The following is a 141,487-nucleotide window of genomic DNA, read 5'->3' as shown; positions in this document are numbered from 1 at the left end:
CATCCTGCTTTACGTATTGAACGGAATTATAAACAGTGGTGTAATCCCTATTGGTTTGAAAAGTGCAATTGTTAGACCCATTTACAAAGGGGGTAAGCGTGACAGTGTTGAAAGCTACAGACCGATATCTATTCTGCCGTGTTTAGCCCTAGTATTCGAAAAGCATATACTGAAAACAATGACCATGTTCCTTGAGAAGTTTGATATGTTATCACCGTCCCAGCACGGCTTTATCTCTGGGCGTGGTACCGACTCGCTTCTTGAGGAATTCGTTGACACTTTAAATGAAACGTTTGACAACAACAAACATGCCTGCGCACTCTTTCTAGACGTTTCAAAGGCATTTGATTCTATTAGTCATAAAGTACTTAAGAAAAAAATTCACGATTACGGTTTCCGGGGGCCCTTTTTTTGTATTCTTGAAGATTTCTTATCGAATCGGACGCAGCACGTTTCAGTTGGCAAAACCAGCAGTGTCAGTATAAATCTGAAAGCTGGAGTGCCTCAGGGGTCTGTTTTATCGCCACTCTTGTTTAATCTTTACGTAAATGACTTAGCCAAAGCTGTTTCCGGTTGAGATATTTATCAGTATGCCGATGATACGTTGTTAGTTTCTCGGCATATTAATTTGTGCAGTGCGATTTCTTTACTGCAAACCAATGCCACCCGGGTAATAGACAGGTTTGAGGCAAATTGTATTAAAATTAACATCGATAAAACAAAACTAATGTGTTTCAGGAGTCTCCTGAAACGCAAATGTCCAGAAATTCCCTTTGTGTTGCACTCATCGAAATGTACGCGCTGCATATGTCCACCTATTCAATTTGTTCCTTCCAACAAGTATTTAGGAATCTTCTTCGACAGTGATCTGTCGTGGGATTCCCATCTAAGCTATGTTGCCAAGCGTCTGCGAAGTGTATCATGTATGTTGTATTCTACAAAGGCCTTTTTTCCATTTTCTGTTCGCAAGATGATAGTCAATGCTTTAGCCTACGGGTTGCTACGGTACGGTATTACTATTTATGCAAACTGTTCAGTGCTGTGGCAAAATAAAATCGACACGATCCTAAAAAGTATTTTGAGGGGTGTAGCGTACGCATCTGTTTCTATGCCGAGTAATGAATTATTTGCATCCCTGTGCCTGCCGCGTTTCCTAGCTCTATTTAAAAGATGTGTAATTAGTAAGCATATCTGGCAAAGTTCTTCTAAAACGCCTCGTGTAGTGGAACGTGTCTTGAGAGACGGTGAACGTTTCATAATTCCACGTGTTTATACAAAATATGGAAAACGACTGTGCTCATTTTATGTACCCGAACTCTTTAACGGCTTACCGGACACGTTTTTTGGGATAACCACAAAGCGCCAATTAAAAAAAACTATAAGAGCAATATGCTGAAGTCATACTTACGCTCTTGTTTTCCAGTTTACATGCACTGTTAGTCCCCTTCGGCTTTATTAATTTGACCTTAATCTTCAATAATCTGCAGATAGTCCCCGATGCTGAATTTAAGCTTGGTTTCCCTTTTGGCCTTTGCCTCCAATATGAAATAGCAATAATTGTAACACGTGCTTGTCTCCAGTTATTGACAGGGTTTTGTCTGCGGTCTGGTGGTTATTTGGTTTAGTTGTGTATGTGCTTTATATATAAATGAGTGTTTTGCGGGAATTTGCATATGTATCCTGACTGCTGTGTGTGTTTTTTTTTTCCTTTATTTTTCATTGTTGTTTTGCGTGATATCTTTCAATGACTCGTTTGATGTTTTATTACACCGCTGCCGGGTTCAGTCCCACAAGCCGCTATTGGCTTTTGACGGACCCGCATATGTATGTATTGTATCTATATTTGTGCAATAAACATTATTATTATTATTATTATTATTATTATTATTATTATAATGTTTTGTTTTTACGCTTATTGCCTGATTTAAATACGACGCCCACACGACCTCTTCAATTCTGAGACACACTACAAGCCCCTGATGGCTTTGATCGGGCCCGAAACTGATCTTGGTACTGGGCAATCTGAGAATAAAGATTTATTATTATTATTATTATTATTATTATAATAATAATTATAATGCCATCCGAAGGGAGGGCTGCGGAGATGCCGCCTAGTACGGACGCATGCACATTCTGCTCCCGTGTCTTCTACGGAAGACAGAAGTTTCTCCGATGTTCTGAATGCAATCTTCGTGCGCACACAAAGTGTGTGTGCTGGCCGGACAACGTGGAGACATTCCTTCAGTCTGGGGTAAGCTCCTTTCTCTGTGAGAGCTGTGCGATTGTCGGCGGTGCTGCGAGGCCTAACAGCGATGGCGTCGTCGGCAATCACGACAGCAGCGCTGCGGACTCTTCCCGTACCCCTGCGGCCCTCTCTCCGGCTCGACAACTTCCCGCGGGGCCACCCGCCTCCTCTCCTCCCGTTGACCTTGGCGCCGGCGTCGAGTCCCTTCGGAGCCTGCTCCTCGATGCTATGGAGGGAATTTCGTTCCTGACTGACGAGGTCGCCGCTCTCAGGGACGAAAACGCACGCCTCCGACACGAGCAAAAGCGCGACGCCGAGCTACAGGCGGGTGCCATGGCCTTACTACGGACTGAGGTCCGGGGTCTGCGTGACGCACTCGGCCAGCGACGAAAGCCGGACGCGCCCGATCGCCGGCGGCAGCCCGTGGATGGGGCTGCGGGGGGGTCTTTGGGAAAAGACTCTTATGCTGCCGCTCTACACAGCTCTCTCCCCCAAGCTTCTCCTACGAAAATTGTGGCGGCAGCCCTCCCTTCGGATGGCCAGAATAATGCTCCGCCGAAAGACGACATCCCTCCCAGTGGCATCAACTCTGCACGACCAAAAGCTAGGACCCCGGCGCTTTTCGGGGCGTCGGAAACCTGCAAGTTGATCGTTGCGCCTTCATCAACTCGACGAAGAGCCCTGTTCGTCACCAAGCTGAACCCGGACACCAGCTGCGTAGACATCAGTTCTCACCTCTCTTCCATCGGAGTTGAGGAAGTGGAGTGCCGGAAACTGAAGACGCGCTACGACTCCTACGCCTCCTTCCATGTGTCTGTGGCTGCAAAAGACTTCGAAAAGCTTTCCGATCCTACCGTGTGGCCCAAATCATGCCTCTTTAAGGCTTTTCGAGGCGCCCTTCGCGAAGACCTGCTCCATGCATCCGAGGCAGCCGCCTCCCCTTTGAACGTTGGATAGACCAAGGATGAGTCACATTGATTTATTTTACCAAAACGTTCGCGGCCTGCGTACAAAAGCCGATTGCTTTTTCTCTAATGTTACCTTATCCAATTGCTCTATATTCTGTTTAACTGAAACATGGTTGTGTTCTAGCATCGGCTCCTCCGATTACTTCCCTCCTTGTTTTGAGGTGCACCGTCGCGATCGTGATTCTACCCCGCGGAGCAGAACGGGAGGTGGAGTGTTGGTCGCAGTCGACAGGCGCTACCGCTCTAGGAGACGCGAAGACTTAGAGAAATTTCCCGAGAGCGTATGGGTCGAGATTGAGGCTGCAAAGGGAGTACGCGTTTTAATCGGTTTATTTTACCTCCCTCCCCAGACACCGCCAGATGAATTTCATAGTTGTCTTGTTGGCATAGAGAATACAGTGAATGACTTACAGGGATGCGAAGTCTTAATCTTGGGGGATTTTAATGCTCCTGGAGTCAACTGGCCGCAGCTTGATGTTTTTACGGACAACTTTTACTGCAGGCAGAAAGGCACCCAGCTCTTAAACTTTTCTTCTTTCTTAAATCTCAAACAACACAATAATGTTTTGAATCACCAATTTAATGCTCTAGATTTATGCTTCTCAAATATGGACAGTGTGCGTGTAGCACGGGGTGAACTGCCATTAGTTCCTCAGGATACATATCATCCTGCACTTGATATAGTACTTTCTTTCGAGAATTCTTCTGTTCGTGCTCATTCTAGTGATTCCCCGCCGCACACCTCATATAATCTGTCGGCAGGGGACTATGTCGGGATGCATCATTACCTCACGAGTTTTGATTGGGCATTGATCTTGGAGTCGCCTGATGTGAATGACCAGGTCATGCTCTTCACGCAAACTGTTCGGAAGGCCATGGATACTTTTATTCCGTTAAGGACAGTTACTAAATCTCGCTTTCCTAACTGGTTTTCCAGTGAGCTAAAAACACTACTGAAAAGAAAGGACTTCTTTCACAGGAAGTTTAAGAAAAGTGGCCTTTTAAAGTGGGAGGTGGAATTCAAGAACTGCAGAAAGCAATGTAAGACGGTCCTGGATCGCGACCGCCAGGCTCATCGTTGCTCAGTGGAATCAGATCTTGTCAATAATCCGAAGAAATTCTGGAAGTACATTAATTCACGTTCTGGGAGGCATATCGAGTCGAAGATTGTCCTGGATAATCACGAGAGCGATTTGAAGTCTGTGCCTGAGTTATTTGCTGAGCATTTTAGGTCCGTCTACAGGGATAGTACGCAGCGTTCTGCACCTGTGCTGCCTCACTTAGATGGGTTTGGTGACTTGTTAAGTTGCATTAATGTTGATGAAGAGTCCATACGATCCTATATTAAGAAAATGAGAGCAACATTATCAGTAGGGCCCGACGGCATTCCCTCTGCGATTCTCAAAACGTATCACGACATATTCACGCCGGTACTGTGCTCTATATTTAACAACTCGTTAAGGTTGGGAACCTTTCCTGAAACGTGGAAAGTCGCTGCTGTTGTTCCAGTCTTAAAGTCGGGAAAAAAAGGTGATATTTGTAACTATAGACCTATTTCTCTTCTCTCTCCATTTTCTAAGCTCTTTGAAATGGTAGTTAATCAATTCCTGTCTTTCAAATTTCGAAACTTAGCAATTCCCAATCAGCATGGTTTTATGAGCGGCAGATCAACAACTACCAATCTCGTTAGCTTTATGTCTGCTGCATCTCGTGTAATATGTAACAGAGGTCAGTTGGACGTTGTCTACTTTGACTTAAGTAAGGCTTTTGACGTAGTCAATCACATTATTCTTTTATCCAAACTTTCCTCCTATGGAGTATGTGGCTCAGTACATGACTGGTTAAAAAGCTACTTGTCAGAGAGAGAGGCATATGTCCGGGTTAACGACATGAACTCTTCGTTGTACAGGACTCGCTCTGGCGTTCCTCAGGGATCTGTTTTAGGACCCCTTCTGTTCACAATTTTCGTAAATGACGTCTCTTTTGCTGTTTTAAATTCTTCATTCCTGCAATATGCTGATGATATAAAAATTTATCGAGAAATAGTTACTGAACGTGATTGTGCTAAGCTCCAGGAAGATGCATGTTCTTTCTACCGATGGTGCTCTGAAAATGACCTTCTCTTGAACCCGTCCAAAACCAAGGTCATGACGCTCTCTCGGAAAACTCACAATATCTCTTTTGCATATAATATTCAAGGAGAGACTTTGTCTCGAGTAAGTGTAATGAAAGATCTCGGAGTCATGGTTGATTCTGGGTTGCGTTTTTCTGATCACGTTGGTAAACTGGTTAACTCGTCTTTGCGAATGTTGGGTGTTGCCTCTCGCTTAACCAGGGAGTTCAAAAACCCGACGGCTTTTATCACGTTATACTGCTCGCTGTCCAGGTCACAGTTAGAATATGCCTCAGTTGTTTGGAATGGAATTTCTAAAAGTCACTCCTTGGAGATCGAACGTGTGCAAAAAAAGTTTGTTTCTATCTTTAAACATCGCTACATAAAGGAGGATGTTCACTGTTTAACATATGAGTCTGCGTTAGAGCGTGTTGGTTTGCTTAGCTTGCACCGGCGTCGGGAGAACGCGGACTTACTATTTTTGTTTAAAACGCTGCATGGACTCATCAATTCTCCGAGCCTGTTATCTGAACTGTGCCTTATGGTCCCACGTGTGCCTACTCGTCTTCTGTCATCTTTTTATGTTTCTAGAATGTTTAGTCCGGTAAACCCAATTGTGAGAATGGCTCAGCGTTTGAATCATTACTCTGAAAAACTTGATATTTTCAACCCTTGCTACAGGACGTTTGTCCTTTCTATTAAAAACTTGCCCGTGCAGGATGAGCATTGCTGAATTGCTTTGTTATGTCTGAATGTCGTCATCTCCATGTCGTGTTTTCTGGTGGTGCAGTTGTTGTCCTTCGGTCTTGTGTTCCGTCTCTACTGTTACTGCCTCGTTTTTATTTCATTGTACTAATTACTCGTGCACTGCCTAGTATTATGCTAAAAATGTATCTTATTTTCTCCAGAGATGTGTATAGTGTTTTTTTTGTTTTTTGTTTTTTTTTATCCACCAGTGTACCAGCACCAAGACCTCAGGGTTGTTCCTGGGCACTGTATAATAAAGATTGATTGATTGATTGATTATTATTATTATTATTATTATTAATAATTTATCATCATCATCGTCCCCGAAAGCCGTTGTCCCTTTTCGACAGCTCTGCTGATTTGAACCTGTACTCGCTTCCTTTTGAAACATAAGGCGCCAGCAAGCTCTCTGTGACTCAGGAAGTCCCCGGCATCACCGCAAGCACAAGCCTTGGTCAGAATCAGGTGACCTGACTCTTCACTGGCCAGCTCGCACTAAGCAGGCCTAAGCGGCTTCACGGCTTCACCAGACGTCCCTTCTGGAACGCTCGTCCTGCGCGAGCTCGCCTGGAACGACGATCTGCACGGTGAGCGAGCAGCTCGCGCCGCCCTGCTCAACGCTTCAGTCCAACTCAAGTGACACGGACGCGCTGTACTGCATACCGACTCCTACGCTTCTACAATGTCCCCTCCACTCCAGTGCGCGCAATGCAAGGAGAAGATTATGAACGACGGTCGGCACATGTCCTGCGCCGACTGTGGAGCATTATACCATCTGGGGAAGCTTTGCTCCGGTATTGCAGACAGTACATTCAAGACCATGGGCGCTGGAAAACGAAAGGCCTGGCGTTGCCGCGTAGGCAGGCAACAGCAAAGCGGAGATGGGTCTCGTAGTGAGGCAGATTTGTCGCAATGCGCATCTCCTGCCACTACGGAACATTTTCAATCTCTTGAAGCTAGGCTGGAGTGCCTTACTTTACTCAAGGCCAACGTTGACACCCTCCTCGAGTTGCCAACCCAAATGAACCAACTGCTCACGCTGAAGCCGGTAGTCGAGAGCCTGAAATCTGCAGTAACGGAGGTTCAGGAGTCCATCGCCTTTCTCTCGGCTAAGTACGACTCTGTGCTGTCGACAGCCACGAACAACGCAGCAGCTATAAACGAACTGCGCAGCGAAACCACATCACTGAAAACAGTGGTAACGGAGCAATCTCAGATAATCGAGCACCTGCAAGAAGAGCTCAATGACAGTGAACAGTACAGTCGTCTCTCAAACATCGAGATACATGGACTTCCTCAATCCCCAACTGAAAATTTAGTCTCCGTTGTTAGTGAGTTGGCGTGTAAGCTAGGCCTTGGTGACTTTCGGCCAAATGACATAGTGGCAGTGCATCGTCTGCCTTCTCGACGCGATGGCCCTCCAGTTGTCCTGGTTAGATTGGCATCCGTGTCACTAAGAGAGCAGTGGCTTGCCACACGAGGTAAGCTGCGTACCTTGGCGGCAGACAGTTCGTTGCCAAAACTCTACCTAAACGAGAATCTAACGCGAAGGAACAGGGAACTCTTTTGGATGGTGCGTGAGAGGGCAAGGGTCAAGCAGTATAAGTTCACTTGGGTGAAAACTGGGAAGCTATTTGCGAAGAAGTCAGAAAGCTCGCCTGTAGTGCGCATCTATCAGATGGTCGACTTGGAAAAGATTGTCTAGTTTTTTTCGTTTCTTAATGGGTTGAAAATAAGGCGAGATAACTACCACTTCGAAAAATGGAAGTAGAGTTTCATCGATGTTCAGATTTTTCTTCTTTTCAACGTCTCTTGAGCCCAGTCAACGATACTGCTCTTGGCTTATTACATGTTAATATTAGGAGTATTCGTAAATATTGGGACCAGTTTGTAATAACTATCAACAGTGTGATGTCAATAATTGATGTTTTTGTGCTAACAGAGATCAATGTTAAAGAAGAGTTTTGTAGTGCGTTTCAGATACCGGGATATAAATCATTTTTTCTTACACGACCGATTGGTCGAGGAGGAGGAATCGCGGTATTCGTTAAAGATTCATGGTGTACTGAAAACTTTGATGTAGATTTTTTTCATTGCGAGTCTTTGTCCTTAAGGTTATGGAATTCTGAGTGGTCGTTGTTCTTATTGGCACTGTACAGACCTCCGTCATCTAATGCTTTAAACTTTTTGGAAGAACTCAGAGATACACTTGGTAAATTTCAGTCCGTCGACATCTGTATGATAGGTGATTTTAATATTGACGCCCTTCAACCCATTAACTTCCTTGTTTGTGACTATCTGAATTTATTAGCGGAGTTTGGTCTAGAGGAACTGATTCTAGCTCCGACTCGAGAGGAACTTCTGGGTGATCATCTCGTTGCTTCATGTCTTGACCATATTAGCGTACGCGCCGCAAATGTCGTTGCGCAGTCAGCTGTAATAGAACAAAAACTAGCGGACCATTACTTTGTTGCGTGTCAACTTACATCAAAACTTAGCGTTAAAACAAAAACAGAAACAACAAAAAGAGTTGAAATAATTGATAAAGTAAGGTTTGATAAGTTAGTTAAGGCCTATAATTGGGATAGTTTGTTGTCCATTCAAGACTTCGTTGAAATTTACAGTACGTTTAGAAATCAATTCGGCTCTTTCAGGGAGCAATCCAAAAAGATTATTACTGTCAGGCGGCGTCAAAATGCACAAGTGTGGTTAACAGGGGATATCTTGTCATGCATTAAGTATAAAGATGCTTTATGGGCTAAATGCCGACGTTCTCCTAAAAATGTTCAGTTAAAAATAGAATTCCGCGCTACGCGAAATCGTGTAAATGCGCTTATCCGGTGCGCTAAAAGAAAATACTTCCGAGAGAGATTTTTTAAGGTAAGGTCAAATATTCGTGAAACTTGGCGTTTACTAAATCAGTTGCGTGGCTCTGGTGTTAGGAGATCCATTGATGATTCACTTGAGAAAGTATTTGATCTTAATACGACAGTGGCTGAGGATTTCAACAAGTTTTTTGCTAAATTTTCTGGAGTAGCGCCTAACGATGCTACGTTCTCTACAGAATATCTAGAGTCTAATATTTCCTCGGCTTTCCTTCCTCAAATGACCGAGCTTGATCTACGAACTTGGCTTTTCAGTTTCAAAACAAACAAGGCGCCTGGCATAGATGGCATCAGTGCAGAAGACCTGCAACGCAATTATAATTCTATAAAACACGTGCTTCTTTATATGTTAAATGGTTTTATTTCTTCCGGGATTATCCCAGATGATTTAAAAACTGCACTTGTAAAGCCTTTATTTAAAGGAGGAGAGCGCAAGAAGCTTGACAATTACCGCCCAATTTCTATTTTACCCTGTATAGTCCAGATCCTAGAAAAACATATCCTTCAATCTATGACGGGGTTTCTTGATCGCTTTAACATTCTATCGCCAACTCAATATGGGTTTGTCAGTGGACGTGGGACCCAGCCACTTCTAGAAGATTTTGCTGATGAATTGAATCATACCTTTGAGAAGCATCAGGTTGCTTGCGCACTTTTTATTGATGTGGCAAAGGCATTCGATACCGTGAGTCATAATATTTTACTAACTAAATTGCAAAACATTGGATTCCGCGGCCCATTCCTTTCATTACTTCAGAACTTTTTGTCGGGAAGGACACAACTAGTTTCCATAGCGAATATCCGAGGCTCCAAAGTTAGCTTAAAAGCTGGGGTTCCTCAGGGATCCGTTTTGTCACCTCTCCTTTTTAACATCTTTGTAAACGATATGTCCAGGGCAGTTTCCTCATGTAAATTATTTCAATACGCTGATGACACGGTATTGCTATCGCAACACCTTGATTATGTTGCAGGAATCACTTTACTTCAAGACGACACTTGTCACCTACATGACTGGTTTAGAGCTAATTGTCTCAGGATCAATATACATAAAACTAAGCTTGTTTGCTTTCATAACCCACTTAAACTTATAACTACCGATTATCCACTTTATATGCATACATCTCGGTGTACACCTTGCGACTGTCGTCCTGTGTCTTATGTTAATCAAGTTAACTATCTAGGAATACAATTTGAGAGTGACTTGTCGTGGAAAGCCCATTTATCCCAACTTTGTAGAAAACTGCGAAAAGTATTCTGTTTTCTGTATAATGCCAAATCTCTAATACCCATTTCAACCAAAAAGACAATAACTCACGCTTTAGCATACAGTGTATTACGCTACGGAATAACTATTTTTGGTCACAGCCCAGGACTATGGGGCAAAAAAATTGACTCAGTTTTAAAAGTAATATTTAAAAGCATAATGTACGGTGCAACGTCACAAACTGAAGAAGAAATGCTGACATGCTTGGGTTTGCCTTTTTTTTATCCTTTACTTGTACAAACGGTTGTTCTAAAATACTTCTGGAGCGATACTTTTAAGGTGCCTCGTGTCTTATGTAGACCTCTTCGGCGTGTTGAGCGGTTTGAAGTGCCTTTCGTAGAAACAAATTACAGAAAAAGAGTGCGAAATTTTTACGTTCCATTTATTTTCAACAATTTACCAGATGATATCTATGCTGTGGATTCTTTAAAAAAATTGAAAGAATCACTTCAAGGTATTAGGGAGAAGTTGTGACTGCATGTTTCTGTTTGCATATGTTGGAATGACCATCATCACCTACATTGTTCTGCATCTGTAGTTGAATTTGAGCTGTGAACTTCTTGTTTGTGGGGACTCTTTCAAGCATGAATTGTAGGGTGCTGTCCCACAAGCCGCTTCTGGCTTTGACAGGCCCGTGTATCTGCCTTGTTAAATGCGTGTTCCAATAAAAATTTATTATTATTATTATTATTATTATTATTATTATTATTATTATTATTATTATTATTATTATTTTTCAGGTTTTCAAGTTATTAACGAATGGCATATCTATCGCTGACTAACGTGGAAGTTTGGGCTAGTTGGTATTTCATGATTAAAAATTGTCAGCGCAAGGACACTGACAAGAACAAGAGGGTAGTAAAGTTGTCAAGTTAATAACGAATGGCATATCTATCGCGATTTCGCTGTATTTTGCTTTTTTTTTTTTTCTTGGTATACATCGAATTTTGTGGATGTTTTCTTTTGGTGAAGATCTCCATCGAACCCTCGATGCGAGTACAATCTGTAAAATGCATCGTAAAATGTATCGTAACTGCCCCGCCAGTGCTACATGTACTCACCTTAGGTGTTTTTATACAGTTCTTTCGCACTTTGGGGTCTTGCGGTAATTTGAAGAAACTGCAAAATCTTTCTCTACGCGATGGTTACAACCAAGTACGAAGCACCCTGTCATAACGCGAGTCCGCAAACAAAATTTGGGAACTCAACCGGTCGCTTGAAGTGCTTTTCTCACGGGTGCAATGCGATCTTTCAGCGGACTATTCATCTCGTATCGCACCAACACATCATCGCATCGTATCGCATCGCATAGCATCGTACCTCCCTATGAATTATTATAAATATCCGAAACTCAATATATTTAAAACAAATGCAATATCAGAATATCATCTTTATTCACACGATTCAAACGACGGCGCCGGCTTGGCCGGCCGGCGTGTGGCTGACGGCATACTTCGTGCATTCGTCGTCTGCTGCAGGCATCTTGAGGACCGAAAGTAGCAGTCGTTAATATTTCAGAAACAAGCGATAACCGGCACACTTCTGTCAAAACATATATGAGATTCAGGCTTTCTATATCTATGAGTTTTAGAAGCTTAAATCCTACTCCTGATTTTTGAATGGTCGGGTTTTCGTAGCAAAACCTAGCCACATGTATATGTCCTTAACAACGACCCTAGCAACGGTTTGTTTCAACCCATGACGTCACACTTGCGGAGTCAATTGTGAGTGAAGAGACGTTTCGGTTCATCGAGAAGAAAGGTCAGTTACCACTTCAAAAAGTGGGCACAAAGCTTGTAACCTGGTCGCACGAAACATTGTCCGTGCAGGGTCGGGCAAACGTGGAAGTGAAATTCAAAGGCTCTCGAGCAGAGCTATTTGTTTTAGTAGTAAAGAAGGGTGGTAACAGTTTACTCTGACGTAGCTTGACTGGGTCGCTGGGCATCTGTTTGAGTGGAATTCAGCAGCTAAATATGGAGGACGTGGCATCGCGTTTTGCTGACGTTTTCCGGCACTGACCTCCCTAAATTCAACAGACCGCCAGTTCACATAGAACTTCAAGAGGACTTGGGTTGCCAAATGTATGGTAGCGCTTTTTTGGACGAGGACAAAAGAAAGAAAGACAAGATAGACACGAGCGCTCGTGTCTGTCTTGTTTTTCTTTCTTTTGTCCTCGTCCAAAAAAGCGCTACCATGCCTTTGGCAACCCAAGACCAATACCAACTAGCCCAACATACAGCTTTCAAGAGGACGCCCGCCCGGTATTTCTCAAGAGTCGTCCTGTCCCGCTGGCCCTCAAGGACGACGTGGCCGGGGAAGTGAATCGCCTGGTTCAACAAGGAGTCTGGGAGCGGGTCAAGTACTCAAACTGGGCGACACCGCTGGTAGTGGTGAGGAAGAAAAACGGAACCTTGCGCTTATGTGGAATTATCATAGTATCGTAAACAAGGCTATTCAAAGCAGCGAATACCCTTTGCCCACGACCGCGGAAATGTTAGCGACGTTAGGGTCGAGAAAAATCTTTAACAAGCTCGACTTAAATCAGGCGTCAGAACAGCTCAGCCTAGATGATGAATCAGCAGAAATGCTGACCGTCAACACGATTAAAGGACTATGCAATGTCCGGCGGCTGCCGTTTGGAATGTCGGTGGCGCCTTGGGCGTTTCAGCGAGTCATCGACACGTTGTTGGCGCAAAATTCCAGGGGTGAAGGCTTATCTCGATGATATTTTTAATATCTGGAAGCAACGCAGACGAACCTTCGGAAAGGCTTGCAGCCATGCTGGCGCGTCTGCAAAGCGCGCAGCTAAGAGAAAACAAAGAAAAGTGTGAATTCTGTCAGGCAAGCATTGTATTCCTGGGACACATAATAAATTCCACAGACATACACCCAAGCCGAAGCGAGACGGACGCCATTCAGCAAGCGCCATCGCCGACAAGCAAGAAGCAGCTTCAAGCTCTTGGGGTTGCTAAATTTGTATGCCAGTTTCCTCAAGGGACAGACAGGAGTGGTCGAACCCCTTAATCGGCTGTTAGACCACGATCAAGAATGAAAATGAACAGGAGAGCACCATCGGTCGCTTGAAAACCTGAAGGAGTTTCTTAGCTGGGATGCAGTACTTTTTTCTTATGACTAAAAGCGGCCGTTGGTTTTGTGCTGCGACGCGTCTCATGTCCTTAGTACCGTAACGGATCATAAGCCGGCTTTTGGGTTTTTTCAGCACTGACAAGCGGGTGCCAGAAGTGCTGTCGCCCAGGATACTTCGCTAGAGTTTGTTGGGGCGTACAACTATCGCATTCAGTACAGGCGAGGCTTCACCATCAGGTCGGTTTGACTCTCGCTTTCCACTGCAGTCTCCTTAACTTCTAGAACATACAAATCGCCCTCTGTAGGAATGCGACTAAGCTCAAACTCTCTTCCTCGCAGCTGCCATTGCGGCCCTGGATCTCGTAGCCACGATTCCTTGAAATATTCTGCAGCCTCATCTAGCCTTCTTGTCACATTCGCGGGATCTTGTTCGATGGTCGACACGTGGTCGCTGACCTGGGACCGGCGCCGGGGCACCCCACAATCTCCGTCGAACTTGCCGGCGTGTGTGCGCCCGTTGGCGTCCCCTGTCCGTCCTTCTCGGTTCCCACAGGAGTCTCTTCAGGAGTCAAAGGGTACTTCGAAGTTACGTCCGCTGCCTTAGTGCCGTCCGCTTGGCTCGGTGACTTGACTTCCCCAGTCAACCCCGATGGTTTGGACCACTGTGTCACCTCCTCCTCCGCTGCACATCTTCCATAATGACTTTCGTCGCTGGCTCTGCTGACTGCTGTGCTGGCATACGACCGCACACAATCCTGAGCGACGTGGCCACAACCACGGCATTGCGTGCACCGAGGCACTCGGCGCCCCCCCCCCCCCCCCCCCCCCCGCCCTTCGAATATGCCCTCCACGATGGCTACAGACATAGAGGTGCGCGACCTGATACGACGACGAGGATAATGCCCCCGTTGATTCTAAGCTGGTGAGGCGGGGTTTCCGACGTCACTCCCTTCAGCATCAGTCGTGTGATTCGTGTGGTTGACTTGACGTCGTCGAAGCCGTCCAGTCGCTATCTATCCCTGGTCACCTCGCCAACGCACCCAAACTCTTCCGAGGCCTTGCGCAGCACGTCGCTGGGCATGCAAAAGGCACCCAGTGGAGCTTCATCCTAATGTCTTGCCTGTTGGGGTCAACAAGAATGCACAGATTGCGTTTCACTGTCAGCTAGCCCAAACTGAGCGAAAGTTGCTTTGCGGCCGCGCTCTTCAGGCTACACAGCCAAACCTGGCATTTCTGTAAGCGCGGAGCCCTGCGACGTCGTTGAGAAAGTCGACCTTTTCGAAAGGCTCCATAAACCCTCCACTCCTCAATGGCCATGCGTTCACATCGCAGTGCAGGTAAACCTGGTGTTTCGCTTTATTTCCATCCGGCAGCGTCGGGTTCAGAATACGAAAGTTCGCGGGTACGCAAAAAGCCCTGTCACCACGACCGTCGACGACCATTATCAAAGCTCGGTCGTAATTCACCATCCGCGCGTCCGCACTTCCCGGCAGCCGAACAAGGAATCCTAGACCATCCCGGCCACAAGTTTCAGCTGGCTCAATTGTTGATCAGCTCTCTGTGTACTGATCGTTTCGAATTCCCTTTACTAGATAACCGCCAGCAACTTGCTGAACTAAGGCCCATGCAAGCTTATACTTGCAGCAGTGACGCTGAGCGTCATTTCAGCTAGCAAATGTCGGAAGGGGCCCGCCTTACAGTGTATTTAGGGTATGGCTCCTCCCCATGGGAACAGGCTGCACCGTTTATATGTTGGCTGGCGTCTATCCAGTTAAGTGGAAAGTTGAGCCAGTTGGTTCATGGTTCTTTAAATAATTAAAAGAGCCGAAAAAGACAAGGACAAAGAAGTGGAACGACACAAGGCGCACTCACAACTGTGGTTTATTTTTCGAAATAAACCACAGTTGCGAGTGCGCCTTGTGTCGTTCCACTTCTTTGTCCTTGTCTTTTTTGGCGCTTTTAATTATTTAAAGAATCTATCCAGTTAAGCGAATTGGAAGGTAACAGTACACATCAGCCTTGTTTACATGAAAGCGACTTTAGCGCATCCACTCCATTCCTTCTTCGAACGAAGCCGACGCGGCAATGTTTACATGAATGCGCACCAAGCTCTACACGAAGGTGGCGCCACGCCGTGTCAAAGCTCGAAGTTATGCAGTTCCGGCACCATTCGCAGCACGTTTTCCGGTGCATCGCACGTGGAGGCCTTTCCACTTTCGACGCGTTCAGTGAGCGTAAAAATCGTGCCCACTGTCTTCGGTGCTGTAGAAGAGGTTACGAGACGGAAGAAACATCAAAACCCAAGCGTTTAGGGCTCCAGGCTGGGCCGCCGGGTAACTCTGGACCAGAGGCGACGTGTGTGCGCAAACTTTGAGGACGCCACCGCGCTTCTCCGCGCCAGACGTCGCCGATCGCGACCCAACCAACCGGATTCCGAGTCCGAAAGGCTCCTGCGCAGCCAGGAACGGCACCGAAGTAGCAGCTGCTCGTTCTGCGCTAGCATGGAGTGCTCTACAGTGCTCAGAGCTCTCTGTGTCGTTCGTGCTTGCGCCGAAGTGTTTAGGACCCCTTCGGATGCGCTAGACGTACTTCGCAAGGCTTGGACGGGGGCCGCCCTCACCGAGGAGCTCCGCTATATTCCACTTACTTATGATGGCGATAAAAGCTCGCGTTTGTTCTCGGGAAAAAATTGCGGCCGACCATACGGGACAGCTCTCCGCGCCGCCGACGAGGTTGGCCGCCGCCTTGTTCGCAGCTCTTCACTCGCTCACGCAGCGAGCGGCTTCCCATAATCCTCCTCGTTCCAAAATGCAATGCGACCTCCGTTTACATGGGCTGAATGAATGCGCACTCGCCATCTCGATCCACCTCTGTCTAGCGACTTGAATGCGATGCACTTTCTTTCCGAATTATGCCGTTTACATGACCGCATTGAATGCGACAACTGGATTCAGTGCGACCAAGTCGCAGTCATGTAAACGCGGCTATTGACCTGGTCAACAATTGAGTCCGCTGAAACCAGTGACCGGGAGGGTCTAATCGGTTAAGACGTCGCCCTGATAGGCGAAAGTTGCGGCTTCGATCCCCGCTCCTGGTTCAATATTTCGTCAGCTCTCGTTCCCTTTCCCTGACCTTAATGCAAAAAAAAAAAAAAAAAGATCACCTCGCAACATTTTTGTTTATATATATATATATATCGGTTATGTATATATATATATCGGTTATATATATATATATATATATAACCGATATCCTGCCGTTATTTCCTATCCGCCAGGATATATATATCCTGGCTCCGCCTTTATTTTGGCTTTCGGTGGGTTCCTGAAAACTTTGGTTCTTTGATCAAGTACGGTTCATTCATCTGCATATGTTCGTTTATATATATATATATATATATATATATATATATATATATATATATATATCATTGTGTCAAACTGAAAAAAATACGGGTTCGGTTACGGTTCAGGTTCAGGTAAATTAATTTTGTTCCGGTTCAGTTCCGGTTCGACTAATTCGATCCGCGAACCGGTTCGACTAATTCGATCCGCGAACCGGTTCGCGAACCGGTTCGGAAATTATAAATGACAAATTTCAACATCAAAATAAACTACAAATTAAACATCTGAAATCAGCGCATACGAAACGGGATACATACTAGTGTAAGGCTCAGGGATTTCTACCAGGAATGGTTTCTTCATGTGCACTCAAAGGTTACCTCACCGACGTTTACGCATTCCGACTTCATCCAATTGGGTCCGACGCAGTAGCTGTAAAATCCGCGACCTCCTAACAAACCCACTTACAAGTAGAACTCGCTAACTATCCCGCGACCTCGGCGTGTAAGCAATTGAAGGAACAGTGGGGAGAAAATACAGCTTTCTTTATTTGAACTTGCCTTCGGTAACTCGAATTAGACCCTTAAAGAAGTTTTCATTAAACAAGATACGGAATATGAAAAGCACTTCACCGAACGCAACGCCAGAAGGACGTAATAGGATAAATATTAAAATAGAAGAGTTCGCTGTCTCACAAATATGTTAACTTCTAAGTGCCTATACGAAACCGGATGCATTATTATCAAACTCCACAGCCTTTTCTTTTCTCATTCCGATGGAAGCAAGCTTCAAGAACTCGCGCGTTCTAGAAACGTGTTATGAAATGAGCACACAGCAGCATTTAGGATTTACAAGATTGTAGAAAAATAAAATCCCGTGACGCGATTTTTTTTTTTTTTTTACACAGCCTTCCAATTTTTTTTTTCCGTGCGAGCCGCGACCAGCGCAATACTGGTTCCTATGTCAAGATTCATGAATGCAGCGTTTGTCAGGATTCATGGATGCAGCGTTTATATTCCTAAGACTGAGTGGAGAAGAAAAATATGTAAGCGAGGTGTGTGTCAGTTGACGGCACTTAAAAAAACAAATGGCATTGATAGCACATTCATTGCCAACAGCGCGTGGCTGAACCGTTTTGACATGAGCCGGTAACCGTTATTTTTTTTTCCGGTTCAGTTCCGGTTCAAGTTAATCGCGATAACAATATAACGGTTCGGGTTCGGGTTCAGTTCAGGACAAAATACCGGTTCGCTTCCGGTTTTCGGTTCGGTTCGGTTCCGGTTCGACACCCTGATATATATATATATACAGGGTATTTCAGCGCCGCGTACAAATTCAATATTGCAAAAAACTACGCGTCGCAAAAAAAAAAAAAAACGTGTGTCGTTTTGGTTTTGGGTTTGGGGCCTACTTAGGCAAATTATTAAAGTCGGGGATAATTAGATTGTTAATTACTTTTGCGTAACTAACTTTTTAATATTGTGTTTAAGGGCATGGTTTCAATTAGAAAGTTGGTCAACAGAATCGAAAAAAACACTAAATGAACAAAGTGCAGAATGATAGAAGAGACGCGAAGCATTTTACGGCGTCCTGAAAAACCGCACAACTTCGACGGGTTTTTAAGTTTCGGTTTGCAATCGGAGCGGACCTCGGCGCCGATGACAGCGCGCCCTGTGGAGAAATATTCCAGACAACCTCTGCTACGCTGTCCTCGCGCAACGCATCACAGTTTCCCGAATATATCATCCAACCATATATATATATATATATATATATATATATATATATATATATAATCACTCACGGGTGGGAAAGGGCTTGCGACAAAGCACGTGCTTGCACTGAACTTTCGCCATGTTATTTCATATCACCAGAGTTGTCCTTGACTGACAACAGCGTTCACATACGCAAATCGCCACAATATATGAATTTTTCTATGTTGATTATGGCACACGCGGCCAATGGTATAGGTCGTTTTGCAAACTATGGAAGGGCTTATTGGTCTCATGAGTTTTTGGGTCTATAATGAATGTCACACAGAAGAACGAGCTGAATCGCAGTGTTACTATAAATGATCAATGTTGATAAACAAACCTATGTTCATGTGAACATGTGAAGGAAAAGGGCATTGCACATATTAAACACGATAAGTGCGAGCGGAGTAAAACGTACAAGCCCGAGCATGCTGCACTGAACATTCTTTCACTGCACAAGCACAACTGTTCGGCAAGTCCGCTTAAGCCACAGAGCTCGCTCTTGTAGCTTCTTCTACGCTTAAATCTAGGGTCCTTTAAATGCGTGTCAAGTGTCCAGAATTTGCACTTGAAATGTGGGAATATTGCCAGGCATCCTTATCTAAAAACACACGAAACAAAAGAGCTCAGTAAGAAAAGACGACGACGGACAATCGCTCACTCGCAACCGATATTTTCATTAAAACCTCAAAAAACGCTAAAAAAAGAAAACACACACACACATCCTGCCACTCAGATTGCTTATGCGCACTGCACCTCCTTGTTGTCAAAACTACACATCTTAAAAACGGTAAAATCACAGTGTTCACGTACTCACACGTGTCGTTTTTAGAAACGCCGATTCAAACGTTAGTCAGTGAGGGTAAGTGTGGCAGGGACACCACATCCCTTTCCCCGTGAAACTATCTGGAAGGTCTCCAAGATCTTCCTATCTCGCCCTTTGTTTTTTATACGTTCCCAAAATATTTGTGTCACCGAACACTGGAGAGCAGCCGCAGCTATCACAGTGGACCGCTAGGTGGCCCGACGAGTCGCTCGAAGAGACGAACGGTGTTCCTAAGCCTTTTATTAACGCAGCTTCCAGTTTGGCATACGTACACTTGCCACAGGATAGAGGAATGCAATACACCGCGCCCACCCGACATAAAAAAAGACGGTTCAGATGCCTTTTCCCACAGGCAAGTTCACCTCTCGTCTTCCCCTCCCCTGACTCCCAGACCCTTTTACACAATTGAAATAATTTTTTGGGAGCGTAATACTCCACTTGTACATCACAACGCCTCGCAAAATTCTTAACATTGTGCGAAACACCATGTAGGTACGAGATTACCGCCGGTCTCCTCGATCTTTCCCTGTAGTGCCCGACTGACATGACCTTTCAAGCACTTAAAGGGATACTACAACAAAATTTCGGCTTTTTTTTTTGCTTTATATGTGTTAAAGGAACAGCATCACACCCGACACACTAATATCTGGTTCACAAAAACACGAAAAGGAATTTTAAAACAAATATAAATGATTAGCAAAAAGCACCTGGTGGATGTCGCTAACGTCTCGCTTGTATTCACGGTCGAGGAACCTTGGCAGGTATTGACGACGTTTGTCTCGCCTCGGGCCATGACGAGATAAGAGGTGGAAGGCGGAACTCCCCTTACCCCGAGGATCTTTTTTGTGTGTCCCAGAAGTCGCTATTATCCCTCTACAAGGTTATAGAAAATTAACCTATAACTCAAAATTCATACAAAAGCAGCCACTTCGGTGGCTGGAACGACTAGGCTATACTCTCGACGTGAGCCACGCCTGTGGCCTCGCCGCAGCTTTGCTTGTCCCGAGACGAACTACGTCACGATTGCGTTAGATGTTACCTGCTCTCTACTGGCTGATCTCCCAGCGCTTGCCAGAGTGGGCCGTTTAAACGAAAAATACAGCCACCAGGCTCAAAATACTGACGTGTGATTGTCATTTACAAATATTGTGGATCATATTCAACCTATTTTTGAACCCCGCAGGTATATTTCAAATTTCGTTGAAGTATCTTTTTAAAGAGATACTACAAGAAAATTTCGGCGCTTATTTTTTTTGTCTAGCGTTTTCAAAGGAGCACTATCACATCGAACGCACCAATATATTCTTAAAAAAAGGCACGAAAAAGAATTTTGAAACAAATTAAGCGATTAGCAAAGAGCACCTGGTGGATGTCGCCAATGCCTTGTTAGTAATCCTCGTCTAGAACCCTTGACAGGTAGCGACAATTACTGTCTCGCCTAGAACAATAGATGCTTTGAATCTGACGTCATCCGGATAGCTCTACGGCGAGCACAAGAAAATAGGGGAAGGAGGACCTCCTCACTGAACGGAATTCTCTTTTTTTGTGTGTCCCAAACGTCGCTGTTCTCCGTCCACAAGGTTATAGAAGATTAACCTGTCACTCAAAATTCACACAAAAGCAGCTTTACGGCTTGTTGCGGGAGCCCGATTGCTTGCGTGCTTCAACCGCTTCGGCGGCTAGAATGGCTAGAACATCCTGACGATGTCAGCCTCGCCGTAGCTTTGGTGATCCCGAGACGAAATACGTTCTGATTGTGCCAGATGTGACGTGCTCTCCACTGGCTGCTCTCTGAGCGCTTGCCAGAGTGGTCCGGTTATAACAAAAAATACAGCCAGCAGGCTCCAAATACAAACGTGTGATTTTTGTTTACGGATATTGTGGATCATATTGAGCCTATTTCTGAGCACGACGGGCATATTTCAAAATTCATTGAGGTATCCCTTTAATCAGCCACTCTATACGTCCCCGATTACTTGTAAAGAAAAACCTGCTTCCGTCAATTTCTTCACTTGATCATTGAACCTTTTCCCCACCACGTGGAAGCATGATTTCTCGAGGGTCGAGCCAATGCAGGATGCCACGATACCATTTTTGACTACTTTCGAGTGCGCCGACTCGTACGGAAGGAGCGCTTTTCTTGAGCGGGGGCTGAAAGGCCAACAAAAGTGGTTACTCGGCAAATGGAAAAACAAATCCAAAAACTGGATTTGTCTCTACGTTTTCACTCCAGCCTGACTTAAAGCCAGCGGAACTGGTGTCGCTGGTGTGGACTGTAGCGCACTCTGTGGGAGAGGAAGAACTACCCAGATGTGTCAGTGAGGCTGTTGATTGTTTGGTTCAGTCGCATGGAAAAACCGGAAGGACGGAAAGCCTGACGTCTGTGGTTGACTTTTTTTGTGGACTTGAATCTAATGTCCTTGTGTCTGTCGGAAACTCAGGGTTCATTCGTTGTGCTTCCAACGGCTGAGTTTCAAAATAAATCAAAACTCGCCCTGAAAAAAAAAAAAAAAAAGTTCCAATGAGTTCGGGGTGTATCTTGAAAAAGTTAAAGAGGAAGCTTTTTTTTTTTTTTGTGACCGGCCTGAACTGGAACGTTTGGGCAGTTAGTCAACCGGAGTAAGGGCATGAACCTCCATGCCTTTTTTTAGAGCCAAGACACACAAGACCGGCTGGCCATTCAGTGTCCTTGTGACAGAAAGTGGTTCGTGGCAAAAGGCGGTTTCGGGCTTCCTTCGGAAGCATCGGTCCAGGTTGTCAATTTTTGATCCTTTTTCAATACGCAGCTTTGATGCCGTCATCAGCTATCTTAAGGATGACAACCCGAAATCTGGCCCAATTTTTTCTGTAGACGTAGAAGATTTATTTTATTTTATTCCTCAAAAGGAGTTACTAGTCGCTGTCACCGACCGCATTGACGCAACATGTTAGTTCAAGTTCAGAAGCAACAGTGGATTTACAGTGGAGGGACTTTTAAACTACTCAGTTTTTATTTGAAGTCCAAGCTGATACAATGGGTGAATGGAATTTGTGCACAACGAAATGGCATATGCATTGGTTCTTGGATGACGCCGTATCAAAGCGACCTTTTTATTGGGCAGTTTAATGTTAATCTTGAGGGTACACTGGGGTGTGAGTGTGTCAAAAAGTGTTTACTATTTAGACGATTACCTCATTTTTGTTGAAGTCAATTCTAGGGAGGATGTCGTAAACGAAGCGGATCTTGTCAACGAAGTTTCGTCAGTCTTTCAAAAACTTGTAAAAGGTCTGTCTGAAGTTCACATTCGAGACACCGTCGGACAGCCACGTCTAGTTTCTGGATTTATGGGCATATATAAAAAAGGCAGAGGGCAAGGGAGGTCTTGGAGGCCTTCCAGACAGTTTCTCGGGGAAAAAAATGCATAAGCCACCCTTGCCTTGCATTGACTGATGATGAGATGCCGTTTCTTAAGACAACGATAGGTGTCAGCAAGTAAACATCGTGATTTTACTGTTTTTAAGTTGTGTAGTTTTGACAAGAAGGTGCAGTGCGCATGAGTGATCTGGGGGAAGGGATTGTTTGCTTTGTTTCGTTTCCTGAGGTAGCAATAAACATATGAGTTCCGAGTGAGCGCTTGTCCGTCGTACGTGTTTTCCTTCTCTGTCCTCGTTTTTGCGCGTTTTTAAATCGGGATGAATAACTACCAGCTAGCCAAACTTTCCACCCTTCTGCACCTTATTGCCAGGCGGCTGCTGTAAAAGGTACAAACTTGAGCGTCTACTAATGGAAAGGGCTCCTGCTGCACGACAGGAAAGACGAAGTTATCTCAGCGGCCGTGGCAATTAAATCAAGGAATTGAAGGAATGAGTGTTACTTGCGATCCACCATCTACACATGAAGAGGGCGAAGGAAGAAAACAAACAAGAAGAAGAGCAAGTTTGCCTGTGTGCGCACGCACACCTACCGGTAGAGAAAGAGAAATACTCATAGAAACCTTCACACACAAACAGAACGCGTTGTGCATATGAGGTTGACCTTTCATCGGCCAGTATAAATATACAATCGCTTTGTCTTACACGAGCCTACTTCTTTTATTTTAAGACCATGCCACCATCTTATGCGTTAAAAAGACCAATAAAAAGCTATTTTCATTGGCCAACTCGCAGACTGTGCGAGGTTTAAAAAAGCACAACTCATAAATTCAAGGTAAAGTGATTTAAATCATAACCCATTAAGTTAAATAAAAAAGTAAAATAAATATGTCAAATGTAATTAAAATTATTTTCGTTGTACACGTTTTTATTCCGGATTATGAACGTTGACTTTGAATGATGTTTTCAAATTTGACGTTTTCTCAATAGCTATTATGAATTTAGAAAAAAATATTTATAATGCTGGAAACAACAAATTGTAGTTATTCCGAAACTGTATTGAAGTATGGATCTAATGTAGAAACGGCGCTAAAAGCACCGTCGGAGAAGAAAAAATACGCAAAAAAGACGAGCGCGCGTTCGGCCTGTTTCTGTGTTTCTGCTACTCCGTCTGTGTTTCTTGGCGTTGTTTCTTACACATGATCAACAAATACCAACTAGCTAAACTATCGATGTTACTTCTGCTTGGGAATAGCCTAAGAATCCGTCGGAGTTCGCTTTTAGGAAAAGCTCTCAATATGAATGGCTGAGCCTATTAGTTCTTTTTTTTTTGTATGTAAACCAAGAACTGTACAAATTTACGAAGGGAAATTCTGAATACCAATGATCCCTTGGTGTTTGTGCGCTTCTGGAGATACGATGGATATGTTTGTTGAGTGCCCCTTGGTTTGTCTTTGTTTGCTTTTCTTTATTCGCCAGCTTTCCGTTTAATTTTTTATATCAATCTACTTTGCGAACTTGTGATCGTGTTGTGGTCAGTTTTTCTTTTTCTTTTTGTGCACGTTTGTGAGATTTGCTTGCTTTGGTGTTTGGATTTTTCTTTACGTTTGATGCTATTCGGAGGGAGCCCTCTGGACATACAAATGCTAACCGCGAGCCCCACTTATTGGGGTGCAAGCGAGCCTTTCTTGCGGAAGCAAATTTCAGCAGGCGGAACACGATCTGAGAATTTAACATTCAAAACCACGAACGCGGAAGAGGCAGTCCTATTCTGAATTCTTGTCCAGACACCGGAGCTAGCCCCTACATTCGGGATGTTGCTTGAGTTGGGGTCCACCATGCGTGTGCACTCTTCCTCAAAATTCAGGACGAATTTCTGGCTGGATGGACGGCTTTGGGACAACTTCGTAATAGCTGCAATAAAAATTCCCTTTTAAAAGCAAAAAAAAAAAGCAAAAAAGAAATAAAGCTACGAAAAAAAAAAAAAACGTTTTCGAGGGTTTTTGCCCTGATAAAAAGCAGTCATACCATTTCTTAACTAAGAACTCAAAGTCCGGTTCCTTCTAAATAGGATAGATAAGCAAATAAAAGGTTGATTTTATTGTATATTGCTTAAATTATTGTTATTTAAAATGTTTGGATAATCATTGCAAAAAAACATTTGAAAATAAAGTTAGTGAAGTTTCGCCGAAACTAGTGTTAAAACAAATTAGTTTATCCAGGAGGATGCACTTCATGACTACTGCAATCTACACTTAATACCTTTCGCGCAGTGTAACCACGCGACAACGCTTGAACAAGCGAGTCACCAATATGAAGTGACTCCGTTCACTGCGCGAGGATGCGATGAGTTTGTGTATACTTTGATCTTTTGAAGTGTGTTGTGTTTCTTATAACTTCAAGATACACCAAGAAACGCGTCTAAAGACCCGCCATATTGGAGAGGGTTATCTGTACGTTGCCATATACATCACTTCGTAATATAACGATTTTCTTTCTTAAAGACTTGCTCGCTATTTCCTAATTTTTTGCTATTACATAGCTAGCATAGGAGGTACAATATAATCGCAATTAAATTACTAATATAGTATACACCTTTCAAGACACTTTTCCATGACTATCAGATGCGAAGTGTCAAGTAAACATCCGAGACACCAATCACACATCTTCAATTCTTAGTCGCTGCATGCTAAAGTAACACAGGGCAAGCTGAGCGCCGAGCATCCTATTTCAATCCGCAGCCAATAATATAGCGACCTTAGTCAGTAAGAACGGCGAAGAAGGAATCACAAATGTAAAAAGCGCGATCATAAAGCCACGCGCTGGGCCTCTCAGGGTGTCTGTAACTATAATTAAACGAAACGCGCTTGAAACAACGCTCTTTCAGCGTCCGGCACGCGCATGTTTACAATCACCCAAGCGACTGCGGTAATGTCGCAAGCGCCAACTATGTGCGTACGGGGGGGAAGTGTTATCCAGATTGCTCGGACTCTGCATAGTAACGTCTGCGCTAAATGAGCTTTCTCGCGCACTGCATCCTCGGCGTTAGCCGCGTCAGGCCGTCGAATCCTCGCCGTAGGCAGCCGATTTCTAGTTTGGTTCTGGTCAGCTCAACGTCTACCAACGTTACGAGCTCATTCACTCTTCGCCACGTGAGCCCGCCCTGCCTCCATGCCGAAAGCAATTGGGGTAATCGGGCGAAATTGCGGCTTGCAACTTCTCATCAGCAGCCCTTAGATGGTCGGAGTAACCGTCGGAATCGTATAGCCCTCCCTAATCACATTGCGAGAGAGATCACGAGTTTCTATCTACATATCACTGCGTTCCGATCAAGCGTCAAGTCGGGATGCTTTATTCCGGACGCTAGACGGTCTGATGAGGTCGCGGAGGTTAGTAGTAGTGACTCAGCCGCTATGTCATTAGGAGGTCTAGCTATATGCGGTGTTTACTGGAAATGTGCCTGCGTGTAGCAATACTGGCAAACGACTGGGAGAGCTTTCAGAATACCCACCCTGTAGAAATTAAGAAGTATGTTGTACGATTTCTTTTTCACATGTCAAATACACTTTCATCTAACAACTAATAGTGAAATAAGGCACAGCTACATGATAATTTAAAGGATGGTCACTACTCTATGCGTTTTGTCGACGAGGTCAGTAACCATTTGAAACAAAATGTTCAGGCGGTTGCAAAGGATGAACCTGGATGCCTGTCATGGTTTTGGCAGAGTTCATCAATTTGAGTATTATTTACGTGTTTTCTATGAAAATTATAAACAAAAGAAAAGTAGAACTGTATTTTCATAAGCGCCGCTAGACGCTTAGAATTAGGCTAACTTCCTTTATGCTTCGTGAATGAAGGGATAGAATGACGGCAGTGCTTGACGGTCAGGGGACACTTTCTATGCTCGTTCCCGTCCACTGTTATGTGGAGGAACGAACATTAAACAAGAGTAAATCAGGAAAAAAAACATTTGTAAAAATACTTGGTGAGTACTTGAGGTAACATGCATTTTGGGAAAGCGCCTACAAAAAGCAGGCGCTCTCGCGACCGAAAGCCCTGAAAGACTTTAGGCTTGCGGTAGTACTGCACTGACCTAGTTTATTACCTCCAGCTAAGAAACCAAACGTCCATTGGGGCTCACTAACTTCCGGCTGTATCAAAACAATTACGTATAAATAATATTTCGCATCTTGAGGGTTATACATCATGAAGGTATAAACCTGAACCATAAAAATAAAATATAAAGCACTGAAGAACGTAGATATTGTCTTAGGATTATGCGTCCTTGAGCATATCTTAACACAGATTGAAGCGAATGCACTTCTTTTTTTTTCCTTCGTCCCAAGCAGCACAATTCCCTGGTTCAAGCTTGAGCCTGCTTGGGCAGCCGGGGAAAGTTTCCCCGGCCCAAGCACCATTTTGCTCCAAGGGGCAAGCTAGCCCCAGCCTGGCTAGCCACCCTGGCAGTTCAGTGGGGGTTCCTTGTCTAGCCAAGCTTGGCTCTATGGCGTCTCTACAGCCAGGCCCAGGCTGACAGTTCAGTGGTCAGCCAAGCTTGGCAAAACGGTCTGAACGCAGCCTGGGCCATGCTGGCAGTTCAGTGGTCAGTCAAGCTTGGCAAAACAGTGTAAATACGGACTGGGCCATAGTGGCAGTTCAGCGGTCAGCCAAGCTTGGCCAAACGATGTAAATACAACCTGGGCCAGGATGGCATTTCAGCAGTCAGCCAAGCTTGGCAATACGGTGAAAATGTAGCTCGGGCCAGGGTGGCAGTTCGATCGTCAGACAATCTCAGCTGTACAGTAAAGCTCGGTTGATTTTCCTGCACCAGTGCAGAAAAGTGCAGTGTGGTGTACTTTAAGTGGTATCTCAATACATACACCAGAAGTACTGCCCTACACTTTTCTGCACCAGTGCAAAAGGTGCAGGGAAATCGAACGAGCTTAGTATAAACACAGTCCATTGGCAAGGATCCATTTCACTTAGCTGTGAGCAAACCTTACAAGCATCTGGGAGGCCCGATTTGTACCCTTTGAAAAGCTTGCATTACATGAGTCTTTGCATCAAGAAATATGATAGTGGACAAAACCTAGTTCAATTCGATTTTTCAATGTCTTCATGAGTTGCTAAATCCCAACAGAACAAAACATTTTGAGGTCTGCCATTTTAATTTTGCGACAAGTTTGTGGATGGAATGCAGAGAAAGAAGGCTCAGAACAATGTTTTTTCTTTTATTTCTTTATTTTCAATTTTCGCTTTTGCAATGCTTGCCGTCACGTCTGTGAGCTGTTGCACAGGGTGTCAGCGTGATTGTCGGGGTGAATGTCAAAGTCCCTCTCTGGCAGGCTGCTGGGCAGGACAGTGACGAATTGGGCTGAGAGGATGGCCATGTCCCGAATCTTCTTATCCATCCTCTCAGCCCTGCCTCCCTCGCAATCCGGGGCCCCAGCCAAGTAGTCACCAATGGCCCGCTCTACGTCCGTCACGTTGCGTTCCACTCGGCTCCGGATCATAGCTGGAAAAAAAGGAAACAAAAAAAAAAGCAGAAGCGAATGTTATGCACGCCACAAAGCAAGTCACAAAATGCATTAAGGGCCCATAGAAACAGGGGAAACTGTCATGCAGTTATTTATTCCAAGTCTAGTTTAGGGCTACCGAAAAACAATTACCATATTTATTCTAAACAGGTTAACCATTTGCTGGAAACTGTTCTTTACCAGTAGGAGTTGATCTGTAATCATAACCAAACAAGGTCGACCTATAGACCAATGCGCTGTTTTAAAGAAGCCTGCATTTGGCCACATTAAATGTGGGCACTGTGTATGCAGGGAAACGAGCTTCCTGTGAGGTGAAGCGTCTGTGCACGCACCATTTTGACAACAGCGTCACTGCGGCGGCGTGACATCAAAGCCATGTGTTGGTCTAGAAAGGCCTGTTCACACATACATCACAGCACCAACTCAGTGAAAAGCACCGAATTTGCACATGACCAGTGGTGTCACAAGAGGGAAGGGTGGGGGAGGGGCGGGGGAGTGCACGAGACGAGCGGCTTGCATGTTTTTGCACTCACAACTCACAAGTGGGAAAGGTGGGGGGGGGGGGCACCGCCTTAGAAGCAGCGCTCGGGGGGGGGGGGGGGGGTCATGGCGGGCCACGCAACCCTATAGTGACATCACTGCTCATGACCCCACTTTTTCCTGCTCACACACACAATTCAGAGCCAACTTTAAGCATTGACAGCAGTGCTGAATGTTATTTCACCACCAATATTAATCTGCTAACTAACCTAAGAATAAGCAAAATGTATGCCCCTTTTGAGAGAACCCAGACGCTGCTCTCACCAGCCACTGCAAAGCGATGAAGCTTCATGCACGCGCACCATGAGCAGTGCATGATTATGAACTGTGAGCTCCGTATGAAATTACATTAGTGCGACCAGGGGACTTAAGCCGCTGTGAACGACGGAAGAGAGCATGCGTGCTGGACAGAGAGATGCAGAGGCAAAATGAAAAAAGAGGTGTAACAGTTGAAAAGGCAAACATAAGAAAAAGAACTAAAACATATAACCCCATGAGAGTTCAACAGGACTGCCGTTCCCTACTGTAACAGCCGAAATCATTTTTAACTGGGAATGTATGAATGAGGTTCTACTGTATAAACAGAAAATACTTAAAATCGAAAGAACAAAATGCGGAGGACAAGCACAGGACAACCACATTCTTTCGTAATTGTCCTGTGTTTGTCCTCTGCATTTTATTTTTTTCAATTTTAGGTATTAATTTTCAACTCAGTCGCTTTTACCAGTATGGAAACAAATGTTGAGAAATATTTTGCTACGGTACAAACTAACACACATTTATGGTGCAATTTGTTTAGAGTCCCTGAAAGATTAAGTTTTTCATAATCCAGATTCCATAGCAATACCACTAACATGGTGCATTACTTAAAACATCAGCTCATTGTGCATTACTTGAAACATCAGGAAATTACTAACCATGATGATAAAGAAAGTGCTTGCTCTACTAAACACTTATTCAGGAATTATATGAAAATACTCTGGCCACTTTACGCGCACGTTTACAAACCACAAATATTGCTTAAAACTGAACCAGTAATTCTTCAGATTCTTGGCAGCTAACGAATTAAAAGAAAGAAGTTGCCATCATTTTCAAATAGCAGTGAAAGTGTGGAGTGAAAACACCTTACACCTTACCAGCATCTGCGGCCGCAGGGTGTGAAAACACCCCTGCGGCCGCAGATGCTGAAGTGCATCTGCACCTGCTTCCGCAGGATCCGCTCCAGGCTGCGCCGCACAGCCTCCGCGATTGTGGTGCCACCCAGGCCGAAGAGCTGCTCCTTCTACACGAATAAAAGAATAAAATATTGCACTTTACGAATCAAAGTTAATTTAATATGAGTGAGATGAAAACTGACTATGGTATGGCATCCATATCACCTAAGTGAAAGGGTAATGAGAAATTGCATTAATCCTGTTGGCAGTATTCACTACACTATTATATAAAAGAGAATACAAAAGATCTAACGAAAATAAACCCTGGAGAAGGGGAGCAAGAGAAAAAAAGGACAAACACCAATCTCCAAACCCACCTTGCTGCATTTGGAGATTTGTGTTTGTCTTTTGTCGCCATACCTCTTCTCCAGAGTTACTACTGTTATTGTCCAGCTCGCTTGAACCTTTGCAATAATTGCATTATCATCATACTGAAGATCTATTCAGACTTTTACTGAAAGTAATGGATCAGGTAATTGGCCCCTGCTGAGCTTCTCTCCTGCAACTGACTACAGTTAATATATTCAGTTTAGCAAACTTAAGTGAACTATTTTTTTGGGTCCCTTGAAGATCGCTCAAGTGAGAGTTTACTGGATGTGGCAGCCCAAAAAAAATCCAATTTACAGAGAAGTTTGCCCATCAATTAAGTTTTAATCCCTTGACCTTCTGGTTAGATTAACCATGCTTACTAATTCCAATATAACCGCTAATGGCAGATTCACATGACGGACCAAATCGTGATTCTCATCCGCAGGCAGTGTACCATGCGACCGTCATGTCACAGATTCCGGCAATCCACGAATCGTCCGCAGACACGTGGAGTAAAATGACACCTTTTCGCTTGCGGATTTTCGGTGGGCAATTCACTAGAAAAGTGTTTAGTCTAGCAATGACACAATGTTTTCTTCGTTTTCGGATGGTTAAATAAAAGATGGTGCATCGTTGTGTTTCGTGCATTTGTTGGTTCATATTGTCACGCGATTTTAGCTTTCACGTGTAAAAGAAGCTGCAGAAACTTTGACCGGCTAACATGGATTCTCCGGATTCATATCAGAAGCTTATGCCAAAGCTTGGCTAGCACGCTGCAATATGCTTTGCATGTCCCATCAGCCTTTGATCCAGCACGTCCCCTCTTGTGACTGCGGTCTACAGAAGTGTTGTGCCCGAGCACAGAGTGTATGAAAGCATCTCCAAATGCCCCTCCACGAGCCCCGGACTTTGTTGCTTCTACGCTGAAGCTTTGTCGAGTAGGATCATGCCTATGACACTATCATGCCTAAGCTAAGACTGCGGCGGGAACTACGTGCCCGCTGAACCAATCAACTGGCTGCCTCTCATACCCTGACCCCGCATTTTGTGCATGGGTATGGGCGGGAGCATAATCGCTGGCGAAAGAAAGGTGTATGATTGGTCCACCGAGGATGTAGTTTTCACAGCAGCCTATCACGTAGTTCTGTCTTGCTCTGTAGCTGCAATTGTAAAAGATTGGTCCAGAAGCGCTTACTGAAACGCCGTCTAACAGAGCGAATCCAGCACATCGATCAAACGCACGTGTCCGCTCAGAGTGTAAACTCCTAGTTCAAACGCATCTTTTTTAACGTCTGCTAGCAGCTCGCGACTCGCAGCAACTAATACCGGCCGCGCCAGAAGCGTGCTCGCGTCATGCTGGCAAACAGCCGCAACGAGAACGAGCTCACTGTGGCCAACTACGCGACTACGCTTTGGCTTTCTCCGCCAAGGCTTTACAAACGCGTTTAGGCCTAAGCTAATTCTGCCGGCACGCCGTATTTCTGCAGAACGGCGCTGCTCCTATGCCACAGGTGATGTCACGAGAACTTTCACACCATCCACCAGATGTGAATTTGAAATCGTTTAATTAGGTTTAAATTAGTTCTCCTTCGTTTTACAGCGCGATATTGATATATCCGAGGGGGTGCCTGTCCCTAGCCCATATTTATGCAAAAAGATCGGCGCTAACATTTCGTTGCTGTACCCCTTTAATGTTCACATCAACTAAGGTCCTAGCGATTATAAAAATGGTTCTTTCAATTCTCTAAATTTGCATAGTGACCCCACAGGCAACCAGAGTGCAACTATAATGCAACCAACCATAGGTCAAATCGATGTTCTTGTTGCCTTCTTCCCATTATTTTATACTTTTCAGCGAGCACTGATTGCCCTTAATCATTCTATATGCCCCTGTTCCCGACTCAAAAGTATGTTAAGGTGTGAAAACAATAAGGCCATATCTTCAATCGTCATGCTGCCTTGATAAGTGGCTGTCTGTGAATTAATAGAGGTAATAGTTAAGCTAACATTTTGGTAAAATTTAGATATGAAGCAGTTGAACATATGCCGTCGCTCCATTTCTCAAACCACTTGAGCCAGAAGGCACTAACATATAGGGAAAAAACGTTTGATATTCACCAGGACAGCCTGATCAGCAGGGTTGATGAGGCGCCTCTCTGCCGCCTCAAAATCTTCCATTTTCGCCAGCGGTAAAATAAAAACCGCTGGCGGCACTGGGGCATCAGGCAGGCAGTTCGCACGCTCAACCTGAGCGATGCGCACTGCCAGCTGGCCCTGGTTTGCCAGGACCTGCGCCGTGTCCTGGTGGAGAAGGTGCACTTCGTGCCGCACATCCAGGAGCACCTTCAGAAGTTCCGTCTGGAAGGCTAAAATAGAGGCAAAGGAAATTATTGTGGTGAGAGATCTACGAAGGAAACATGCTGAAAACAATACTTCACCTAAGACTAAAAATAAAAAAAAACAATGATAAAAAAATGTATAGCTCAAAAAAATATTTCCATGCCTTATGCAATTGATGGCAGCAAATGTAGGCCGTCCTGCCCAGTGGCTCTTTCATCGCACATATTGTTTACGTCCGAGCAATAAATTATACTAACTTTGTTCCACCTTCCGAGAGACCAGAAACCCACAAATCATAGACGTGATTGTAGCTTCAAATTTAGCTACTTCAGAAATTCCAGCTCCAAATCTGTACCCGCTATCACCTCAAGAACCACAGTTAAAAAAAGTCCGGCTCCTAGCGGATCACTATTAATTTCCCCCTTTAAGTAGTGAATTAAGATACATGCAGGCACATTTTACATCAAATATAAATTGTCTTATCAAGCCGTACACATTTCAAATGCCAAAAGCATTGCTGCCTCCTCCGACAACCAAATCTTATGAGAACTACTACTTGCAGCATATAAGTAATGTGCAAAACTTCCTTTTTTCCTTGAGGTGAAAACGAGTATAGCTATATATGAAAATTATATCTCCAAATTTAGCTACTCCCCTCCCCCCAACCACTCCCCTTGGTCAGTGACCATGGAAAGCAGGGTTTGGGGGGGGGGAGGAGGTTTGGGGGCAGCACTGTTGAAGGCCTAGGGTGACAAAATGCTAAGTTCACCTCTGGTGACAAGACCTTCGGAAGGGGCACAGCGGCACTCAAGGTGCGCAGCTTCGTGATATGTTTGTCGCACTGGACTGGTGATTATGGTTTATAGCATCTACTACTGTCTTGTGTAAGGTGAAATAGAGCATAGAAAACAGCCTCATCACTCCACAAGGTTTCAACATAATAGGTAAGCCTCTTAAAAGAAGCTACACATTAGACACTTTTCTTAATCGGGTACTAGCTTTTTTTAGTTATTTGAATATTTGTTATCAGCTGTCACTGATAATAAAATAAAACAGCTAGCCTGAACATGCAAATCAACCCAAGCTATGGGCACCAGGTTGCCCCGTCTAGCCCAGAGTGGCGGAGGGGATAAGGCCGCAGGTCTTTCTCCGCCGCCACTACTGTCGGCTAAATGGTGCCACCTGCTGCCCAATGTGTTTGCTTACTTGCACAGTCACCGGCATTTTTCACTGATGTAAGCGATTGCTGGCATCATCTGTACAAAGTCTGGTTTGGGGTCCCTCAATACACTGATACCGACCGACGTTGGGGTTCCTTAAGATACTGATATCGATGTTGACTGCTACAAATGCCACTGATAAAGAGGTCGCAAACGTTGGACATATGGAAAAATATTTTATCTCAGAGCTGATGAAATGACATGTCGCAACTAGGATGCTTTCATGTACACTTTGCTCAGGTTGGCAATACTTGCACTTTCATAACGATTTTGTTTATTTTTTGCTTAGGAGCATGAGAGGTCTTCAATTTGTGATTTTGGTGTATGATCATTTGTATACAGAGTATTGCCATAACTGCAGACAAGACTCGACGCGGCAAGGCCACGTCGAGGCATGTCCAACACTCCTGTTTCGGTGTAAGCACCGAGTGCCTGACTTGGGCCTCAACATGTTTATTTAACAAGACCCCTGCCGCTGCCACCTGTCGGTGCCACAGTGCAACTGCCATCATGACAAGCATCAATGTTCAAAAGGCAGAACTGGTCTCATGCAAATCTAGAAGTATGAACAAATAGGTTTCAAAGGTGCCCCTGCTGCACGAGGATTCATACAGCCAAGGTACATTTTCTAAAGCAAGAAGGCTTGCCATTCACGTTAAGGTTTCAAAGGTGCTTCTGCTGCACAAGGATTCATGCAGCCGAGGCCTACGTTGTAAAGCAAGGGGACTTGCAATTCATGTTGAAGTTAGATTATATAGATATCAGCAATGACCGGTTGATGCAAAGATGTTAAACATGTTGTTCTTAACAGCTAATCAAACATCTCATTCTTGAATGGTAAAACAGAGCATGACGAGTGATAGGCAGGTTTTGTTTTGGTGGTCGAACTATATCCAGAGTATGGGCATTTAATGCCATACTAAGGGCATTGGAAAAATGAAATGTACAGATGTGATTGTGCCTGTCTTCTAAACTTGGTCAGGTCAATATTAAGCAGTGATCGTAATGAAACATCTGGTATGCTTACGGGACATGGTAGCCTCAAACACCTCAGCTGCCTCCAAATTCCGCCTTCTGGGGGCTTTCCGCTCTGCCAGGGCTGTGGTAAAGTATGTTTTAGTCTCAGATTAAGGTCTATCAACTCATCACACAAGTCATTCACACTTTTCAGCAACTACATATCAGCCATTTTGGCACAGCCAGTGTCCTTCTCTGCCCAACATCTCAAGAGCAGTCAATGTCAAGAAATCTGACAGATACGCTTCAAATGCCCATCATTTTGGGAGGCAAAGTATGTTTGTCAGCTCCACTTCCACAATGAGCATAAGGTGTCCACAGCTTAAGCCTGATGACTTCTTTTATAAACGGTTTTCGAGGCAAGCAAAAAATTTTATGAATGACCGGAGGCAGCAGACTGGAGGCGAGAGCAAATTTTCTGCAGTCTGCCAAAACAATGTGCATGTGAAACGTGTCATCACAAATGCCGGTATAGACTGCCTTTTTTAAAAGGATGCTGAAATGAAAATTAAAATATACTTCTCACGTTAAGAAAGAAATTAAATGTAATCACTGAAGTCAGCTAATGACAATCACACATTACTATTTTTAACAAATGGTTATATTTTTCATTCCAAACAGCCAATTCCAGCGAGCACTCCGAACAGCCAATTCCATCGAGAGCAGCCGTCGGAGAGAACTATGCTTCTTGAGAGATCCAGCACCTACAGCGCGCTCGTGATGTAAAGTTTGACTTCGCGGGCAAGGCTACAAGGAAGCTGGTGTGGTTGTGAACTGTGCCACTTGGTAGTGTCAACATGTTACAATCTGGCGGTTCAAGAGGCCCGCTTCCCGCAGAAGTTGAATAGGCACGGGAGAGAAGGGAAGCTCGGTTCCGCCAAGGGAGAGAGGGAAGTTCAGTTCAGCCAAGTTTAACAGCCTATGCACGCTCAGAGCTTAGCACAATACCTCTAGGGAGTGGCACTGATTTTATGTGAAGTTTTACTTAACATTCGGAAGCATCCACCAGGTGTAATAAGGTAATAATTTTGTTTTCTTTTTTTCGTTTTAAAAAGTGCATTGGTGTCAATTGAAACAAAAAATTCGCATCTTTGTGGTGTGGCCAAAATGTGCTTTGTATTTAAACCATAAATAGACTCTAGGCATTTTGCTGCAGTGCCCCTTTAAAGGGATGCTGAACCGAAATTTTGATTCCACAAAACACGCGGTAAAAGTGTGCCCAATGGGATGCCACATACACCAAAACACCACTCGTACAGCGATATCTCGAACGGATGACCAAATTTTTCAAGAAAAGGAGGCGCATTTCACAGAGATGATGTCGTCATGTTTCTCCGAGAAGGAGAGGGAACGGCCTCGCGTCTTCTCAGCCTCATAGCCTTGAGGGAGCGAAGCGGAGCGAGGAGGAAACTCGGTATAGTGATGTCACGCGCCTCGTCGGCCTAGTTCAATCTCGACCTCTTTTTCCAAAAATACGGCCATCCATTCAAGATATCGCCTTATGAGTAGTGGTGTAGGGATTGCAGCGTCCCGCCTACATTTCCTGCATTGCTTTTTCTGAAATCCAAATTTCGGTTCACCATCCCTTTAAACAAACAACACTAACAACACTGGCTGTATCAGGCGGTGGACAAGGGGAAACATCTCAGCTGTCTCATTTATGCTCAGCAAATCATAAATTCCAACAGTTACAATTGTTACAAGAACCTTACATGCAGAATGAAAGAGGTATAGCAGCTCAAGAGTGAAGCCACTGATCTCTGACAGTTTGCTGGATCGCGCGTCTTCGCTTGGTTGCTGTAGCACAAATGCGGCCACCGCACAGTCAGCTTGCCACAAAAAATCTACCTTTTAGAGCGCAGCTAGGGTGGGCGGCAGCGTGCTGAAGACACGTTTTCTGCTTACCTATTGTCATTCGTCGTAGAAGTTGTTTAAAACCTGGCGTAAATGGTGACCTTTGTTGGCCTTTGAGAACATCAGCAAATTTGTACAAAAGCCCAGCACCACAGGAGAAAAGCACAACTCCTTGAAAGCAAGTCTAGCCGGTCAAGCAGCATGATCAAAATTTCCTTGGTATGCCAAACTGCTGCATCTCTGTGCCTTCGCACACGTCGATAGTTACCCAGAATCGACGCCGTGTTGATGTGTTTTGCATGTGCAACGTGCGTGAAAATCTACGTGCCTCTGGAACAGCGTTTTACTTTACTGTGGTGACTGTAGTGTCGAGGGGGTAAAAGCTGAGCTAGTTGGTTCTGAAACATCTTGGGTAAAACCAGCTGAACAAAGGAAGGAAGGTGACAGGAGAAAAAGATTGGCGAACGGACCGCTGGACTACCAACTGTTTTTTATTAAATCTTTTTCTTCTTCTATTAATTCATCACCAATCATCCTTTTTCTTCCTCTTTCCCATAGCTCTTATTTTTTCTCTTATTTTTTCTTATTTTTTCTCCTGATTTTTATCAATTACCCACGAAGGGTGCCTTGTAGAAAGAGTTTTTCTTTAGCTTGCAAGGTAATTGAAGGGATGCTCACGCACTTGTCTTCTTCTTCGTCGATAGCAAGGGCCTCTAAAACCTCCCTTGCAACCCGGTTTCTATGGTGTCCCAATATGTGAACATGGTCGAGCTCTGCTGTACACAGGCATGTCCGACAGTGGGCAGCTAAATGTCCTGGTCCCGCAAGGTTCCTAAGGTTCGCTGCATGTTCACGTGCTCGGTCGTTAATACATCGACCGGTCTGTCCGATGTAGCAACGGCCACATGTTAGCGGTATGTTATATATAACTTCCTTTTCACAAGTAGCATATTGTGTTCGGTGCCTGGTGTTACACTTTTCCTTGGTGTTGATTGGTGCCTGATTAATTTTGCGGCACATTGAATAGGCTTTGTTAGGTGCCGACCACATGACTTGCACGTTTTGCCGGTTCGCTATCTTTTTTAACTGATGGGTAACCCCGTGAATATATGGTATCACTACAAAGGGTGGTTTGGTTTTTTTTGTTTGTTGACTCGTAGCATTATTCGTCTTGATGGTGCGACATATTTTTTCACAGATGGAGGCCATCATGTGTTTCGGGTATCCCGCGTTATGAAGTCGAGATATTTGGGTATCAAAACTTTGTTGTACATGATGTGGACATGATTTTTTTGGTTGGTTGGTTGATTTGGTGTTTATGGCGCAAAAGCTACTAAGGCCATAGAGCGCCCAAAACGGGACTATTGCTGGAAAAGGTTTGGAGAGAAAAAAGAGGCTTTAGTAGCCAGTGATCAGATAAAAGATGGTAATGGGGTACCAAAAGGTAAAAGGGTGATGGGCATGATTTGTAAATTAAGAAAGCTACAATCGGTGTAGAAGGCCGATACTATCTAAAAATTTGAAAACATTAGTATGTGTCACAAGTGAATCATCACTTAAGAGCAGAGCTGGGTGTAGTGGGACTTGTTCTTCATACAGTTGCGAAAAATACAAAAGCCGTTCTTCATGATAAGCAGGACATTCAACTAGAATATGAAGAATGCTTAAGGCATTGTCACACTGCTCACAAGTGGGGGCATCTTCCCCACGAAGGAGGTAGCCATGAGTCAGATGAGTGTGACCAATACTGAGCCGGCAAAGTACAACCTCAAAAAAGCGTTCCTGGTGGCGTGCACTCTGCCATTCGCTCAAAAGAGGTTTGATCATGTGCAACTTGTTGCTGATTTCTTGGTCCCATTCAGCCTGCCATTTGCACTTAATGTGACGCCTGAGAAGGCCTTTGTAGTCTGCATAAGGAATGTTCTGGAGGTCAATGGTTCGCTTTACGCAAGTACTTGCTGCAAGATCTGCGGCCTCATTTCCTGGAATGCCCACATGGCTGGGAATCCAGCAAAAAATAATTTCGTATCCTTGTCTTGAGGCAGCAACAACCTTATTTCGCAGTTCAAGGAGCAAGAAGTGCTTGAGGGGTGTTAATGAAGACAGTGCATGCAATGCACTGAGGGAGTCAGTGTATACGATGGAGCGAGAGAGTTTTTTTATCAAGTATGAAGCCTATAGTAAGAAACAGACCATAGAGCTCTGCAGTAAAAATAGAAGCAGAGGAGTTGATTCGCCTAACAAGTTGAACTGTTGGGCCAATCATGGAACACCCAGCAGCAGATTCCGTCTTTGTACCATCTGTGTAGAAGCTTACATATTCGGAATACTGACTTTGCAGTGCTAAGAATTCCTGAAGAAACACACCATTAGGAGTGTCAGCTTTCTTGTATCGCGTGAGTGAAAGGTCACACTTAATGACAGGGTGCTCCCAAGGTGCTCCCGCAACAGCAGACTGCACTACTGGGGGCCTCCAATCGAGTCCCATGTTCTCACTGGCCCTTTTCAATCTCAAAGAGAAGGGAGGCACAATTGTGGCTTTGTTTTGAAACACCCTTTCAGAGCGCATGTCTTCCACGGCCATTCGCGCAGGGTGATCAGAGATGGACCTGACTCTCAGGGAATACATAAAGCCCAGTGAAAATCTTCTCTTCTCAAGAGACAGCTCGTTGGCCTCTGCATACATACTTGGCACAGGAGACGTGCGAAAGGCACCCGTCGCCAATCGCAACCCACGATGATGAATAGGGTCGAGCATTTTTAGAATGGAAGGCCTAGCTGAACCGTAAACAATACTGCCATAGTCCAGTCGTGATCGCACTACCGAGCGATATATCCTCAAAAGGCACGTCCGGTCAGAACCCCAAGATCGGTGGGACAGGACCTTAAGAATATTAAGTGATTTGTGAGCTTTTAATCTTAGATTCTTAATATGGGCACCAAAGGTTAGTTTGCTGTCAAATGTAAGACCCAGAAACTTGTGCTCAGGCTTCACAGAAACTGTGGAATTGTTTAGTGTAAGAACAGGTTCTGGGAGTAGTCCGCGTTTCCGAGAAAAGCACACACAAACTGTTTTATCTGAGGAAAACTTAAACCCATTTTGATTGGCCCAGGTTGATAGCTTATTGATAGTTAGCTGAATTCGTCGCTCACACAGTGACAGATTGCAAGACGACACAGAGATCTGAAGGTCGTCTACGTAGAGTGAATATTGCACCGATGGGGAGATAGCCAATGCAAGGGAGTTATTTTGACAATAAACAAAGTGACACTAAGAACGCCTCCCTGAGGAACGCCATTTTCCTGGACAAACACTTTAGATAAAGCTGTTCCTATCTGAACACGAAAGGTGCGCCTGCTGAGGTAGCTCTCAATGGTACGAAGCATTCGACCACGGATACCCATATCATACAAGTCCCTCAGTGTACCAAAACGCCAGGCTGTATCGTAGGCTTTTTCGAGGTCAAAAAATACAGATAGGCAATGTTGTCTAAGAACGAAGGCCTCACGCACGACTGTCTCCAGCCTTACTAAATGGTCAAGAGTGGACCGAGACGAACGATAGCCGCACTGGTTCACATCTAGATGTCTATTTAATTCAAGGAAATACATCAATCTTCTATTAATTATTCGTTCAAGAGTCTTTCCAAAACAACTAGTCAAAGCGATAGGCCTATAACTAGCCGCACAGGATGGATCCTTACCGGGCTTGAGTATGGGTATGACTGTTGCCATTCTCCAGTCCAAAGGAAAGTAGCCCTCAAACCAAATACGATTAAAAAGGTATAAAACAATATCAAGTGTGGAAGGATGGAGATGTTGAAGCATATAATAATGAATACCATCTGGACCAGGAGCCGATGACTTAGAGTTTTGGAGCACTATGTTCAGTTCGTGTAAAGTAAAGGGGGCATTATAAGCTTCGCGTTCACCACCGGATGTTTTCAGTACCATACTTTCAGCTTTCCTTTTATGTTGCAGAAGAGCAGGCGAGTAATGCTGCGAGCTGGAAATGAATTCAAAATGCTCGCCAAGGATGTTGCCCTGCTCTTCAAGATTGCTTGGGCATTTCCCATTTCTGGAAAGAAGTGGAATAGTGAAAGCATGATATGAGCCATTTACTTTATGAATCCTGTCCCATACTTCCTTGGAAGAAGTACTACTATTGATAGAGGACGCATATTTTTGCCAGCTCTCGCGTTTCGCTTTCCGACGAATGTACCTAGCACGAGCTTTCATTTTTCGGAAAGATATCAGGTTATCCCGAGTTGGATAACGTCTTAGAACACTCCAAGCTTTGTTTGGCTCTTTGCGACTCTCTTTACAGTCTTCATTCCACCATGGCTTCGGTCGTCTAGGGAGCTGTCCAGATGACCGAGGGATTGAGAGTGACGCTGCAGTGAGGATATGGGATGTTAAAAGATGGGTCAGCTCATCAATCGAAAGCTGATCGAGGCGAGAACAGGCAAGGAGTGACGACTGCTTAAAAAGGCTCCACTCTGCTTTTTCAAACTTCCAGCGTGGATGGCGCATAGGTGAGGACTGCGGAGTGTCGTTACATTTTAAAATAATGGGGAAGTGGTCACTTCCATGGGGATTCTGATTAACAGTCCATGAAAAATCGGTAGTAGATTTGCACTGCCAATAGAAAGATCGATGCATGTAGATGACAAGGATGAAGGACTAAAATATGTAGAATGGCCAGTATTAAAAATGCATAATTACTGTGAAAATAATATAGATTTGATTATCTTTCCACGTGTATCTGTATGATCACTTCCCCAGAGGCTACTATGTGCGTTAAAATCACCGAGTAAAAGAAAGGGCTCTGGAAGCTGGCTTAAAAGAGAGTCGAGATCTTGTCGCTTCAGAGAAAGAGAAGGTGGAAAATACACTGAACATACAGTTATGGCTTTATGCAACAAGAGACGAACAGCGATAGCTTCGAGTGGCGTTTGAAGCGGAACCTCTGCACACGGAATATGTTTTGGAAGCACCACCGCAACGCCGCCACAAGAAATGGACGTGCTAGGGCGGTCTTTACGAAACACACTGTAGCGTCTCAGAAAGTTAGTATGAGACGTATTCAAGTGTGTTTCCTGCAAGCATAAGGCAGATGCCTTATACTCTTTTAAAAGGAACTCAACATCTGTAAGGTTAGCGAATAAGCCTCGGCAGTTCCACTGAAGAATTACAGTGCCCATTTTAAAGGATAAAAGATTTCATAACTGAATTAAAGCAATCCTACATGTGCTACACACTAAGGAGGAACCACCGGCTTTTTTCCTTTTTGTTTTGATTTAGCGGTTTGCCATTCCATGTCCTCCTGATCCGAGGAAGGAGCTGAAGAGTCGGCAATGTCAACAGCTCCCTCTGCATCCTGAACCTTGGACGAAGGTTTGCCAGTTCCGACGTGGTCGGAGACCTGGACCACGAGTTTCCGGCCACGGCCAGACCCCGCCGAAGAAGTCTTCGACGTACCAGGCCGAGACCCTCCCACATTCACACTTTCGTCTTTTGATGTTGATGGAGCAGCAGGTGGGCCCTGTTGCTCCGAAAGAAGGCGGGCCGCCTCCGAGGGATTTGAACGACGGCCTCGCTCTCCACCTTGAGAAGAGCTACTGGCACGAAGCTGCCGGTCAGCCGGAGGTCGTGCCTGAATCGACTGGGGAGTCTGTGTGCTCCCAGCGTTACCTGGGGCACCCTGCTTCCCCGCAGGTTGTTTCGGGGCCTGAGAGGGGCCTGCCAAGTCCTCAAGAGAGAACTGAGTAGCCCTGGACTCCGTACGTAGTGCAGGGCCCCTGCGCACTGCGTCGGAGTAGGTACCTTTAGAAATGAAGGAAAACCTTTGTTTTGCTTCAGGGTACGATAGGTTCTCTGGCTCGTAAGGTAAGGATCTCCTTTTCTTGTCGCCACAGCGGGCAGGACCGAGAGTAAGCAGGGTGAGAACCCTTGCAGTTCGCGCAGGCAACTGGATCTTCACAGACGTCGGCCACATGGTCGTGGCTCCCACACTTTGCACATGTCTCCCTCCCCCGACAGCTGCGCGACCCGTGACCAAAACGCTGGCAACGGAAGCATCGCTGTGGGTTCGGGACGTACGGTCTGACACGACAATTCAAGTAGCCAGCTTTGACGAGTGCAGGAAGCGTGTGACGTTCGAACGTCAGGATAAGGTGTTTTGTTCTCACCTCTGCACCGTCACGCCTCGTCATAATGCGTTTGACCGCCACTACTCTAGATGCCCGCAGGCCTTCCAAGATCTCATCTTCACTACTGGAAAGAAGATCATCTTCTGAAATCACCCCTCGAATGGTGTTGAGGGTTCTATGTGTGCTCACTGTTACCTGTATGTCACCTAGGGATGTCAATTTCAGAAGCGTAATGCTCTGGGACTTTATGGCAACTTCTACAAGAAGATCACCAGAATGCAGTTTCTTTGCCTTGTAATCAGCACCAATCTGGCTGTCAAGAACCTTCGCTACAAGAAACGGTGACATCTTAGAGATAGGTTTGTCAGGGACCTCGGAGTGAATCACCATGAATCTGGAAAATGTTTCATCATCTTTATCTTTTACTATGACAGTTCGTTCGGGACGATGCCTCTTAGCGGCCCGTCCAGAACTGGGGGTTTTGGTTTGGGGGGTTGCCATAAGAGGCGAAGTTTGTTCGGAACCTGTGGTGTGCCGCCCACCACGGAGCCCAACAAGGGAATAGATAACGCACCATAACAAAAAGGGCTTTGCTGGAAACGTTATGCTATTAGCACTGCCCAGGAACTATACCCAAGTGTGGTTCTGGACAAGGGGTCTGTCGCCACCCAAGGTTAGCCCTTGACGCCAGAGAAGTTGAAAACGGAAAGAAGAGAAATAAGAAGAGTGAAAAGGAGGAGAAGACAAGGGTGAAAGTAGAGAGGGGATAGTAGAAGTGGCGACTAGACTGAATCATCCTGGCCAGGCCTTACCAGGACTCCCGTCTATGAGAAGCGGGGGCCGAAGTGGTGTATTGCCTCGCCCGGGGGGCCCCGAAGGGTCCAAACCTACCCCGGGCTCGGCTCAACCACCAGGATGCCCTTTTCCCCAGACACGGGAAAGCCACGCACAGCCAGACGTGGGCGGGCGAACCCGCATGGCTCGGGTTCCGTGGAGACGCCACTCTCCAAACACCTGCTTTCACAGGTGCCCCCTGCAGGGACATGATTTTTTTAGACTTGCTGTAAGAGCTGAGATGGCCACAGCTTGTTTTACGTTCTTAGAATGTTCCGTTTCATAATGAAGAAATGCCTTCCCCGACCGTGCTTGAGATTTCCAACATACATGTCCTGTTTTGAATGTCAAAGCTAAATCCAGAAACCGAATGGAATCGTCCATAGGAGTCTCGTAGGTGAAGGTTAGGCCCAAATAGCTTTGTTGGAATAGTGTCACGGTGGCGTTGAGGCATCCGTCTTCTTTTTCGTTAATTTTTGTCGTGGATAGAATAAGAAAATCGTCCATATATCTAAAGATACCCGCTATGCGTGTATCTTTTAGTACCTTCTGGTTTGCTCGTCCACACATGGCAAGAAAAATATCACATAAAAGAGGAGCCACTTGTGAGCCCATGCACACTCCACTCGTTTGCACATACTGATGTTTTTGATGAGCTACTACAGTCGCTGACAGGTAACATTGTATGATTTCTAAGAAATGCCCTACGCTCATCCCTGCATTATTTTGGAAATTAAAAAGGCCTCTTTCTTTGATGGTGGTTTGAATGATTTGTAGGAGGCTTGTGTGGGGAATAGAATAGTACATGTCTTGTACATCTATAGAGAACCTGGAGGCTATGAGGTGTCCCTGTTCTTGAAGGAAGGAAATTAAGTGTTCTGAATTTTGTATTCGGAAAGGGTCATCGATTTGGACATTGGATAGTTGTTGGGTCAGAAATTTGGACACGCAGGCCTGCCAGGTGGTTCGTTCCGAGACAATGGCCCGAAAGGGAACTCCCTCCTTGTGAGTCTTGGCTGGAAAAAAAACTGATAATAAGTCTTTTTTTACCGCTTTGATCTTGGTCATGAGACCCGCCTGTTGAGTGTCGCCGAGCAATCTGAGGATGGCTTGTTTTGCTACTTTGGTACGGTGGTCATCGACTTGAACAAAGTTCTTGTCTATGGCCTGGTGAGCTTTTTCCTCGTATATGTCGGATGGTAGAATGACGAACCCACCTTGGTTGTCTGAAACGCATAAGTTAAGTTTTTTTTGCTCCTGAGCTCTTGTATAACAAAACCAAAGTTTCCCTTGGCCTGGGCCTGGTGGTTTAGGCTAGCAAGAACCTGAAGACCATCTTCAATGATCTGTGGGCCTCTGTCTTCTGGGGCTTTGGCGGCTATTTGGCGTATAAGGACTACCTTATCAACCGCCTCAAGCTTCGGCGCTGAGGCAAATTTTGGTCTTTTTTCCAGCACGTGTCTTGCTCTGGGTGATATTGGTAGGTCTCCAATAAAATGGAGTGGAGTATTTTCCAGGTCAACCCTACCTTGTCGATGCACAAACAGGCGATGACGCCATACTGCTTGGCACCTAACAAAGCCTATTCAATGTGCCGCAAAATTAATCAGGCACCAATCAACACCAAGGACCAGTGTAACACCAGGCACCGAACACAATACGCTCCTTGTGAAAAGGAAGTTATATATAACATACAGCTATCATGTGGCCGCTGCTACATCGGACAGACCGGTCGATGTATTAACGACCGAGCACGTGAACATGCAGCGAACCTTAGGAACCTTGCGGGACCAGGACATTTAGCTGCCCACTGTCGGACATGCCTGTGTACAGCAGAGCTCGACCATGTTCACATAATGGGACACCATAGAAACCGGGTTGCAAGGGAGGTTTTAGAGGCCCTTGCTATCGACGAAGAAGAAGACACGTGCGTGAGCATCCCTTCAATTACCTTGCAAGCTAAAGAAAATCTCATTCTACAAGGCACCCTTCGTGGGTAATTGATAAAAATCAGGAGAAAAAATAAGAAAAAATAAGAGCAAATATAAGAGCAATGGAAACGAGGAAGAAAAAGGATGATTGGAGATGAATTAATAGAAGTGGAAGATTTAATAAAAAAACAGTTGGTAGTCCAGCGGTCGGTTCGCCAATCTTTTTCTCCTGTCACCTTCCTTCCTTTGTTCAGCTGGTTTTACCCAAGACGTAGTGTCGAGACCGGTTATAACGAAATAGCGGCTACATCAAAAGGATCTCGATTTCCTATTCCCTTTCACACTTCGTTAACCGAAGTCAGTTATAACGAAATAGCGGATATAGCGAATTGATCTTCGATTCCCGCTGACTTCGTTATAACCGGTCTCGACGGCATTTGTAAATTGCGGCGTTCGTGGTCCAGGTAAGTCTTATGCAGTGGCGACGGACGAGGAGGGGGGGGGGGGGGGGCGGCGGTGGTTGAAGGGAGGCTTTCTTGTGGGCACTTACCGAGGTGGTGGAATTCATGAGTAATTGCATGAGGTTACGATAGAGCAGTTTGCAGTAAGTATATATGCAATTATTTTATTAAACAAAATAAAGTGTGCTATTTGAGGCATTCAGCAGTTCCAATGAACGCAACACTTCATGCTTGTTATATAATGAAGCAGATAAAAAATGTTCCGGTTTAGCCTCTTTACTGACCCATGAAAATTACAGTATGAATGTTACTGGATCTTATGCTTAGGCCCACGCTGTGCTCTATAAACCACCTTGCCTGGTGGTGCAGTTTGATCTTTAAATAGCACCAAGCTGTTAGCTTGACCGGTATCCAAGGATGCGAAGGCACAGAGATGCAGCACTTCGGCGTGCCAAGGAAGCTTTGATCACGTTGCGACACCGACAAGACTTGCACTTGACGAGTTGTGCCCTTTTCCTGCGGTGCTGTGCTTTCGTAAAACTTTCCACGTGTTCTCAAAGGTAACTTTCACCGGTTACACCAGACTTTAAAAACATTCTCCGGCAAATGATAACGAACGAGCAGAAACATATCTTCAGCACGCTACCGCCCAACCTCGATGCGCTCCAAAAGGTTGATTACCTGTGGCATGATGGCCAACCGGTGGACGCATTCGAATAGCGGGGAAGCGCAATCCAGCAATTATCATAGAGATCAGTGAGCGAAGCAGATTAATGGTAGCCACAGTTTGTTGAACATCTAACAAATAGCTGATAACCTTGTATGTGATATCTCTAGAAATCCAAACAAGCGGATTAAATATGCAACTTTCCTATGTCAATCTAGATTATCTGTGAATCATTGGAAAGAGCCGACTGTGAAACTTACGAGATGTGAGAGCCCGACTTTCCTTGGACCACTTCTTACTGGATGAAGGGTCTGGGGCCCGGCGCTTGGGAGGGGCTGGAGAAAAGTATCACAATTTACTTTCCACATGGGCAATTATGGCTTAGCCAGAGTTCGCCTTTTTTTTCTAAGCTCTTAGACAACTTTTATCTACTCGTTTAGAATGCAATGCAATCCAAAAGGCATGAACCCCCCCCCCCCCTTTTCTCCTTGCTAAAGCAACTGCCATACTGTCAAAATGGAACATCAGAAAGGTTTAGGCTGTGATTGTAAAACGAACTCTCTTTAATTTCATAAATTATTGTTTCCTTATATTCACATAAAAGAGGAATTTTGTATCCACGAGCATCTTTCAAATAACAAAACCTTAAAATCCCAATTTAAATTAGCTGTTTTCTAAAGTCAAATGAAGGAATCACTGTTTACAGTTCTAGATAGGTTTGAACCTTCATGAATAACGTGTAGATTCTCATGTGTAAAACATGTGGAAATAAAGCAAGAACACTTTACTTACCCCGTGCACCTCCCAGGCGAGTAGCTGCAAAATCAATGTCAAGTGTAAATACATTGTCAGTGTCTCTCGCAAGGGAAAAAATATGAAATATATTTTTCTTTACTGTAGGCTAACTCACGTGGAATGGGCACTGAGAGACGCACAGGAGCGTCGGCCGTGTTGTCTTTCCCTGTGGCTAGAACACACATGTTATCAGAATAAAATTAGGTTAAACAAAGAACCATTTCTTCTGCTGAAAATGTTAAATTGCTATGATCAACATTCCTCCATCATTGGGCTCCTCAACATCCGTGCTTTCCAAGCACGAGTGTTCGAGCCCCTCGGTGGCCTTCCTTTTGGCCTTCTTGTATCTTTCTTTAAGACAAAGCAAATTGATACAGAACCACTAATTATTTAGCTCGTGCAAAACCTGGTTTACAATGCTGAAATGCGAACCCATAACAAAGCAAAAATCACTAAAACCAATTTACAATTTTCTAGATATGGTTGATTTCACAGCTTACAATACCAAAAGAATATATTATTGTAGTGTTCTGCCGGGAAACCGGCATTTGGGGGCAACGCCTGATAGCAGCACTCTTCCAAGATCAGCATTGGTAAAGGCTTCAAATACTTTTTTTTCTTTATGTACAGCACAGTGTGGTGTCTGCTGCTAGCATGAGAAGCGCACTGTTGCTTGCATCATTCTGAAATTTAATGCAAAAGCCCCATATGCAGTCATGGTCAGAAGAAATGCAAAACACCTGCAGCTGCACAGTCAGTTGTCGCGATTCCACAAACATCTATACAGAGCAAAATTAACTATGGCTCTAAAAGCAGCAATGCCACCGAGAGAATAAACAACCATGACTAAAGCACTTAGTAGTGTATTTGGGTCTATGCGTTGAGAAACTGGCTGAGAGAATAAGACAAGACAAGATAGAAATAAAGCTAGCTGTTTTTATCTCCACTGCACTCATCAAACCTGTTCGAATTTGAAAGCCCAATGCCGGACGCTGGCATTCCCATTCTGATGTGTTGGACGAGTGCAGTTGAGACAAAGATAGCTAGCCTTTGGCCTACCCACCAATCATTCCAACCAGAGTTCAGCGTTTTGACATCCCCATCCAACCTCGTCTTCTCCTCTCACTCAGTTGTTCGCCGCATAAGGTGAAATTTTCATTTGTAGGGCGAGTGCAACTTTCAAATGGCATGCACTAGAAGCAGCCGAAGCAACTTTAGCTGCTGCTTGCAAGCTTCAAATCTGTCCATTGTATGTAAGGCCCCATTCACGCACTTGCATTTGACTACGAACGATTGAAACACGACCAGTGTTTTAGCCTCTTGCGACTGCCTACGACCGGCTGCCATTGCTGGACTGCCGGTCATAGGCGTGCGTAAGAGGCTTAAAAAATCAGTGTTGTCTCAGTCGGTCCTAGTCAAATGCATATGTGTGTTAACGAGTTTTCATGAGACCTATAAGCGGGAACATGCAAACGTGTGTCACTCAATACAGACATGGCAACTTAGCAAGTGATACGCTCCCTTTAGTGCGTGTGCAGTGCAAGACTACGGCTTTTCGAAGAACAGAGATACTCCAGGCTGACGCTCGTTTCCTACACTGGCTGCTGACAGTGCTATGGCAACTGTGAGGGAAAACCTGCACGTAAAAGCGCTGCTCTATCGCCACATGATACATATTTTTGACTATGAAATTTCAATTGCAATTATACTCCCAGAGAGCTCGCATTTCATTACCAGTCAAGTTTCTGATGCTGCTGTCAGGTTCGATGGGCTAGCTCAACACCATCTAAAATAATCAAAGCACCTGCACTAGCATTTCAGTCATCACAGTGAGATCGAGCACTGAAACAGATCAAGTGCTGCATCTGTCATGTCATCGTGATAATGCGCCGAGCTACTCTTTCCTTTATGTTATCACAAGTCATATGATCTGTTTCATCTGTCTGTATTTATGGTTGCACCAATAAATGGGGATTCTTGGTCACTCCCGAATGGCTCTCTGGTTGTCTGACCTGTCTGAGACGTCATCTTTGATTGTGTCTGCGGGTTTGTCGGGCTGTGAAGGCTCTGGTGCTGGACGAGGATTGCAGTCTACGTCCGGCAGTAAGACCAGGGGCGTAGTCTTCCGCAGGAATCATCGTCAGCCAATCCTACTGCCGGATGTGGCTGGTGCTCGCACACCAGCCACGCTGGTGCGCAAGCACCAGCCACGTCCGGAATAAAAGCCACGTCAGGCCATTCGGCCACTTCCAGCCACGTCGGGAATAAAAAGCTCAAGTGGGTGTTCCCTTCTGGCTTTAACTCAAAGCAGTCATATGATCAATACAAGCTTGCCGTCGTCCGTCAACAAACCATTGAAATGCTACGTTTTTGGCGTCGATGTGTGTCCCCGTGCTCTTTTCTACGTTGCAATTTTTGCTTCAATGTCCTCCTGGCAAAGTCAGACTACTTTCGCAGCCTAAGTAAAATTAATTAGGCTTCTTTCACTGCATGTGGTGATTCATTCCGCGTAGACGCCTCAGAATGGACGCTAAAGCCTGATTCGCAGGATGAGATTCTGCTTGCTATTTTCAGTCATTACGTCGCTCCAGCTGCAAAAGCATGAACCGTAGCGGAGATGGTCGCATTGATACGAAAAATTGCAAGTAGAATCAGTCCAAGTGAATGAGACATAACAAGTCGGTGATGGCAACTAATAACAATTATCAACATCTTGTATCTACTGTTTACACTGAGCCTGCTTACCTTGGCCAACCTTCAAAATTAAAGGTCTTTTGAAGGCCTGCGCTTACTCCATATTGCAATTACCAGGTCAATGTTTTCGCTACGGGCCGCTGTCGTTTGAACGAGCAGAGAACAACGAGCAGGAACGTTTGGAAGAGCAGACTACGGTTTGAACGATCAGGCAGCCGCCCGAACTTGAAGACACACTACACATTGTCCGCGGGTGGTCCAAACAACTTGGCCGTTTTTTCACATTCATGTTGGAACAAAACAAATTAATTTGATGGCCATAGGTATCCGTGAATTCAACTCAAAGTGCTTTCTGTACAAGCAATCGTGGTCCAACGCCATCTGGTTTTCCTTTTGACTAGCTCTGTCCATGTTTTTGGATGAACCAAGCAGGCAGAAAACTCGTGAATACTGATCTTCAAACCTTTCGCAACTGTTTTGGTGCAGCCTCAGTTGCTGCATTTTGACGAGAAAGCAAGTTTTTGCCTGGTTTCTTCTAAAACAACACAGGCAAGCACGCCCCGCATGGTGACTTCCACCCACAGCCCCAGACCGGAAGTGTGCCTGACGCGCCACCACCGCGCCATGACATAACAGAGCTGAATTTGTGTATATATATAGACAAAGTTTTCGGGATCGAATTGGGTAAATACTACATAAACATTTGTCTTCCTTATGTGGCCAGCTTACATTATGGACAATCTTAGGAAGGAACGGAGGTGTCCATAATAACGAGGCATCCCTGTATATGAAAACTACACTCTCAGTCCAAATCTAAACATTGTTTACCTTTAGATATACTACATGATCATATCAATGACTAATGCCTCTAGGTATGTGCAAAGATTTCACAACTTGAAGCCACGAGGAAATCATACAAACACCACTTACTGCAATAGGAGTATACCCCCGCAAGGTGGAGGGGCCACTCCTCTTCATTCCCAGATGGGGCCTGAGATTGGGCCAGTTTTATGACTGATGCCGGTGGCACGTTTCCTGGCCAGGAACACATTGTCTTGTCATCATTGAGGCAGGCCGTCGGAACAGCGGGCACGCTGCCATCCCCGAGAAACTCAACCGTACAAAAAGGGCGGTTTTCCTTTCTGTAATGAATATAACATTTTCGTTACTGCAAGGCAAAGCCACAGCTGATTAGCAATGGGTTGTAATTCAAGATTAGAGCCGTGCTGCTGAAAAAGGGAGGATGGGCCTAAGAGGACAAGGAATAAGTTGATGAGGGCTCACTCGCGTGGGACTGAAGATGGACGGTGTCTGCGGCCCAGCAGACCCGCTAATAATTAAAGACGTCCGACTCCGTCGGAGGTTTGAGCACGACTGATCTATGATCACAGGCAAGCGCTCGCAATCCACGAGCTCAAGTGCGAGCCCGTGTAAGTGGCACACCGAGTTCGTGGTGTGCCGCACCATTTATTTTTAAATACTAAACAATGTACCTTGGGTTTAACAAAGCGACTAAGAATGAGAAAGAGTTCCTGAGGGCCGGCAATCAGAGCATTTTATTGGGGAAAAAAATGAGAGCAAAATCAGATTTCTTTTCTTACCTATGCCTGTTAAATGAAATGTCCCAAATGTTTTTGTTTTTTTCCTAAATTAACAAAAAAAGGTGTGCATACTGACCCAAAAAAAGAGAAGAGTTTGATATTGTTGTTGTAACTTATGATTAAAACAAGTTTGCTGTTTGATATTAAAAAAAAATGCATTAACTTTCTGATCTCTATGACGATTGTTAGATCACGCTTCTCCACCCCGCGAATGCGGCCACCAGACGGCCATCATGTACCAACGGGATGTTGACCAGTTAAAGCGTTTTAAAAGGATACTTCAACGAAATTTGAAATATTCCCGTCGTGTTCACAAATAGGCTGAATATGATCCACAATATCCGTAAATGACAATAAAACCTCTGTATTTTGAGCCTGATGGCTGTGTTTTTCGTTATAAACGGCCCACTCTGGCAAGTGCTCGGAGAGCAGCCAGCGGAGACCACATGGCCTCCGCCGTAATCGTGACGTAGTTTGTCTCGAGACGAGCAAAGCTGCGTCAATGCTGACATCGAGAAGATGTCCTAGACGTTCCAGCCACCGAGGCGGCTGCTTTTATACGAATTTTGAGTGACGGGTTAATCTTCTATAATCTTGTAGAGGAACTATAGCGGCATTTGGGACACACAAAATATATTCTCGGGGAGGCGTTAGCACCAGCCACCGGGTGCTCCTTGCTAATCGTTTAACTCGTTTTCAAATTCCTTTCGTGTCTTTTTCAACAAGAGATTGGTGCGTCTGATGTGATACTGCTCCCTTGAACACGAATAGACCAAGAAATAAGCGCCGAAATTTCGTTGTAGTATCCCTTTAAGAGGCTGGGCGGCAGTGTGCTAGAAGACACGTTTTCGGCTTAATAGCAATCATTCGCTGAATTTTTTTTTTACCCTGTGCACTTGGTTATAGGTGCCTTTGAGAACACAAAGAAATCTTTATGAAAGCACAGCACGGCATAAAAAAGTCACAACTCATTGAATGCATGTCTTGCGGCGGGATCACAGAACATGCCTTGGAATGCTGAAGTGCTGCATCTCGACCCTTGCACACTTGGGCATACCGAACAAGCATTGAAATCGTGTAGATGATGCTGAAGGGGTGTTGTGTATGAAGATTTATGTGCCTCTGAAGCAGCGTTTTACTTTACTCTGAAGACTGTATTTGTAACTTGCAGCACCCGTGGACCAGCAATTAGTTTGATTTTGTGCCGACAGAACACAGAGGCGGCGGAGATCGTTCTTTGCCTTCGGGACATTTCTAGCAACCAAATCTGTGGAAGGGAATAAAAAATTTATCTTTCTCGAATCCCCCTTCTACCGCTTCCGACACCCCGGATTGCATAGCTCAAAAGCGTCAATGTGATTTGTAAGCTACACATAACTGTGCTGCTCTGTTTTCAGGTGACATGAGTAATTTGGATCCATACAAGTACATTTTAAACACTGCCGATAGCGCATGATAGCAACCACTCATAGTGCAACCAAACAGAACTGCTGGACTATCCAGAGATCTGCGAGTGATATGTATGCGGCAAAGACATGTAAAACGCGACACACCTTCAAAACCTTCCCGAATGGTTAACACATTCACACGACGTCTACTTTTTATCAGTGTCCAAGCGTGCGAAGGCAAGTACGCAGCATTTCGGCGTGCCAAGGCATGTCCTCTGATCATGTCATAAGACTTGCATTTGACGAGTTCTGCCTTTATCCTGCAATGCTGCACTTTCGTAAAACTGTCCACATGCTCTTGAAGATAACATAGTAACCACAGGGTTTTAGAAAAAAATTTCTCGAATGATGGCAAACAAGAGTGTGTCTTCCAGCACGATGCCATCCAGCCTAATGCTCCAAAAGGCTGACTTCCTGTGGGCACAAGATGGCAAATACAAAGCTCTCGCTGGCCGCACTCGTGCTGCAGCGACCAATCATTGTCTACTGGTGATAAGTGTACTGATCAGTACTGATCAGAGCACCAAGCACTGAACAGTGCGACCAAGTAGGGCATTACAGAGTCACATCTTCGCGCTAACTTACCACTTCGGAGCATGCAAAACTTATTCTTAATATTTATTTAGGCTGACAACTGTACGGATTACTACCCATTCGGCCCGCTTCAGACGGGGCACCTTTTCAAGCACTTTCGGGGTTGCTGGCGGGTTGTTTCATAGCTTTCCCTAGATCGACACGAACTGCTGAGATTGGGTTCGGCCCCTGTGGCGAGTGGGCTAAAGCGCACACCCAGCTCGACACGCGTGGAGCGAAAGCTCACGCTGCAGAATCCAGGGATCCTGGGTTCGAGCCCCACCCCTGCCCATTTCGATTTGGATGAGCATCGTACCAGCGTGCGGTCGTGTATCACTACTGCGCGGTCCACGTTAAAGGCCCCACGCTAGCGGTTGTACAGCACTGTCTAAATTGCTCATCTACAGCAAGTGACTTGTCGCAACTTTAAATTGCTGACCAACTACAGGCTGTATTCACCAATGTTTGTTTGCAAACAAGCTCGCTGCCGCCAAGTATCGGCGGACCCCTGCGCGCTTCCGTTTTCCCTCTTCTATTCCTCTTGTCACACATCCTTTTGTTATTTGTACCACGTTCTACAAAGCGCGTAGGTTCTTACAAACCTATTACAGGTACCTCTCCGAAGGAAAATCTTATTTTCCGATCGCTGTCTGTAACTGAAGAAGAAATAAATACACTACCGGAAGTCTACTGGGGCACTAAATACTGTGGCGCCCTCGTGGTACCAACTCCCACCGAATGCGTTGAATAAATATCCCCGTAACCCAATTTGCTTTTTAGAGCGCAGCTCTTAGGGGCCCGTTTCCAGCCTGAGCGGCGTCGGCGTCGGCGTGGCGTAACCGGGGGGGGGGGGGGTCACGTGACCCCCCCCCCCCGAGGTCACGTGACGCCCTCCCTCCCCCCCCCCCCCGAGGTCACGTGACGCCCTCCCTCCCCCCCGAGGTCACGTGACCCCCCCCCCCCCCGAGGTCACGTGACTCCCCCGGGGTCACGTGACTACCCGCAGGTGACGTGACCCCCTCAGTACCGTTCCCTACTCCTCCTCAAGAGCTGCGCTCCAATTCCGCGTTACAGGTATTTGTAAACGGCTTTCATTTTTTTATGATAACTGAAGACTTGGTTCTGCATTGAAATGGATCGCTTTTGGAAATAAACTGTTTCAGAAAGATGAGTTTGTATTCTAAACGCAATTTAGATATATAAGAAACATGTTTTTAGCATGTAACTGTAAGTCTAAATCGTGCAAGGAAAATAAAATTCCATGATGATGAGGGCAAGTCGTAGCAATTCAACTGCTGCGTGTGTATGCGGGAGGTCCGTGCTGCTGGCGTTGCGACGTAAAGTTGCTGGGCGAAATTGCCCCGTCTGAAGCGGGCCTTTGGGTGTTTTGGTAGACCGTACGCTGCAGGTAGCGTGCCCAGAGATAGCGTGCCCAACCCATGCTTCAAAATGACGGCATGAGCTCCTCCTAGCAAAGCGGAGCTCCAGCGTACGGTACTTCAGGAGTAATAGCGGCATAACTGAGCGCGCGTGCTTCTCAACGAGCGTCGCTCGAGCAGCAACATCGTTGTGCGCTCAAGAGATGAAGATGCACGGAACGCGGTGACGCACACACTGCGCCGTCTCAATCACACTTCGACAAACTCTTGTGCTCTCTGCTCTGTCAGTACGCCCAATCGCATAGTTCCGCATTAAAACTTCAGCCATGCTCAAAAGTCAAGTAATAAAGGGGTCACTTACCCGGGCTGCCAGGACATCGTCGACGTTGGATTTGTTGCGTCGTCGCAGCGAAAAAAGAATTACACCGCACGAAATAATCGATACGAAAAACGAAAGTACTAAAAAAATAAATCCCTAAATCTACGAAATCTAAATACAAAAAAAAAACAAAAAAACCTGCTCACTACGGAACCTCGTGCTCGGAAGACACGGGGACACAATACAAAATAATCGATAAAATAAAAAACGAAAGTACAAAAAAAAAAAAAAACCTAAATCTACGAAACCTAAACAATACAAAACAAAGACAAGTCGCTCAATACGGAACCTCGTGCTCGGAAGGAGACACGGGGACACAGATGAAGAATACAATTACACAAAACGAAATAATCTATATAAAAACTAGCGTAATCTACGAAATCTAAATAATCCCTTTTGAAAATGGCCAATATGAACTCGGCTTATTGGAAATATTGTATTCCAATGAAGTTGATGGAAACCAATAAAATCTTATTGTTATCCGATTAACCCGATACGCACGATGGGAATGCATATCGGAGCACAATATCCCGATATAGTATGTGGTTATTGGTATACAACAGGATATTGGAGCACAATATCCCGATAGAACTTGCGGTTATTGGTATACAACACGATATCGAAGCACAATATCCCGATAGAACTTGTGGTTACAACACCATATTGGAGCACAATACCCCGATAATGCGTGGTTATTGGAATAGAATACGACATCGCGTGCCTTTTGGTGACCGATATGGATATACTGTACGGCCTCACGATATATAAATATCGGTCGTCGATCACGGGCCCAATATGATATCGCGTGCATATATCTCAGAACGGATACCAAGTTAGCAACAACAGAAAACGTGACACGATATTCAGCGTTCGTGAAGCAACATGTGAATATCGGTGTGCCCACATATATGACATCGCGTGAATGATATCGTAAAACTGCACGAGTTACCACACGGCAACACGCGAGAGAAAGATATTTTAACACAAACGTTCTGCCTTGCGAAAACATGAACATTGATTGACAGTGCAAGTATATAAAGCAGTTGGTACGGCACACAGTAGACACAGTCTTGCGTGCTTGAAATGCTGGATAACCACCAAACCATTCAGAATAACTATCTGGTACACCCGCGACCTACCTTTCAATGAAAAAAATGAAAGCCGTTGACAAATCCCTGTAACGCCGAATTGGAGCGCAGCTCTTGAGGAGGAGTAGGGAAGGGTACTGAGGGGGATCACGTCACCTGCGGGTAGTCACGTGACCCCGGGGGGTCACGTGATCTCGGGGGAGGGGGGGTCACGTGACCTCGGGGATCACGTGACTTCGGTGGGGGGGGGGTCACGTGACCCCCCCGGTTACGCCGACGGCGACGCCGACGCCGACGCCAACGCCGACGCCGACGCCAACGCCGACGCCGACGCCGCTCAGGCTGGAAACGGGCCCCTAAGAGCTGCGCTCTAAAAGTCCATTAACGACGTTCTTATTGAAGTGATCGTTTTACAAATGTTTATTGCAGTCGTTGTAATGCAACAAAAAATGGTTTACCGGTGTTCGAACCCAAATCGAACGCGATCCGTGACAATGTTGGTTCGCAGCGCACGATAAAATAACGAGGGTGAATAGGTTTGACAGATCTTACGCGCACATTTCTCGATATTGACCTACCTTTCGGGTTAATCCTACGTCGTTAACAAAATCCACGACCACATGCGAACACATTTCACCCACCACTCTTTATGTTCATCACACCGATTCACACATTGTTAAAAAAAAAGAAAACGACGTGGAAAATACTTGCATTTGCGGCGTCAAACGATACGTTACAGCCTCGTTTTTTGAGAAGTCGTCAACCAGCGCGCGCACCAGCTGGAGTTCGAAGGGAGCGAGCCGAGCCGCCTGACTACGTAGCCGGGCCGCCGAGCCCAGTTGAGCCTGGCCAAGCCAGCCAAGCCGCCGTGCCGCCGTGCGCCGAGCATGCGCACTGCTGCGGGCGACCCGTCGAGACGCGAGCATGGCGAGCACGCGAGAGCGACAGACAGTGCTCCTTGCTCGTGAGCTGCAAGCGAAACCAACGCACTTTCAATCGCTTCGAAAGGTACGTATACACGACTTTATTACTTGCAGCATTGAGTGCTTTGCTTTGGTATACACTGATCAATGTAAACACCGAAGGACAGAAAAGAGACATGATGTTTTGAAATCGCAGCTTATTTTAACGCTCCTGTCCCCTGTTGAAAGCCTCTAGCTGTGCTCTGTTGCAGGCGTCATTTCGACTGCGTGTACTCCAATGTAACGTCAGTCAGTGTTACACTCGCCTAGCTTTGCTATCTTCTTATCTCATGTGCGAAATAGACGTAGAAACCAGCGCCGCGTCTTTTTCGGATACCGCTCGAGCGCCTCCAGGCGGGCTATGTTGCGCTTTTTGCACTCCCAGGAGACTAGGGAGAGGGAAGTGACGTCAACAACGCAGCAAATGCAGATTGGATGTTGATTTTGTTTTCTTCTGTCAACATCCAATCTGCATTTGCTCTAGTCGTTGACGTCACTTCCCTCTTCCAAGTCTCCTGGGAGTGCAAAAAGTGCAACATAGCACCCCAGCCCCCTTCCTTCCGGCGTGCTTGCCGCCGCGACCGTTCGAGGCATTGGATTCGCGGGCTCGTTCGAAGAGGCGTTGTTTGAAGCTGACGAGTCGGCGAACTGTTACCGGAGCTTCTCTTTAGGCAAGTCGCGATCGGCGCTCGGCTCTAAGCTCGTACTTTTTTTTCTCCCGGGTAGACGATGAGTGCCGACCACTGATCTGTGGTGCCGACTGACGCCGAAAGAAGTTAAAAACGCTAGCGAGTGAGTCAAATTTTTGTGACGCCGCCCAACCGCCCTGCTATCGGCTGCACAAAACACATAGTGTAAAAAAGAAAAAAAAAAAAAACGCGTTTCTTATTTTTCTGTCCGTCACGTTTCACCTCAATCGACGCAAAGGGAATCGCGGCTGTACGTCGGTTGACTCATTACTGTGCCTAGATTGTAGATTGTCTCACTGCTCTGGAGCCTTTTTTATGTGATCTTATTCTGATAACGTTATATTTTGCTTTTTCATCTTGGCTGCATACTTCTTGATGACCTTCTACACATCGCACTCCTTGTCGACATGTCGCGGGACTAATTGGAAGTCACTGTTTGCTCACTCCTTGGTGCACATATTTCTTGTTCAACATCAGTTATCTGAAGGAGGCACCATGAAACCCTAAAATTTGTTCAGAGATACCTCAACATACTGTATTAGAGTGCTGTTTGTGTGTTGTAGTTTCATACAAACCAAATTGCACTTTGTAATATACCCTATAACTGTTCAGTTATAGGGTATATTACATTGGCCACAATAGGGGACTCGGCTAACGTGGCCGAAAAATTCCTCACATAATTTTCTCCATAGGTCATTTTGGATGTTGACAAATATTCTTGTGAATAATGATTGTTATGCACATATGTTTCTTCTACTTTTGGTACAGGTACTTCAGTTAGATAAGCCCTAGCAAAGACAGCAAGACAGTCTCATGGGGCCACACCAAGGATAACAGTGTTCCTGCTCGAGTCCCGGGTCATGTCACCGAACTTCACTGAACATAATGTTACATTCCCTTTCCTTAACTTTTCCCTCTGAAATGTGTTTTTCTGTCGTTGTTTTTGTAAAAAGGGTAGTACAACGTTTAAACACCAAAACATTCCTAAATGTTCTCTATACCAGACAATAGAGTGTCTTAGGCCCGCTTCAGACGGGGCAACTTTTTGAGCAATTTTGGAGATGTTTGAAGCGGCAGCAGCCAATCGAGAATGTGATATTTTCACGTGAAACCCCTGTGGTGGTGATGATGATGACAACTGAGCTTGCCATCATCATCATGAAATTTTATTTTCCTTGCTTTATTTAGATGCACAGTTACATAAAAAAACATGTTTTTATATCTTTAAATTGTGCTGAGAATACTAACTCGTCTTTTTGAAACGGTTTATTTCCAAAAACGATCCATTTCAAACCAGAACCAAGTCTTTTAGCTGTCATTGTCACCACCACAGGGATGTGACGTGAAAATATTGCATTCCTGATTGGCTGCTGCCGCTTCACACTTCTCCTAGTTGCTCAAGCTGCTCGTCCATTTCGAGCCGAACCCGATCTCAACAATTTATTTTGATCTGGGAAAACCTAGGGAACAACCCGCCAGCAACCTCAAAATTGCTGGAAAAGTTGCCACGTCTGAAGCGGGCCTTAGTAAACTGAAATCGAGGGCAGTGGAGCTCTTAATTCAAACCCACGTGTAGAATTTTTTTTGCCTTTTTTTAGTACACACACGCACGCACGCACGCACGCACACACACACACGCAGACACACACATATACATATCAGGGATAGGAAATATTGCAAATACAAGTATTTGAAATACGTATTTCAAATACATTGTGTATTTTGCGTTTGTATTTAATTACAAATTGGGTAATGTATTTCATGTGTGTATTTAAATATTAAAATGTGGGTATTTCAAATACAATTGTAATTAAATACAATTTTGTGGGCGAAAATACATCCCTCAAATTTATTGTCACGACTCAATTTGCTCACCTAAGATGTGTTCAGAGTAGGAAGAAAGCTACGTTCTGCACCGAACGCAGTGTCTCTCAATCAAGCACAAGCGTTTAGTGACTTTATGATTACGGTGCTAGTCCAGGGCAAGATTAGTGACGAAATCGACGTTCACTAACAGACTGGCTAAATAAGTGCCTGTGACCACTTGTGATGCTTTCCAGCCTGATTTCCATCCATACTTTTGCCTGGAACATTCTAAATGCGCGGGTTGTCCAGATTTTCGTAACTGGTGCGAGTTGCAACAATAAAAAATTCTCTAGATAGTGCTGCGCGTCTTAGTCGTCTCGGTTCTTTGTTGCTCTATAACAAAATGTAATCGACAAAAAAAAAGCTGTTTGAAGCTCTTTACTTTTTTAACCTATTACGTCCAACCTGAATACATTTTTTGTGATTATATTTCTATAACATTACTAGAGCCTCGCACACTAACTCCCAAGTGTGCGATACAAAATTAAAATGAGATACCCAGAAACCCGTTGCAGGTGCCCTGAAGTCGCTGACGCTAATTCTGAGGAATGTATTTGGAAGAGACCAAACACATTTGGTTGTATTTGTATCTTGTACTTAAAGGGATACTGAACCAAAAAATTTAGTGTCCATAATAAGTGGCGCACGTTCTTTCTACGAGCCAGCAGCAGCTGGTGTACGTGAGCACACGCAACAAAAATGACGTCAAAGACCTCCATTCGCGGTTAAAGAGGTACTCCGTCGTTTTCTTCATAGTCCCCGATTTGCCTCAAAGCTTGTTAGACACACCAACAAACACCGCTGAACTAGTAACCCAAATATTTGGACAAAATAATGTTTTTTCGTGCAGTTACAGAATTTACAATTTTGGACCTCATCGTGTTTTTCAAAGTGAAAAGCTCTACGGGCAACATTGAAAAAGTGACGTCATGGTTGGGTAGGAGTTCACTCTTTGGGCTGTAGACTTCGTTGACATCTGATTACAAACAGTTTCATGGTGTCAAATGAACGCTTTGGAAGGTCGCTCCAGCCCCCGCGCAGCAGCACGATACAAATACTCGGCATAGTTCATATTTAGACTGCCTGCTCGAACCGCAATCCAGCCCAACCGTGACGTTCAGGGCAATGAAAAGCGCGGGTATATTCGAATCTTCGTTTTGGCGTCGTTTTCATTTGCCGATTTCACAAAAACTATTCTGAATTTCGCGATACTAAATAGCATACCGAAAAGAGTAATGGACGGCGATTTCGAATATATGGTTAGTTGGGGTTGCTCAAAATATCGCCGGAGTTCCCCTTTAAGATGACAGTGAAATCTATGGGCTTCGGGCCAAAAGAGAATAAAGACAAGTTTTTCATCTACACAGTGATGTCTGGTGTAACAGGTAAGCGATTAGTTGGTCTAACAAGCACGTAGCTGTCACTTGTAGAGATGAAAAGCCTGGCTTTACTCTCCTTTGGCCCGAATCCCACGCATTTCACTGTCCTCTTAAGCGAGAATGGAGGTCTTTGACGTAATTTTCGTTGCGTGTGCTCGCGCACACCGGCGGCTGCTGGCTCGTGGAAAGAACGTGCGCCACTTATTATGGACACTAAATTCTTTGGTTCAATATCCCTTTAAATTTTTTTTTGGAAATGTAATTAGATTTGTAATTAAATACATTTTTGACGAAGTATTTTGTATTTGTATTTCAATATATTTGCATGTATTTTGCCCATCCCTGATACATATATATATATATATATATATATATATATATATATATACATGTGCATATACATATATATGCTTTTTTTAGTTTTAACGTATAGACACATAATTTGCACACTAATTCTCATTCAGAAGTGCTTTTATTCACACTCTGTGGCTCCCTAGTGTTTGCAATAGCTTCTTGGTGAGCATTGCGAGCTCTGCAAAGGGACGGGCATCTTCCCACCCTTTGCAGGCTGTAAAGCTGTAGTGCACAGCTCTAGCAGGTCGCACCTCGCACACTATCTTTATCATGAAGCATAGGTGCTGCATGAGTCGCATCACACTGTAAGGCCATATATGGCCGGGTCACAGCACGTGGGACCATTCGTCACGGCACTCAGGTATGGTATGGTGGCATGTCGGGGCATGAAGGAGGGGTACAACTTGTAAATGCTGATCTTCATCACATTTGAAACACATTTTTTTTTTTACTTTTGTGTCGAGTTGTCAGTCTTTTAAGGGTGAGGAAGGAAGCAGCAGCGAGAGCAAGAAAAAACAATTAGAAGCCACTCTTACTGAGAATCTATTACGGGCACTAGGAAGCCGCCGAGTATAATTAAAATGCTTCTAAAGGTGAATTGGCATATAAATTATGTGCTAGTGCCTCAAAAATTGAGACAAGAAAAACAATTTAGATTAGGAGGACTCAAAGGACTTAAACCAGAACTACACAGTCTGTAAGTTTGAAATTTGACACCTGAAACCACTCGGCCACCACACAATTTTATTTCCAGGTTATTCATCGAGGTATATGAATTTTGTTTGCAGCTGTCAGCTGCAAGAGAGATTGCCTTGTTTTCGTTCACTTTACTATTCCCACCAATTATGACAAGTGACCAAGAATAGAACCTCATTTGTCGGCCGAGGCACTGTACTTGCACACGGCCAACTAGCCTGTCTTGCTGGGCTCATATTTTGTTTCATCACCCGTTTAGGATTCTGTTGTCGCTCATCAAAAGAAGAAAAAAAAAACTTACTATGTCTGACTTATTCTGGTGTGCAAATACCCTTGGCAGTAAACTCTGCTAAATGGGGCGAAATATATATACTTTTTTAGCAAATATGCATTGTTTTAGCAAAATGAGCTACACTATTTGACTAAGGTGAAACAGAACGAGCCTCTCCACCTCGGTCTGTTTTTATTTGTCGCAGGCACGATTCCTGCTTTTTGTGGTTTGTATCAGATCCGGCCAAAGCATCGGTGTTAGACTAAGACTGGGTTCTTTAGGATATGTGCAGGTATTCTTCGCAGCAAATGGCTGCCAATCAGGAACACGTGTTTGTTCTCGGCCACCAAGAGCAAGTATTTTCAAGGTGAGTGATTGATGCCTATCTGTGTTGTGTGTTTCATTCCTCACAGGCACTCTATTTCCTGTTTTTATAGTGGTCTTGTGTCAGACTTTTGTGTCTCTGTCGGGCCAAAGCATCTGTGTTAGACTAAGACTGGGTTCTTTAGGATATGTGCAGGTATTCTTCGCAGCAAATGGCTGCCAATCAGGAACACGTGTTTGTTCTCGGCCACCAAGAGCAAGTATTTTCAAGGCGAGCTATTGCCCGCCTATATGAGTTTCAGCATTTGTCAAGGAGCGCAAAATCAAAGCCCGGGGGTTGGCCATTGCAAAAATGTTGACTCGGAAGCGCATAAGGAGGAAGCTTTACAAAAGTATCCACCTGCCTCTACAAGTGAAACCGAAACTAAGAATGTGGGTTCCATTTGAAAAAAAAACAACAAAAAAACATTGTTGGCCCGAATTAACTTGGGGGCGGCACGGAGCAAACAAGCCACGGTACGAGTATGCTTGGTGCAGGCTTTTGTCGAAGTGGTCGATGACTCTGTGTTTTGTAAAAAAAATCGTTTTTTTTTTCTTAAAGTGTGGTGGTCGAATATTCGGGGATGGGCATTGAGTCGGGGTGTTAAGGTAAAAATTTCATCCACATGCCAGGATTCATGTGATTGTTGGCCTAGCGAGGGGGACAAGGCCTTCAAAAGTTTAGGTTCGCAAAAGGGGTGCGTCAATATTGACGCCTCATTTTATATCATGCATCTCATTTCAAAACGCACTATAAATGACATGTATGAGAATTGTTTTGGTGTAAGTCCTCTCAGCAAGTATATGGTTCTGTCTCAAAAAGGTCTTACCTGATGTTGACCGCACCTCAGGTCTCCACCGATGATTCATCAGGATGAGACCCAACCGGACACTAGGGAGGCCGACAAAATTAATCCCTGGAGAAGGGGAACAAGAGGGACAAAGGACAAACATAAATCTCCAACCACAGCTAGGTGACTGGTGAGCGACCGACAAAATCCACCTGGTCCGGGTATCGAACCCGGGAGCTCTCCATTACAAGTGGAGCGCTCTACCAACTGAGCTAACCAGGGGTTAGACGTCAGTAGAGCAAACGGGTTTTACCAGCTGCCACCAGTCTAACACCAACGAGGGTGAAGCTTGCAAATTTAAAGTTATAATTATGATGCAATTAAATGCAAAGGTGCAAGCGGGCTGGACAAGAATGACGAAATTAATCCCTGGAGAAGGGGAGCAAGAGGGACAAAGGACAAACAATAATCTCCAACCACAGCTAGGTGACTGGTGAGCGACCGAAGAAATCCGCCTGGTCCGGGTATCGAACCCGGGACCTCTCCATTACAAGTGGAGCGCACTACCAACTGAGCTAACCAGGGGTTAGACGTCAGTAGAGCAAACAAGGGGTTAGACGGACCAGGCGGATTTTTTCGGTCGCTCACCAGTCACTTAGCTGTGGTTGGAGATTTATGTTTGTCCTTTGTCCCTCTTGTTCCCCTTCTCCAGGGATAAAACCCGTTTGCTCTACTGACGTCTAACCCCTGGTTAGCTCAGTTGGTAGAGCGCTCCACTTGTAATGGAGAGGTCCCGGGTTCGATACCCGGACCAGGCGGATTTTTTCGGTCGCTCACCAGTCACCTAGCTGTGGTTGGAGATTTATGTTTGTCCTTTGTCCCTCTTGTTCCCCTTCTCCAGGGATTAATTTCGTCATTCTTGTCCAGCTCGCTTGCACCTTTGCATTTAATTGCATCATAATTATAACTTTAAATTTGCAAGCTTCACCCTCATTGGTGTTAGACTGGTGGCAGCTGATAAAACCCGTTTGCTCTACTGACGTCTAACCCCTGGTTAGCTCAGTTGGTAGAGCGGTCCACTTGTAATGGAGAGGTCCCGGGTTCGATACCCGGACCAGGCGGATTTTTTCGGTCGCTCACCAGTCACCTAGCTGTGGTTGGAGATTTATGTTTGTCCTTTGTCCCTCTTGTTCCCCTTCTCCAGGGATTAATTTCGTCATTCTTGTCCAGCTCGCTTGCACCTTTGCATTTAATTGCATCATAATTATAACTTTAAATTTGCAAGCTTCACCTTCGTTGGTGTTAGACTGGTGGCAGCTGATAAAACCCGTTTGCTCTACTGACGTCTAACCCCTGGTTAGCTCAGTTGGTAGAGCGCTCCACTTGTAATGGAGAGGTCCCGGGTTCGATACCTGGACCAGGCGGATTTTTTCGGTCGCTCACCAGTCACCTAGCTGTGGTTGGAGATTTATGTTTGTCCTTTGTCCCTCTTGTTCCCCTTCTCCAGGGATTAATTTCGTCATTCTTGTCCAGCTCGCTTGCACCTTTGCATTTAATTGCATCATAATTATAACTAGGGAGGAGCGGCTTAAGGAAGGGAGGCTACATATACGACAGCTTCTTGCGGACAAGAAACGAAAAAAGATAGATGGTAAGTGTTTCATTTGCTATGCCTTTTGGCGTGTACATTATGTTTGTTATGTTTCAAGATTCCTGCAGAGTTCAATTTCAACTATTGTAAAATACCGAGCATGCGCCCAGATCACAGAAGCACCTACACTCTGATTCGGAACGATCCGCAAATAAGCAAAGGGCATACCAGATACCCATCCACCTGTTTTGAGCCATGCTCAAAATATTAAAGACCGACTACCAGTTTGCGCTTTCCACTTTTCCCTCGCTTCCTTCTCTCGGCCCTTCTACCCTGTCCACCGTTGCCCGTTTCCTCCTCCCCCAGGGGGAGGAGGATCTTCTGCCTTGCAGAATCTCGTGTCTGGTCATCGGCCTTTAAGAGAACACATCCAGCGCCAGGTGCTGTGGCGTCTTTGCCACAATGGCGCCGGTTGCAGAGCTGACAGACTCGAGACTGGCACAAGCCATGGCATGGCCTTTGGGAACCAGGGAATCGAGATTAAAGAAGTTGCGCAGAAATTGGAGGCGAGTGGTGAAGGTGAGCAGAGTTAACAGAAAACAAGGATGAAGAGATTTCGTCGCATGAGGCATCTATGTCCCGTGCATATAATTTTAAATGTGCTGTAGTTGGCTACTCAAAAAAATTGTCACTTGGAGGTAACTAATCGCAAATCTCTTGCAGTTTCCACGGCATACAAGCCAGCAGGCGCCAGTTCGTTCTTGTTCAAAGGTGAGGATTTAGATTTTCTAGATTGCTCTGAAGCAGCAATACTGAAGCCAGACAAGCGATACGGCATATTTAATTGACAGAACTCAGAACGACTGGGGACGCGTTCACTGAAGCTTGTTTTGCTGCAATACACGTGTGTATTGCAGCAAAACAAGCTTTAGTGAAAGCGTCCCCAGTCGTTCTGAGCTTCGTCAATTAAATATGCCGTACCGCTTGTCTGTCATGTTGCAGTGTTGCTGTAGGCGACAAAACATGTGCCCAGTTTTGTCACAAGAGGCATATTATGTCACGCACATGTAATTTTGAATTTATCTGGCTTAGTGTGCTGTAGGTGGCTGGTCAAAGAAATTGGTACTTGGACGCAACTAATCGCAAATCTTTCAGGCGGTTTCCACGGCCTAAGAGCCAGCAGTCCCAGTTTGCTTTTCCTCAGAGGTGAGAAATCCAGATTCCCGAAGCAGGAATACTGAAGCCAGACGACCGTTACAGCATTTTTAGTTGACGGAGCTCAGAACGACTGGGGGCTATTGCATTGAAGCTTATTTTTCTATTATACACGCGAGCGACATTGACGTGTGCCCAGTTACGTCGCAAGAGGTTATCTATATCCCGTTCATGTAATGTTTTTAATCTTTCTGACTTAGTGTACTTTACGGGGCTACTCAATGCAATTGCTACTTGAACGCAACTAATCGCAAATCTCTCTTCCAGTTTCCACGGCCTACAAGCAAGCAAGCGCCAGTTTGTTTTTCCTCAAAGGTGAGCATTCTAGATACTCTTGTTAGGTGTGAAGCAGGAATAGTGAAGCCAGACGAGCGGATAGGTATATTTAATTGACCGAGCTCAGAATGACCGGTGGCAGTGGAATTGAAGCTTATTTTTCCGCAATCAAATACACATAATTTTGAATCTATCCGTTTAGTGAAGGATTGATACTTGTTGCGAACTAATCACAAATTTTTATTTTGCAGTTTCTATATGGCTACAGCTAGCAGGTGCGGTTTTCATTAAAAGGTGAGGATTTCACATTCTGTTTTCAAACATCAAGTTTTTGAATGAGGGTCCTAAACAATTAACTTTCTTTTGCAGTAAATGCCAGATTCTCCAGTTCAGGAATATGATAAATATATTTGGTTTGGATAAGCCCAGTGTTTTGCTTCTTTATTCATAATTTGACAATTTTTTTAATTTATCACTCAGAAATACACACAAGAAGAGACTGCGTTGCAGAGAAATGTTGCGCTGAACGTGATATTCCAACTCGTATATAGTTTTATTGGTAGCCGATATAATAATATATTGGATTCCAATATCCATAATACGCTGAGTATATTGGAATCGTAAACCCTAATTGGATCGCCATACGACACATGGGGATCCAATAAGGGTTTATACGGTATTGGATTCCAATATTTTCAGCGTATTATGGATATTGGAATCCCATAATGAATCCTTATTGTAATACAATACAATAAATGTAAGGTCTTCCAATACACTGTCTATATTGTATTGCAATACAATAAAAAGATATTGTTTACCAATATCCATAATACGCTGTTTATATTGGGGTTTTCCAATAGGGATATGATACAAAGAAAATGCGCTGCTCGGTGCGGTACGTCGTGCTCAGAAGAAGACTCGGGAGGCACGGGGACAGACCTGTAGAATCACGGAAACCGAGTGGGAAAAGGGACCTAGGGATGTAGGAAACAATCGTAAATTGCGTTGGGCGATAACTCGCGCCATCTGGCAAAAAAAAAAAAAAAATATTAGGTGTCGTTGTTTAGTGGGCGAGCATTGTTTTCTCGCACCGCTCGCACCGTGCGAGCTGCTTATCATCTGGTGGCCGCATTAACCAGGGGCGGATCCAGGGGGGGTGGGGGGGGGGGGGCGACGGGGCGGCCGCCCCCCCCCCCCAGACAGTCTACTCCCCCCCTCCCCTTTTCCCTCATCTAGGAGGGCAATTTGACATGGGTGGACCCCCCCGGCGCGCACACGAAAGAATGGGAGAATAGTATCCTTACAAATTTGCGGCCCCGCCCCCCCCCCCCCCCCCCCCAGAAAAAAAGGGAGTTCTGGATTTGCCCCTGTTGTTAACAAGCACAACGCAACGTTTGAATTGATAAAATTCAAACGCGAACACATCGAGGGGCGTGAAACGAAAATACTGTTTTGCACATTTCACTGTTGAATGCAGGATTTGCTACTGGTTCAGACATTTGCGTCGGTTGCGGGCATAGCGCAGCGAACGTCGATTGAGGCAACCTGGACAACCATATGACTCGTGATTACTTCACGAAGCTACTTTCTTCTCAACGGCGAACCAACGCATCTGCCATTGCAGTCATTTCAATAGCACTGAACATGACTGTCGAAACTAGGCATAAAAGGCAGGGTCAAGGACCATTCGTCGAAAGCCCGTAAGAGGCAGGGTCTAGGACCATTCGTCAAAAGCCCATGCGTCGACAGACAACTGGTAGACGGACAATTCGTCGAATAATACAATTCGCACTAGGCGAATTCGTCGAACGGGAAACTTGTCGAAGCGGCCCGTTCACGTAAAAATATTCGTCGAAAGAACTATAACAGTGTTGGAGTGATGAGCCTATAGACCAGTGTCCGCGCCAATTCCAGGGCGCCGCCATGTTTATCTACGCTCGCGCCACCACGCGGAGAGAACTGGCAGGCAGGAGGGGGGGGGGCTGCGTTGGCGGCGTTGCTTTGGGGAGCTGGATGCGGCAGGCTGTCCGAATGCACCGGCACATCGTGATCGATGTCTTCACCAGAAGCCTCCGCGACCTGTTCTTCAACAGATAAGATGTCGTGAACATTCGAGAACCCATCTCGATCAAGAAAACAAGAGAAAACCTTACTTTTCTTAAATGTTCTCGGTGTCTGCTGACCCTTGGCATCCGCGTTTCAGTCCGGGTTCATTGCATAGTAAATATTTCGCTGACGCTTTCTTGTAGCTTTCAAATGCTTGATTGTTGGCTTCTTGTATACGACATTACATTCGTGGCACGTTTGAGACCGATTTTCGCGATCTGCTTGCCTTTCTGCGGCAGCGCGGCTCTCCCGAGCCGAAATACGTGGGAGGCGTTCACTTGATCGAACGCCGTTTTAGCGAATGAAAACGAGACCACGACGTTTCATCGAATGACTAGACAGCTCGGATTAGCTTTCTTTTGTAATGTGGCGCCTTGTCTGCCGCTGCGAAGCGGCGTAAACGAGGTCCCCGAGTATGTTAACACGCGTCCCCCCCACACACACACTGCGAGCGTCTGGGTTCGAAACTATTAATTGCCAGTTATAAAGGATGGTACTTACTTGAAGTGGGAGCTGGAATTCTACGAGGTACCAGGAGACACTTACTATCGGGCAACGAAGCACGGTGCCTGTGGGGGCGGAGTCTAGGAACGCTACTGACTAATATTGTGACAGGCGATCAGTTATGATAGCAGACGAAACTTCCGACTCGTTTGTTCAGAAGTTCGCGGTGATATTTTATTAGCCCTCGTTACAGCACACCAAGGATCTTAGGCAGTGAAATTCACACCACGCAGGCTCGTCCGTCGTAGTCAAATGAGCGCAGTCGACGATGAGGTGTAATGAGCTACTAAGCTTCACAAGAAAAATGCGCGTGAGAAAGTTTTGAGGGAGCCCAAAACACCGATCCAGCAGACGCGCGTACGTACGTTTACTCCGGACTTCATGAACCCGACGGCGCAAGATCAAAGAGCACCGCCGCCATCGCCACCCGGTTTTCTCCGCACTTTGCGCGACGACGGCACTGCAACGGAGGGCACTCGCCTCGGCGTTAACAATCCGCGAAATAGATTAATTTCCCACTCTTGAAGCCATTCCCAATGATAAATGAAAATACCTCGGCGTTGTTGAACATCTGACGACACAACCAACACAACTGTGCCGAGCGCCTGCTCGCCACCGTTGTTGCTCGTGAAGGCCTGCTTATTTGTAGTTGAGACGATGATTCCACATCTTTCGTGGTGCTTGCAATAACTTCGAAGGGCAGGGGAACCTTCTCATGGGGACGTTGAAGACACTCAACACCGGAGCCACCAAAGCAATCGCACAAACCGTCGCCATGTTTGCTTCTTCTTCGTCACTCGCGGCGCGGTCAACTCGTCGCGAGATGTTTTCTGGCTCGGCTAGATGGAAACCAACAGCGGCAAAGTGGCGTATGGACACACGGCTCTCACATTACGGGCACTATACTCACACACCGCGGTAAACAGGACCGATGCTGGCGAAACGGCAGTCAGCACACCAGCGAAGAAGCCTTCAACGGGAAGCGGCGGCGCAGGCCGACGCAGCCCCCCCTCCCCGTGAGCGTCTGGGTTCGAGATTATTGTTCGCTTTTGCTCCTTGCGGTCGAGGCTAAAAAGAGCACTTCCGGACAAAGGTCTATAGCCGGTGACAGGTGAAGAACGAAGCGGAAGCTCCTCCCACCCCTTTCCACTTTAGTGGAGCGAATGGTGGAGGGGAGGTCGCCTCCTCTCCAGCGTTCAATCTACAAAGTGGGAAGAGGTGGGGGGAGCTTTTATCCAGTGAGCATTTGTCCGGTGAGTTCCTGTCCGGGATTCGAGATCTTCTATGCTCAATGGCACTGCTTTGATGCCATTTTATTCAGAGAAACCGAAGATGTATCACAGCTGAAATTAGAACTGCTGAGGTACCCAGCGGATTGTATTGTCATAGGCTAGCACACTTTAGCACGTGGCAGCCATTCTGCTTAAACAAACCCCAGGGATCCTGCGCCCAAGCCTCACCCATATGACATACTGCAGGCTTTTGTAACGAGAGACAAATAGCCTTATGTGCAGTTTGGTGGTTCACTAAGTTCACAAAGCTCACGGTCTCGGGTTTTAAGACGGCTGGGAGCTATTTTGACTACGAACGTGCTATAGTCTATTGTTATTGTGTTTTTATTGAGGCAAAGCTCACTGTTTTGAGGTTTTGCCAGGAGTGGTCACAAGCCACTGTTTTTGGAACTTGTAAGGGAGCACCCGAGAAACAAGAACAGTGTTTTTCGGCCTGGATAAATTAAATATTCACCGCGAAAAGCTCAGATTTCACGACAATGTGACGCAAGCGGTTGGGGGAACGCGGAAGTTTGAAAACGTTACGATATCTGAATAAAAAAAATGACAAAGAGAAAATAAATTTCTCTACGAGCCGACACGTCCCACCTAAGCCTAATATCGTAAAAACTGAATTTGACATTGCGGACGATTGTGGGACTCATCAAAGAAAAAACAAAGAAAAAAAAAACTTGTCAATGAAAGAGAATATTGTTTTCGTTCTTGGTGAGAAGTTTTTTTTTTTTTTTCCCGCTGGAAATGGATGCTACAGGCGCCCACATATTAGGCTTATGTGACCCGATCCAAGCAATGTTATGTTGTCAAACTTCCGCGTTATATCCCAACCGCTAGCGTATATTCTCGTGGAGTTTGAGCTTTCCGTGATTTATAGTTTATTTACTTGGGCTGAAATGAAAAACACGGTCCTTTGGCTTACGTGATTAAGCAAGCAATCATGTCATCGGTGCATCTTTTCAAGCGAAGTGCTCGCGTTCGCTTGTGCCCCACTCACTGATACGTACAGCCATAGGTACAACCTCGGTACAACACTGATAAAGTTGGTGGCTCGAGCGTGTGGCTCGAACTTGAGGTTCATTCTCACGTCCTCTAACGAAAGTGAGACAATATAAATAAAAAAAGTGATTTTCAAGTGCTCTCGCTAGCAACTCCTACACCGGCAGGGAGTGCCTTTCACGCTCCAGGCTCGCGAAACGCCCGATTGTTATCGAAGGTAGGAAGCTCGCACTGGAGCGACCGCGTAGCCAGGACGGCCACGCAGCCCAAGGCCCAAAGTCAGGGTTAAAGAACCCTGCTGCACAGCGATGGAATTACGACCGATTTAATAAACCACTTCTTTACCGTGGACGCTGTAAGCACCCGATAGAGTAGCACCGCTTGCTCGACATTAAGTTGCCCATGCTCTTGTAAAATTATGTGCAAGAGAGAAGCTTTAATTTCACTATAGGAAAACGACAAAAAATTTTGCAGCTGTTGTGCCCAGATGTCACCGTTCAGGAGGAATCTCAAGAAGGGCATAAGCGGCACAGCTGGTACAGCGGCACAGGCTACTCGTGGCTGGTGGTGGCTCTATCTTGGCTTTACTCGGTTGGAGGCACCTACGTGATCAGATGCTCACTACATTGATCAGTGGCTCACTATAATGCCTCGTTGTCAGCCGCTCGCGGCCCAGCCTCCCGAGTGCTGTATGTTCTGAACTCTTTCTTTCCGGTGCCTTCCCGCGCCCCCGACCCCTCGTCTTTTCCGCAGGCCCACGCAGGCCCTGCGCTCCTTTTATTTTACGGTTGACCGCCTTTCTTTTTATTTACTTAACTCGTTTGTTCCCCTCACCAAGCTGATCAGCATGAGTTCGAGGTGGAAAAAGCCACGAACACTGCGAAAGGAATTTGATGAAATCGCAAGTAGGATTGCGGCCGGAAACGTTACGGCCGCCGCCGGAAGGTCCACCGCCGACGCCGCTTCAAGCGACTCTTCAAGGGACGCAACAAGAAGCGCTTCATGCGATGACGAACGTTTTCCCGGCTCTTGTGGAAGCAGCACAACTGACGGAAGTGGAGCTGACCCTGCGACAGACTGCGACCCAGCAGACGCGCTTGCATCTGAAAACGAGCCATGCACGTAAGTTTCGAGGTCAGCGGAGCTACTTCGGAAGACTGTCCGCGCACGGCCACGGAGGAACTGGCTATCTTAGCGCGTCGTTTCAACTTCACACATGAAGCAGTGAATAAGACCGCTGCTGGGTTAAGGAAACTCGGCCAAGATGTCCCTAAAGATGCCCGAACTATTCTCGGCACCGAGAGGAAGGCCCCGCTGGAGCAGGAGGGAACTTTTATTCATTTTGCGCTGAAGAAAGGTATCGAGCAAGCCCTGCAAGGAAAAGCAGTGCCACAGGAGCTTCTCGTCCAAGCAAACATTGATGGGCGCCCTCTTTATGAGAGTTCAAACATTGGCTTTTGGCTAATCCTTTGTCGCCGGACAAACTGTGGTGAAAGCACCCCTTTTGTTGTCAGTATGTTTTGCGACAGCGGCAAGCCTCCAGAACTCTCAAATTTTCTTGACCCCTTCTTGAAGGAAATTCAAGAGATGACAGTCAACGGCTTCGTTTACAAAGGTTCGTGCCTAACTCTCCATCAACAACAACGCGTGCGTTGTTGTTGATCAGTGTGTGTAAGTGCACGCTGCGTTCCTGCGGACACCCTTACAAAAACGGGTCTCAACATCCTTTTCAATTTTTTTAGACTTCTTATTGACTTTCCGCGATCCTACTGAATTCCTTTATAAAAGCACTTTGTTTTAACTATTGTCAAAAAACTTTCAAAAGAAAAAATATTTAATTTTTTTGTAGGCATATTTATAAAAAATTAAAAAGAACTTGTAAAGACGTTTTTCTGTAGGTTATTTTCTAAAAAAATTCAAAAGGAAAAACAATAGATTTTGTTTTGTCGACTTATTTATAAAATGATTAAAACGGACTGGTAAAGACGTTTTTCTGTAGGTTATTTTCTAAAAAAAATCAAAAGGAAAAACAATAGATTTTGTTTTGTAGACTTATTTATAAAAAAAATTAAAAAGAAGTTGTAACGACGTTTTTTGTAGGTTATTTTCTAAAAAATAAAAAGAAAACTCATCGACATTATTTCTTTATAATATTTTATAAAAGGGACATCTTTTATTATTTTATTTGGTCTGCGGTCGTGTGCGGGGTCCGATATGACGGATGTTTTTTTTTACTTTTTATTGAAATGTGTTGGACTTCTTGTTCACTCTGATTACTTTCTTTTGACTGACTTCCTGGTGACGTGGTCAAAAGAAAGTTTGTTTATTTTATGTTTAAACTTTTTCATGATTTTCTTCTGCCTGAGTCCAAAGAAAAGCTATTGACTTTCTATTAACTCTACTTTGGATCTTTTTCTGTTGACTTCTTGTTGAAAGTGTTATCAGAAATACTGCAGACGTTCTATTTACTTCGTGTTTAAATTATTCAGTTGACTTTCTGTAGCCAGTGTCAAAAGAAAAGCTACAGACTTTCTGTTGACTTTTTATTGAACATAATACATCTTGACTAAATGTTAAAAGTCACAAAGTTTCTCAATAGTCTCTGACAAGTTGAGAACCGTAGGAAAAAGCTTCCGTTCTCCTGCCTCCAGCGCGAGCCTTCTATCCTTGACCACTCTTCGACGTCTCGCGCCCCTCGAGCTCGACTGCGCCGTCAAAGCACGACGGAAGGCATGGGGCGCGTGCTGGAGGCCAGGCTTTCAAAAAACACGCCCTGCCGTTCTCACTTCGTAAATGACAATCGTGGCATTATTGACCCTGTTGAACTAGTAAAGAAGTGCAAAATAACTATTTTAAAGTGGAGCAACCGCCTTGACTGGCTTCGTCCAGAGTGGTGCTATGCAGAGAAGTGATAAATTTTGTTCTATGAGCCGTTTTTGTGGATGTTGTTTTAGCGACTACACGAAATTATTATTAGTTGTACCAATGCTTTTTAGTAAGAAATAGAGTCCACGAACTTCGAGAGACTGTCTTCCCTTTGAAAGACATTCGAGAAGGAGACCGGAGACTTGGAAACTTAGTAAGTGCTAAGGTGGCCACCGGCCAATTGATTACCTTCAATATGTAGGCTATATATGGCTCTGGTGCTGTCAACACGACTGTGTTTCTGGTGTTGAGTGCTTGATGGTGTTTGTGCTTGTTTACATTCCTTATTTGTGGGATGTGTATGTATCAAAAAGACACTACTTCCCAACGAAATTTAAAAATGTATTAAAAAGATTTTGTGTTTTTTTAAACGTCAATCTGCGGTTCCGTCAAAAGGAATTCAACAAACTTTATGTAAGAAGGAATTGAAAAGAATGTATGTAAGAAGGAATTCTAAAAAATTTAAGTGGCCAATTTTAACTAGGAGTTAAATAAGTTGTCAAGACAAAGTCTAAAAAACATAAAAAAAGTTTAAAAAGAAATTCAATACGACTCCAGAAAATTTTCAACAAAAATTCAATAGAATGTAACTACCGATTTTTGTAAGGGCATGGCTGTCTCCTCTTTTCTCGAGTCCATACTGGTGCGTGGAACTGAGTGTTCGGCCTGTTCGGCTGCGACATTTGGCTGGCCAGAACTTTCTGCCGGATATTTGCTGAAACCTGTCGTAGAGGCTGTCGTCGGCTGTCTTTGTGGCTGCTTGGAAGTACTTTCCCGGCGACGCGTGCGTGGTTGTTGATCAGTGTGTGTGAGTGCAAGCTGCTTTCGTGTGGACATGGCAGTCTCCCCTTTTCTCGAGTCTGTACTGGTGCGTGGAAATGAGTGTTCAGCCTGTTCGGCTGCGACATTTGGCTGGCCAGAACTTTCTGCCGGGTATTTGCTGAAACCTGTCGTAGAGGCTGTCGCCGTCTGTCTTGGTGGCTGCTTGGAATTTATTTCCCGGCAACGCGTGCGTGGTTGTTGATCAGTGTGTGGGGGTGCAAGCTGGTTTCGTGTGGACATGGCAGTCTCCCCTTTTCTCGAGTCTGTACTGGTGCGTGGAACTGAGTGTTCGGCCTGTTCGGCTGCGACATTTGGCTGGCCAGAACTTTCTGCCGGGTATTTGCTGAAACCTGTCGTAGAGGCTGTCGCCGGCTGTCTTGGTGGCTGCTTGGAATTTCTTTCCCGGCAACGCGTGCGTGGTTGTTGATCAGTGTGTGTGAGTGCAAGCTGCTTTCGTGTGGACGTGGCAGTCTCCCCTTTTCTCGAGTCTGTACTGGTGCGTGGAACTGAGTGTTCGGCCTGTTTGGCTGCGACATTTGGCTGGCCAGAACTTTCTGCCCGGTATTTGCTGAAACCTGTCGTAGAGGCTGTCGCCGGCTGTCTTGGTGGCTGCTTGGAATTTCTTTCCCGGCAACGCGTGCGTGGTTGTTGATCAGTGTGTGTGAGTGCAAGCTGCTTTCGTGTGGACGTGGCAGTCTCCCCTTTTCTCGAGTCTGTACTGGTGCGTGGAACTGAGTGTTCGGCCTGTTCGGCTGCGACATTTGGCTGGCCAGAACTTTCTGCCGGATATTTGCTGAAACCTGTCGTAGAGGCTGTCGTCGGCTGTCTTGGTGGCTGCTTGGAATGTCTTTCCCGGCGACGCGTGCGTGGTTGTTGATCAGTGTGTGTGAGTGCAAGCTGCTTTCGTGTGGACGTGGCAGTCTCCCCTTTTCTCGAGTCTGTACTGGTGCGTGGAACCGAGTGTTCGGCCTGTTTGGCTGCGACATTTGGCTGGCCAGAACTTTCTGCCGGATATTTGCTGAAACCTGTCGTAGAGGCTGTCGTCGGCTGTCTTTGTGGCTGCTTGGAAGTACTTTCCCGGCGACGCGTGCGTGGTTGTTGATCAGTGTGTGTGAGTGCAAGCTGCTTTCGTGTGGACATGGCAGTCTCCCCTTTTCTCGAGTCTGTACTGGTGCGTGGAAATGAGTGTTCAGCCTGTTCGGCTGCGACATTTGGCTGGCCAGAACTTTCTGCCGGGTATTTGCTGAAACCTGTCGTAGAGGCTGTCGCCGTCTGTCTTGGTGGCTGCTTGGAATTTATTTCCCGGCAACGCGTGCGTGGTTGTTGATCAGTGTGTGGGGGTGCAAGCTGGTTTCGTGTGGACATGGCAGTCTCCCCTTTTCTCGAGTCTGTACTGGTGCGTGGAACTGAGTGTTCGGCCTGTTCGGCTGCGACATTTGGCTGGCCAGAACTTTCTGCCGGGTATTTGCTGAAACCTGTCGTAGAGGCTGTCGCCGGCTGTCTTGGTGGCTGCTTGGAATTTCTTTCCCGGCAACGCGTGCGTGGTTGTTGATCAGTGTGTGTGAGTGCAAGCTGCTTTCGTGTGGACGTGGCAGTCTCCCCTTTTCTCGAGTCTGTACTGGTGCGTGGAACTGAGTGTTCGGCCTGTTTGGCTGCGACATTTGGCTGGCCAGAACTTTCTGCCCGGTATTTGCTGAAACCTGTCGTAGAGGCTGTCGCCGGCTGTCTTGGTGGCTGCTTGGAATTTCTTTCCCGGCAACGCGTGCGTGGTTGTTGATCAGTGTGTGTGAGTGCAAGCTGCTTTCGTGTGGACGTGGCAGTCTCCCCTTTTCTCGAGTCTGTACTGGTGCGTGGAACTGAGTGTTCGGCCTGTTCGGCTGCGACATTTGGCTGGCCAGAACTTTCTGCCGGATATTTGCTGAAACCTGTCGTAGAGGCTGTCGTCGGCTGTCTTGGTGGCTGCTTGGAATGTCTTTCCCGGCGACGCGTGCGTGGTTGTTGATCAGTGTGTGTGAGTGCAAGCTGCTTTCGTGTGGACGTGGCAGTCTCCCCTTTTCTCGAGTCTGTACTGGTGCGTGGAACCGAGTGTTCGGCCTGTTTGGCTGCGACATTTGGCTGGCCAGAACTTTCTGCCCGGTATTTGCTGAAACCTGTCGTAGAGGCTGTCGCCGGCTGTCTTGGTGGCTGCTTGGAATGTCTTTCCCGGCAACGCGTGCGTGGTTGTTGATCAGTGTGTGGGGGTGCAAGCTGGTTTCGTGTAGACATTTCAGTCTCCCCTTTTCTCGAGTCAGTACTGGTGCGTGGAACTGAGTGTTCGGCCTGTTCGGCTGCGACATTTGGCTGGCCAGAACTTTCTGCCGGGTATTTGCTGAAACCTGTCGTAGAGGCTGTCGCCGGCTGTCTTGGTGGCTGCTTGGAATTTCTTTCCCGGCAACGCGTGCGTGGTTGTTGATCAGTGTGTGTGAGTGCAAGCTGCTTTCGTGTGGACATGGCAGTCTCCCCTTTTCTCGAGTCTGTACTGGTGCGTGGAACTGAGTGTTCGGCCTGTTCGGCTGCGACATTTGGCTGGCCAGAACTTTCTGCCGGGTATTTGCTGAAACCTGTCGTAGAGGCTGTCGCCGGCTGTCTTGGTGGCTGCTTGGAATTTCTTTCCCGGCAACGCGTGCGTGGTTGTTGATCAGTGTGTGTGAGTGCAAGCTGCTTTCGTGTGGACGTGGCAGTCTCCCCTTTTCTCGAGTCTGTACTGGTGCGTGGAACTGAGTGTTCAGCCTGTTCGGCTGCGACATTTGGCTGGCCAGAACTTTCTGCCGGGTATTTGCTGAAACCTGTCGTAGAGGCTGTCGCCGGCTGTCTTGGTGGCTGCTTGGAATTTCTTTCCCGGCAACGCGTGCGTGGTTGTTGATCAGTGTGTGTGAGTGCAAGCTGCTTTCGTGTGGACGTGGCAGTCTCCCCTTTTCTCGAGTCTGTACTGGTGCGTGGAACTGAGTGTTCGGCCTGTTCGGCCGCGACATTTGGCTGGCCAGAACTTTCTGCCGGATATTTGCTGAAACCTGTCGTAGAGGCTGTCGTCGGCTGTCTTGGTGGCTGCTTGGAATGTCTTTCCCGGCGACGCGTGCGTGGTTGTTGATCAGTGTGTGTGAGTGCAAGCTGCTTTCGTGTGGACGTGGCAGTCTCCCCTTTTCTCGAGTCTGTACTGGTGCGTGGAACCGAGTGTTCGGCCTGTTTGGCTGCGACATTTGGCTGGCCAGAACTTTCTGCCCGGTATTTGCTGAAACCTGTCGTAGAGGCTGTCGCCGGCTGTCTTGGTGGCTGCTTGGAATTTCTTTCCCGGCAACGCGTGCGTGGTTGTTGATCAGTGTGTGTGAGTGCAAGCTGCTTTCGTGTGGACATGGCAGTCTCCCCTTTTCTCGAGTCTGTACTGGTGCGTGGAACTGAGTGTTCGGCCTGTTCGGCTGCGACATTTGGCTGGCCAGAACTTTCTGCCGGGTATTTGCTGAAACCTGTCGTAGAGGCTGTCGCCGGCTGTCTTGGTGGCTGCTTGGAATTTCTTTCCCGGCAACGCGTGCGTGGTTGTTGATCAGTGTGTGTGAGTGCAAGCTGCTTTCGTGTGGACATGGCAGTCTCCCCTTTTCTCGAGTCTGTACTGGTGCGTGGAACTGAGTGTTCGGCCTGTTCGGCTGCGACATTTGGCTGGCCAGAACTTTCTGCCGGGTATTTGCTGAAACCTGTCGTAGAGGCTGTCGCCGGCTGTCTTGGTGGCTGCTTGGAATTTCTTTCCCGGCAGCGCGTGCGTGGTTGTTGATCAGTGTGTGTGAGTGCAAGCTGCTTTCGTGTGGACATGGCAGTCTCCCCTTTTCTCGAGTCTGTACTGGTGCGTGGAACTGAGTGTTCGGCCTGTTCGGCTGCGACATTTGGCTGGCCAGAACTTTCTGCCCGGTATTTGCTGAAACCTGTCGTAGAGGCTGTCGCCGGCTGTCTTGGTGGCTGCTTGGAATTTCTTTCCCGGCAACGCGTGCGTGGTTGTTGATCAGTGTGTGTGAGTGCAAGCTGCTTTCGTGTGGACATGGCAGTCTCCCCTTTTCTCGAGTCTGTACTGGTGCGTGGAACTGAGTGTTCGGCCTGTTCGGCTGCGACATTTGGCTGGCCAGAACTTTCTGCCCGGTATTTGCTGAAACCTGTCGTAGAGGCTGTCGCCGGCTGTCTTGGAGGCTGCTTGGAATTTCTTTCCCGGCGACGCGTGCGTGGTTGTTGATCAGTGTGTGTGAGTGCAAGCTGCTTTCGTGTGGACATGGCAGTCTCCCCTTTTCTCGAGTCTGTACTGGTGCGTGGAACTGAGTGTTCGGCCTGTTCGGCTGCGACATTTGGCTGGCCAGAACTTTCTGCCCGGTATTTGCTGAAACCTGTCGTAGAGGCTGTCGCCGGCTGTCTTGGTGGCTGCTTGGAATTTCTTTCCCGGCGACGCGTGCGTGGTTGTTGATCAGTGTGTGTGAGTGCAAGCTGCTTTCGTGTGGACATGGCAGTTTCCCCTTTTCTCGAGTCTGTACTGGTGCGTGGAACTGAGTGTTCGGCCTGTTCGGCTGCGACATTTGGCTGGCCAGAACTTTCTGCCCGGTATTTGCTGAAACCTGTCGTAGAGGCTGTTGCCGGCTGTCTTGGAGGCTGCTTGGAATTTCTTTCCCGGCGACGCGTGCGTGGTTGTTGATCAGTGTGTGTGAGTGCAAGCTGCTTTCGTGTGGACATTTCAGTCTCCCCTTTTCTCGAGTCTGTACTGGTGCGTGGAACTGAGTGTTCGGCCTGTTCGGCTGCGACATTTGGCTGGCCAGAACTTTCTGCCCGGTATTTGCTGAAACCTGTCGTAGAGGCTGTCGCCGGCTGTCTTGGTGGCTGCTTGGAATTTCTTTCCCGGCGACGCGTGCGTGGTTGTTGATCAGTGTGTGTGAGTGCAAGCTGCTTTCGTGTGGACATTTCAGTCTCCCCTTTTCTCGAGTCTGTACTGGTGCGTGGAACTGAGTGTTCGGCCTGTTCGGCTGCGACATTTGGCTGGCCAGAACTTTCTGCCCGGTATTTGCTGAAACCTGTCGTAGAGGCTGTCGCCGGCTGTCTTGGAGGCTGCTTGGAATTTCTTTCCCGGCGACGCGTGCGTGGTTGTTGATCAGTGTGTGTGAGTGCAAGCTGCTTTCGTGTGGACATGGCAGTCTCCCCTTTTCTCGAGTCTGTACTGGTGCGTGGAACTGAGTGTTCGGCCTGTTCGGCTGCGACATTTGGCTGGCCAGAACTTTCTGCCCGGTATTTGCTGAAACCTGTCGTAGAGGCTGTCGCCGGCTGTCTTGGAGGCTGCTTGGAATTTCTTTCCCGGCGACGCGTGCGTGGTTGTTGATCAGTGTGTGTGAGTGCAAGCTGCTTTCGTGTGGACATTTCAGTCTCCCCTTTTCTCGAGTCTGTACTGGTGCGTGGAACTGAGTGTTCGGCCTGTTCGGCTGCGACATTTGGCTGGCCAGAACTTTCTGCCCGGTATTTGCTGAAACCTGTCGTAGAGGCTGTCGCCGGCTGTCTTGGAGGCTGCTTGGAATTTCTTTCCCGGCGACGCGTGCGTGGTTGTTGATCAGTGTGTGTGAGTGCAAGCTGCTTTCGTGTGGACATTTCAGTCTCCCCTTTTCTCGAGTCTGTACTGGTGCGTGGAACTGAGTGTTCGGCCTGTTCGGCTGCGACATTTGGCTGGCCAGAACTTTCTGCCCGGTATTTGCTGAAACCTGTCGTAGAGGCTGTCGCCGGCTGTCTTGGAGGCTGCTTGGAATTTCTTTCCCGGCGACGCGTGCGTGGTTGTTGATCAGTGTGTGTGAGTGCAAGCTGCTTTCGTGTGGACATGGCAGTCTCCCCTTTTCTCGAGTCTGTACTGGTGCGTGGAACTGAGTGTTCGGCCTGTTCGGCTGCGACATTTGGCTGGCCAGAACTTTCTGCCGGGTATTTGCTGAAACCTGTCGTAGAGGCTGTCGCCGGCTGTCTTGGAGGCTGCTTGGAATTTCTTTCCCGGCGACGCGTGCGTGGTTGTTGATCAGTGTGTGTGAGTGCAAGCTGCTTTCGTGTGGACATTTCAGTCTCCCCTTTTCTCGAGTCTGTACTGGTGCGTGGAACTGAGTGTTCGGCCTGTTCGGCTGCGACATTTGGCTGGCCAGAACTTTCTGCCCGGTATTTGCTGAAACCTGTCGTAGAGGCTGTCGCCGGCTGTCTTGGTGGCTGCTTGGAATTTCTTTCCCGGCGACGCGTGCGTGGTTGTTGATCAGTGTGTGTGAGTGCAAGCTGCTTTCGTGTGGACATTTCAGTCTCCCCTTTTCTCGAGTCTGTACTGGTGCGTGGAACTGAGTGTTCGGCCTGTTCGGCTGCGACATTTGGCTGGCCAGAACTTTCTGCCCGGTATTTGCTGAAACCTGTCGTAGAGGCTGTCGCCGGCTGTCTTGGTGGCTGCTTGGAATTTCTTTCCCGGCGACGCGTGCGTGGTTGTTGATCAGTGTGTGTGAGTGCAAGCTGCTTTCGTGTGGACATGGCAGTTTCCCCTTTTCTCGAGTCTGTACTGGTGCGTGGAACTGAGTGTTCGGCCTGTTCGGCTGCGACATTTGGCTGGCCAGAACTTTCTGCCGGGTATTTGCTGAAACCTGTCGTAGAGGCTGTCGCCGGCTGTCTTGGTGGCTGCTTGGAATTTCTTTCCCGGCGACGCGTGCGTGGTTGTTGATCAGTGTGTGTGAGTGCAAGCTGCTTTCGTGTGGACATGGCAGTCTCCCCTTTTCTCGAGTCTGTACTGGTGCGTGGAACTGAGTGTTCGGCCTGTTCGGCTGCGACATTTGGCTGGCCAGAACTTTCTGCCGGGTATTTGCTGAAACCTGTCGTAGAGGCTGTCGCCGGCTGTCTTGGAGGCTGCTTGGAATTTCTTTCCCGGCGACGCGTGCGTGGTTGTTGATCAGTGTGTGTGAGTGCAAGCTGCTTTCGTGTGGACATGGCAGTCTCCCCTTTTCTCGAGTCTGTACTGGTGCGTGGAACTGAGTGTTCGGCCTGTTCGGCTGCGACATTTGGCTGGCCAGAACTTTCTGCCGGGTATTTGCTGAAACCTGTCGTAGAGGCTGTCGCCGGCTGTCTTGGTGGCTGCTTGGAATTTCTTTCCCGGCGACGCGTGCGTGGTTGTTGATCAGTGTGTGTGAGTGCAAGCTGCTTTCGTGTGGACATGGCAGTCTCCCCTTTTCTCGAGTCTGTACTGGTGCGTGGAACTGAGTGTTCGGCCTGTTCGGCTGCGACATTTGGCTGGCCAGAACTTTCTGCCGGGTATTTGCTGAAACCTGTCGTAGAGGCTGTCGCCGGCTGTCTTGGTGGCTGCTTGGAATTTCTTTCCCGGCGACGCGTGCGTGGTTGTTGATCAGTGTGTGTGAGTGCAAGCTGCTTTCGTGTGGACATGGCAGTCTCCCCTTTTCTCGAGTCTGTACTGGTGCGTGGAACTGAGTGTTCGGCCTGTTCGGCTGCGACATTTGGCTGGCCAGAACTTTCTGCCCGGTATTTGCTGAAACCTGTCGTAGAGGCTGTCGCCGGCTGTCTTGGTGGCTGCTTGGAATTTCTTTCCCGGCGACGCGTGCGTGGTTGTTGATCAGTGTGTGTGAGTGCAAGCTGCTTTCGTGTGGACATGGCAGTCTCCCCTTTTCTCGAGTCTGTACTGGTGCGTGGAACTGAGTGTTCGGCCTGTTCGGCTGCGACATTTGGCTGGCCAGAACTTTCTGCCGGGTATTTGCTGAAACCTGTCGTAGAGGCTGTCGCCGGCTGTCTTGGAGGCTGCTTGGAATTTCTTTCCCGGCGACGCGTGCGTGGTTGTTGATCAGTGTGTGTGAGTGCAAGCTGCTTTCGTGTGGACATTTCAGTCTCCCCTTTTCTCGAGTCTGTACTGGTGCGTGGAACTGAGTGTTCGGCCTGTTCGGCTGCGACATTTGGCTGGCCAGAACTTTCTGCCCGGTATTTGCTGAAACCTGTCGTAGAGGCTGTCGCCGGCTGTCTTGGTGGCTGCTTGGAATTTCTTTCCCGGCGACGCGTGCGTGGTTGTTGATCAGTGTGTGTGAGTGCAAGCTGCTTTCGTGTGGACATTTCAGTCTCCCCTTTTCTCGAGTCTGTACTGGTGCGTGGAACTGAGTGTTCGGCCTGTTCGGCTGCGACATTTGGCTGGCCAGAACTTTCTGCCCGGTATTTGCTGAAACCTGTCGTAGAGGCTGTCGCCGGCTGTCTTGGTGGCTGCTTGGAATTTCTTTCCCGGCGACGCGTGCGTGGTTGTTGATCAGTGTGTGTGAGTGCAAGCTGCTTTCGTGTGGACATGGCAGTTTCCCCTTTTCTCGAGTCTGTACTGGTGCGTGGAACTGAGTGTTCGGCCTGTTCGGCTGCGACATTTGGCTGGCCAGAACTTTCTGCCCGGTATTTGCTGAAACCTGTCGTAGAGGCTGTCGCCGGCTGTCTTGGAGGCTGCTTGGAATTTCTTTCCCGGCGACGCGTGCGTGGTTGTTGATCAGTGTGTGTGAGTGCAAGCTGCTTTCGTGTGGACATGGCAGTCTCCCCTTTTCTCGAGTCTGTACTGGTGCGTGGAACTGAGTGTTCGGCCTGTTCGGCTGCGACATTTGGCTGGCCAGAACTTTCTGCCCGGTATTTGCTGAAACCTGTCGTAGAGGCTGTCGCCGGCTGTCTTGGAGGCTGCTTGGAATTTCTTTCCCGGCGACGCGTGCGTGGTTGTTGATCAGTGTGTGTGAGTGCAAGCTGCTTTCGTGTGGACATTTCAGTCTCCCCTTTTCTCGAGTCTGTACTGGTGCGTGGAACTGAGTGTTCGGCCTGTTCGGCTGCGACATTTGGCTGGCCAGAACTTTCTGCCCGGTATTTGCTGAAACCTGTCGTAGAGGCTGTCGCCGGCTGTCTTGGAGGCTGCTTGGAATTTCTTTCCCGGCGACGCGTGCGTGGTTGTTGATCAGTGTGTGTGAGTGCAAGCTGCTTTCGTGTGGACATTTCAGTCTCCCCTTTTCTCGAGTCTGTACTGGTGCGTGGAACTGAGTGTTCGGCCTGTTCGGCTGCGACATTTGGCTGGCCAGAACTTTCTGCCCGGTATTTGCTGAAACCTGTCGTAGAGGCTGTCGCCGGCTGTCTTGGTGGCTGCTTGGAATTTCTTTCCCGGCGACGCGTGCGTGGTTGTTGATCAGTGTGTGTGAGTGCAAGCTGCTTTCGTGTGGACATGGCAGTCTCCCCTTTTCTCGAGTCTGTACTGGTGCGTGGAACTGAGTGTTCGGCCTGTTCGGCTGCGACATTTGGCTGGCCAGAACTTTCTGCCCGGTATTTGCTGAAACCTGTCGTAGAGGCTGTCGCCGGCTGTCTTGGTGGCTGCTTGGAATTTCTTTCCCGGCGACGCGTGCGTGGTTGTTGATCAGTGTGTGTGAGTGCAAGCTGCTTTCGTGTGGACATTTCAGTCTCCCCTTTTCTCGAGTCTGTACTGGTGCGTGGAACTGAGTGTTCGGCCTGTTCGGCTGCGACATTTGGCTGGCCAGAACTTTCTGCCCGGTATTTGCTGAAACCTGTCGTAGAGGCTGTCGCCGGCTGTCTTGGTGGCTGCTTGGAATTTCTTTCCCGGCAACGCGTGCGTGCTTGTTGATCAGTGTGTGGGGGTGCAAGCTGCTTTCGTGTGGACGTGGCAGTCTGCCCTTTTCTCGAGTCTGTACTGGTGCGTGGAACTGAGTGTTCGGCCTGTTCGGCTGCGACATTTGGCTGGCCAGAACTTTCTGCCGGATATTTGCTGAAACCTGTCGTAGAGGCTGTCGTCGGCTGTCTTGGTGGCTGCTTGGAATGTCTTTCCCGGCGACGCGTGCGTGGTTGTTGATCAGTGTGTGTGAGTGCAAGCTGCTTTCGTGTGGACGTGGCAGTCTCCCCTTTTCTCGAGTCTGTACTGGTGCGTGGAAATGAGTGTTCAGCCTGTTCGGCTGCGACATTTGGCTGGCCAGAACTTTCTGCCGGGTATTTGCTGAAACTTGTCGTAGAGGCTGTCGCCGGCTGTCTTGGTGGCTGCTTGGAATTTATTTCCCGGCAACGCGTGCGTGGTTGTTGATCAGTGTGTGGGGGTGAAAGCTGGTTTCGTGTGGACATGGCAGTCTCCCCTTTTCTCGAGTCTGTACTGGTGCGTGGAACTGAGTGTTCGGCCTGTTCGGCTGCGACATTTGGCTGGCCAGAACTTTCTGCCGGGTATTTGCTGAAACCTGTCGTAGAGGCTGTCGCCGGCTGTCTTGGTGGCTGCTTGGAATTTATTTCCCGGCAACGCGTGCGTGGTTGTTGATCAGTGTGTGTGAGTGCAAGCTGCTTTCGTGTGGACGTGGCAGTCTCCCCTTTTCTCGAGTCTGTACTGGTGCGTGGAACTGAGTGTTCGGCCTGTTCGGCTGCGACATTTGGCTGGCCAGAACTTTCTGCCGGATATTTGCTGAAACCTGTCGTAGAGGCTGTCGTCGGCTGTCTTGGTGGCTGCTTGGAATTTCTTTCCCGGCGACGCGTGCGTGGTTGTTGATCAGTGTGTGTGAGTGCAAGCTGCTTTCGTGTGGACGTGGCAGTCTCCCCTTTTCTCGAGTCTGTACTGGTGCGTGGAACCGAGTGTTCGGCCTGTTTGGCTGCGACATTTAGCTGGCCAGAACTTTCTGCCCGGTATTTGCTGAAACCTGTCGTAGAGGCTGTCGCCGGCTGTCTTGGTGGCTGCTTGGAATGTCTTTCCCGGCAACGCGTGCGTGGTTGTTGATCAGTGTGTGGGGGTGCAAGCTGGTTTCGTGTAGACATTTCAGTCTCCCCTTTTCTCGAGTCTGTACTGGTGCGTGGAACTGAGTGTTCGGCCTGTTCGGCTGCGACATTTGGCTGGCCAGAACTTTCTGCCGGGTATTTGCTGAAACCTGTCGTAGAGGCTGTCGCCGGCTGTCTTGGTGGCTGCTTGGAATTTCTTTCCCGGCAACGCGTGCGTGGTTGTTGATCAGTGTGTGTGAGTGCAAGCTGCTTTCGTGTGGACATGGCAGTCTCCCCTTTTCTCGAGTCTGTACTGGTGCGTGGAACTGAGTGTTCGGCCTGTTCGGCTGCGACATTTGGCTGGCCAGAACTTTCTGCCGGGTATTTTCTGAAACCTGTCGTAGAGGCTGTCGCCGGCTGTCTTGGTGGCTGCTTGGAATTTCTTTCCCGGCGACGCGTGCGTGGTTGTTGATCAGTGTGTGTGAGTGCAAGCTGCTTTCGTGTGGACATGGCAGTTTCCCCTTTTCTCGAGTCTGTACTGGTGCGTGGAACTGAGTGTTCGGCCTGTTCGGCTGCGACATTTGGCTGGCCAGAACTTTCTGCCCGGTATTTGCTGAAACCTGTCGTAGAGGCTGTCGCCGGCTGTCTTGGAGGCTGCTTGGAATTTCTTTCCCGGCGACGCGTGCGTGGTTGTTGATCAGTGTGTGTGAGTGCAAGCTGCTTTCGTGTGGACATTTCAGTCTCCCCTTTTCTCGAGTCTGTACTGGTGCGTGGAACTGAGTGTTCGGCCTGTTCGGCTGCGACATTTGGCTGGCCAGAACTTTCTGCCCGGTATTTGCTGAAACCTGTCGTAGAGGCTGTCGCCGGCTGTCTTGGAGGCTGCTTGGAATTTCTTTCCCGGCGACGCGTGCGTGGTTGTTGATCAGTGTGTGTGAGTGCAAGCTGCTTTCGTGTGGACATTTCAGTCTCCCCTTTTCTCGAGTCTGTACTGGTGCGTGGAACTGAGTGTTCGGCCTGTTCGGCTGCGACATTTGGCTGGCCAGAACTTTCTGCCCGGTATTTGCTGAAACCTGTCGTAGAGGCTGTCGCCGGCTGTCTTGGAGGCTGCTTGGAATTTCTTTCCCGGCGACGCGTGCGTGGTTGTTGATCAGTGTGTGTGAGTGCAAGCTGCTTTCGTGTGGACATTTCAGTCTCCCCTTTTCTCGAGTCTGTACTGGTGCGTGGAACTGAGTGTTCGGCCTGTTCGGCTGCGACATTTGGCTGGCCAGAACTTTCTGCCCGGTATTTGCTGAAACCTGTCGTAGAGGCTGTCGCCGGCTGTCTTGGAGGCTGCTTGGAATTTCTTTCCCGGCGACGCGTGCGTGGTTGTTGATCAGTGTGTGTGAGTGCAAGCTGCTTTCGTGTGGACCTGGCAGTCTCCCCTTTTCTCGAGTCTGTACTGGTGCGTGGAACTGAGTGTTCGGCCTGTTCGGCTGCGACATTTGGCTGGCCAGAACTTTCTGCCGGGTATTTGCTGAAACCTGTCGTAGAGGCTGTCGCCGGCTGTCTTGGTGGCTGCTTGGAATTTATTTCCCGGCAACGCGTGCGTGGTTGTTGATCAGTGTGTGGGGGTGCAAGCTGGTTTCGTGTGGACATGGCAGTCTCCCCTTTTCTCGAGTCTGTACTGGTGCGTGGAACTGAGTGTTCGGCCTGTTCGGCTGCGACATTTGGCTGGCCAGAACTTTCTGCCGGGTATTTGCTGAAACCTGTCGTAGAGGCTGTCGCCGGCTGTCTTGGTGGCTGCTTGGAATATATTTCCCGGCAACGCGTGCGTGGTTGTTGATCAGTGTGTGTGAGTGCAAGCTGCTTTCGTGTGGACGTGGCAGTCTCCCCTTTTCTCGAGTCTGTACTGGTGCGTGGAACTGAGTGTTCGGCCTGTTCGGCTGCGACATTTGGCTGGCCAGAACTTTCTGCCGGATATTTGCTGAAACCTGTCGTAGAGGCTGTCGTCGGCTGTCTTGGTGGCTGCTTGGAATTTCTTTCCCGGCGACGCGTGCGTGGTTGTTGATCAGTGTGTGTGAGTGCAAGCTGCTTTCGTGTGGACGTGGCAGTCTCCCCTTTTCTCGAGTCTGTACTGGTGCGTGGAACCGAGTGTTCGGCCTGTTTGGCTGCGACATTTAGCTGGCCAGAACTTTCTGCCCGGTATTTGCTGAAACCTGTCGTAGAGGCTGTCGCCGGCTGTCTTGGTGGCTGCTTGGAATGTCTTTCCCGGCAACGCGTGCGTGGTTGTTGATCAGTGTGTGGGGGTGCAAGCTGGTTTCGTGTAGACATTTCAGTCTCCCCTTTTCTCGAGTCTGTACTGGTGCGTGGAACTGAGTGGTCGGCCTGTTCGGCTGCGACATTTGGCTGGCCAGAACTTTCTGCCGGGTATTTGCTGAAACCTGTCGTAGAGGCTGTCGCCGGCTGTCTTGGTGGCTGCTTGGAATTTCTTTCCCGGCAACGCGTGCGTGGTTGTTGATCAGTGTGTGTGAGTGCAAGCTGCTTTCGTGTGGACATGGCAGTCTCCCCTTTTCTCGAGTCTGTACTGGTGCGTGGAACTGAGTGTTCGGCCTGTTCGGCTGCGACATTTGGCTGGCCAGAACTTTCTGCCGGGTATTTGCTGAAACCTGTCGTAGAGGCTGTCGCCGGCTGTCTTGGTGGCTGCTTGGAATTTCTTTCCCGGCGACGCGTGCGTGGTTGTTGATCAGTGTGTGTGAGTGCAAGCTGCTTTCGTGTGGACATGGCAGTTTCCCCTTTTCTCGAGTCTGTACTGGTGCGTGGAACTGAGTGTTCGGCCTGTTCGGCTGCGACATTTGGCTGGCCAGAACTTTCTGCCCGGTATTTGCTGAAACCTGTCGTAGAGGCTGTCGCCGGCTGTCTTGGAGGCTGCTTGGAATTTCTTTCCCGGCGACGCGTGCGTGGTTGTTGATCAGTGTGTGTGAGTGCAAGCTGCTTTCGTGTGGACATGGCAGTCTCCCCTTTTCTCGAGTCTGTACTGGTGCGTGGAACTGAGTGTTCGGCCTGTTCGGCTGCGACATTTGGCTGGCCAGAACTTTCTGCCCGGTATTTGCTGAAACCTGTCGTAGAGGCTGTCGCCGGCTGTCTTGGTGGCTGCTTGGAATTTCTTTCCCGGCGACGCGTGCGTGGTTGTTGATCAGTGTGTGTGAGTGCAAGCTGCTTTCGTGTGGACATTTCAGTCTCCCCTTTTCTCGAGTCTGTACTGGTGCGTGGAACTGAGTGTTCGGCCTGTTCGGCTGCGACATTTGGCTGGCCAGAACTTTCTGCCGGGTATTTGCTGAAACCTGTCGTAGAGGCTGTCGCCGGCTGTCTTGGTGGCTGCTTGGAATTTCTTTCCCGGCGACGCGTGCGTGGTTGTTGATCAGTGTGTGTGAGTGCAAGCTGCTTTCGTGTGGACATTTCAGTCTCCCCTTTTCTCGAGTCTGTACTGGTGCGTGGAACTGAGTGTTCGGCCTGTTCGGCTGCGACATTTGGCTGGCCAGAACTTTCTGCCCGGTATTTGCTGAAACCTGTCGTAGAGGCTGTCGCCGGCTGTCTTGGTGGCTGCTTGGAATTTCTTTCCCGGCAACGCGTGCGTGGTTGTTGATCAGTGTGTGGGGGTGCAAGCTGGTTTCGTGTAGACATGGCAGTCTCCCCTTTTCTCGAGTCTGTACTGGTGCGTGGAACTGAGTGTTCGGCCTGTTCGGCTGCGACATTTGGCTGGCCAGAACTTTCTCCCGGGTATTTGCTGAAACCTGTCGTAGAGGCTGTCGCCGGCTGTCTTGGAGGCTGCTTGGAATTTCTTTCCCGGCAACGTGTGCGTGGTTGTTGATCAGTGTGTGGGGGTGCAAGCTGGTTTCGTGTGGACTTGGCAGTCTCCCCTTTTCTCGAGTCCGTACTGGTGCGTGGAACTGAGTGTTTGATCTGTTCGGCTGCGACATTTGGCTGGCCAGAACTTTCTGCCGGACATTTGCTGAAAGCTGTCGTAGAGGCTGTCTTGGCTGTCTTGGTGGCTGCTTGGAAGTTCTTTCCCAGCAACGCGTGCGTTGTTGTTGATCAGTGTGCGTGAGTGCAAGCTGCGTTCCTGCGGACATGGCTGTCTCCTCTTTTCTCGAGTCCGTACTGGTGCGTCGAACTGAGTGTTTGGCCTGTTCGGCTGCGACATTTGGCTGGCCAGAACGTTCTGCCGGACATTTGCTGAAACCTGTCGTAGAGGCTGTCGTCTGCTGTCTTGGTGGCTGCTTGGAAGTTCTTTCCCGGCAACGCGCGCGTGGTTGATCAGTGTGTGTAAGTGCAAGCTGCTTTCGTGTGGACATGGCAGTTTCCCCTTTTCTCGAGTCCGTACTGGTGCGTGGAACTGAGTGTTTGATCTGTTCGGCTGCGACATTTGGCTGGCCAGAACTTTCTGCCGGACATTTGCTGAAAGCTGTCGTAGAGGCTGTCTTGGCTGTCTTGGTGGCTGCTTGGAAGTTCTTTCCCAGCAACACGTGCGTGGTTGTTGATCAGTGAGTGTGAGTGCAAGCTGCGTTCCTGCGGACATGGCTGTCTCCTCTTTTCTCGAGTCCGTACTGGTGCGTCGAACTGAGTGTTTGGCCTGTTCGGCTGCGACATTTGGCTGGCCAGAACGTTCTGCCGGACATTTGCTGAAACCTGTCGTAGAGGCTGTCGTCTGCTGTCTTGGTGGCTGCTTGGAAGTTCTTTCCCGGCAACGCGCGCGTGGTTGATCAGTGTGTGTAAGTGCAAGCTGCTTTCGTGTGGACTTGGCAGTCTCCCCTTTTCTCGAGTCCGTACTGGTGCGTGGAACTGAGTGTTTGATCTGTTCGGCTGCGACATTTGGCTGGCCAGAACTTTCTGCCGGACATTTGCTGAAAGCTGTCGTAGAGGCTGTCTTGGCTGTCTTGGTGGCTGCTTGGAAGTTCTTTCCCAGCAACACGTGCGTGGTTGTTGATCAGTGAGTGTGAGTGCAAGCTGCTTTCCTGCGGACATGGCTGTCTCCTCTTTTCTCGAGTCCGTACCGGTGCGTCGAACTGAGTGTTTGGCCGATTCGGCTGCGATATTTGGCTGGCCAGAGCTTTCTGCCAGACATTTGCTGAAACCTGTTGTAGAGGCTGTCGTCTGCTGTCTTGGTGGCTGCTTGGAAGTTCTTTCCCGGCAACGCGCGCGTGGTTGATCAGTGTGTGTAAGTGCAAGCTGCTTTCGTGTGGACTTGGCAGTCTCCCCTTTTCTCGAGTCCGTACTGGTGCGTGGAACTGAGTGTTTGATCTGTTCGGCTGCGACATTTGGCTGGCCAGAACTTTCTGCCGGACATTTGCTGAAAGCTGTCGTAGAGGCTGTCTTGGCTGTCTTGGTGGCTGCTTGGAAGTTCTTTCCCAGCAACGCGTGCGTTGTTGTTGATCAGTGTGCGTGAGTGCAAGCTGCGTTCCTGCGGACATGGCTGTCTCCTCTTTTCTCGAGTCCGTACTGGTGCGTCGAACTGAGTGTTTGGCCTGTTCGGCTGCGACATTTGGCTGGCCAGAACGTTCTGCCGGACATTTGCTGAAACCTGTCGTAGAGGCTGTCGTCTGCTGTCTTGGTGGCTGCTTGGAAGTTCTTTCCCGGCAACGCGCGCGTGGTTGATCAGTGTGTGTAAGTGCAAGCTGCTTTCGTGTGGACATGGCAGTTTCCCCTTTTCTCGAGTCCGTACTGGTGCGTGGAACTGAGTGTTTGATCTGTTCGGCTGCGACATTTGGCTGGCCAGAACTTTCTGCCGGACATTTGCTGAAAGCTGTCGTAGAGGCTGTCTTGGCTGTCTTGGTGGCTGCTTGGAAGTTCTTTCCCAGCAACACGTGCGTGGTTGTTGATCAGTGAGTGTGAGTGCAAGCTGCTTTCCCGCGGACATGGCTGTCTCCTCTTTTCTCGAGTCCGTACTGGTGCGTCGAACTGAGTGTTTGGCCTGTTCGGCTGCGACATTTGGCTGGCCAGAACGTTCTGCCGGACATTTGCTGAAACCTGTCGTAGAGGCTGTCGTCTGCTGTCTTGGTGGCTGCTTGGAAGTTCTTTCCCGGCAACGCGCGCGTGGTTGATCAGTGTGTGTAAGTGCAAGCTGCTTTCGTGTGGACTTGGCAGTCTCCCCTTTTCTCGAGTCCGTACTGGTGCGTGGAACTGAGTGTTTGATCTGTTCGGCTGCGACATTTGGCTGGCCAGAACTTTCTGCCGGACATTTGCTGAAAGCTGTCGTAGAGGCTGTCTTGGCTGTCTTGGTGGCTGCTTGGAAGTTCTTTCCCAGCAACGCGTGCGTTGTTGTTGATCAGTGTGCGTGAGTGCAAGCTGCGTTCCTGCGGACATGGCTGTCTCCTCTTTTCTCGAGTCCGTACTGGTGCGTCGAACTGAGTGTTTGGCCTGTTCGGCTGCGACATTTGGCTGGCCAGAACGTTCTGCCGGACATTTGCTGAAACCTGTCGTAGAGGCTGTCGTCTGCTGTCTTGGTGGCTGCTTGGAAGTTCTTTCCCGGCAACGCGCGCGTGGTTGATCAGTGTGTGTAAGTGCAAGCTGCTTTCGTGTGGACATGGCAGTTTCCCCTTTTCTCGAGTCCGTACTGGTGCGTGGAACTGAGTGTTTGATCTGTTCGGCTGCGACATTTGGCTGGCCAGAACTTTCTGCCGGACATTTGCTGAAAGCTGTCGTAGAGGCTGTCTTGGCTGTCTTGGTGGCTGCTTGGAAGTTCTTTCCCAGCAACACGTGCGTGGTTGTTGATCAGTGAGTGTGAGTGCAAGCTGCTTTCCTGCGGACATGGCTGTCTCCTCTTTTCTCGAGTCCGTACCGGTGCGTCGAACTGAGTGTTTGGCCGATTCGGCTGCGATATTTGGCTGGGCAGAGCTTTCTGCCGGACATTTCCTGAAACCTGTCGTAGAGGCTGTCGTCTGCTGTCTTGGTGGCTGCTTGGAAGTTCTTTCCCGGCAACGCGCGCGTGGTTGATCAGTGTGTGTAAGTGCAAGCTGCTTTCGTGTGGACATGGCAGTTTCCCCTTTTCTCGAGCCCGTACTGGTGCGTGGAACTGAGTGTTTGGCCTGTTCGGCTGCGACATTTGGCTGGCCAGAACGTTCTGCCGGACATTTGCTGAAACCTGTCGTAGAGGCTGTCGTCGGCTGTCTTGGTGGTTGCTTGGAAGTTCTTTCCCAGCAACACGTGCGTGGTTGTTGATCAGTGAGTGTGAGTGCAAGCTGCTTTCCTGCGGACATGGCTGTCTCCTCTTTTCTCGAGTCCGTACCGGCGCGTCGAACTGAGTGTTTGGCCGATTCGGCTGCGATATTTGGCTGGCCAGAGCTTTCTGCCAGACATTTGCTGAAACCTGTCACAGAGGCTGTCGCCGGCTGTCTTAGTGGCTGCTTGGAAGTTCTTTTCCGGCAACGCGTGCGTGGTTGTTGATCAGTGTGTGTGAGTGCAAGCTGCTTTCCTGCAGACATGGCTGTCTCCTCTTTTCTCGAATCTGTACTGGTGCGTGGAACTGAGTGTTTGGCCTGTTCGGCTGCGACATTTGGCTGGCCAGAACTTTCTGCCGGACATTTGCTGAAACCTGTCGTAGAGGCTGTCGTCGGCTGTCTTGGTGGCTGCTTGGAAGTTCTTTCCCAGCAACACGTGCGTAATTGTTGATCAGTGTGTGTGAGTGCAAGCTGCTTTCCTGCGTACATGGCTTTCTCCTCTTTTCTCGAGTCCGTACCGGTGCGTCGAACTGAGTGTTTGGCCTATTCGGCTGCGATATTTGGCTGGCCAGAGCTTTCTGCCAGACATTTGCTGAAACCTGTCACAGAGGCTGTCGCCGGCTGTCTTGGTGGCTGCTTGGAAGTTCTTTCCCGGCAACGCGTGCGTGGTTGTTGATCAGTGTGTGTGAGTGCAAGCTGCTTTCCTGCAGACATGGATGTCTCCTCTTTTCTCGAGTCTGTACTGGTGCGTGGAACTGAGCGTTTGGCCTGTTCGGCTGCGACATTTGGCTGGCCAGAACTTTCTGCCGGACATTTGCTAAAACCTGTCGTAGAGGCTGTCGTAGGCTGTCTTGGTGGCTGCTTGGAAGTTCTTTCACGGCAACGCGTGCGTGGTTGTTGATCAGTGTGTGTGAGTGCAAGCTGCTTTCGTGTGGACATGACAGTCTCCTATTTTCTCGAATCTGTACTGGTGCGTGGAACTGAGTGTTTGGCCTGTTCGGCCTGTTCGGCTGCGACATTTGGCTGGCCAGAACTTCCTGCCGGACATTTGCTGAAACCTATCGTAGAGGCTATCGTCGGCTGTCTTGGTGGCTGCTTGGATGCTCTTTCCCGGCAACGCGTGCGTGGTTGTTGATCAGTGTGTGGGGGTGCAAGCTGCTTTCATGCGGACATGGCTGTCTCCTCTTTTCTCTGCGTGGAACTGAGTGTTGGGCCTGTTTGGCTGCAACATTTGGCTGGCAAGAACTTTCTGGTGGACACGTGCTAGACAATGGGAAGGCCGAAGACGTAATCACGAAAAAGCAATGTGAACATAATGAGTGACGGCCTACTTTTCTCGAACTGGCGGTGTTCATTATTACTGCTAGACTGAGTTCCATGCACCGGACCGGTGCGTGGAACCAAGTTTTTGGAATAGTTGTCTTTGATTTTTGGTTAAAGCAAGAATTTCCTGCTGAAGATTTCTGCTTTTTTGCGAAAAGTGTTGCGAGTTGCCTTGCACTGCTTTGGGGGCTAGTGGAAATAAAGGTTTTCCCACAAACATGAGTTTGTTTTGTTGTTCATACAGCAGCAACGTATTGTTTTGTGGCAATGACTGACTTTTTGGCAACAGAGAATTGGCTACATTACCACATCATATGTTCATTTCACTGCCCTGCATGAAGCTGTCAAGTATGTGTTCGTTCTGCCGCACGTCATTAGGTGTCAGTCAGTCCTTGTTGCGGTGGCTCTCGTGGCAGTGGTTGGATTTCAATTGTTCTTTGCCATGTGCCTTCTGCGATTTCTCCTGCTGTCTGTGAGCAGTACGTCTTTGGAAAATGAACCTTCTGGAAGCCTAAGTTTCTGGATGTCTTTCTAAATTATTCAATTTTAAGGTTTGAAGTTGCAAAACATTGAGTCTGTCTGTGCCTTCACGAAGTTCTTTTCATGTTGTACCTATATAATATCTTGAACCTTTAAGCTCTTAATTATATGTTTGTATACGTATGATATTGCAAAGTTGATTTCTGAGTAAGAGCTTCCAATTAGCACCTAAGACCAGATGCCGTAGTGGCCTGTCCAATCCATGAATCGGATGTATGCGATTTGCGAGCGACGATACGGGCGACGGCACAAGCGACGTGAGTCAGCGACGAGCGACGGAGATTTTTCACTGTTGCTTGTCGCGTCGTTCGGTTTTTAGATTTCTAGAAAACGTAGCTCATCGCCTTGGTCGCTCGCTGCCGTCGCTTTCATTCGGTTTGCTTTGTCGCGCGACTGACCGAGCAACAGCGAAGCGGGTCGCCGTCTCTTGTCGCTCGTGAAATCGCTTATATGCGTCGGGACGCGAGCCTCGCCCGTGCGCCGGCCCGGGTCAGTTCGAGTTCACTGTGCCGGGTGTCCGACGGCGGTCGCCGAGCCTGGCTGAGTGCAGTGGACGGGAAGTTCGGCCCATGTGCCGGTGGCCACCGGCGCCGGTCGCGGCGGTGAGGCCATGGGCTCGGTGTGGTAAGTACATACGTGTCAATGCTGAACCCCTTGTAAGCGGTTCAGCGAGCGACAGAGATTTCCCACTGACGCTTATCGCGTCGCTCGGTTCTGGATTTCAAGACAACGCTCATCGCTTTGGTGGTCGCTTGCTGCCATCGCTTTTATGCTGTTTGCCTCGTCGAGCAACTGATCGACCGACAGCGGGTCCTCGTCGCCCTCCCTTGCCCCGTTGCTTGCTAAATCGAGGTTTCTGTCGCTCGTGCGTCGTTGGACGGTTGGATTCTGAATGTCTAGAAAACATCACTAATCAAAACTTATGCGACGGGAGCAAGCGACCACCACGGATCCAGAATCGAGCGACGCCACGAGCGGCAGTGAAAAATCTCCGTCGCTTGTTTGCGCTATTGCTTGTTAAAGTACTCAATCGGTGGCTATCTACACTGGTTGTCTCGGACCATGTGAAAACAAAGAACACCAAGGAAGGCCTTGCCTTGAACCTAAGCCTGAATGTTGGCGGCCGGTTGTCGTCCCTGGTCGGCTCGGACCAAGAAAAAACAGGGAACGCCAAGAAAATCCATTTCCTGGCAGGTCCGAGAAATTTTAGGGCCAGGCTATACAATGAAGCGCCACTGAACCTTCAACGCTGGCGGCCGCCTGGCTACATTGGTCTGCTCGGACCACGGAAAAACAAAGAACGCCAAGGGAAGCCCTTCCCTGGCAGTTCCTTGGAATTTTAGGGCCATGGAATACAATGAAGCGCCAGTGAACCTTTAACCCTGGTGGCCGCCTGGCAACACTGGTCTGCTCGGACCATGAAAAAACAAGGAACGCCAAGGAAAGCGCTTCCCTGGCAGTTCTTTGGAATTCGCGGGCCCAGAAAATTCAGTGAAGTGCCAGGCTGGCAGTGTACCGAATTCACTGGGCGGCCCCTGTCCAGTCTATTACGACCAAGGCCCAATCCTGGCCCCAGCTTGGCCAAGCAAGTGTGCTGCCTGGGGTGGTTGATAACCTTATCACTTATAGTGAAATGTCAGCTTTATTACTTGTTTCGTTTTTCTGTCCTGCCTGACTGGCCAAAAATTCTTATCGAAACCTCGAAATTCCGATTTTGGGACGACATAAACTGCATGTTCTTCCCGTCAGAAAAGATATTCGCTTATTTCCCTCGGCAGCCAGCCGTAATGCAATATGTCATAAACTGTTACCTATTTTGCAGTTCAAGTAAGTCAGTCAGAACGCAAGAGAGTGTTGCATTATAATTTGCAAATGCACTATATTATAATGCTGCTGTATTGTGAACGAGCTAGCAGAACCTTTGTTATCACGGAGGATTTCCAGGAAGAGGTTAAAAAAAAGAGAGTTGGTGGATTTTTAAAAATGCCACTAAATCTGGTCAATCCTAAGATCTCGTATGTTAGTGCGATTTGACCACTACCGAAGTAACACCAGAATATCAGAGTACAAGCTTGGATGCATAAAATTACAAGACAGGGTGGAGGACGTTGGAATAAAGTTGTCATGAAGAAAATACTCCATCAACGTGAAGGTACGACTGTACCGCCCTTTCGCTAGGAATAATTCTTAATTGCGCCATATGAGGCGACAGAGCACAAACAACTTTATTGTCGCACACCTAATTGCAGACTTCATGTTACCCTAAATTGTTTTATGTAAAAATGTATTTATATAACGTTTTGCCGTAAATTCATCTTCTATTATAGTCTTTTGTTTGTGTTAAACTATATATTTTAAAACGCCAGCTTTTCTTTTTTTCTGCGTTCAGCTTTTCCTCTACATTCAGCTGGTATTCAAGGAAGCATGTCAAATCAACCAGCTCAAATCCAAGCCCTCACAATTTAAAACGCAAATTTTAAGACGATGTGATGGATGGATAGAGTTCGCAAAATAGTATCATAAGGTACTCTTACTCCCCTGCACAAGGTGTGGCGTACATGATCAGGAGATGTACTTCCAAGGTCGATGATGTTGGCATCTCGGCCGAATACTTAACTGAACCCTTTTATTAGAGATAGAAATACTAAATAATAAAAAACCAGCAGTGTCCGTTCAATAGGGCTTTCCTGGAAGAAACACAAGGTCAAGGCTTACGCGCGACTGAAGCACTTGAGGCTACGCACGCTCATAGAGGCACATATACAGAGGTCCCTTTAACCATGTTCCGGAGATCGTTAACGACACAGGCTTCTAGGAAGCCGTAACTGAGATGAAGCAGAGCCCGCAGCAATTGCGACAGGACAAGCATTATGAGTATATATAATCAATCCCTAAGAGAAAAATTCGCTAGAAAGCTTAAGAATAGTCAAATAACCGCGGTTCTTTAAGAGCTTCAAAACGGGAAGAAAACGCTATTTATTCAACAAAAAGTTCTAACTGCGTATAAATGTATTCTGGTGAATTTACCAGTTTCTTTAAAGAATATTACTATTGTGCATTGTTAATTTGTATTGGTTAAACTACACTCCTTTTTCTCATCCTCGGACAAGTTTGAATATCTTTGTGGACTTTTTTTCGTGCAAATTGTAAAAAAATTGCGAAGTTATCCACGAACAAACTTTTTTAATTAAAAAGGCCGCGGCCAAGACACAAGATGGCATCCTGCAGCACACGACATCTCATAGCGGAGCTTGAATGATAATAAGAATAGCTTTCTCACGCTTACGTCCTTCACTCTAAAAAAAAATGTATTCATACACCCTTTGTCCCATATAAGACACCCCGAAATTTCAGTTCGACGTACACAGCACTGACGTCGATCTGACGTTACTATCTTTATTTAACGAGAGGCTCGATGGCCGTGTGGTACAACTTATTAAAATATCGTATGTACGCTATTTTAATAAGTTGTACCACACATAGCAAAAACAACAACAAAAAAAACGGGGTTTTCTTAACCCTACTGCAAAACCTCAGTGTTTTATTTCTCTGATCTTTGATAGGTACCGTTGCTGTTTATTAAGTTATATTGCACAGTTATCAAGGCCCTCGTAAAATTTGGGGCCGTCTCTCCGACTACAGTGCTGTGTACGTCAAACTGAGGTTTTGGGGTGCATTATATGGGACAAAAGTGTGTAAGATGACACCCTTTTTTAGTGCACTTGAGAAAAGGTATATACGTCGCCGTTAGCCGGCTCCGGGCCTCAACAAAACGTTGCATGCTAAGCGTTGTCAGTGTTTATTTAGCGATAGGTCGCCTTTTCCTTGAGCTAAGATGACCAGCGAAGACACCGCACTCTAAAAAAAAGCCCATGCGTCCACTTTCCAGCACAACACTTGGAGAGCCAATCACCGCAACTTACGGAGGCAGCTCAGCGAATGATGATGCGGAAACATATGTTTAGACCAAAAACCACCGTATGAGTTGTGACATTAGGCGATGCAAAACGTCACGCCTGCATCACTTAATGTGACAACTCAGACTGCGGTTTTTGGTCTAAACATATGTTTCGGCATCGTCATTCGCTGAGCTGCCTCCGTAAGTTGCGGGGATTGGCTCTCCGAGTTGTGTGCGTGAAAGTAGACGCACAGACCTTTTTTAAAGTGTATGATTCAATGGGGATAATTACGCCGCGCCCGTAGCGCAACGTCTTGTCGTCTGTCCTGTGACCGTGCGTGAGCTATCGACGTCCAACCAACCAAATCAGGCACGGTGACCGTGCAGTAACCAAGCAAATTTAGTACGGGCGTCCCTGTTTCTGGTCTTGTAGCCTTAATTATGACGAAGCGAAGAATTGTGGTTATGAGAGCTAACCTGGGTTAGCTCTCTAACGCAGTAGTGGTCGCGGTACGGACCGCAGACCGGTTAAACGCTCATTCATGTCGAAACGGTAAGTGGTGGAAATATCGCCCAGGATTTAACCATAAACCGCCATTGCAACTAAAACAAACGCCCCTCATAGAGACAAGCTGCTAGTAAGGTGAAGAGGAGAGGAGAGAGGGGGAGGGCAGCACCAGGACCTCTTACATTGCGGTGTTGTCGGCTAAATGGGATGTCTCAAGTAAACTGCACAATTTAAATTTTTTGCCATAAAACGCGTTATTTATTGAGAATGCAACGTGTTTTTCTTTTATGCCGGCATAAAATAAGCGCACTGCAAATAAAGAATCGGCAACCAGGGTACTACGTTGATTCGAGGGCGGGGGCGGGGGGGGGGGGGGGGGGGGGGGGGTGAGGGTTGTGACGTTTCGTGTCTATTCCATGAAGCCGCAGAAAATTCCTGAAATCAAGACGAAGACTCATTATTTCAGTTGTTACAAATTTGAGCTGCAATTACGTGGTGATGTCGTTGACAATTTCGTTAAAAAATGGAAGAGCGTGCGAGCCGATTCATGGGATCATCTAGTAATATAACGATATCTGGACCCTATAAATAAATTATGTGTCCATTATTAAAAAAAATTTTAAATTTCGACCAGTTGCGGTATCTTTCATTAGACGCGTTCAACCATTGCCGAGAGCTTCTCTTTATAAAAAAGGTGACACTAACTATCAAAAATACCGTCACATCCTTTGTCTAATGCAACGTAATACCCGTTCGGCTGTTCAGTGTCTCGTGCCGTTCAAGGTGTCTAGCTTCAGGTCCCACATTGGCCTGCAATATTGTTTAAAAGCTGAAGTGCTTTTTAATTGAACCCAATAATACCCTAAATGCGTACGATCGTCTGTCAATTCGTGAAGGTTCTCCTAGAATTAGTGGGGAAATCGCCGTCGCGTGATCACATGTAAGCGACCTATAAAGCAACTCAATTGCATCGCGAAAGGTGGTGGAGAAATCGATGTCACGACACCTATACACCAACACCTAGCGGAATATTTTGCCCTGCTCAGTGCAACACCACAGACTACTTTTGTTTAGGTCTTCGAAAAAATTCAGCCCGTGATTTGTTGCGATGCTTCCGTAGCATACATCTATTTGTTCTCCCATGTGTTTTGCTGCAAAAATAAAGCACGCTGTATTTTGGTTAGAGTGTACCAATACAGCTCAAGAGGAAAAGGTGGCTTATTTTTTTAGACAGAGATGACGGACACCATAATGGCTAGAAGGTCTGAAGAAACCTCGTATAAAAAAATTACGCTTGAATAACCTAAACGATACTCTACTACAATTGATTTACCAAGATATTAAAGAAAAGCTTGTGGAATAGTTTTAGCCAAAGCATTGTTGAAATACTTACTTTCTTAGAAGCTGTACCAGCCTTGCCACAACAAAATGCGCCCCCTCATAAATCTCCGGTTCCTTTTTTAATACAAAATTTAAAAAAAAAAAAAACATTTCTTTTTGTTAACAATTCGAAATGCAATTTTGAAACAAGATGCGTTTTCTTCTTTTATTTTACTTGCCTACAATTCAAAGCCATTGTATTTAATTATTGATGACTCTAGTTTCAAATGCGACAAGAAGGAAAGCACGATTTGTGATTAATTCAAATTTAATCCGGGCTTTTTGTGCCTATGGGAAACACTTGAATATGCGTGTTCGAGAAGAATTCAATAGTCAGTTGAACGCGCCCCTTTGAGTAATCCTTCTTGTTTTGTAATACGGCCCGAGGAAATCCTCTTGTTAATCTCCGAGCCCGAATTCGAAAGGGTCACGTCATTTAGTCTCTGTGTAGTTCCAAGCTGTAGGGTGAGCGGCCACCGAGGTCACGCAATATTTTATCATTAAAGAGAAGAAGAAAAACCCTATCGCGTCTGCCGAAATAAAAATGTCAGAAACTCGTACCTACAAGCATTCGCTACGCACTATGGATTATTAGTAATCTTGTATAAATTTAAAATCCCGCCTACGGATACAATCGCGAATTATTGACGTACAATGCTCGCCAATTTTTATTTTATCTGCATGGTCGACTGAAAAGGTTTCGTAAATATAGCATGATTTATTGCCACCTCGCTTACGAAACTGCCTCCGAAAATAAGCGGCGAACGGGGTCGTTAACATGTCGTTCCAGCATCACACAAGCCAAATTCCGAAGCTAAATATCGACGGCAAAGAATTGCAATTATTTTTATTATTTGTTGACTTGTATATGCATATTTCATGGATGTCTGTTCCTGCAGTACTTGAAATGTTTAGAGTGTGAGGGCCACCATATTAGAAGAAACATTAAAATATTAAACTGTAAGTTACTACGAACATGTTAATCATTTCAAGAAATGGACTCAATAAATGCATATATTGAGGAGTGATTATACTTGAAAACCACGGGGAAAAGCTATTTGGAGTTTTCTATTAATAAAAAATACAATATAAAGAATACAAATTCATATCGGTACCGTGGGTCATTCAACAATATAAAATAAGAACCCGGGATGCAGCTAACAAGAGATACATACATATAGGTTTATACGAACCAGAGTCTCACAAGCTTTTAGGAGCTAGATGATATGTAATATAAACAAACAAAAATAATTATTATGTCTGGGCAGGAATTTAGGAAAACATATATATGAGAAATGATCGTTGGAACATCTTCACTTCACTCACTTTTTGTTTATATGAACGCGTCAAAACAAAATTAAACGTTTTAATTATAAGGATGGCTACTGGTTACTTAGCTGCTTCAAGGTATTTTGAATTTTTATTTCAAAACTGAGTCGTGTGCAAGACAAATAAGCACCCGTCAAGCTTTTAATATAATATGAACAACATTCACGCAGCCCACGTCAGCCAGAAGAACACATTAGACTTAGTTTTAGCTTAGCTTCTACAACTTTCGATAGTCAATCAAATAGACAAGAAATATAGTCCGGACAGGGTCGAATTTAGTGCAGCGGAGACACAAACCTTCATTTACACGAAAAGCAACGCGACGCCATGACGAAAATTAAAATATCACTTAGAGGAGCACCAGTATAACGATCACGTTTTGTAGAAGGATAAACAAGCATCTGCGTGTCAGACGACGCAAGATGCTACATAATTTCACGACGCCCAGGAGTTATGGTCCGTAACCAACCTTTATATCGGTCAACAAAAAGCTGAAACAGCGGTGGAAGCAGCGTGCTTGCTGGTCACGTGGCGACATGATCACTAACTACTTCTGACTACATTCTTGGACAGAAAGGTGGGTAAGGCAAAAGCATGCAGACGAAACGTGCAAGATTTGACACTCTGCAGTGAAAACAGTGCGCTACAGATAATTTGGTGAACAAAATCCTCGAGTGTACCCAGTACGGTTTAATCATGAAGAATATGAGGGCGTGATAAAACGCCATTGAAGGTTTCAGTGAACGTGTCTAGTTTACCATGACTCATCTCCTTGAAAACAAGCACGCATACTTCATAAAAATAGGTCCATAAAAAAATATGCTTTGACCATAAAATTGCAAAATATAAACAAAATAAAAACAGGAAAGAAGGCTAGTTATGGCTTTCTGTGACATTTTCGACGAGAGGAATAGTGCACGTGTAAATTTTTAATGAGCACTCAAGCACGCTCTCTCGCGTTTTGACAGCATAGTCACCAATAGTTTATCCCCGGGTATTCGCGACTTGGGTGACCTATAAGAGTGCCGCTATCGCGCAAATCTGGCGGTCGAAAACAGGCCGTGCTGTGCCCTCTCAAAATGCTTAGCCCCGACTTTTATCAACTGCGTTTTAAACGTGCTGTGATGTTTCGGCGTAAGTGAATTCCCTACGCTTAGCCGTATAACGGGTTGCGACGGAAGGACTATACTTACTGTCGTTCAACCGCACGAATGAACGCTGATAAGCGCACCATATCTGATTCATGCGGTTGCGTAAATTGCGTGCCGAAGAACCTTGGCAATTGCGTGCCGAAGGACCTAGGTTACCGGAACAACTCTTCGCCCCTCAACATTTGCCTCGCGAAACTAGCCTAATGCCGTCCGCGACTACGAGTCATCGCTTCGTTTTGGTTTCCGGGTCATTGAACGGTTACCGTTTTCGTTGCTTTGGGCAGAACCAACTCCACTTCACTCATTTGTCTTCGATGGCTCACGCGGCAGCTGCCGTCAAAGCACGAAAACCACAAGATACTAGGAGAAATCGCAGGTGGCCCTGTTCCGTCCAGTTCAGAGTTTTCCCGCTTGGTTCCGTCCGCTTTGGTGAAGTCGCGAATAACAGGTATTCACCGACGGCAAGAGCCGTGTCTGAGGCTGCTGAGTGCGAGCTAACGTCGAGCTTCCGCAGTGCTTTTGCAACGTGCATTCAATATGCCATTGAAACTGATTGTTTTGGCAGCCTATAGGTGTGAGCTTGCCCTGAGTATGCGAACTGAACAAAGCACTCAAATCTGCAGTCGAGGGAACACCACATATAAGGACAGCAGCTCAAATGTGCGTGCAAATCGTGCTCTTAGTTTTATCTCACGAAGTTCGGGTCACAAATGCTACAATATGGAACTCTACTGTATTCATTTTTGAACTACTTGTTTTGTTCACGTGAAGTTCAGAATACAATCACGTACACACTAACAAGTTCAATGCTTTCAATTGAACAGTTTTTTTTATTATTATTTTCTATGCAAACATCCTTAAGGATTTTTATTATGTTACGCTACGTACTTCTCTGAGAGCTGAGTTTCCTTTTTTGTTTGCTTTTTGATTTCTATCTGTGCATCAATTGTATATCTGTATATATTTAGTTGTATCCGTAATTTCACTATATCCCTGTGATAGAACTCTTGGGCGCAGCAAGATAAAGATTAAATAAATAAATAAATATCTAAAGCGATTCATTGATTGAATCTTCTCAAGCACTCAATCAGACCGCGTTAACTGCGACAGTGAAAATAAACACGCTGTAGAACTTTACAATCATGCGGCTAGAGTACAGTTTGCCAATTCAAGAAACAACAACAATTAAGAGACGTGCTTTTTACAACGAAGATGTTTTGTTAGAGGCTTTTGCTGATGCACTTGTTTTATAGGTAGATACATACTTTGGGGCTAGCCAATTCACGTTTCCTATAAAGTCCTCATATAAGGCCACATGTTCACTTAAACGTTTCATTTATTATTTTTAATTTAGTTTTGCATCTATCTACACAATGGTAAATATCAGGAAAACTAATTAAACCAGTCAACAAACGAATGACACCACATATACTCAGACACCGTAGATACATATAAAGAAAATATTGTTAGCAAAATACATTTCGCGAATAACTTCAACCCTTTCATAGTCAGTGTAGATTACACGAGACCGCCATTCACCACACATTTGATATTTAAATGTTTACAAGTTCTGCCTCTACGACAACATAAACATCGCAATTTGGAAAAAAAAAGCGGCCGTCACGCGCGCGGTTCTAAGTTGCGAATGGCTTATTTCGTAAGCCGACATAATTTCGGTTCAGTGTTGCTTTGTTTATCTAAATTTCAAATCTAGGATTTCCCGTCGGAGGTCACGCTCGCCGAACAAAGCCCTTTGGTGGAGCATTGATGCCTTCGCAAATGCCATAATCCAGTAATCCTCGCCAGGGTACACACATTTTGACGGGTTTGATTGCAGCTTAAATCTTCCATTTCAGAAAACTAACATGCCACGCATCTTCTTTAAACATTGGACAAGCGCAAGTTAAGACATTTAAGTTTACATACAAACAAACATATTTTTATCGTAAGCAATGATTATATGTATCACCCATTGTGAAGAATCGATTTCATACCGCATTCTGTCCCGACTCCAAGCAGCCACGTCCTGTGAGAAAAACCGTCACGAAGCACTGTGGCATCACTTGACAATATCATGTTATGTGACGTCACAGCAATGTGACGCTATAACGTCAGACTACGTCACACAGACATATAGCATGTGCTCAGCTCATTCACAAAAGAACATGCGCTCCCCGACATTTTCAGCGTGACGAAGGTAGCGAAATATTCTGCTGAACTGCAGGTTAGTCTCATGCAGAATAAGGCTGTTTTAAAGTTTCATGTAGTTAAGTTTTGTCCTGGGTATTTTCACACAACAAATACAGCGCTAACTTCCAGTGTTCAAGTAAGTGAAATTGAATTTTGGGTTTTAGGAGTTATTTAATGTTGGCCACATATATGCTACCTCGGCTTCGCTGTACAGCCCGTGATACTCGGATCGAATTACGTCCCAACATTTCACGCCACGATGTTCACTCATGCTTCAAGATGCTTCGAAAATTTGAATTCAGTTTCTTGACTGGAAGTTTTCCCTATACAAATGCTTCTAGAGTCAAGTGTGTTTGTATATTTTTGTTTATCGCAACTTTTTGTTTTGTTTAACCCTTCACCTTTTCGAAAACCTTTACCCATCGTAGCTTCTTTTCTGCTGCATCGCGCGAGTTTTGGTTTCAAGTGTTTTTAATTTTTATATCGCGCTAAACTCTACCTGACATCAAACAAGCAAAGACAGCTACTCCCTTGTCGGTTTGCAGGCGTGCTTTTTTTTCAAATAACATGTTGAAGGCAAGAAGGGGCGAGCTCAAAAGCGGCACCAAACAAAGCGGTCTTACCTTAGGCACTTTTTAGCCATGAAAAAAAATACATGAAGGGAAACTATCCGTCTTCGAACAAGACTAGGTTTCTGGACAGCACACGTACTATAAGTAACTCCCCTGAGAGCTGGCCGGAGCAGACTGCTACGTAATCCTTTATAAATAACAAAGTTTCTTGTAATCCCTTACGGTTATCTGTAATTTCGTCATAGAATATGGATATATTTACAAGAGTAACTGTAAAGTAATTTCTTATACATTTACATGACGGCTTCGTTACAAATTGCTAGTTTTTATTCACAAAAGCGCCCCCCCCCCCCCTCTCCGAGAAAAACAAAAGGTGTTCATTTTCGTAAACTCTATCGCAGTCGCATTGAAATGCGCATTACCAAGCACATGACAGCGACTTGAGTCATTTTGTTGGAGAAACACGATGCAGTGCGTCAAGCATTTTAGAGGCACAATATAACACTTCATTCCAATGTCTCTGTTGAAAGGCGGTTCATTGTGGCGGTCGATATCTTCACGAAAAAATAAGGCAATATGTCTGTCGAGACTTTTGAGAGCCAGATGTTGCTAAAATATTGAAGGACAGTATAGTGTGACTGGTTGCAACAATAAGCACTTGAATAGCCCTCCTCCCGTTTTTTTTTATTTGAGGACAGTAACGTTGGAAGTAACACCACGAAAGTGACGGATTACTTTTGAAGTAACGGACGCCTCCTTTTATAGGAGTGCAGTGGTAATTGTGGTTAGTTATAATTTATCCTGGTGTAATTGTAAATATAATTTATTAATTGTCTTAAAAAAGCGTTTAAGAAGTCTGTTCTGGTGTGTTCTGTTCAATTTTACCATTTATCTTCTTAACGGAGTCACGAAACTATTCCCCTGTTTGAGCTATGAACTAGGCCCCATCTGACTGAACCGAGGGAAAGTTCATTGACATAAGCCTTTGAAAGCACACCCGACCAAGCTATTCTTGCTATGAGCGGCGAAGTTAGTTCAGCCGGTTGAAGTAAAAAAGTTACGTTATAAATATTGCAGACATTAGGAAGTATCTTTCAGCGCAAAGATGGAAACGATGAATGGGACACATACAATATCGCTTATGCCCGTTATTTTTCTTAAGTGCTTATGTGTGCTCTTTTAATTATCTTTAACATCATGGACCAACTAGCCCAACAAAAAGTTTGCCTAAGGAGTTATTTACGTTTTTGAATAAACATAAACACTGGTGGACAATAAAAATTCACAAGACATGAAGGTACGTCATCCTATAAACCCAGAAACTTCAGTTCAGTTCAGCTGCAGTGAAAAGAGATTGCCCGGGGAACGGGAAACTTCGATGACAATGACAAGGACGAGCATCTTAACGACTCGGGCAGCTCCCTTTGGGGACTCGTATAGTTTCCGATTTTAAAAGGACATCGGGTTTTTGAGTTTCTCCCGCCGGTTCACCGACTTTGCGGAAAGCGATCGATCTATGCAAGCGCCGCACGGCTCCCGGAACGGGTAAACATGTCAGCGAGAGTCACGTCCCTGAAGCGTAATAAAGACACATTTTTATTGTTGCTTTCCAGCGAAATGCATTGCCAGAACTTTGGTAAGTGTATTCTTGTCTTAAAAGTTTGGTAACCCGGTGGGATGTCAGTTATATGTTTTGTGTCTTTACTCTTGTAGGTGGAAAGATAAGGTAGAACATAAATAGAGATAAAAGAAGGGAATACTTTTCTTCTTTGAGTTAATGGCGTAGCGAAGTATTGTACCGGTGTAATAGGCAAACGTGCTGTAGCAATGAGCTTGACTAGAGCAGTCTCGAATTTCCAAAGCGCTCAATCCACGCGCAACCTTGAAAAACAAACCTTCGATTAACTTCGATACTGTAGCTAGTCTCATGGCTCAGAAAACACCTTAAAACCCCCAAAACAGTACCCCACATAAGACATAGAGCGGAGACGAGCATGCGAAACGCACACTTCTTTTTGATGAATGAGTACATTTTTTTTTTCCTAATAAATACTTAAAATTGTAGTCGAAAGTGTGACTGCATTTGATTCACTTTCAATCTGGCATCGTTTTGTGAACGCAACAAAACGCTAAAGTTGTTTAAGGCTTGCACGAAGGACGGCGCAAGAATTGACACACAGCAACTTGGCATCATCTAATTCTAGGGTGAAAGTTGTGGGAACCATTGGGTTCCCTCTATCCCTATCTAGGCCTAGCTTCAAGCAGGCCGTGGGAGTCGTCGTCACCAATGGCGTCGGCCTCCCGGATACAAGAAACCACGATGCCGAATTCCCCGAAGGGGCCGGTTCTCCCTTGCCCTTTTGGGTGAACGCGCCATCGGCACACCCTTGGGAGTGATTATGGACGCGTCCCGTTTTCGAGTGACCTTCTACCGGCCTCCCCGGGCGCGTCTATTTCCCGCAGGCTACATAAGCCGGCCACCCACCTGTGGCCGGGGCTCTTGGTTAGGGGGGGCTACGCTCGACGGAGTATTCATCGTTATTTTACTGCTCCCCCTTCTCCGTGATCCTGCCAGTTCCGGCAGCGCGGACCTTTCTCCTGGTGATCCTGTCAATTAAGGCAGCGCCAACCTCATTTCTCTTTTGTTCCGCCTACGGGCGCAAAGCGTGTGGCGTAAGCCCAATAAACACGTTTCTACGGTATCCCTGTGTTTGGTGTGGTCTCCCGTCCACCGGAGCCTAACGGCAGTCAACGGACGGACCCGGCCGTAGCCGCCATAGCAGCGAACTGCGGAGTGGGTGTTGCCTCACAGCGATCAGCAAGGTAAGTCGAAACCTACTTTATTGCATCCGACGAGTTACGGAGTGGGTATTTGCCTCACTGAGGACTTTGGGGTAAACTAGAATCCCACATCTGGCGCCCAACGTGGGGCCCCTTCCGGTGTCTGCAAACAAAGCAGCACGTCCGCAATGTCAGCGAACCAGGCCAATTTCCGGCCTTGGACTTCGTGGACGGAGGGAGAGGCGAACGCCCGAAACCCGACGCCACCCAACGGCTTAGTGGCCAGGTCAGCCACGCACGGACACAATGCAGTGTCTTTTGAGCCGAGCTCGCTTCTAAGCGGAGGCGACCCAACATGTCCGGAATGCGCCCGAGGCATCCCCCTCCGCGACACTCCAGCCCACTCTGCTGAGCGAAGCGCAGCTGCGCTTGTCGAGGTCAACCCCGCGCTCGCACAAAGCGCGGCGACGCAACAGGCAAATATAGCCTCGTACTGCGATGACCTTGTGACCACGGACTGGCCTGCAGCTTCCCCACAAACGAAAGACACTGCCGCCGTCTGTGAGCAATGGCCCAGCTCAGCGGCTTTATGCGCAACAGGACACACGGCGGCACACGGCGGCACACAGCCAGTGTACAGCTCGCCAGCCGAAAGCGTATCTCATCAAAGAGAAAATGCGCTAAACTCGTTCCAGCCACTGCTAGATAACGCAGCACGAGTTATCGAGAGTTTGACGGGAGCGTTGCAAGCAGCGACGAGGCCCCCGCCGCCCACGCGGCCACCGGTCAGAATCCCTATCCCGACATACCGAGGATACGGAGACCGAGTGAGCGCCACGGACTTCCTCGAGGACCTGAAAAGTTATCAACAGGCCATGGGAATGTCGGACAACGAGATACTGGAACGAATCCTGCCAATCTCGTTGGTGGACCAAGCAGCGCGATGGTTCCGTCTAACCGGAAACCAGCTGCTGACTATCGAGCAGTTCCGAAAGGCTTTTCGCCAGGAATTCCTCCCCGCTGACTACGAGCGCAGGATGAGGAGAGAGCTCGAGCAACGGACCCAGCACCCAGACGAGTCACTGTTGGAGTTCGTAAGGGCGATGCAAGAGCTCTTCGAGCTAGCAGAACCCTCCGCGCCACATGCAGAGCGGGTTGAGCGCGTCATTCGACAGGCGCACCCGACTTTTGCGGCGTACCTCCGAGGCAGTCGCTTCCGCGACCTGAACGAACTAGCCTCGGAAGCTCGGCGGATCCAGGGAGACATTCTAGCCGCCCGAGCGTACCGACCTCCGCCGCCTGCGTCATCGGCACTTGAGCCGCGCTGCGCATGGAATGGGGAGACGGCGCCCCGAAACAGGAGGCACGAAGCCGCCCACTACGCCGACGGACCGGGTCGAAACACGTACGACATCTCAGATCGTGCGCTCGACCCATACTCTTACGAGAGGCGAACAGCAGAACCCGCGCCGCAGTGGCAAAGGCGAGATCGGAACAGACAAGAGTTACCGACGCCCCGGGAGCAAACGCGGCCAATGCGTCCAAATGCACAGGACGAAAGGCCCGGCGCGCAGCAGAACGTGCGACGCGACTCGAGAAGGGTTGCGCAACCACGCTGCTTTCGCTGCAACAGCGCCGACCACCTGGTTCGACAATGCCCAGAACGGCAGAACCCCGGTTTCCAACAGTCGGGAAACGAGCAAAGCCACCGATAACCAACCCGGTGGCTCTAAACGGCACGGAGCAAGATACTCTTTTGCCGTCCGCCTACAGAATAGGCTTTCCGACAGGCACGCCAACGCCATTCATAGCGTTGACGATCGTTGGTCGGACGTTCAAGGCGCTGCTCGACACGGGCGCAAGCGCATCGCTTTTCGGTGACGAAGTGTTGACCCACCTCCGGCAAAACTCTGTCCGAATGAGGGAGGGAAGCACGACCTTTCGACTCGCGTGCGGCACCGCACATTCAAGCGGTACCGTCCGGTTGGTTGCGAGATGGGAAAATCGAGCAAGACGGCAACGCTTCGTTCATCTCCCCAGTCTTTCCGTTCCGATCATCCTGGGCAGAGATTTTCTCGCCAAAACAGGGATCGTGATCGACGTGAGTAGCGGTGGCTACCGAGAGGGCACTTTCTCTCCTCTGAAACCTTTCTGCGAACCCCCAACCCCAGAAAAACCGCTGGTTAATGGGGCAGGCAGCAGCAGCCGAAACGAGGCAACAGCCTCCCAAGGTGAACCCTCTCCGACGCAGTTGCAAGCGAGCGCCGTAGCGTCGGAGATAACGCACCCCCTGCTGACTGAGTCATGCAGCGTGTCAGGGCAAGAAAAAGCCCGTCTGTCGGCATTGTTACGACATTATGACAAGATGTTCACAGATCGACCCGGGTGCACCAATGTAGTGCGACACCGGATCGACACGGGCGATGCGCTCCCTCGGAGGCAAAACGCACGACCCGTTAGTTTGGCTAAACGAAAAGCCATTGACGTTGCACTGGATGAAATGATCGACACCGGAGTTGTCCGGCGGTCAAACAGTCCCTGGGGATTCCCCGTCGTGTTGGTCCCAAAGAAGGACGGCACTTCACGTCTGTGCATCGACTATCGCCGTCTAAATGACGTCACGCGGAAAGACGCATATCCGCTACCAAGCATTGACTCGATCCTGTCCAACCTCGGCAGCGCACGGTATTTTACAACCTTAGACGCCAGCCGAGGCTACCTTCAAGTTCAAATGGAGAGGGGTGACGAGGCGAAAACGGCCTTTGTTTGTCACCGCGGGCTTTTCGAATTCACAAGAATGCCTTTCGGTCTGTGCGGAGCGCCCATGACGTTCCAGCGGTTGATCGACCGCATACTGGGAGAAGCCAAATGGAAACATGCAATGGCCTATCTCGACGACATTGTCGTCTACTCGAACACCTTCGAAGATCATCTCAGAGACCTGAAGGATGTGTTCGACCGGCTAAAAGCCGCGGGAATCACGCTGAACCCGGAAAAGGCTCAAATAGCCGAAACCCGAATCAACTTGCTCGGCTTCACACTCGATTGCGGGCGCATTGCGCCAAACGCCGAGAAGCTAGAAGCTATCCGGGAGTTCCCCGCACCAACGGACGTAAGCTCACTCCGTCGCTATTTGGGAATGGTGAATTTTTATCGCCAATTCATCCCGAACTGCGCCTCCCTCCAAGCGCCACTAACGCGGCTACTCAGAAAAGCCGTGAGCTGGAGTTGGGGTCCCGAGCAGGAGGCAGCTTTCCGCTGTACTTCGAAAGCACTCGCGGACACCGCGGAACTAAAGCTTCCCGACTTGAACAAGCCTTTCGTGATCCAAACGGACGCGAGCAAACTGGGCTTGGGAGCGGTCCTGCTCCAAGAGCACGAAGGTGTGCTTCGTCCCGTGGCTTTCGCTAGCCGCTCGCTCGTGCCGGCAGAGGTGAACTACAGCACCTGCGAACAAGAGTGCTTGGCAATTGTATTTGCCTTAAAGCGCTTCGACATTTATGTCGACGGGACCACATTCACGATCGAAACGGATCACCAGAGCCTAATATGGCTGTCAAGACTTCGCGAACCCGCAGGGCGGTTGGCGAGATGGGCTTTGCTACTGCAAAAATACGACTATGTCGTGCGGTACCGGAAAGGCAGCACAAACGTTGTGGCCGAGGCACTGTCGCGAGCCCCCGTAGACTGCGCAAACCTTTCCGCGGGGAGCCTGGCCGAGCCAACGGCACACGCAATGCCCGGCGAAGCCGAAATTCACTCCCAAAAGGAGGCAGCACCACTGACCTCCTCGGACGAGAGCGTGAACCACGTAGACGCAGTGAGCGCAGTGGGGATCGTGTTCAGCAAAGAAGAGCTACTGAAAGCTCAGCAGAATGATTCGTTTTGTCGAAAGGTGATCGACGGATTCTCGAGTGAGTCGGACTCCGTGGAGTCGGGCGGTGCGTCCGCCGGGCGTACGACTGCTGGTATTGCAGTAAACGCCGAGTGTCGGGATGTATCTGGTACTGGTACTGACACGCTGGATCAATTTCTGCTGAACGCCGATGGGCTCCTGCTGAAGTATATCCCATCTGAGAAGGACACAGATAATGTGTTCAAGGTGGTAGTGCCAAAAAGTCTGAGGTGCGCAGTAATGCGTTACTATCACGACTCGCACTTGGCCGGACATGCGAGCGGCTCCAAGACTTACACAAAGTTATGTCACATCGCAACCTGGCCGGGCATGAAAAGCGACGTATTCCGCTACGCCCGCACGTGCCACACTTGCCAAAGCTTCAAACCAAGAGGCGGCAAAACTCCGGGCCTAATGCAGCCGACCCAGAGCCAAGAACCATGGTCTTTGGCGGCTTGCGACGTGGTCGGCCCTTTGCCGAGGAGCCCCAAAGGACACCAATATTTGTTGGTTGTCACGGATCACTTCAGCAAATGGGTAGAACTTTTCCCACTACGAAAGCTGACAGCCCGAGCGATCATGGAGAAGCTCATGGAGGTATTCACCCGATGCGGGTTCCCGGAAGCTCTCCTAACAGATCGCGCAAGCTACTTCGTCGGGAAGGTATTTGTGGACGCTTGCAAAGTTCTGGGCATCAAGCACAAAACGACCACACCCTACCACCCACAAGCGAACATCACGGAGCGATGTAACAGAAACATCAAACCCATGCTGGCAGCATTTGCCGAAAAGCACCGCGACTGGGACGCATACATTCCTGAAATTGGGTTTGCTCTCCGTTCCACTGTCAATCGTTCGACAGGCTTCACCCCCGCCTTCCTCACATTCGGAAGAGAGTTGGCGAATCCCATGGACCGTGTCCTAAGGGCGAACGCCGGGGCAAACGACGCGCAGTCGACACAGACTGAACACGCGCGCTCGCTACAAACTCGGATGACGGAAGCCTTCTCGGAGGCCCGTCACAATCTCGGGGTAGCGCGAGCTAAACAAAAGGCTCAGTACGATCGCTCTCGCCGAGATCTCCGCTACAAAGTAGGCGATCTCGTGCTCAGACGAAACCACGTTTTGAGCGATGCCAGCAAAGGCTTTTCTGCTTCGCTGGCACCGAAGTGGCTGGGCCCGTACGAAGTGCGAGAAATACTTTCACCGCTCGTGTACAAGCTGACTGACCAAGAGTCACGAAAAGTCGGAGGGCCAGTGCATATTTGCGATCTCAAACCCTACCACAGAAGGGAAAACGAGGAGCAAAACCCAAAGCCACTCTTGCGCAAGAATGCACGCGAAACGCGAGACGACGCCAAAAACGAGGCGCCCCGCTACAATCTGCGAACTCGGAGAAACTAATATCCGGAGTTTCGCAAAGGCAGTCCCAATAAGTGGCGAAATGTCACACTAAGGGAAGTGCAAGGGCAAAGAATGCACCAGCTGCCTTCGCGAACACGTCAGCCACCATTGTTGGCAAGCCGTGACCTAAATACAAGGCCACCTCAACGTTCGCTCCCGGGTCATACCCGTACGGGGATTCCCCTACATACGGCATCTGAGGGAAAGGGTATGCGTAACGCCCATTGGTCAGTTACTGCCGCCCAGGCTCACGTGTGTCACTACGTCATCGTAGGGGCACGGCGAGAGCAGTTGTCACAAGCGGTGAGACCGTGATCTCATTCTGCCGCAGTAGGACTCCACTGTAACATCCACGAAGAGGATCTCCAGCCAGGACGGTGCTTCGGGCCGTTCGGGGGCTGCGCCAGCCTGTTTCCTGGCTCCGGGGTTTTTGACGGCGTTCTTGGTCCACGGGTGCTGGCGATTCCTCGAGCAGCCCCTCGACGCCAGCGGACAAGGGGACCGAACCAGCGGCCCGCCGGCTACGCGCGCCACCGGGACCGACGGCTGCGCGGGGTCCTGCCCGCCCTTCGACTTCGGGACCCGCGCGGCGACGGACAACACTCTGTCCAGGGGCCGGCTGTCCCCGTCCAAAGGGATCCACAAACCACCTCCACGACGGTGAGCGAACGCCGGGAACGTCGCAGCAGACCGTATTTGTGAACCCCGGCATGTGGGGGTAGGCACCGGACGCGGTCGTTTTTTTTTAGTTCTTTTTGTTTTTAAGAGCCGGTCCTACCTAAGCCTTAAGAAGGGGGGAGTGTGGGAACCATTGGGTTCCCTCTATCCCTATCTAGGCCTAGCTTCAAGCAGGCCGTGGGAGTCGTCGTCACCAATGGCGTCGGCCTCCCGGATACAAGAATCCACGAGGCCGAATTCCCCGAAGGGGCCGGTTCTCCCTTGCCCTTTTGGGTGAACGCGCCATCGGCACACCCTTGGGAGTGATTATGGACGCGTCCCGTTTTCGAGTGACCTTCTACCGGCCTCCCCGGGCGCGTCTATTTCCCGCAGGCTACATAAGCCGGCCACCCACCTGTGGCCGGGGCTCTTGGTTAGGGGGGGCTACGCTCGACGGAGTATTCATCGTTATTTTACTGCTCCCCCTTCTCCGTGATCCTGCCAGTTCCGGCAGCGCGGACCTTTCTCCTGGTGATCCTGTCAATTAAGGCAGCGCCAACCTCATTTCTCTTTTGTTCCGCCTACGGGCGCAAAGCGTGTGGCGTAAGCCCAATAAACACGTTTCTACGGTATCCCTGTGTTTGGTGTGGTCTCCCGTCCACCGGAGCCTAACGGCAGTCAACGGACGGACCCGGCCGTAGCCGCCATAGCAGCGAACTGCGGAGTGGGTGTTGCCTCACAGCGATCAGCAAGGTAAGTCGAAACCTACTTTATTGCATCCGACGAGTTACGGAGTGGGTATTTGCCTCACTGAGGACTTTGGGGTAAACTAGAATCCCACAAAGTTCAAGACACAATCTCAGATGCTTTAAACAAAACTGCTAGATGTTTTAGATTTCATGTAGAGTTATGCTTTTAAGTTGGTGTAAATACAAATTTCGCGTCACCCTATTCCGTGTGATGCAGGTTAGAGAACACCAGTTACTAGATTTTCAACACGACCATATGCTGACCAGGGGAAGTTCAAGATTAACATATCTGCGATGCCCTTACTTTCCGGTCAAGCGTGACCTGCACCTATTACTCTTTGATTATACGTATACCAGGGATGGACAGCACTTGAAATACAAAAATTTAAATTGCGGATTTAGAACACTTCGAGTATGTTGTATTTCGTATTCAAATACATATTGGGGAATGTATTTGTAAACTGTATATAGATACATAAAACAGCTTTTTAAATACACGCATTTCAAGTACAGCCCCAAATACAATTCTGGGCACTGATCTTCGCAATGAAATGTACTTGTGGGTACTCTTCGAGAAGGGACCCATATGCAAAGAGCATGAAGCTTGCTGTTCTTTGCGCTGACTAAATATTGAAGAAAAAGGAAGAGTCGAAAAGGTATGAGTAGGATGAGTACAATAATTGTATCTTTGGTTGGGTGAACACGTCGAATTACCGACATGTGTAAAAATGGTATGATGCATCAACCTAGACTTTTAAATTAACCTTACACTGAAAACATTGTTCTTCCTTCTGTTGCATCCGCCTATAAAGTTATGACAAACAAACTATATCTTTGGAGCTACAATATTCTCTCCAAGCACTTGTGTCTTTGTATAAAAAAACTCCACTTTATTTGGGCATGGTCTGTTTTACCCGTGTGAAATTTTAGTTCAAGATGTTAGTCTTGGAGATCAAAATGTATTTTAAAGGAGTAATAGATGAGGATCAGATACGCTTGTTGTACTTGTATTTTTTACTTAAATACTTTTCTTAAAAGTGTAATTTAATGTTTAATAAAATAAAACTTGTAGAAGCATTTTGGATCAGTTTTTAAATACATTTTTTTATATTTCGCTCATCTCTAATGTATACCGTGTCGAAGCGGGTGGCTGATGCAATGTTGGCGCTTTTATGCGGTCACACGAAGAATGCAAGTCAAGAACTTTTGTATAAAGAATGCTGGATTGCTTACGCAACATAGTCAGCCGAAGGATTCCAAGAGATGATAATGAAGTCACAAGGATAATTAGGTCTCGCCTCTCGAAACTTTGAGGATGAATAAAAATTCCATAACTAACAAGCTAGTGTTCAACACCTCTAGTCGATGATGGTTCTTTCACCACAAATAATCCAATGTGGACCAAGAAGAATTACGGAAAGTTATTTTTAAAACTAATCTTGCACCTTGCGTTACATGACTTGAGATTAATCATTCGTATAGCTCATTAATTTTTTTGCGTTCAATATTAGGTGTGAATGTCCATTCAGCCAGCCTCTTTGATCGTCCGTTACACGCTGATACTTCTCAAAAAAATTTTAATATCCAAGATTTACCTTTTTTATTCCAGCATAAGAGATAAACCAAATTAATCGAGTTTATACCAACAATTTCGCGCATTTATTGAAACATACAAAAAAAATAAAATGATGTGGCAAACGTTGCCACGAAGAACCTAAGTTGTATGTCAAGCTGTAAACTACTGAAGTAAATGCTCAGTCTGTTTTAGCGACGTTGACTTTGATTTAATTGACCTAATAAAACACTTTATCTCCCAGAAGGTGACTCTGATAAAAATATTTCAATCACCTTTTGAAGACCGCGCATACTTAGTGAAATCAGCAAAGGTGGCTATTTGACTGCACTAAGAATTACAAAATCAGCGCCTCTCGGTTTTTATTACAAATAGAGTGGCATTTCGCTTATAAGCCCGTCGAGAAGACGGGCTAATAAGTTAGGAACAATGCATGCGAAAAACCTTTGTGTAAATGATTTTATTATTGAGAAAATGCAACGAACACATGCTCCCCTTGATAAAATGCAAAAATCAAAAATATACCTAAAAGGATACTTTTAGGTGTACCGGTATACTTTTAGGTATATATAAGTATACTTTTAAGTACTTTACCAGCGCTTGTCCCGTCTACTCCTACTCGTCTTTGTGTTTGGTGCGATGTTTTCTCAATTTAGTCATGAGCGTAGTCACCTTGATCTCCCCCTTAATACTTTTACCAGGACAGCATACTGAAAGCATATTTTAAGTGCCCCAAAAGTGCACTTGTAGATATTACTGTAAGTAGACTTTAGTGTAAAGGTATTAGAAATGAACTACTAAATATACCTTTAGTGTACTTTTCTAAGTATACTATAAATTATCTTTAGGAGAACTATTATATTCCTTTTAGGTAATTTGAAGTGTACATAATATCTACTAATAAATTCGTACAAGTAATTTGACAATTATTGAGGCTGCATGCCGATTCTGTAAACTGTGAATCTTGTATTTGTGTTGTTGTTTTTATTGTTCAAATAAAGAAGGGGATACCGGGTAAGTTGTGGAGCTTCAGTAAGTGTGCTAAAGTCAACTAATTATTTAAGTGATTTTAACTCTTTAAAATTACGGAAAGTCGCCGTAGATATCACTCATTCACCATACATTATTTTGTACTCAAACTTCATTGAAGAAACAAGTTTAAAGCTTGTTTAAAGCGTTTCTTAACATTCATAGAGTACTTGCTCCGACAGATCGTAGATACGAGTTAAATAAACAGATTTATTTGAATTGCTGACGAGTCAGGTAGGTCCTCGAAGACAAGCTGATCAAAGTTTGTCTTCGAGCTAAAAGGTCAAAGTAGGCTGATACGGTTTTGCGGAGGGTTCAGGAATTATAAGCCTTTGACTTCTCCGCGACATTTTCGTTTGAAATGGCGATGTTCAGAGTCGGCATTAGGCAACACGTGTCACCGAGAAATACAAAAGGCAATGAAACACATTTAGAAAGATAGCTCACAAAATAAGAATATACGAGTACATTTGAACCGTACAGTACCTGGCAAGTACCTAACTTATTTGCTGTCAACGGGAGCAAAAATATTTATCCCATAAGATACACAAGAAGACAGGCATGAACGTTTTGAAACGGGTAATGAACTTGGGGTTTCCAGATTCTCTTTTGGGATTAGAGCGGCAACTAACATTGCCTTTTACCACCGAGGGAGGGCTCCTTGTTGCCACAAAAAATATGGGAATTCCCTCGCCGGTACCCATCTCGGAAAATGACACCACACACTGAATCAACAACAAGTAGTCATTTATTCACCGTTATCCTTCGCGCCGCGAACCCAACAGCCCCGCGCATCCGGTGCGAATGCCTTTTATCAACTGCGGAGCGTCACTCGCCTGTCCAATTTTACTTGAAACCCCTCGCGGTGGAAATGATTACACACCATATGACTTGCGAGTCACCTGGTTCAACGCTTTGGACGCCTAGGTTGCCCGAAGGGAAGGCACATTTTTCTTTGCCAAAGCGCACACAACTGGCCTCAGATATTTCATTGAAGTGACTTTGCTTCGTTGTTTGTGTCAAGGATTTAGTACCCTATAAATATAAGAAATTGCACTCACTGATCACCAAAAACATTGTGAGGGAAATAAATGTCAGGGCCATAGGAGAAGGACGCGTACAAGCAAACGGACAAAAATAGGCCATTTCAAAATCCTGACTCTCAAGAGTTAAAACTGTATAGATGTCATTTAAGGTATTCAGAGCAAAACCTAGAACTGACCAAGCGAATATCCGCGAATATTCGCCGCTTTCTGGCTCCACTACAGGCTGTCTGAACTTCAGCACGATTTATACACCTCAAACTATACTTCGCGCAGAAGCTCCTTTTTTTGTCCGTCTGAAATTTCATGGTGACTTATTCAGTCAGTGCCTCCCGTGTTCCCACCAAAGTACTTTCAAAACAAGGCGCATAAGCACTAGTAATGATATCTTCTAACTCGAGTGTGAACAAGATTCCGTCATTAAGATGGTGAGCCTAAAACACCCCTCATTCCCTTTATTTGTCTCCTTTCCTGCCGAAGTAGTAATAATACGGGTGAAAATGACGAGTAAACGCGCATAAGAAACCGGTGAGAGTGCGGGGCTTTACAATGATCCACGTTAGGAAGCAGGAGAGCTTAGCTTTGTTTTTCGTTTCCACGCGAGTCATACATAAGGTCTCCTATGATGATCATACGCGCAAAAAAAGTACACCTCTGCAAGACCGGTTCTTGCTGCGAGCTTTTGCAAAACTAATGACGACCTCAAGGACGATCTCGAGGACGACACCTAAAGGACGACGTCTAGGACGACCTATAGAACGACCTCAATAACGACTTCTAGGACAACTTCGGTGACGACGCTTAGAGGCGACCTTTCGACCCACCTTAAGGACGACTTCTATGACGACATGTAGGACGAATTTAGGACGACCTTGAGGACGATGTCTAGAATGACTTCAAGGACGACTTTTAGGACGCCCGTGAGGACGATGCCTAGAGATAATAACAAAGGATTCGTTTATTATTTTGAAACCTTTGATGCCCAAAACAACTTGAAATACTGGAGACCTAGAAATCCTGACGTGGATTTACAGCACACAAATTAACATAAATCTTTTCTCAAAAAAAAATTGTTTTTATGCAATTATCTTTTTGAAATGTTGATTGGGAGCAACACTTGGCATTTGAAATTTAGTTTACATCCAATGAGTGAAAGCAGTTACGACTTGGGAGAAGGCACAGGTGCAATTTGCATTTCACACAGTAGAGACACATGCTACAAGATTTGCAATATTTGCGCCTGTTTTTCTTCTCAGAGTTTCGAGGTCCGTGGTGCATGCCATCATACCTTTGGCTTTGGCTTTAAAAGACAAGTGGCATGTTTTGAAGATGCAATCCGATCCTAAATTTATGGAGGCGGACATGGCGTGGAAGAAACTAAATCATTCTTGACTTGTTTCTCCTGAGCAATACTGGGCTTCAAAGGGTTAACATATTGTCACAAATGACAAGTGATGAGGTTATAAAAACTGAAGAAACTAAACGTTTAATGCCCTAAAAAAAAAGGGAACAGAAAAAAGCAGAGCGTCGCGGGCGTCAAATTCGGCGTGACAGCAGAGTCGAAAGCTGGGGCGAAACTGGCTCCGGCTTGCCACGTGGAGCCCATTTTGTGCCCGCGTGGGCTTTTGGAACAATCGGAGTGGAAGGTTTGGCGTATCGAACATTCTAACCTCTAATCAGCAACACGGTTTTCGAATTTACCAGAACATTACGTTAGAGTCAACAAAAAAGCGTCGTCGTGGACAGGAATCGAACCATGGCTTTCTGCGCGGAGGCCACGCGCGCCTTTTTTTTTTTATTTATTGCCGTTGCGAAGATGACCATGTATACAGGAGAGTGACAATGCAAACAAAGACAACACAAAAAACAAACACAAAGAGAACAAAAACAGTGACTAATGAAAAGTCCAGACCGTCCTGGGCAAGGCCCGACCGCCTAAAATCTTTTCATGGTCATTAAGGAGTCTACGAGTGGAATCCAGTCTGGCACGCACACTTGTGCTCTATGTGTTTCAACCAAAGAAGCAATGCTTCCGCGGAAAAAGTGCCCCGTCTCGTGCGCGTCAATATCGGCATGGCGCGTAGCCATCCGACACCTTCAAATGCTGTGCAGGCCCAATAACATCAGCATATAAAAGGGCACCCCGTCCTCATTTTCTATGAAAAGATACCTGAGGCCGTGTGCGTCTAACGAAAAGTCTTTCTTCTGAGTGCGTTGGAGGACGTCCTATAGGAAGACGCCGTCCCAGCACTCCAGAAAGACGTGCTCGATTGTTTCAGGTTATTTACACAGCAAACAATGGTCCCCCCGCGGGACAAAGATTCCTTTCATCGCCATCCACGTCTTTACAATTAGCGTGCCGGTGTGCAATTTAAAAAAAGAAAGACTTTACAGCCGGCTTAACCATCATTCTCTTAACACGTTTTAAGACCTCTTGTCCTGGGCCTGCACAATACACAGCTCTATACAAAAGAACTGGAAGTACATCACAAAGGTCTCTGTACAACCTTTTACGCGACACTTCGCTTAAGTAATCTAAAGAAAAATGCGCTGCCAAAAATCGACATGACCCAAACACTTCTTTAAGGTAACCATAAACACCACCTGGCTCACTTGACGCAGAAACAATAAACTCGGGTAGGGAACTACTTAGTCTGAATTGACAAACGGTGCGTAAAAAGGGGTCACTAACGTCGCGAAAGAAAATTAAACGATTAACAATCTGCCGCAAAAACAAATGTGGCAGTCCTAGTCCGCCGTCGCGTATGCGCCGGAACAGGTTCATACGACACGTACGTTCCCATGTCGAGCCCCAAATAAAAACGGCAAAAACGCCGTGCAATTTGTCAACGTTAACTCTTGAACAGTGTAAAACTTGTAGCACGTACCACAGTTTGCTAAAAAAAAAAATTGCAAACTTTGGCATGGGGGAAAATTGAAAAAATCACAACCTCTGAACTTCTCTGCCTTCCACCGGAGCTCTGCGACCTGTCCACGCCGGTAGGGCTCGCTGTCCCGATAGTTCTCGAGTGGAACACCCAAATACTTAACAGGAGTGGTTAACCACTTTACATTTTCAAAAATGTTAAGGGTGGAAGGCCAATTGCCATGCCAAAAAACCAAGCATTTACTCGAATTCACGGCGCTACCAGAAACAAAACAAAAACGTTTGACAGTGCTCACAACTTCAACTATGCTTTCTTGGTTTACACAAAAGGTAGCAATGTCGTCCGCGTGAGCTAATATGCGCACCTCGGATGAATTAAGTTTGAACCCAGAAACGGCATTCTTTCTGATAATTTTAAGACAAAATGACTCAATGTAAATAGAAAAAAAGAAGTGGGGAAAGGGGGCATCCTTGGGCGGACAGAACATTGCTCTTTGATACGGTTTGCTACCGACTTATTAACTATGAGACTAGTCATACACCCGCTTTAGCCCATCCGCACGCCTTTTTCTATAGCTGGCTGTAGCTATCTTTATGCATTTTTATGGCCGATCATAGAGGGCCATAAGGGGTGATAGCCTGCCATATAATTTTCCATAGACGACCATAGACCATTTTCGTATGGGTATGAATGCAGTTTTATTGATTCCTGGAATCAGAATATTTTGGGGATATTTAGAAATCGTTTTAACCAGTCTGGTTAAAAGTGAAATAAAATTTATCTCGAATACCTAGGTGGTGTCTGTAAATATTAAAAATAAGTTAAAATTTAAAGTTTTCGTGAAAAGCTGGCATCGTTCCTGACATCTGCCGATACCATTAACTAAACAGCCTCTATTTCGCAGTTAAATTTTTACGAGTTCTGCATCTCTGAATTTTTAAACGAAGTTATAGCGTGAAACGGCCATCACTCGCGTTATTTACTTAACGCGCGGTTTATTTATAAGCCCGCATAACTTTGGTTCAGTGAAAGCTTGTTTATTCAAACTTCAAATCTCTTATTTATTTGTGGAGGTTTCACGCTGGAAGGAAGTTCCTTGACCAGAAGCGGCTGTTCACACAAATGATGCAATTTTTTTAATTCACATAAAAGTAAACACATTTCGAACTCGTATGATTGCGGCTTAAAGAATACTAAAAAGAAGTTATATATGGCATTAAAAATATGGATCCAAAATCAAGCTGCGATCGTCGCATTTCACAAAAAAAAAAAACAATAAAAAAAATGAGCCAACAGAGGTAAAAAATATTGTCTTCAATTCAATTCAAGACAGTATTCAATATTGAATTGAAAAACGGGCGTAGCCCGTTTTTGAATTTTGTTTTAAATTATTCTTATCTGACATGCTCACTTTCAGCAAAGAGGATTGTTTTATTACGTATACAGTATACCTATATCAAATATTCATGACTAGAAGGTCTATATTCTTACCGTGTTTTGTTTTCTTTTTATCCAAATGAGAAGGCTCATCGAGAAACGTTATGCGAGCACCACTTTAATTAAAATCAACCTAAATCATCTTAGTGTACAGTAATCATTATTTTGTTTAAAGTTTATAGAGATCCCGATTTTTATACCCACCCAAAGTACATTTTAAAATAAACAAGGGCTGTACAGACATGTAGTCGTGTAATCATTATTGTGCGATGTTAGGTAAATCATGTTCTTAATCGTGCTAATATGGCCAAAGCGGACATCTGCAGCGCAGACACGAGATAAGGTCTTAAGGCAAACTTCCCGTTTTCTCAGTCTCCATAAATGTAATGTGGCTACGCTAGTTACGTGTTTCTGTTTCCGATGCCGAATTGCGCGGTGTTGTATAGAAGAACTTGTACACGCCACAAGCAGCGACACCACGATGTTCAGTGAAGACCCGAGGTGCATGAAGACTTTGAATTGAACATGTTGATTGCAGTCGTTCTTTATTAAAATATTATTTTTAGTCAAGTGGTCGTGTCTGTTTTATAATTCGCACCGTCTACTTGTTTATACATGATATTGTGTTGTTTTTCAGGCAAAGTCGGATTAATGTGAACCGTCTTGCGCCTCGTGGTTCAAGGCCTTTGTGAAGCCAGGGATTACATCTATGCTGATTGGCTGAGCCAGGAATGACTCACGTAAGACATCACACCCTAGCTCGGCACTGATATGTCGATATTTTTTTTAACCACGATTGTTGGCGGTACTTTCATTCCAGGAACAGCTAGCAAGTGTACATGCCACGCGTTTAGACCAAGGCAGACCAGCCATTACCGAACGCGTCGAACGAGTCAGACAAGCTTCACCGAATTAGAGCGATACCGAAGCGTTTCACGTGATACGCAACCGGCAAGTAGCCTGCTATGCGTTTTATCGTAGTCATTCCCCTCATGACGGATGGCGAGCCTTCTTGCTTCTACTGGAGTTTGTCTTTATGGTGGGCTAAATGTTTACACACACACACCAAACAAGCAAAGTCGCTCAATTACGTGCAATGTTTTCCCACGTGCTCAGAGGGCAGATACGCATTCAAGGCATTAAGTTGAGAAGGTCAGCAACAACACCATCTAAAACAGTTAACTATTTTGTGCCCTGTGGCTGAGCCGCCTTTCCGGAATAAAAAGAAAAGTCTGTGCGATAAAACAAACTAGCCAAGGAACTCGAGAACAAATAGGCTTTTGAACATTTGACTAAGAATTCCGAGACTGAGACCAGAAGGGACACAGAAACACAAAGTCTCAACTTTGAGCTTGTGCGTCCCTTCTCGTCCTAGTCTCAGGGTTTTTTTTTTTTTTTTTTTTGTCAAGTGGTTAACCACCACCAGCTCGTTGGAGCTCTAACCTTAGGTTTCTGAGCTGCACGCGTATCAATGGTTATTGGATTATCAGCTCTGAAGCATCATCTCAGTGTTTATGGCCTACCCCGCAAACAAGGCAAACCACCATGTGGAGTGCACAGTAAACCCGGATCCACCTTACGCTGGACCGAAGCATAGCTTATAGATATACGCCGTTAAAACCACTCCTTAGAAGCGGAATAACCTTTTGAGCGCCGAAGTCGTTTCAGAAAGAGGGTTATTAAAATTTCTTCATAAAGCTTTTAAACCGATGGACTTCTAAGTGTACGGGTTAACGCTGAGGTGAAGTCAACATCATACGACATTTGAATAACGTAGTTTTTTGGTTTCGTTCAGCTGCTTTCAAAAGAGATGTCCCCATTAACGGGAAACCGTGTCAAGTGTATGTAGAAAATATGCTATGTTTATTGAAATGTGAGAGCGTATTCGTATTTAGCAATAGTGAACTGTCCTTGTACTTGACAAAAACAGAACACTTGACGTTCTGAATAATTCTTTCTTAATAATACCACGAGCCCTCAAATCCCTTAACAATCGAACACTTCCGAACCCCCCTTAACCTTCACACCTCATGCCCGAGCTAATCCCGCTGCCGCTGAGCTTCTCGTTGCCCCAGGTGCGCATAATGACCTGGACCCCAAAAAGGCCGGATTTAGATTTTGCAAAAGGTGTCTTGATGCGTACCTGGTGGGCGCGCACGGGGTGTTCTAATGTTAGAGGAAGCAGAATCTTTCATGTGACAGCTGGACCCATTCATCGAGGGGAATTACTTATACGGGTGCAGCTAAATTTCCCGAATAACATATACCGCAGAAATGTTTCTGCATTCCCAACGGCATCGTACACTCATAAAAAGTTGACGGGCTCTTCCTTTGATGAATGACTCACGATGTTTTGCGAGACTTCTATGCCTTTGATTGAAGTATCGGCGAAGAACCGTTAACGAGGACAGTGGATGTGCATTTACTTCCAATTTTCGCCTGAAGTGGACGATGGACGCACTATATTCACCTCGCCTCTGTTCTATTCATTTGCTGGTAGAATTTTACTTCATAGGATTGTACATGTACGTATATTTCGGGGAAATTAATTAAACGTTTCACCGAACATGATGATATTTTAAAATATAATTTGTCATTATAATAAAATATAATGATATTTTAAAATATAATTATAAAAAATACAATCCCATTTTGGCTACAGAAATAATGAATACTGACGAAGGCAGAGCTATGTTCATAAACGTTCCCGAATATTCCGATTGTCACAGAAGATCGTTAACCTGCTAAAGGCAATATTGTTTTGATCATATTAGTCGCAGGTGAGGCCATTTTTAAAGTACGAAATGTCAAAAGCACGCGCACAAAGGAAAAAGAAAAGAAAGATAGACGGTAAGAATATGACACCGCGGCACAGTTAATGCAAGGAGCTCGTACCGGAAGACGCATCTCTGCACACTCCAGAACAAAAAAAAAAGGGAAATAATCATTGTGACCGGAACGGTCAGATGTCATCACCCTAAACACATCCCGCATAAAGGCACCCTTATTTTTCCAATCAGAGGTATTTCATTATGTAAAAAATGCTAACGTTAAAACTTTTGGCTAAAACATTTCAGTTAAGCCGTTTCCTCTCAAGAGACGGCAACGCGAGTTAGACGACATCAATTTTGCAGTTCAGTATTTAAAGTGTGGCATACCTGACAATTTAGACGCAGTTATAGCACAAAACAGTGCCGCGTGCGTCCTCATAACTGGCGCACGGTGTATTTTGTAAGCCGGAAGTTGCAATTCAGAGTCGATTTGTTTTTCCAAACTCTAAACCTGGGATTTCCCCTCGGTGTTCCGTACGCTGAACAAAGCCCCTTGGTCGGAGGTGACTGTCTTTACCCCTGGCGTAATAGAACACATCCACGTCAAAGCAGGCATATTTCAACAACGCTGGCAGCAGATTAAAATATCCGGTCAAATAATAAAAAAAGTTAATATTTCGTCATTAGGAGTGTCGTTCAAGAAGCGTGGGGAAATTTTTGCATTTTATCATTGGCCGGGCATAGATAAAAACGTTGTAGTTTGAACAGCGTACTCTTCACTCAGATTGCTTCAAAAGTATGTTTTAGATATGCTTTGCGTAAAAATCCCGTTTTATTTCTGATAAAGTTTACCAGCATGAAACATAGTTAAATAACCTCCATACTAAATTCTTCCATAACGCGAACATATTTCGAAAAAAGTATTAAAACCTCTTTATTGCAAAAAATCGTGAGAATGTAAATTAATTTTAAGTTGGTTTACATTACGTTACTTCGAGCACGGGCAGCGAAATTTCGTACTGGATAACTAAAATATCTTTAATTCAATACCCAACATTGGTCATTTTGAGATCAATTAGTATTGTAAAAGTACTTAGTCGTGTAAGCAGCAGACTTCTGTCCATATCAAATACTCTACTCAAGATGGTGTATTTCAAATACTTTTTGAAGTATTTTGGTATCTTGCAAATACTCTTGATCGAGAGTATTTGATACTCTATTTTAAATACATTTCTGGGTACCTTTTAATCATTATCTCACTTACTTTTTTTAAATATTTTTACAGTTTGTTTAGCTTTTCGGTATGAATTGGCGTAAGCGTGGCACGAGCAAACGTTAACATTATTTCGATCAAGCAAATCCTGTTGCTAGCTCCGATTAGCTAAGGTAACTTTGATTGAGCTCGTGAAAAAAAAAACCGTCTTTTTGCCGACTGTGACTCATATTTCAGCCCAAAGTTTGTACAATGAAGGTTATCCCCTTGCCTTTCCAAAGGCGGCTTTTGTTTCCGAGAGTTTCTCCCAAAACATCCTGAAAAAAAATGGGTGGTTTTAACAAAAGTTAAGATTGCCGCACTGGGGCACAATGCAGACCGGGAAACGGGTTACGACAACAATGCAGACTTGAGTTTCAAGAAGATAACAAATAGAAAATAAAGGAAGTTAACCACACAAAAAAATGACATATTTGTTTTGCTTAGTTTATATTTAATCCTGCTGCGGCGAAACGTCGATGTTTTCTTTTGTTTATTTTCCTTTAGTCGCCAGTCCGTCACTTATTGCTCTCGCGAACACTATCTGTAAGCGAACATTGATAATCAGAGAATAGGGCAGGAAACGAACTAAAAACTGGATGAGTTCTCAAAATCCCAACTAAGCGTCCCCCAACGTTGAATGCCTTTCTGAACGTAACCTACTTGAAGAAGGTGCGACCTGTGCCGTGGCTTTTATGTGCGTTTTCTTTGTTATCCATTCACTCATATCCGTATTCTTAATCCGTTTATAGTGAACTATCCATATAGAAAAAAAAAGGACCGCATCTCCACGTGGTGAATGATGTTGATTGGGGCGATGCTCTGGTGGTGCTCATGATACTGATTTTGTTCATAGGTTGTGCTGATGGCGCTGTTTTTTTAGTGCTCATAGCTGGGTGGTTTCATTTGAGATCGAACACGCTTGTCAGGGTCGGTCTTTTGATTTTTTTTAATATATTTAATTGCCCCATTTTTGGAAAGAACAAAACCGTTTTGCAAAATTTTTTAAAAAAATATTTTGCTTCACAAAACATTATTGAGTGGAGCAGGGTGAAAAGCTGTTTTTTGCTCCGTGATTTTTCTACCCAGTTCTGTACGCTGGTACGAATACGGGAAGCATACAAAACTCATAGTATTTTTTGTGCACTTGTGTGTTACTTGGATTATTTTTTAGTTCAAAGGAAAATACTTTTGTAGTTTTGTTTATTGAGGTAAAAAATGCCAAACTTCGTCTCCTTGACAATCCGGTGACATCTTCAGAGCCTTGTAACTCATGAGTTATTATAATTGTCACTTATTAAATACTATGCGGGTGTAGCCCTATACATGATCTATCGACGGGCATAAGTTTTGTTTATTTTATTGTCACTGAATTTTTTATATAAAATTTGAAATATCGTCGAAAATGAAATTAACCGATATTTTGAACTCACTTTAGCAAAAAAGGCCATTTTTTATTTCGTTCAGTTTTTTTATTATTGCTGCCAATAATATGAACTTTCAACTGGCTTGATGCGATTTCCCCCTTTTTTTGTTGTATCTTCTCTAGAAGTGATCGAAATCGCTCCCACGTGACAATGCGGTGACAACATCAGAGCCTTGTAACTCATGAGTTATTATATTTGTCGCTCACCAAATACTATGCGGGTGTAGCCCTATACATGACATATTGACGGGCATAATTTTAGTTTATTTTATTTTCACTGATTTTTTTATATAAAATTTGAAATATCGTCGAAAATGAAATTAATTGATATTTTCAACCCACTTTATCCAAAAAGGGCATTTTTATTTCGTTCAATTTTATTTTTATTATTGCTGCCAATCATATGAACCTTCAATTGGCTTGATGCGATTTCCCCCTTTTCTTGTTGTATCTTCTCAAGAAGTGATCGATATCGCTCCGACGTTCTCTGAACGACCAAACGCAGTTTCCGCAGGTCGGCTTCGCTGCAACGACTATACTGCTTATTTGTGTGTTCAAATGCAGCGGTTGAATTCATTTTGACTGAGAACACTTGTGCTTGGCTACATTGTATTTTATTCATTTTTAATGATGGCAATTGACATTCCTTAGTCTGATATTTAGCGGTGCAGCGAATGTTCCATTATCCAATGTTTAAAGCCAGGGCACAAAGGGCGGAGAAAACGGAACGAGCTCTTCATGTAGCCAGACCGGGGTCATATATCTGTTTGTGCTATACACAGCTTGTAAGGCACGTACAGCACGCCCGGCCCTTCGCGCTATAGGCCGATCTTCGTTACACCCAGGAAGCATCCGGCACGGGCGCCAATCTATGATGTGTCTTGTCGCGTGCGATGAAATAATCATGTAATCGCCTGTTCTTTATTGTCAGCGTGTATATCAAAAATATGTAATATCACATGCCCCTCTTTAAGAAGGAAAAGCAGTTTGCAGAAAAAAAAGTGAGGAAAACGGACTGAGTTTACTTGAAGCGAAGACAATTTTTTACAGAACACAAACACCAATTGGCGATAAATAGTCACTTTTTTAATTAACGCTAATATATTTAGGATGCAGTTGTAAAACAATATGTTGTTGTGCTTTAAATAGTCCAGTTCACGAGCAACGCAATATTGGAACTTTTTGACAACGGCATCGGCTTGCCTGTGGAGACGATCGAGCACGGGGGCGAGCTGAACTTTGTACCGCAGCGGTCGGATGTACCCGAGAAGTTCAACAGCGTGGTAAGTCTAGACGGACAGAACGAAAACTGGAGCCAAAGCGAGAACCTGAGCCGGTGGCCCTTTTGTTTGAACGAGTGTGTGCAGTTAAAAAAAATAAAGTGTTTGGTTTTGTTTAAGACTGATCGATATCTCTGATGCCAAGAAGCAAGGATTCCCACATGCTCAGACTGCAGCGGAAGCAGTCACTTATTGTCTCTGTGGACTTTTGGTTTCACCACTTTGTCGCACCGAGCTTATTGCAAAGATTGTACAGGTATATAACCCCTGTCTGGCTACATGAAGAGCTCATTCCGTTTTCTCCGCCATTTTCCCCTGGCTTTAAACATCGAATAATGGAACATCCGCAGCACCGCTAAATATCAGACTAAGGCATGTCAGTTGTCATCATTAAAAATTAATAAAATACAATGTAGCTAAGCACGAGTGTTCTCAATCGAAATGAAGTTACCCGCTGCATTTGAACACACAAATAAGCAGTATATTCTTTGCAGCGAAGCCGACCTGCGGAAACTGCGATTGGCCGTTCAGAGAACGTGGGAGCGATTTCGATCACTTCTTGAGAAGATACAACAAGAAAAGGGGGAAATCGCATCAAGCCAATTGAAAGTTCATATGATCGGCAGAAATAATAAAAAAAAATCAACGAAATAACAAACGGCCTTTTTGGATAAAGTGGGTTGAAGATATCAATTAATTTCATTTTTGACGATATTTCAAATTTATATAAAAAATTCAGTGAAAATAAAATAAACTAAGCTTATGCCCGTCAATATTCCATGTATAGGGCTACACTCGCGTAGTATTTGGTGAGCGACAAATGTAATAACTCATGCGTTACAAGGCTCTGAAGTTGTTACCGCATTGTCACGTGGGAGCGATTTAGATCACATCTAGAGAACATACAACAAAAAAGGGGGAGATCACATCAAGCCAATTGAAAGCTCATATGATCGGCAGCAATAATAAAAATTTGAACGAAATAAAAAATGGCCTTTTTTGATAAAGTGAGTTCAAAATATCGGTTAATTTCATTTTCGGCGATATTTCAAATTTTATATAAAACATTCAGTGAAAATAAAATAAACAAAACTTATGCCCGTCGATAGCCCATGTATAGGGCTACACCCGCGTAGTATTTAATAAGTGACAAATATAATAACTCATGCGTTACAAGGCTCTGAAGATGTCACCGGATTGTCAAAGAGGCGATGTTTGGCATTTTTTACCTCAATAAACAAAACTACAAAAGTAGTTTTCTTTGAACTAAAAAATAGTCCAAATAACATACAAGAGCACAAAAAATTACTGTGAGTTTTGTATGCTTCCCGTATTCATACCAGCGTACAGAACTGGGTAGAAAAATCACGGAGGAAAAAACAGATTTTCACCCTGCTCCACTCAATAATTTTTTGTGGAGCAAAATATTTTTAAAACAATTTTTGAAAAGCGGTTTTGTTCTTTTCAGAAGTGGGGAAATTACATATATTTTTTTTTTTAAATCGAAAGACCCACCCCGACAAGCGTGTTCGATTTCAAATGAAACCACCCAGCTAGTGCTGAGTTCCGGGTTGCGTTGGTATGGAATGTGTGGTATGGAACGCGGTTATATACGCACTTGAGCATTTGACCGCAGCGCCCGCTCGTTTATAAACGTTGCGCCAATCTATGCATACTTTTACGCAATTATATACGCATTTGACCGCAGCGCCCTCCCCTGTATAGACGTTGAGCGGCTACATGCAACGTTTCATTCATGACATCCCCAGCTCTTGAGTTACTACCACATCTCAGAGCCCCCTACTCGTCCCGCAGTAATGGCCGAGTGGTTAATGCAATGGACTAGAAATCCATTTGGGTCTCTTCGCACAAGTTAGAATCCTGTCGACTGCACAAACATTTTCTTTTCTTTTTTTTTAAGAAGGCAGATGGGATGGCAATCGATGTGAACACGGACACCAGACAAGGCTAGACCATAAGGAGCTTCGCCCCTACTGTGGATTGTAGTTAACTGATGTGTCTAAGGTGCGCCGCAGGACGTGATATCCCTTACAAAAAATTTATATCTGGCCACATCTGAAGATTTGAGATATGGCCATATCAAAAATTGGCCACATATAACCTGATATGGTATATCTGCCTCATATAGCCTGATACCCCTGGCGAGGTATGGAAATCCCAGATCTGGCTAAGTAAGGAAATTCCAGATCTGTCCAGGAAGTTGAAGAGGACACAAGCCTGAAATCAGCACTTTATATCTTTTTATTGTATACAATTCTCCCAAGTGCCCCGGCCCGCACTCGAGGAGTTATGGAAACGGTGATCCTTCAGCTGTTCAGAAAATTTTATTCCACAAAAATGCACGCTCGCTGCACGCAACAAACATATTCAACGGTCTCGCGGGGGACTGGTCTGTAGTATCAACTAGAGTTTAAGGCCCATTAAACAGTAAAAAGTTTATCATTGCGCGACCCCTCACCACACAAAGGTAGCGGCACGACCACCGGCGGAGGAACTCTTGTTCGCCAAGGGAGAACCGCTGGTCGTCCAGGTAGGCGGTGAGTTCTTTTCGGATGTCCCACAACAGCGGCCACAACGCGCGGCGTCGTTGTCGCTGGACCCTCGCGACACAACGGTTTCGCCACAGCACCCACTCACATATTGCCACTAGTAGCAGCGCAAAGGCGCCCCGCGGGCAACGGCCTTGTGTGACGTATACGTCCACCCTGAGACCTCGAAACGAGCGCTGTATTATGCGCCATAGGTCCCTCGCCGGTACACACTCTCTCACGACGTGCGCGTTTGTTTCTATTGCACCACAATTGACGCACTGTGCGTCCCGTACCACTCCCCAGCGGAAAAGCCTGTCTTTTGTTGGGAGGACACCCCAACCCTTTAACCATTCAAAGTCGCGCACGTGGTCCGGCAGCGTGGACGACGTCAGTGCCAGCCACGGGTACGGCTGCACCGTGCCCGGCGGCGGCGGGGGTTGGTCTGCCACCACTAGGCGTTCAACAAGCCTAGACGCCGGGGTCTCGAGTATCTCCTCTCGTGACACGTGGACGTTGAGCTTGTCGAAGGGATCCGCGGTAGACCTGTAAAATGCAGGGGGCGGTAGACCTGTAAAATGCAGGGACTCTCTTCCGAGAGGGCTCGGAAGAGAGTCTCCCAAAAGACGGTTATTGGCGCCGAGGAAGTAGAGCGTGAGTGGCCGTGCTGGGTTGTCGTGGTCGTCAAGGATTGCCAGGGTTGTCTTCAGGGCCAGTATGGGCGCTGCCAGCTCGATGCACGTAAAGCTCCACCCTCCTTCACAGCGGGGGAGGCATAAGCGGGAGCGCCTCACGAGTTCTGTGCGGTTGTTCCAGAAGAAGGTAAACAACGCCGAGCGCACTTGGAGGATGAAGGGGCGCGGCGGGAGGGCTACGCGGGCCACATCCCACAACCTTCCGCAGAAAACCGTCTGAACAATGTACCGCCGCACAGCCATGGGGAAGGTGTAATGGCCAGCCTCAGCGGCCTTCTCTATGATCTCTTGACGCAGGTTGGCCCAGGTCTCCGGAGCCACGCCGCAGGCGTCGTACGAGATTCCACGAATGGTAACGGACTGGGCTCGCGGCAGAGATGGCGGGCACGGGGGGGGGGGGGGAGCACCGATACAGAGAGATTTGCTTTTTTCAGTGTTCAACCGTGCGCCGGAGAGGCACGCGTACTCGTCGAAGAGTCGGAGGGCCTTCACCAGGCTGTCTTCGTCGCGAGGTAGAGGGTCACGTCGTCCGCATACGCCGAGACGCGAAGCTCGCCGGACCCAAGTAGAGCAAGTCCGCTTATGCTGGGGTGCCTGTCGACTCCAACCAGGAAGGGCTCTAAGCTGAAGACGAAAAGTACCGGGGACAGCGGGCACCCCTGCCGAACTCCTCGCGTTACCGGAAAGCGTGCCACTAAGGAGCCATTCAGGAACAAGTCACTCCGCAAGTCACTGTACAAGGCTGCGAACAGCTCACCACTCTCGGAGGAGAAGCCAAACGCGTCGAGAACACCGAGCAGGTATTGGTGCTCGACGGGGTCGAACGCCTTGGCTCGGTCCAACGACACGAAAAGCCCGTTCGCCCGTCGGGAGCGTGTGAACTCCAGGATGTCGCGAGTGAGAGTCGTCAAAGTATGTATGCTGCGGCCCGACACCGAGCACGTCTGTCGGGGTTTTACCAGCTCCGGTAGGAAAGTTTGCAGATGCGAGGCTAGGGTCGCCGCGAGGAGCTTGTAGTCACTGTTTAACAACGTTATCGGGCGCCATGCCCCAGGGTCGGCATGGTCACCACCCGCCTTGGGGATGAGTACAATCCGTCCCAGCCGAAAGGATGGCGGTAGGAGGAGGTCTTCAAAGTAGACCCGCACGAGAGCGGTAAAGAAGTTACCGAGAATGTGCCAGAACGTGCGGCAGAACTCCGCTGGGAGATCGTCCGGTCCTGGTGCGGAGCCGTTTTTCATCCGCTTCAAAACATTCCACAGCTCGGTCGCGGACGGGGGCCGCCGCAGGCCCGCGTCATCCTCGGCGGAGATCTTGGGGAGGCCGCTGAGGAGAGGGTGCGAGGACACCGAATAGCGATCAACCGGCGCGTCCGACTGGGCCAGCGATCAAAAGTGGGCTGCGAAGCGACCATTGTCAAGGTGGCCGGGCGACCCCGATGCGGAGGGCGTCTGCTGTCTTTCAAAGGCTTGTAGGCTTGTGCGATGGGTGTAGCGCAGTACCTCCGGGTGGACCGACGGGCTCCCCTGAGCCTGCAAGACAGTAGCCGCGGTGGAGTCCCACCGAAGGTATCGTTCGTAGCGTCTCTGCAGTCGGTCGAGGTACGCCCTCATGAAGGGGGTCAAGGCGCCCCCTTGGCGGACTATACGGATTCGGAGGATAGTGTCTTGTAGATGCCCTCGATGCCGTTCGCGGAGGTGCCGTCCCATCAGAATGCTGAAGCTTTGCCATTGACCTTTTAGGCGGTCCCAAGACGCCGGCTCTGGGCGCACGCCCACTAGAGACTCCTTGACCAGGTTGCCTAGCGTGCGGCGCGTGGTCTCGTCGTGGAGGATCCTGGAATCCAGACGCCACGGACGTGAGGAGCGTGCGACGGCAGAGTCGAAGCAGAACTTGATAAGTAGCGGACGGTGATCGGAAATCTCTTCTGGGCACGACGGAAAGTCCACCGCAGTACAGGTCTGTAGCGCGGCAGATAGCGTGCGAGGCAAATACAGCCGGTCTATGCGACTTCCCGAAGCCCCTCTGTTCCACGTCGACTGGTGGGTGGATCCATGCAGTAAGGACCACCCGTCTACGAGGTCGAAGTGCCTCACAAGCCGCCGAAGTTCACGGGCGGACCAGGTTGAGGGACCCTTACCAGGACCCCGAACGTCGGCGTTAGAGTCCAGAACGCAATTGAAGTCGCCAACCAAAAAGCACGGGCCCGTGTCGAGTAGATGCACGTCCAGGCTGCGGAAGTACTCGTGCTGGAAGGTCGATACAGTTGGTGCGTAGACAGTGACGAGGCGAAATTTTCGTTCACCAAAGAAAAAGTCCAAACGAAGAGTCCTTCCCTCCGTATCAAAAAGGTAAGTGGCATTGCGCAGCAGACTGCGATTGCAGACAACCACGCCCACGCCCGTCGCGCGACGCGGCGCGTAAGAAAAAAAAAGCAGTCACAGAAAACCGGGCTTCGAAATCCGCAACGTCACGGAAGCGGGCAAAGTTGGTGTCTTGCAAGCACAGAAAATCGCAGTTCTGCATCCTCGCGAAATGCATCACTTCAGTTTGCTTCGCTGGGTTTCGAAAGCCCCGCACATTCAGGGATAAAATGCGAAGTGTGGCCAGTATAAAGTAAAAAGGGGGATAGGGACGCCGGCGTGTTGCTTAAAACGTGGAGCTGTCGGACGATGCTGGAGAGGGGTCCCGACGCGGGGGGGTGGACTTTCGCGGTTTCTTGGGGCACGTGGCTCGTGGGCCCCCACTGTCAGTTGAGCGGGAACCGCTGCTCCTGAGGGGACGCTTCGAGTCCTCGTGCGTTAGTCGGTTCGAGTCGGACTCCGGTGTTTCAGTTGTGGTCGTATCCATACTGTCGGTCGGTGTCTCTGCGGGGCCACCTGGAGCGGGGTTCTCGTCGATGACGAGGTGGTCGCTGTCGCTGGACACCTCGCCATCACCCGACGCTTGGCTCCACGCTGCATAGGCGTTGTCGCCGACAATAACCGCGGCGGTTCGGGCAGAGTCCGTCGCTTCGGCTGAAGTCACCCCCGAGCCGGTCGGGCTTGGCTCAGGTGGGGCGGGTGGGGGCGGCGACGGAAGAGGCGGTGGTGCGGCCGCGGCTGCGGCGTCAGGTGGTGACGGAGGGGCGACGGTGGAGACGGTTGGTACGGCCGGAGCTTTGGGGGCGATGGGACGGGTCGCGTTTCCTGGGTCCAGGGCCGGGAAATCGGTGGCGTAGATTCCGGTGACCATGGAGGAGTAGCTTCTCTTGGCCGTGCAGTCCACAGTCGCGTGGGTTCCACCGCAGCGTCCACAGTTGGCAGTGCAGCCCTCGGTTGGGTGCCCGAAGACACCGCAGCGGTCGCAGTAGCCCGTCGTACACTGTGCCCGGACGTGGCCCTCCTGCCTGCCGCGTCGGCATACGCGCTTCAGGCCGCGGTAGTCAAAAGTAGCACGATGTCCGGCGACCCGCAGGAAGTTGGGCAGGGGGTTAGCCTCCTTCATCTCCATGTGGATGAAGCGGGTTCCTGTTTTCACAGTCGCCGTTGGGTGGTAGGTTGCGTAGGAGACGTCGATCACTTTGCCGTACGGGGCCAGGGCTTGGACGAGCTGGTCGTTGCGCACAAACGTCGGCAGGAAGAGGCAAGTCACATTCGTCACCTGCGGACCCGTCGGCACGATGGGGACTGACTGGTTGGCGATGGAGACGCTGCCGGCCTCACGAAGCTTGAGGGCGGCTGCACGGGTGTTGACGACGACTTGGAAGTTTGTACCTCCTAGGTGCTGCGCCGAGAAAATTTCGGGCAGCCCCACAATGGCGGATATCCCATCAATGAGATCGTCCACCGATCTGCCTACTGGCACGACAACGTCGAAAGCGTGCGCTTTCGGCGGCGGAGAAGATTCCGTCGACGTGTCCGCCATGGCGGTTCGCACCCTCGCCGGGGCGCTCGACAACACGTAGCCAGGGACCGCAGAACGCAGGCCCCGGACGAGATGCAGCCAGGAAACCAAGAACTCAGGAACAGCGACGAGATGTTTCAGCTCCCTCGTGATCGCTAGTTTCGACCGATTCCATGGTTACACAGTTTCGAGTGTAATTCGTAGTCACCCTGAACAAGCGTCCCATAGGACTCAAGTACCTGTCATATCACTTTTAAATTTTCTCGTCAATTGCAGCGTTTATGATACTGTGCATTCTGTCCAACCTTCAACCAAGCTGAGCCGCCGAAATCTCTTACCATATTATCATTCTCGTGATTGTTGTTTTAGCAGGAATTACTTAAAAGTCGAGAAGTCAGAACAACCAAAACCGGGATTTAGCTCGGATTCAGTGGAGCTGTTTACGACATTTTTAGCGTTTCTAACTTAACATCAGCGTCTTTGAAGCTGTACGAGAATGATAATAATGTAAGAGATATGTTTGCAGCTCATTCAGTTGAAGGTTGGACGGAATGCACAGTACTGACATTGGCGGGACATTTTAAAAGTGGTGTGGCAGGTATTTGGGTTCTGTACAGCACGTGTTCAAGGTGACTCCGAATTACACTCAAATCTGTGTAATCATAGAATTGCTCAAAAATTTTCGATCACTAGACAGCTGAAGAAACACCGTCCCCATGATTCCTGGAGTACGGGCCGGGGTGCTTGGGGGATTTAGCAAATCGTCTATTCGGGCGTAATGCTAACACTTTCAAATAATTAAGCTACATTGAAATCCTCGTGAAAACTAGCCCAAATAATCTCAAACTTAAGCTTGTCAAAGCTGAAGTTAAGGATTATTTGTGCTAATATTTAGCTCGCGAACAATGAGTCATTCAGAGTTTGCTAACAAAGAATTTTTTTTTACTTTTTTAACTTTTTAATATATTGAAAATTGGCCACCAGATAAGTCTGTAGATACGCCAGATAAGTCTGTATATATGCCAGATAAGTCTGTATATATGCCAGATAAGTCTGTATATAGGCGATATCAGGCTGTATATATGCCTGATAAGCCTGTATATACGACAGATAAGTCTGTATATACGCCATGTCAGGCTGCATATACGCAAGATAAGTCTGTATATACGCCAGATAAGGCTGTATATAGGCCGTATATAATCATATAATGTTTGATATGGCCAGATATGGCCCATATATAAGATTTCCATACGGGATTCAGCGATGTCAGTATTCGCCTCGAGATTCGATCGACACGGCTCATGTGATGAAAAGAACTACGCTTTGTTTTACACTTACTTGGAGCAAGACGAATGCTACGCTCGCGAGGCCGAAGCCATGAGAGGCGCCAATCCAACGCTCGTGCACTGGAATCAACTGCTAAGAGCTCCTGCTCTGTACCCCTGTCCGTGCTCTGTACTGTTAGTGTGGATGCTTTGTCTCCACCCGCATTGCGGACAGATGGAATCAACACATGCGTCATAGAGAACCACGGATAAACAAAAGCACGCTTCCACACAATTCAGCCTGGGTCTCGAGGCCAATAGCTAAAGCCACATCATTCTTTCTGTCCAAAAATGTTTTGTAGCATGTATCAGTGATACTGCCACGCGCGTTGCCGAGCGAGCGCGTGGCCAAATGATTGCCGCGTTTGGCTCTCGCCCGGAGCCTCCGGGCTCGATTCCAGGGAGCGGACTCTTCTTTTGTTTATTCTTTCAACTTTCCATTCTCGTAAGTTCGAGATCATTGTCGTTTGATCGAGTCACGAATGTTCTACGCGCCGAACGTTTTACGCCGAATGTTCCAGAAACCCACACGGGTACAAAAGATGCTCCGCGTGGCGATCCGGAGTCAGTCTGGTCCCAGTGGTTGATCCTGCTGTTTCTCCGACGTGAACGCCTGCGATGCTGGCCTTTCTCTATTTTGTTTTAAGCACAAGTTCGCCCCAATAAAGGTTTAGTTTCTTCAATTATTCGCCGCCTCATCATTTGTCATCCATGACAATATCCTGCTCTTTATAGTTAAACTGAATAAAATAACCCTACGATTTTTTTTTTGTTTTCGCCGGTTTGGGGTTGTTACGTGCTAATAAACCATTCTGGTAAATCAGATTTGCGCACCTGTATACTTATCGTTGTCACTGACGCCGATAAAAATTACGAAGACGAAAGTATCTTCAAATGTAATTGAAATACATTTCTAAGTATTTGTACTCTACTCAAGATACTTTACAGCGAAAGTAACTTGAGTTGTATTTTAAATACTTCATGAAGCAGGGCATTTAGTAACTTAACTTAAATACTTTTAATCGAGTATTTTGTCCAACACTGGTAAGCAGTACTTTGCAATGTACAGAGCGCGACACTGTTAGCGCGAACAAGCGATCGCCGGTATTTTTCAATTTTTCTCTTTGAAACCAAGGTATGTCATCCAAGTTAATATTGCTACGGAAAGAGCTTATTTAGTTCTATAATGTAAGCGAAAACATTTCGTGCTCGCTAATACTATTTAGAAGTAAAATGCGAAAATGCGCCGATGTCGTGTTCGCGCTAACAGTGTCGCGATGTGTACTATACTGCCGATCCCGGGTTAACTAATGTGCTGCTATGGCCAAATCTTTGTAAGTAGAAGATACAATGTGCTTGACAGTATATTGGCTTCTAGGCGTCTGTGCGGTTGTCATTACTGTCCTCGAGTTGTTTTGAAATAACCGAACATCACTATAATGAGGTTAGTGAATACTTAGAATATTTGTTTTTGTAGCGATTATACTCCGGAACTGAAATACCCGAACAAGGTAATTGTTTTAATGCTACAATGTAGTCGTGGATATGACTTCGTGCAAAATAGTTGGTTATTGCTTCCTCTTGTGGTGCTTGAACTCGCTCATTTCTATCTATCAAAACAACTGAAAGAGGACTGCGTCAATTTCGGTTGTCCAGGACTAAATTTGCTTCCAGAAATATATGAACTACTTACTCTACCCTTCGACTATCACCAAATTTCTTGAGCATTCTGTCACTTGCAGCCAAAATAGATCCCCCGAAATGTCTAAATGAATTATTTAACTGTACTGTGGGCACCTCATGCCGCATGACACTAGAAACTTAAAAAAATGATATTGCGACAGTTTTTGTCAGGATAAGTTCCGATGTTCCACAATATCTGAAAACGCAATGTTCGTCCAAAAACAGGGGTGATTAAAAATGTTGAATTTAAATTGTCGACTGCCATTTCTTTCTATTAGGATGTTCATATGGCAAGCAAGTGTTTCTAAATGCGTCTCGGGCGCATCGGAACGCAAAAAGGGAGCACACCAATCAAAGGGCAGCATAGAAAACAAGCAGGGAACACGCGATGACGCGGCAGTTACGCCCGCGCCGTCATTAGTCGAGATAGGGGGTAAACAAAAAGTGAAAGCCGCTTACAACTCCCTGTAACGCCGAATTAGAGCGCAGCTCTTGAGGAGGAGGAGGGAAGGGTACTGGGGGGGGTCACGTGACCTTTGGGGGGTCACGTGACCTGGGGGTCACGTGACGATGACAATGCCGATGATGTCATCACTGGCATCACTGATGACGTC

The 141,487-nt window shown here is 46.7% G+C and overlaps 1 protein-coding gene, 1 non-coding gene and 1 pseudogene across 2 annotated transcripts; 1 reads left to right on the top strand and 2 right to left on the bottom strand.

Moving 5' to 3' along the window:
- Positions 1-27,857: 27,857 nt before the first annotated feature.
- Positions 27,858-135,221, bottom strand: LOC121833949 (annotated as a pseudogene).
- Positions 64,734-64,806, top strand: Trnat-ugu. Its single transcript has one exon. It is a non-coding gene; the product is annotated as a tRNA-Thr (tRNA).
- A 1,408-nt stretch (positions 135,222-136,629) lies between the features above and the next one.
- LOC121833948 (bromodomain-containing protein 4B-like) lies at positions 136,630-137,886 on the bottom strand. Its single transcript, XM_042287662.1, has one exon. The coding sequence runs from the start codon at positions 137,884-137,886 to the stop codon at positions 136,630-136,632; it is 1,257 nt and encodes a 418-aa protein (XP_042143596.1).
- Positions 137,887-141,487: the final 3,601 nt, after the last annotated feature.

This window comes from Ixodes scapularis, unplaced genomic scaffold (genome assembly GCF_016920785.2).
Source record: "Ixodes scapularis isolate PalLabHiFi unplaced genomic scaffold, ASM1692078v2 ptg000101l_1___fragment_3__unscaffolded, whole genome shotgun sequence".
Classification (NCBI taxonomy): domain Eukaryota; kingdom Metazoa; phylum Arthropoda; class Arachnida; order Ixodida; family Ixodidae; genus Ixodes; species Ixodes scapularis.
Note: the sequence above shows the minus strand (reverse complement) of the source record. Positions and strands in the feature narration are given on the sequence as shown.

Excerpts from the sequence above, each read along its gene's own strand:
- LOC121833948 (XM_042287662.1), bottom strand. The coding sequence starts at position 137,886 with ATGGCGGACACGTCGACGGAATCTTCTCCGCCGCCGAAAGCGCACGCT.